General features: G+C 35.2%; 17 protein-coding genes, 3 long non-coding RNA genes and 1 pseudogene across 37 annotated transcripts; 14 read left to right on the top strand and 7 right to left on the bottom strand.

The window, feature by feature from the left end:
• Nucleotides 1-2,689: 2,689 nt before the first annotated feature.
• LOC140821886 (uncharacterized) lies at nucleotides 2,690-3,670 on the top strand. Its single transcript, XR_012115852.1, has 2 exons — nucleotides 2,690-3,005; nucleotides 3,151-3,670. It is a non-coding gene; the product is annotated as an uncharacterized lncRNA (long non-coding RNA).
• Nucleotides 3,671-4,738: 1,068 nt separating this feature from the next.
• Nucleotides 4,739-9,230, bottom strand: LOC140821735 (probable serine/threonine-protein kinase PBL19). Of its 4 annotated transcripts, none has more exons than XM_073182299.1 (6): nucleotides 9,064-9,230; nucleotides 8,655-8,778; nucleotides 7,940-8,269; nucleotides 6,869-7,129; nucleotides 6,112-6,234; nucleotides 4,739-5,587 (listed from the first exon to the last, which is right to left on the bottom strand). In XM_073182299.1, the coding sequence occupies exons 1-6, from the start codon at nucleotides 9,213-9,215 to the stop codon at nucleotides 5,054-5,056; spliced, it is 1,524 nt and encodes a 507-aa protein (XP_073038400.1). In that variant the 5' UTR covers nucleotides 9,216-9,230; the 3' UTR covers nucleotides 4,739-5,053. The 4 variants fall into 4 exon arrangements, with proteins under 4 accessions (XP_073038400.1, XP_073038399.1, XP_073038402.1 ...); XM_073182298.1 differs by having other exon boundaries at nucleotides 7,940-8,356; XM_073182301.1 differs by having other exon boundaries at nucleotides 7,940-8,370; nucleotides 9,064-9,212.
• A 1,338-nt stretch (nucleotides 9,231-10,568) lies between these two features.
• LOC140822140 (large ribosomal subunit protein eL43) lies at nucleotides 10,569-12,530 on the top strand. The gene is made up of 5 exons (XM_073182891.1): nucleotides 10,569-10,689; nucleotides 11,296-11,335; nucleotides 11,690-11,778; nucleotides 12,079-12,161; nucleotides 12,254-12,530. The coding sequence occupies exons 1-5, from the start codon at nucleotides 10,687-10,689 to the stop codon at nucleotides 12,315-12,317; spliced, it is 279 nt and encodes a 92-aa protein (XP_073038992.1). The 5' UTR covers nucleotides 10,569-10,686; the 3' UTR covers nucleotides 12,318-12,530.
• A 904-nt stretch (nucleotides 12,531-13,434) lies between these two features.
• LOC140822224 (cytochrome P450 714C2-like) lies at nucleotides 13,435-20,690 on the top strand (annotated as a pseudogene).
• Nucleotides 20,691-21,111: 421 nt separating this feature from the next.
• On the top strand, nucleotides 21,112-24,301 carry LOC140822090 (rac-like GTP-binding protein 5). Its single transcript, XM_073182815.1, has 7 exons — nucleotides 21,112-21,724; nucleotides 21,820-21,907; nucleotides 22,368-22,477; nucleotides 22,596-22,659; nucleotides 23,381-23,445; nucleotides 23,878-23,943; nucleotides 24,033-24,301. The coding sequence occupies exons 1-7, from the start codon at nucleotides 21,584-21,586 to the stop codon at nucleotides 24,129-24,131; spliced, it is 633 nt and encodes a 210-aa protein (XP_073038916.1). The 5' UTR covers nucleotides 21,112-21,583; the 3' UTR covers nucleotides 24,132-24,301.
• Nucleotides 24,302-24,687: 386 nt separating this feature from the next.
• On the top strand, nucleotides 24,688-26,396 carry LOC140822056 (uncharacterized protein At1g28695-like). The gene is made up of 3 exons (XM_073182781.1): nucleotides 24,688-25,006; nucleotides 25,105-25,491; nucleotides 25,882-26,396. The coding sequence occupies exons 1-3, from the start codon at nucleotides 24,926-24,928 to the stop codon at nucleotides 26,380-26,382; spliced, it is 969 nt and encodes a 322-aa protein (XP_073038882.1). The 5' UTR covers nucleotides 24,688-24,925; the 3' UTR covers nucleotides 26,383-26,396.
• A 211-nt stretch (nucleotides 26,397-26,607) lies between these two features.
• Nucleotides 26,608-29,946, top strand: LOC140822100 (tubulin-folding cofactor A-like). The gene is made up of 3 exons (XM_073182833.1): nucleotides 26,608-26,872; nucleotides 28,351-28,437; nucleotides 29,548-29,946. The coding sequence occupies exons 1-3, from the start codon at nucleotides 26,720-26,722 to the stop codon at nucleotides 29,647-29,649; spliced, it is 342 nt and encodes a 113-aa protein (XP_073038934.1). The 5' UTR covers nucleotides 26,608-26,719; the 3' UTR covers nucleotides 29,650-29,946.
• Nucleotides 29,947-30,630: 684 nt separating this feature from the next.
• LOC140821728 (uncharacterized) lies at nucleotides 30,631-37,964 on the top strand. 2 transcript variants are annotated; one of them, XM_073182286.1, is made up of 13 exons: nucleotides 30,631-30,738; nucleotides 30,850-31,076; nucleotides 32,983-33,527; nucleotides 33,608-33,697; nucleotides 33,783-34,022; nucleotides 34,524-34,745; nucleotides 34,849-35,146; nucleotides 35,219-35,532; nucleotides 35,635-35,744; nucleotides 35,818-35,900; nucleotides 36,060-36,136; nucleotides 36,221-36,314; nucleotides 36,498-37,964. In XM_073182286.1, the coding sequence occupies exons 2-12, from the start codon at nucleotides 30,854-30,856 to the stop codon at nucleotides 36,311-36,313; spliced, it is 2,295 nt and encodes a 764-aa protein (XP_073038387.1). In that variant the 5' UTR covers nucleotides 30,631-30,738; nucleotides 30,850-30,853; the 3' UTR covers nucleotide 36,314; nucleotides 36,498-37,964. The 2 variants fall into 2 exon arrangements, with proteins under 2 accessions (XP_073038387.1, XP_073038386.1); XM_073182285.1 differs by having other exon boundaries at nucleotides 30,645-31,076.
• A 1,408-nt stretch (nucleotides 37,965-39,372) lies between these two features.
• LOC140821729 (nucleoside diphosphate kinase 1-like) lies at nucleotides 39,373-41,378 on the top strand. Its single transcript, XM_073182288.1, has 4 exons — nucleotides 39,373-39,636; nucleotides 39,957-40,005; nucleotides 40,656-40,887; nucleotides 41,105-41,378. Exons 1-4 carry the CDS (start codon nucleotides 39,586-39,588, stop codon nucleotides 41,217-41,219), a joined length of 447 nt encoding a protein of 148 aa, XP_073038389.1. The 5' UTR covers nucleotides 39,373-39,585; the 3' UTR covers nucleotides 41,220-41,378.
• A 975-nt stretch (nucleotides 41,379-42,353) lies between these two features.
• LOC140821810 (uncharacterized) lies at nucleotides 42,354-47,357 on the bottom strand. Of its 4 annotated transcripts, none has more exons than XM_073182421.1 (11): nucleotides 47,199-47,357; nucleotides 46,991-47,098; nucleotides 46,780-46,880; nucleotides 45,309-45,418; nucleotides 44,953-45,021; nucleotides 44,717-44,832; nucleotides 44,490-44,544; nucleotides 43,527-43,647; nucleotides 43,038-43,085; nucleotides 42,784-42,878; nucleotides 42,354-42,628 (listed from the first exon to the last, which is right to left on the bottom strand). In XM_073182421.1, the coding sequence occupies exons 3-11, from the start codon at nucleotides 46,874-46,876 to the stop codon at nucleotides 42,440-42,442; spliced, it is 900 nt and encodes a 299-aa protein (XP_073038522.1). In that variant the 5' UTR covers nucleotides 46,877-46,880; nucleotides 46,991-47,098; nucleotides 47,199-47,357; the 3' UTR covers nucleotides 42,354-42,439. The 4 variants fall into 4 exon arrangements, with proteins under 4 accessions (XP_073038522.1, XP_073038526.1, XP_073038525.1 ...); XM_073182425.1 differs by having other exon boundaries at nucleotides 46,991-47,089; nucleotides 47,199-47,344; XM_073182424.1 differs by lacking the exons at nucleotides 46,780-46,880; nucleotides 46,991-47,098; nucleotides 47,199-47,357 and adding an exon at nucleotides 46,465-46,643.
• Nucleotides 47,358-48,908: 1,551 nt separating this feature from the next.
• Nucleotides 48,909-51,590, bottom strand: LOC140822066 (ubiquitin-conjugating enzyme E2 10-like). The gene is made up of 4 exons (XM_073182790.1): nucleotides 51,365-51,590; nucleotides 50,678-50,805; nucleotides 49,799-49,903; nucleotides 48,909-49,248 (listed from the first exon to the last, which is right to left on the bottom strand). The coding sequence occupies exons 1-4, from the start codon at nucleotides 51,432-51,434 to the stop codon at nucleotides 49,105-49,107; spliced, it is 447 nt and encodes a 148-aa protein (XP_073038891.1). The 5' UTR covers nucleotides 51,435-51,590; the 3' UTR covers nucleotides 48,909-49,104.
• A 979-nt stretch (nucleotides 51,591-52,569) lies between these two features.
• On the bottom strand, nucleotides 52,570-57,367 carry LOC140821746 (RGG repeats nuclear RNA binding protein A-like). The gene is made up of 7 exons (XM_073182326.1): nucleotides 56,960-57,367; nucleotides 55,191-55,518; nucleotides 55,028-55,093; nucleotides 54,785-54,920; nucleotides 53,979-54,134; nucleotides 53,785-53,841; nucleotides 52,570-53,015 (listed from the first exon to the last, which is right to left on the bottom strand). The coding sequence occupies exons 1-7, from the start codon at nucleotides 57,213-57,215 to the stop codon at nucleotides 52,833-52,835; spliced, it is 1,182 nt and encodes a 393-aa protein (XP_073038427.1). The 5' UTR covers nucleotides 57,216-57,367; the 3' UTR covers nucleotides 52,570-52,832.
• A 6,227-nt stretch (nucleotides 57,368-63,594) lies between these two features.
• On the top strand, nucleotides 63,595-65,342 carry LOC140822004 (uncharacterized). Of its 2 annotated transcripts, none has more exons than XR_012115885.1 (3): nucleotides 63,595-63,830; nucleotides 63,932-63,997; nucleotides 64,408-65,342. It is a non-coding gene; the product is annotated as an uncharacterized lncRNA (long non-coding RNA). The 2 variants fall into 2 exon arrangements; XR_012115886.1 differs by having other exon boundaries at nucleotides 64,574-65,342.
• Nucleotides 65,343-67,317: 1,975 nt separating this feature from the next.
• On the top strand, nucleotides 67,318-76,260 carry LOC140821694 (serine/threonine-protein kinase D6PKL1-like). 6 transcript variants are annotated; one of them, XM_073182247.1, is made up of 3 exons: nucleotides 67,318-67,663; nucleotides 73,250-74,531; nucleotides 75,266-76,260. In XM_073182247.1, the coding sequence occupies exons 2-3, from the start codon at nucleotides 73,291-73,293 to the stop codon at nucleotides 76,143-76,145; spliced, it is 2,121 nt and encodes a 706-aa protein (XP_073038348.1). In that variant the 5' UTR covers nucleotides 67,318-67,663; nucleotides 73,250-73,290; the 3' UTR covers nucleotides 76,146-76,260. The 6 variants fall into 6 exon arrangements, with proteins under 6 accessions (XP_073038348.1, XP_073038350.1, XP_073038345.1 ...); XM_073182249.1 differs by having other exon boundaries at nucleotides 67,318-67,490; XM_073182244.1 differs by having other exon boundaries at nucleotides 67,319-67,682.
• A 1,267-nt stretch (nucleotides 76,261-77,527) lies between these two features.
• Nucleotides 77,528-79,755, top strand: LOC140821930 (uncharacterized). Of its 3 annotated transcripts, none has more exons than XM_073182615.1 (4): nucleotides 77,528-77,923; nucleotides 78,436-78,550; nucleotides 78,721-78,781; nucleotides 79,131-79,755. In XM_073182615.1, exons 2-4 carry the CDS (start codon nucleotides 78,453-78,455, stop codon nucleotides 79,425-79,427), a joined length of 456 nt encoding a protein of 151 aa, XP_073038716.1. In that variant the 5' UTR covers nucleotides 77,528-77,923; nucleotides 78,436-78,452; the 3' UTR covers nucleotides 79,428-79,755. The 3 variants fall into 3 exon arrangements, with proteins under 3 accessions (XP_073038716.1, XP_073038714.1, XP_073038715.1); XM_073182613.1 differs by lacking the exon at nucleotides 77,528-77,923 and adding an exon at nucleotides 77,954-78,154; XM_073182614.1 differs by lacking the exon at nucleotides 77,528-77,923 and adding an exon at nucleotides 78,197-78,262.
• A 126-nt stretch (nucleotides 79,756-79,881) lies between these two features.
• LOC140822013 (uncharacterized) lies at nucleotides 79,882-81,628 on the top strand. 2 transcript variants are annotated; one of them, XR_012115887.1, is made up of 3 exons: nucleotides 79,882-80,117; nucleotides 80,219-80,284; nucleotides 80,694-81,628. It is a non-coding gene; the product is annotated as an uncharacterized lncRNA (long non-coding RNA). The 2 variants fall into 2 exon arrangements; XR_012115888.1 differs by having other exon boundaries at nucleotides 80,860-81,628.
• A 3,190-nt stretch (nucleotides 81,629-84,818) lies between these two features.
• On the bottom strand, nucleotides 84,819-87,549 carry LOC140821811 (phosphatidylglycerophosphate phosphatase PTPMT2-like). 2 transcript variants are annotated; one of them, XM_073182427.1, is made up of 7 exons: nucleotides 87,416-87,549; nucleotides 86,716-87,324; nucleotides 86,092-86,214; nucleotides 85,723-85,816; nucleotides 85,525-85,607; nucleotides 85,349-85,438; nucleotides 84,819-85,252 (listed from the first exon to the last, which is right to left on the bottom strand). In XM_073182427.1, exons 2-7 carry the CDS (start codon nucleotides 86,923-86,925, stop codon nucleotides 84,878-84,880), a joined length of 975 nt encoding a protein of 324 aa, XP_073038528.1. In that variant the 5' UTR covers nucleotides 86,926-87,324; nucleotides 87,416-87,549; the 3' UTR covers nucleotides 84,819-84,877. The 2 variants fall into 2 exon arrangements, with proteins under 2 accessions (XP_073038528.1, XP_073038527.1); XM_073182426.1 differs by having other exon boundaries at nucleotides 86,716-87,518.
• Nucleotides 87,550-90,575: 3,026 nt separating this feature from the next.
• LOC140821854 (homeobox-leucine zipper protein HAT3-like) lies at nucleotides 90,576-92,517 on the bottom strand. Its single transcript, XM_073182496.1, has 4 exons — nucleotides 92,085-92,517; nucleotides 91,479-91,783; nucleotides 91,280-91,359; nucleotides 90,576-91,034 (listed from the first exon to the last, which is right to left on the bottom strand). Exons 1-4 carry the CDS (start codon nucleotides 92,281-92,283, stop codon nucleotides 90,776-90,778), a joined length of 843 nt encoding a protein of 280 aa, XP_073038597.1. The 5' UTR covers nucleotides 92,284-92,517; the 3' UTR covers nucleotides 90,576-90,775.
• A 4,032-nt stretch (nucleotides 92,518-96,549) lies between these two features.
• Nucleotides 96,550-98,412, top strand: LOC140822092 (transcription factor DUO1-like). The gene is made up of 3 exons (XM_073182817.1): nucleotides 96,550-96,839; nucleotides 97,098-97,347; nucleotides 97,439-98,412. The coding sequence occupies exons 1-3, from the start codon at nucleotides 96,628-96,630 to the stop codon at nucleotides 97,937-97,939; spliced, it is 963 nt and encodes a 320-aa protein (XP_073038918.1). The 5' UTR covers nucleotides 96,550-96,627; the 3' UTR covers nucleotides 97,940-98,412.
• Nucleotides 98,138-99,876, bottom strand: LOC140822093 (uncharacterized). Its single transcript, XM_073182818.1, has 4 exons — nucleotides 99,389-99,876; nucleotides 98,763-98,921; nucleotides 98,561-98,669; nucleotides 98,138-98,476 (listed from the first exon to the last, which is right to left on the bottom strand). Exons 1-4 carry the CDS (start codon nucleotides 99,677-99,679, stop codon nucleotides 98,265-98,267), a joined length of 771 nt encoding a protein of 256 aa, XP_073038919.1. The 5' UTR covers nucleotides 99,680-99,876; the 3' UTR covers nucleotides 98,138-98,264.
• Nucleotides 99,877-106,951: 7,075 nt separating this feature from the next.
• On the top strand, nucleotides 106,952-107,777 carry LOC140822030 (ethylene-responsive transcription factor ERF039-like). The gene has a single exon (XM_073182755.1). It carries the CDS (start codon nucleotides 107,039-107,041, stop codon nucleotides 107,705-107,707), a length of 669 nt encoding a protein of 222 aa, XP_073038856.1. The 5' UTR covers nucleotides 106,952-107,038; the 3' UTR covers nucleotides 107,708-107,777.
• Nucleotides 107,778-113,412: the final 5,635 nt, after the last annotated feature.

Here is a 113,412-nt window from a genome sequence, read left to right on the forward strand (position 1 = left end):
TTGCACACTGAATTTCAAAATGTTTTCATCTTATAGGTGGATGATCAAACTCCTCTCCTCGTGCCCTACCAGATGAAAGTTTTGTTAAACAAAATATGCTAACAACAACAGTAACAGAAATAAGCGTGTTGTTTACAGTATGACTAATGTATAAAACCAGCAAAACAGTAGTATGTGCTTAATTAAATCAAATCGAGGCATGTAGCTTGTACAGTTTTTTTAAAACAGATTCGCCCCCTCCGGTATGTGTTCCGAGGATTCAGCGGACGTTTGTTTTCCAGGATACAACGGAGAAACAATCAGAGTTGTCAGCATTAAAACCGGGTTTACATCCCGTGCACGAGGAGCACGAAGTGGTTAAATACGACCCGTAAGACCGATGTTGGGATTTATGTGCGAACTGCTTTACATTCAGCTCTCTCTGAATAGCATAGGGATTCTTAATTTTAAAGAATTAATTAATTACCTGTCAAAATTATCTCACAAACAGGGATGTTGAACAGGATGTAGCTCGGTTATGGATGAAATATAAGTTGTCGATTATGTCGTAGCTCGTGAATTGCTTCATTCAGTTCAAATTTGCTAAATGCTAATCTTGTTTCTCAGTCGCACCCTAAACAATGATTTTAATCTATTGGCTCCACGACACAGAGGGATTTCTTGGGTTTTGGTATCCTAGGTTTGGTTTATCATTTTCTTGATGTTGCTACTCGTCTGCAGACGGCAGTTTTTGTTGAAAAAACCTAGATTTTATTGTAAGTTGAACTTATTGGGAGCATTTATTGCATCGGTTTCACCCTTCTTAATAGATTTGACAAGTTTGGTGTAGGAATTTCTTCTAGAAACCGAGACTAAGCCGTTGGGTGAGAAATTATATATGAATAGGTTTTCCCATATAGGACATAGATACATGTGAGGACATTAGGTTTTTTGTGAGACGGTCTCACGAATTTTTATCTGTAAGACGGGTCAACTGTATCGATATTCACAATACAAAAGTAATATTTTTTCATGGATGACTCAAATAAGATATATGTCTCATAAAATACGACCCGTAAGACCGTCTCACACAAATTTTTTCTTTCATACTTAAAATAAAAAATAATATTTTTAACATTAAAAAAATTCATATATTTCACAAAATTGGATGGTTCTAGATTAAGAGAGAGTGTTTTTTAAATATAAGTCACCAGACTTGTCAAGTCTTTTAAAAAAATAATAAATATGAAAAAAACGTGCATTTAATTAATTAGTTTTTGCGAAACGAACACGGCATATTAAAGAAATGTGGTGCAGGCTGTCAGTGTACCTATAACTCCACTTGATCACGTCCCTTTATGCCAATGGACGACCTACAGAACACGACACCTCGCCTCATCTATTTGACCAATTTACCCTACTCTCACCCACAACCTTTTTTTGTCCCCTCAAAATCGAATTTATGGGTTGCACTAAATTATTTTTAAAAACTATGATTAATCAATCTTTTGTTTTTGTTTTTGAAAAATTCGATTACTTTGGTTGGATTTTTACAAATCTGTTTTCATAACTTATTAAACAAAAATAAGGGATATTTGATTTAGCCAATAATCAAACAAGTGGGATGCCATAAAATTCATGCTTTCATTGGCCCATTTACCTAAAACCTAATTGGCTTTATGAGTTGACGCGTAACATCATTATTTCAGTTTGGACAAATGATGTCATTTGCAAGTAATAAGTTTCGAGCGAGGCGAGGCTTGTTAGAGATTAATTTTTTAAGAAAACTATTAAACAAATGATTTCATAAATATATATTAATGAGACTGATTAATCATATACATATTTATAATAATAAAATAATATTTGTATCTGACAAAATCGACTCGTCTCATCCCATAATTGATCCCCCCTCCCAACCAAAAATAATTTCCACGAGCTGTTTCGTAATATAATAATAAATTAATGATTATTCAAAGCTTCGCTGGTGCCATCAGCCACGTGGCGCCTTCATTTATAATTGGGTTTTCGCGTAATAGAGAGGGTGTGTGTTGGAATATTATGAGCTGCCCGTGGGCAACGGGCAGCGGAGACAATGGCTTTGAAAGCTGCGCTATTTCTGTCCACGAGTAGGTCCCCTCTCTTGCTTTTGCTTGATTCTGTTGCTTTTATGATTAGTAGCAGCATCCGTGTAATTCATATTTTTAAAAAACTCGATAGGTTATTCCTCATATAAATTTTTCGTATTTATTTTAATTATTCATACTATTATCATAATTTTATATTTATAAATAGATAGTGAATTTTTTGAAAAGATTATTTTTTTCATGATTATTATATCGGTCTTTTATAAATTTATAGCAGTTAAGCTAAATAAAAAAAATATTTTATAAATATAAAAAATAAGAGTAAGAACTATCATTCCCTTCTATTTTTAGATAATAATGTTTTTTCCATTCTCACCTATCGACCGTGCATTTAGTTTTAATTTAATTTATTGTTACATTGGAGAGGGAACGTTATATAAAACTAAAGCAAAACCAAAAACTAAATATTTTGTATGTAGTACGAAACCATGGTCTGCCCTTTACCTTACCAATAGATTCCATCCCTTGGAATTCTGCCCGTGGTTTCCCATTAGGCATTAATATCCCGTGGTCTGCACTTATGACTACTTTAATATATTAATTTATTCATTGTGAGAATTTTAAAATCCAAAAAGAAAAATTATTCGTGATTTGTTTTAAATTATTCGATTTCTCATGCTCAACAGTCAACAGGCCAAGCCTTTCCCTATAAAAGAGACACTTCCCACCCTCTCGAAACTTCCTACCACAATCTCTATTTCCCCCACCTCTACGGTTTCATCAAAGCACTCCGCCGCCGCCACTATACATGCAAAAGATGAGGTCAGGGGCTTCATCTTACCATAGATATGAAGACACACACCGCCAACCCCATTTTCTAGATTCTTGCTTCCTTTGCCGCAAACCACTCAGCCAGAAAAGTGACATCTACATGTACAGGTCAGTTACCCAAATCTTTTTTCCCCGATGGATTGTCATGATAAGCGCAGTCTTTTCTTGATTTGTTATACAGATTATTATCAAAGGGTATTTGGTTTTGTTGAGTTTGAACTTCGAATTGATTACATTATACGGTTTCCTTCAGAGGGAACACACCGTTTTGCAGCCAAGAATGCAGGCAGGAACAGATCGCAACAGATGAAGCCAATGGAAAAAGATTGAAGCTCTCTTCTTCAAAGAGATCATCAAATACAGTGAGGCAGACCACCGAATCTGAAAAAGAATTCGACTCCAACAAATCTGTACAGTCGAACACTGTTTCTGTTTCCTAAAACCGTATAAACTGTAAGCAAGTTTTATGTAGCAAAATAGAAGGATAAAACTTAAAAGGGATACTAATCGGTGTCAAGAGATCCAAGGGCTCTGATTCATAGAACTAATCAAGGGTTCTTGAGATTTGAGATCCGGCGTCTGATCTGTAGGGAAATGGGTTAAAATCCAACAAAAAATTTTGTTCTTTTTTGGTTTGTTTTTCTTCGGTTTTCCGGATCTCTCCTTCTGTAATTAGAAGTAGTGGTAGTAGTATATGCGATGGGCCATCGTTAATTAGAAATTAGAATTGTTCAGCTAATAGTTTTCAGGTTAGAATTTCTTCTCAGATTTCACTATATTTGTTTGTTTTTCTCGCATCATAATCTAAAGCATATATACAGAAACACGTGAAAAATATAATTTTACTTCAAATAATCTTGAGAACAACGTGCAGATTAGTAATATTTTTTCATATAAAAGATTACTGTAAAAATATTGAAAACTCAGATCATGTTTATTAATTTTTTTTAGATAAATCAGCACAGTTCATACAAATTACATTGATCATAACAATATAGGAGGTGGATTAAAACAAAGTAAAACCCACATTTATCGAATGCATTTCTCCTCGACTCAAATTTTTAAACCTCTAGGGACTATTATTTTATCTCTCCAGACTTTTAATCCACGAAGGAATGAATGATGAAAAAAAAATTTGTATCTTCAACAAATTAATAATAACAATATTTTTTTATTTTGAAACAGCTTTAATTAAAACCATGGGCGCCTGTGCTGGTAAGTTGAAAGAATATCTAGAGTTTGGCTCTAGCTTTTCCTCGTAGATGCCTAATTATTACAGAATCAGTCAATTTGATCCTTTATTTAATTTCTTATACTAAAATAGAACTCTGTAGCCAGTAAGTGCAAGATTTGATTTCTTTTCTTCGTATCAGTTGTAATGAATTTTTTTTTTATTTTAAAAATCACATTGAACTCTGGATGTCTTTTTTTATTTATTTAAAAAAAGACAAATTCTTAAATATAAAACGTTATAAGAGTACATATAATTACATATTAAATAAAAAAAGACAAATTCTTAAATATAAAACGTTATAAGAGTACATATAATTACATATCAATAACAAATATTTTAACTTTTAAACTGAAACAGAAAAAAATAATAATATTATTGTTATTATTATTTGCACAGTATAAAAAATATTATAGTTTAAAATAAACATAAACGATTAAGATATTCTTTTTTGTTAAAGTAATGAGCGTGAAAATATTGAAGGCCGCGAGCCTTATTGGGCTTCGGCTCACAAGTTGTCCCAACGATCAGCCCAAGCCCATAATATTTATCGATAGAAGGCCCATGTGATGAGCGTCTTCGGAGGCAATGAAAAATGTCAAAAAATATAGACATGCAACACATCTATACTTTATTCAATAGGTGTACCTCGTCACAATTTCTATGCATCATATTGTGAATTACACAGGATTTCTATATCAGGAGTCTCTTATTTTCGTTCTACACATTGAAATGCTCGCATCCCCATCGGAGGCCAATCTCCGGCTAAATTCTAATTTCAAATGATCAACTACGCCTTAATATTTTAGATGAAAACAAACAGCTAAAGAACTCTCTGCACAAGCAAGTTTTGAAGCCTCACATCTTCAGTAAAAGTGATGGCCCTTTTACACAACCACTACATTGAACCAAGAAAACTCCCTATTTACCCCATTTTACTCCTCTGCATCATCATGAATCTTCCACCACCTCCTCCACCAACATATTCACTTAACTTGGACAAATGGGTAAGCCTCCGTTTAGCGGATTCTGACGCCCCCGTGGTCTTTTGAGGCTTATCTTCCATTGTTTCACTTTCTACATACTGGGTAGGACTTTCCTCTACCGAAATCTGCAGAATATGCTTTACGTTTTCCACTACCTCGCTCATCTTCGGCCGGTCCTTTGCGTTTTTCACCAGACAAGTATTGGCTAATTTTGCGATGGAACGAGCTGCGGTTAGGGAGAACTGGTTTTCGAGTCTCGGGTCCATTATCATGCCAAATTTTCGACTATCTGCCGGATACACTTTCACCCAGTCCAACAGTTTTTGCTCGGATTTGGGGCGTTCCTTTTCTAGAGACCGTCTGCCTGTTAGGATCTCGTACAATACAACACCAAAGCTCCAGACATCGCTCTTGCTGGTAAGATGGCCAGTTTGTATATAGTCTGGGGCAGCATATCCATGCGTTCCAACAACCTAAACAAAGAGTTTATGTTGTCAAGATAGTTGATGAAAACATTATGTTGCATACAGTTACATTAATGTTCCTTTCACAGGAGAAGCCTGTCACGTGACTCAAGTCCCGTGCCATCAGGTCCGTGCAAATGGGCTTGACTAGAACCAACTTACCATCTACTATCACTTTACAAAATGGGTTTGCTAAAATTGAGAGAACAATACATGACATAGGACTAAGAAATCATTCCCAGCCTCTTACAATCTGACCAAGGACAAAATATAAGGCATAACATATTCGTTGAGTTGCAGTGATTAAAAGATGTGTATTCAGAGGGTAAAAGTTTAAAATTTTCAATATGATACACATAATTTAAAGTTATCCTATTTAAGGGGGAGACAGCCCTCGCTTCTCTCTGCAGGATTTACCTATAGTGTTTTTAAAGAAAAGGACTCGTTCCAGATCTTATTAACAAGAGAAAATGTAAGAATTTTTTCATGCTTTGAATGAAAAGTGAATTCCAGGTTTAACAGAGTAAGCATACCGCAGTTGAAACATGAGTATGACCAGCAGTTGGACCCTCTCTAGCAAGCCCGAAATCCGAAAGTTTTGGCATGAAGTCTCCATCCAATAGCACATTTGATGCCTTGAAATCTCGATAAATAATCTAACCATTGAGATAAACCAAAATAAGTTACATGGGAACTGTCCAAATGATTGAAGTAGAGCTCATAAAGTCCAGATATCAGTTCACAGTAATTTGACGCATTTTCTTCATTAGGGTGGTAACAAGTTGAGCCTGGCGCAAGTATTGTTATACTCGGATGCTGACTCACAATTGGACTACTCATGCATCAAGCAACACAACTTCTCAATATTTTGAAAACACTAAAATATGCCTAAGGACTTTATAAAAATGTTCTCATATGAGAGGATGGTTACTTCAAAAATAAAAGATAACAAATGAACGAATTGCCCTCGAGTATAGCACTTGCATTTGAGCTTGGTTAGAGTTTTGACTGAGCCACTTGCCTTAAAAGATCAAATTATGGCAATAAAAAAAATTCCATCTTAAGTCCAATCGAATGGCAATCTTAACTTTCTTAAAAACAATGTTCTCAACGTACTTGGTCACCTTTTCGAGCCCATAGTGACAAAACTAAAGCCAATTGGTTTCAAGGAAAGACGTTCCATGAGGCAAACACTATCAGAAAAACTAAAGCCTTTAGGGGGATAAAGGTCCACCACTACCAAAAAGAGCAGTTAAAACATAGCCTTGGCCAAGTCTGTGATGTTAAAACCTGGATTTCTAATTCTTCGTGCAAATAAGCCAATCCCTGAGCTGCCCCCAGCACAATTTGCATTCTTTGATCCCAAGAAAGGGATGGATAGGCCCGGCTAAATAGATGATCTTCCAGGCTCTTGTTTGGCATGTATTCGTATACAAGTAGCCTTTGAATACCTCTTTCTCCATCCACAGCACAGTAACCAATAAGTTTTACAAGATTTGGGTGATCCACAACACCAAGGAACTGCACTTCTGCTACCCATTGTTTATGACCCTGAACAGTTTGAGGCACTAAAATCATTCATTTTTAGGTTTAATCTAACAGCTGATTCACAAAACAGATCACAGATGGAATTTGGAGGCAGAGCATTTTTTGGGATGAATTTTTGAATAAGATATTGAACATCAACGAGGGATCCACGCTACCAAATAAACCTGCACCACATATTTTGATAGTTTTTTTGTTCTTTTTGATGACAGGGCAGGTTTGTTTACTCTTTCGAGGACTCACAGTAGTCACGCAATATTCTGTAACTTCAGGTGTTTGCGGCCCAAAGGCGGATCACACAGACACACAGGAAATTAGCATGGGCAGTGAAGACCGATGTTTAATTTTTTTTTAAAACTCCAGTTTTTTTTCCATTCAGAGCTCACTGAGCCGCACACTTATCTGAAATTCCTATGTTTGCCCCTGCCCTTCCATGCATTGTACTCCATGTTTAGTTTGAATGCACATTTTCGTAAATCCATCCACAACTTTTATCAAATTAAATAAATCACCCAAAACCAAGCCAATTCACAAAACGTAATCTGGTTCAATAAAAAAAAGAGTCTGCAAAACGGCTAGCAGAACCACCAAAAACACAAAAAAGAGAGTAAAACTCGCTAATCCAACACAAATCAAAGCAATAATCTTGAAGCATTATCGAACAAATTGACACTTTTATTTTATCTCGTCAACCGCTGGCAAACTGTGAATTCAGCAAAGGGGGCACTAAAAAAATCCCACGAGAAATTTGAAGAGTTTGCATTTTATCTCAGCCTTATAGCATGAAAAAACCACACAGGAGATCAAGAATCATACCTGATAGCCATCTTTATTGAGTTTTTTAATGGCAACCACGAAAGGGTCACCATCTCCATCAGCCGGCTTGATGCTTGCTTTATACACACATCCAAAACCACCTTCACCTATCTTAAGTAATCGGTCAAAATTATTGGTAGCCTGCTTTAGCTCAGGAAACTTAAAAACCCTCAAATTCTGAGCTTTTTCTTCATATAATTCCGGTATGCTTCGAGTTGAAGGGGCTGAGCATGACGATTTTGTTACCCTCTTAGTTTGTGAGATGACATCAGAATCATTTGGATTTGTCAGAATTGGGGCTGAATTTTGTCTCCCGCTTCTTGTTTTTTCCTTGAAATAATAGAAGCACTGCATTATCTTTTGCTTTAATCCTTTAAATCGAAAGGGGGTTTTCAAGATTCGGTTTTGAACCCTGGACTGCCATTGGAAACCTGAGAATTCAAAGTAAACATAAAAAAAATGGAAATTCAAGGAAATCATGAACACGCGGACGCAAGATAATTAGTCGAAGAGGGATTCAAGACAGATCAATTAGTACCAATTATATTAAAATCTAACGAAAATACGAAAGACAATTAATATAACCAACCCGAAAACAAAGTATGATCAGTTCAGATAAAGTCATAAAACTTCTGTTTCTTTTTTTTTAGGGCAAAGAAGAAAGTGATTACTATATTTTAAACAAAAACCAACACAAATTGGAATGCCAACTTACAAGTTTCATGAAGAGCCAACATAACACAGCCTGGAAAACATCAAGAAAATGGATAAAAACAAGATTGATCAAATATAAATCTTCAAGATAAGAACTCCAAAGATGCTTGCGTGTGTCTGTACGTCTGAGTAATTGGAAATACTATTCGTTAATCATCAAGCACTGGGAATTTAATGCACAACAAAGTTAGGTGAAACACAATTAAGACGATCGGTAAATGCTTTAGGCGTGACGCGTGAGCACAATTTGTATATCTATATATATATTATAACCAGAGGATATAAATGAATAAAGACTATCTGTATCTATATTTCTTCCTGGATTTGTTCAACCCTTTGGGCTATCTTTAATAAAAATCCCAACTTTCTACGCGTTCGAAGTGAGATGAAAAAAGAACCAATCATTTTACCGACTTTCTTCTCTCCCTGTTTCTTGCTTATTTAGATATATAAGGTTGCTTTCCAATAGATTTTGGGCAATGGGTTCCCCTCGTTTCGTGGGATATGTACACAAACGGTACCAAAACTTGCTTTCACTTAATTCAGCTAAAATTATTTCCATCTCTGCAACATGCAGTGATTGGCTCGAAACTGTGGTGGAAAACATTTCGATATTATTATTATCTGATAAAATGTATGTTTCTGAAAAATTATTGTATTTTTTTTTGTCGTTTAACAGATGATGAGTTGGTAGTACGTGTCTTCAAGTTGGATTTGAGTTGACGTGTGGGAGCATAATCGTACGATTAAAAAGAAAAAAAGGAAAGTAGCCAATCTTGAAATTTCAAAAATGGTTCTACCTCGTACCACTTGCATATATTTTTTAATTCAATTTTTTTTTATTATACGTTTGAAAGGTTTTATAAATGGAAATCTTACCCATGTCTTTTTTAAAATTTTAAAATGTGCATAACGAGATTAATGTCATTCGATTTTATTGTAAATGATATGCTATGCATGTTGGAGGTAGTAGGAATTGACTATAGAGAATTTCTTGATATATTTATTAAATTACTTACACTTAAGTGTAATTTTGACAATATAATACAATAAAAATCACCGATTATTTTTTAAAATTTCAAAATTAAAGAGATTTTTCAAAGAAATTAACATGATAGAGACTTTGAATATGGATGGCGAAGAAAAGGGTAGACAAAGACTATGATAGAACTCGAAAAGTCCATTTTCCTATATTATTTATTTCGTATGCAACGACTCATTCCCCGATTTTCAGGTTGCTGATCACAAAGGGCATAGACATTGGAGACACTTAAATTAATTATACATTTTCATACACATCAACTTATTATTAGTAGTAACGACGAAATCTGTAGGTAATGTTTTTTTAACGTATATAGGTAAATTCACGAACTAACAAGATTAGTCAGATAACCGTGTTCAGCAAACTCTGAACGATAGGCTTTTTTTAAATGAAATAAAACAAATGGTAAAATAAAAAAAATTGTAGTGTTTTTCTAAACAAAAAGTCACTAAAACGCAATAGATACATAGCGATTTTATTATTTACAAAAGAGAGTCACGTTTTCGTAAATAAAAAATATCAAAGAACACAAAGTGAGTGTTATTTTTGTAAATAAGAAAATATATAATACCTAGAAAAAGAAGATACCGTGTAAAAGCACTAATTTGCTTAATAATTTTGATTTTGAATTTTGATTTTTTAAAAATTAAATTAGAATATAATCATAATTTTATTATAAACTTCATCAATTAATTGAAAAATAATTAATTAGTAAAGATAAAAGATTAGTACAGGAAATAGTTTACCAAACCAGAGTGGGCCATTACATCTATAACACGCCTAATTTGCTGCCATGGCAAATATTTAACAATGAAGCCCATATATCTGAGACTTATTTGGGCCTTTCTTTCTGAACTCAATTAAGCCCATACTCATCATTTTTCTTGATCTAGGGCACACAACTACACTGGACGCCATTCTATAAATACAAGTTCAAGTATCATCGTGCTCTCTCTCTTCTTCGTTTCGTCTCCTCTGTAACCGATCTTCGATGGTAAACTCTCTTTCAAACCCCCCAATCAATATGATATGAGTAGAAATTTATAATAAATGGTTTTGAATTCTGATTATTTCTATGTTTAGCGCTGCTGGTTTTCTTAAATAGTTGTTTTCCTATCTCTGTGTCTGCTACTTGAAAATTTGTTTTTTAGTGATCCTTTCTTGGTCCATTTGTTCAGTTCTTGGTTGTTTAGCTCGATCTATCTAAATTTATCTGAGGTTAGTTAAACATATTGAAAGTTAGTGCACAAGTATTTGCTTTCTTCTAGATTTGGAATATTAGATATAGTTCACGCTATGCAACATGCAACTTTTATTTATCTTCGTCCGCTGGACTATTTTAGTTAGTGGTTGGAGGGCAATCATGCCTAAAGGAATAAATAGCGAGGTAGTGAATTTCATCATGGTTGATTTTCCATTGAATTGTAGGCTTCGATTTGAAGCATTGGCCTCACTTTTCTGTAGTTTTATGTTCTCGTGAAATAGTGACTTTTAGCTCAGTTAGTGTACCTGTGATTGCCCGAGTTAAACATGTTTCGCATGTTCGATGAATCAAGGTTTTTAATTTTGTTTTAATAATATGGTTCTTTATCTTTTTCAGGCAAAGAGAACCAAGAAGGTTGGCATTGTCGGAAAATATGGTATGTTGTACTGGACCAAGGTCCAATTGAGTGGCCTGTCAAGATTACTTTTAATTTTGTTTTAATAATATGGTAGTTAGATTTTAACCAGCTTATTTTACTTGTGTGTGAAGCTAATGAATCGTCCCTGCTTTTGAATGCTTTTGTTTGCTACTTATTTTTTATTCTGGAAAGCGAATTTTGATAACATGAATCTCATAATAGTCAAGTCTGTTCGTGCTGTAATCCAAACATAGTGATTCTGTAGACTGCCGTTTGTCTGGTGTACCTATGGGGACTACTTTGCAATTGAACTCGACATTTACTTCGTATATTACTCTGGCTGTGATTGATTGGTATCTTCTGACATTTCAGGCACCCGTTATGGTGCTAGTTTGAGAAAGCAGATTAAGAAGATGGAAGTTAGCCAGCACAGCAAGTACTTCTGTGAATTCTGTGGCAAGGTACGAGTTACATATTTATGGCATTTGCAAAATCACAGTTCGAACAACAAATATCATATTTATGATATATTGATAAAAAATGAAGAAATTTACTGATGTCCCTCTCAGATCAAAGATATGATAAAATTGTGATAAAAAATTTATTTCCGCCCCAAAGTCTGGACCTATCTGGTTGTTGTTCTTTGGGTCTTTTAAAAGCACTCCCAGAGATAGCTTCTCCTGTTTGTCAAGGAGTGTTTTTGCCTTACCTGAATTTTTCTATCATCCATGCTTCTGAGTATAACGTTGCTACAACCACAGTATGCGGTGAAGAGGAAAGCTGTCGGCATTTGGGGCTGTAAGGACTGTGGCAAAGTGAAAGCCGGTGGTGCTTACACATTGAAGTAAGAAACCTTGCACCAACGCACTTTCTTCTCGTATTCATCACGTATGTTCCGTAAACTTAATATCCAACCTGCATTTATCTTTGTTGCAGCACTGCAAGTGCCGTGACGGTTAGGAGCACCATCCGGAGGTTGAGGGAGCAGACCGAGAGTTAGATTTTTTGGTTTAAATGCTGGTTGTTATGATTGAAAGTTTTCATGTTGAATTTATGTCACTTTAGACTTCCATAGTTGAGCATATTTGCAGCTATGTTCTCCCAGCAACTCTCAATTCGCTGCGCTGTTGCTCTAGTATTTGTATTGCTCTGAGAGATACCTCTTTTATGTGCCCCCCTAATTCATATTTAATTTGTAACGGTTTGCAGACCACCACCATCTATTCTTTTTGTTTTTGCAAATCAAACTAAAGTTAAACTATTAAATATTAAAATAATCGAGCTTATTTTTTTTATCTATTATAATTCTATTCAAAAATTGAACTAACCAAACCTATTTCATCTGAGCAATGACCAAGCAGTCGTGTTACGCAGCACGAATTTTAGATCTTTTCAGACGCGTAGGTAATATACCGAACATACGTACTGAACCGTTGTAATTTTAAATTTTTTGTCAAATATAATCAGATCCCATTAAATATAAACTGTGATTTCCCACCCCATCTTTATGATTTCTTTCCACTCTTCTAGGCATTCTTATAATTTATTGTTAGATTAGACTTAGTAGGGTGATGGAGCCAAGGGATAGATGAGATCTTATCTATGTGGGCACTACCTTTATTTCATTTCAACGAGTAAGATCTTGCCATACATACCATTTAAAAAAAAAAGTTGGTCCTATATATGGGTGGGCAAAAGGGAGGAGGGTGCTCTCATCACTCATGCCTACAATTGAATAATAAATAGTCTTTTGATATAGAAACTATTGATATATATATTTGTAGTAATTAATAATTATCATATTTTAATTCAAAGATTATGATACTTATCATAATACACACATACACACACACACGTATATATATATATATGTAAAATTGATTTTTTAGCTAAGTGTCTTGAATCCACCTTCCAATATATATTTTTAAGTGTTCAACTTGAGCGTTAGATGATATACACGGGTAGCACATCTCCGACTCTTCTAACATTAATTCTTTGATTCCTGGTGGCCAGTTCGCCCAAATCTTTTAGTTCAGTTTATTATCTCTGCTTTTTTTTCCTAATTGGTTAGAATGTTATATTTATATTTTTTCCTGTTATCAGTGGCGGAAGAAGTATGTTATTGATTCATAAAAGATTAAAGTCACTATTTCTCACGGGCCAAGCGTACATGCATGTGTTAATTGACTGGCTTACAAAACGAATAGCTGTTCACGTACCGAATGTTAGCACATATTATCTTCTACACATCCACGCGTGCGTATACACCTATTATTATATTATATACAAACCAGAGATTCAGCACGACTGTGGACAGAAGCTGGACCGATGCTTGAGAAAGCAACGTACTTAATCAAGGTAAAGAATGTTTGAAGCAGAAGCGTCAAAATTGAAAGGGCAAACGCCGCGATGATTTCCTCACTAGTTTTGTGTAGGTGTTTCTTGATATTTGCCTGGCTTCATGATTCCTTTCTCGCGGAGGCCCAAAAGGCTAAGATCAAAGCTCGAAAAGCAAGGGATCGGAGGGCCTTATCCTTCACTTTGTATTGGAAACATAGCTGAGATTAGGAAGATCAATGACCGAGTTCGTGAAAATCTGGTTAAGAGATCAGCAGATTGTGGGGTGAAGCTTCATTCATGGCCATCCACTGCTATCCCACATCTTCTGCAGTGGACAGATGAATTCGGTATGATATGCTGTGAATTTTCAGTATTCCTGAAGTTGATTTTGAAGCGTAAGATTGCAGTGTTACTGAGAAATAGATGCGTGGAGTGATGCACGAGTATGACCAAAAGTTTTATTGCAGGACCTATATCTGTGTATGCCAAGGGGAATATAAAGATATCGTGTGTTACAAATCCAGATATGGTCAAGGAAATAAGCCTCTGCACCTCATTGAACCTCGGGAAGCCTACTATTGAAAGATAGAAGAGAGAACAAATTTGGAAGGGAAAAACCCCTGATCTGATGACCTTCTGTTATTAAAAGAAAACAGAATCACTTATTTACAACTAAGAACCAAATCCTATTTATACTAAGGAAAGAAGAAAGGTACACGTAAATGTAAAACCCGTTTCTCTTAATTTACAATCACGACTTTAATACTCCCCCTCAAGCTTGGAACAAATCCAGCATTCCAAGCTTGGACACGAGATAATGATGTTGGCCTTTTCCCAGCGCTTTAGTGAACAAATCCGCCGGCTGCTCTTCTGTCGAAACATGGGATGTTTTGATCAATTTATCACAGATCTTTTCTCGTATGAGGTGACAATCTATCTCGATGTGTTTAGTCCTCTCGTGATACATTGGATTGGCTGCAATGTGTAGTGCGGCAGTACTATCACAGTAGATAGTTACTGGAAGTGCTAAATGTATTCCCATGTCTTTGAGAATTCCAACCACCCAAATTACTTCACATGTTGCATTTGCCATTGCTCTATATTCTGCTTCAGCCGAAGATCTCGAGACTGTCGCTTGCTTCTTGGTTTTCCATGATAGCAACGAATCTCCAAGTTTCACGCAATAACCAGTAACTGACCTCCTTGTCATGGGACAAGTCCCCCAGTCTGAATCGCAATAGGCTGTTAGAGATGAAGAGTTTTGTGCAGAGAGCAAAACTCCCTTACCAGGTGAAGATTTTAAATATCGCAGCACTCTCAAAGCTGCCTCCAAGTATGATGTTTTCAGGTTGTTCATGAATTGGCTTAGTGTTTGCACAGCGTAGCATATATCAGGCCTTGTAACGGTAAGATATATAAGCCGACCAATCAACCTCCTGTATTCACTCGCATTACTCAAGAGCTGATCATCAACAACATGTTTTCCTACAGTTTCGTCAAATTCCTTCGAAGTAAGCCTACTGTTTTGATCCATAGGAGTGTCACAAACCTTTGCACCTGCCAAACCTGCGTCTGATATAAGTTCCAAAGCATACTTCCTTTGATTCAAACATATCCCATCTTTCGATCGAGCCACTTCTATGCCAAGAAAATATTTCAACATCCCCAAGTCCTTAATTCTGATATGCTTGTGCAGATGTTTCTTCAATGATTCGATCGAAGGTTGATGATTACCAGTGATCACTATATCGTCAACATAAACCAGCAATATGGTTATAAAATCATATTCTTTCTTGACAACATTGAGTGGTCATGCGTGGATTGACAAAAATCAGCCCTTTTCATGATGGATGCAAATTTAATATTCCATTGTCGCGATGCTTGTTTGAGCCCATATAATGATTTCATTAGTTTGCACACCTTGGTCCCTTTATTCTCCCCCTGGCTGCGAAGTCCCTCATGATCCTCCCCCTGTCTTCGAAGCCCTGGAGGTAATACCATATAAATCTCCTCATCAAGGTCCCCTTGAAGGAAGGCATTAGTAATATCCATTTGAAACAAAGGCCAATGAAACATGGCAGCAACAGTAAGAAGACATCGTACAGTGGTGATCTTGGCTACGGGGGAAAAAGTGTCATGAAAGTCAATTCCATAAAGTTGGGTATATCCCTTGGCTACAAGTCGCGCTTTATATCGATCCACACTACCATCAGAATTGTATTTGATGTTGTAGACCCATTTATTGCCAATGGGAACCTTTCCCAATGGCAAATCAACTATTTCCCATGTATGATTACTTGCCAACGCCTGCAGCTCAAGATCCATAGCAGACTGCCAACGGGGATCAAGTATTACCTCATGATAGGAGGTAGGTTCTTTGCTGACAGACAGTTGCGAAAGGAAGACTTTATAGGAGGGAGACAACTTATGGTAAGTGAGGTATTAGAAATGGGGTGTAAAGAAGAAGACGTGGACGAACACATGTAGTCTTGAGACCAAATTGGTGGTCTGGAAATACGAGTTGAACGTCGAGGAGGACAAGGTTCAAGGTTAGGAATTTGGGGCTGTGAAAATGGTGGCAATGTATCAGCAAGAATAGTGTCATTTTGGATGTGTGCGGGAGGAAGAGGAAAAATAGATGTATTCTGTTCAGTATACGATAAAGGAAAAACACTTTCATGGAACAGAATATCCCGAGAGACAAATATTTTCTTTGTGGTTATGTCCTGAACTTTATATCCTTTTTGGGAGTTGGAGTAGCCAAGGAAAATACAAGCACTAGCACGGGGAGCAAATTTATCCCCTCGAGGTAGTGTTGAAGCATAGCATAAGCAACCGAAAACTCATAAATGAGAATAAGAAGGAACGACACCAAATAAAGCTTCAAAAGGTGTCTTGTTAGATAAAAGTGGTGTTGGGGTGCGATTGATGAGATAGACCGAAGTGAGAACACAATCACCCCAGTATGTATCAGGTAGGGATGCTTGAAATTTTAATGAACGGGCAACATTGAGAATATGACGGTGTTTGCGCTCAACAAGACCATTTTGTTGAGGGGTATAAGGGCAAGAACTTTGGTGGATAATACCTAATGTATGAAACAAATCAGTACAGTCGCGTTGGAAAAATTCCATCGCATTATCTGTTCGAATCATTTTAACAGCAGTGGAAAATTGAGTTTTGGAAAGAGATAGAAATCTTTTAATCATTGGAAGAACATCAAGCTTCGAGTGCAACAAGTAGACCCAAGTTGCTCGTGTATAGTCATCCACAATGGTTAGAAAATACCTTTCCCCATTGTATGTGGGTGTATGGAAGGGTCCCCAAACATCCATATGGATTAATTGAAAAACAAATGATGAATCAACTGATCTTTTCTTGGGAAAACAAAGGCGAGTATGTTTTGATAAAGGGCAAATGTTACAATGGGACAAATGAAAATTATTCGGTAAAAAAGGCAACACGTGCATCCTAGTCAAAGATATGTGTCCTAGGCGTTGATGCCACAAGAATTCCTTGTTAGTATCAAGTTTTTGTGTATGATTTACAGCTGAAAGAAATGACCTATACATAGGTATTCTAGAATCAGGTAATGAGGAAGTATGTGATACATCCAGAAGCTTCAGACTTGAATTGTTTAGGTAGTAAAGGCCATGTCTCTCTTTACCAATCCCCACTATCTTCCCATTTGAGAGGCCCTGAAACACACAAAACCGGGGAAAGAATGTGACAAAACAATGATGATCTTTAGTGAATTTCGAAATGGAAAGAAGATTATGACGGAAGTCTGGGACAACAAGAACATTTGATAATGTACTGGTGTGATTTATGGGAATGGTACCTAGGCTACTAATTTTGGTGGCACTACCATTTGGCAATTGGATTGAACCCGTGGCATCTACATGTGATCTAGTAACGTGTGGCAGTCCATCAAGGCCAACCATATGATCATTAGCACCAGAATCAATAATCCATTCAATATCATTACCTGCCATGTTCACAGTAGGAGGAATCTGTTTATCACTGATTTGTTCTTTTTCAAGAAGCTTCAAAATGGCCGCATATTGATCCGGTGAAAAAATGATCCGGAGCTTGTTGCTGCTCTGGACTCGTCAACATAATCAACACCAGCAACAGTTGTATTAGCCCTGCCAATGGCTCTGCCTTTGTCATAGCCTTCTCTGTCAAACCTCTGGTTACCAGCTTTCCACGGTTCCTTATAGAATTTGTGGCCAGGGGGATAACCATGTAGTTTAAAACAAGTGTTTTTGTTATGACCCAACATATTGCAATGTTCACATCGAACATCAATCTTCCTCTTATTTTGGGCAGAATAAAATGCAGAAGGTTCAAGCCGTTGTGGAGGCACACTTAGCAAACTACGATGTGACTCCTCTTGAGAGATAATTGCGAAAGCGCTGCTCACCGTAGGAAGGGGATCCATCATGAGGATGTGACTTCGGATGTGAGTGAAACTCTCATTAAGTCCCATGAGAAATTGAAGAAGTTTGTGTTGCTGGTCAAATGCAATAAATTTCTTGGATGATTCACAAGAGCAGATAGGCAACGTTACAAGATATGCATATTCATCCCATAGTTGTCGAAGCTTAGAATAGTATGTTGAAATAGAGTTGCTACCTTGAACATGACAACCAATTTCTCTATGAATCGCAAAAATCCTTGAACCGTTCACTTTATCGAAACGTTCACGGAGATCATTCCACACCACAACCGCATAAGATGAATACACGATTCCACCAAATATTTCCTTTGACACAGCGTTCATAATCCAGGATAACACGATCGCATTACACCTCCCCCATTGGAGTTCTTTGTCTGATCCTTGATCTGGTTTCGCATACCTGCCATCAACAAACGCAAGCTTATTCCTGGCTTGAAGGCCAATTTTCATTGCGCGGCTCCAGATTCTGTAATTTTCAGTACCAATGAGCTGCTCATTAATCAAATTGAGCCCTGGTATGTATGAAGAATTAACATGTAGTGGATCTAGAACATCAATGGAAGACGAAGCCATATTCTAAGAAACAACGATCAATTAATCTCAGAAAAAAAATCCAGAAAGAGCACCTTAGGGCTCTGATACAATATTAAGATTGAAACTTGGTCCTAACTCAACCCCAAAAGCTAGCTCAAGGGGGGAGGATTGTCCAATTCCATATATACCATTCAAAGGTTAATTATCTAACCGATGTGGGACATTTAACACACCCCTCTCACGCCCATGAATGAACATCTGGAGCGTGGAGTTTACAAATGACCCAATTGTATGCAGAACGGGTGGCCTAATTATAGGCAGTCCAACACATAACGGTGAAACCCGGGCTCTGATACCATATTGAAAGATAGAAGAGAGAACAAATTTGGAAGGGAAAAACCCCTGATCTGATGACCTTCTCTTATTAAAAGAAAACAGAATCACTTATTTACAACTAAGAACTAAATCCTATTTATACTAAGGAAAGAAGAAAGGTACACGTAAATGTAAAACCCGTTTCTCTTAATTTTCAAACGACTTTAATACCTACTTATCTTTTCAAGGATCGGGGCCCTTTGCTCGGTCGAGGCATCTTAACATCGAACGGACCCTATTGGGCTCACCAAAGGAAGATCATCGCACCTGAATTCTATTTTGATAAAGTTAAGGTATGTATAGCGTATACTTCTCATTCAACAAGTGACTACATGAACTCAGACAAGCCAATATTAATTGTGTACATTCTTAGTACTTTACATTGTTCACGTGGCAAAGTAAACAATTCTGTGGTGAAGCTGTTGGTTGCTCGGGACATGAGTCTTCAAATCCCACAATATGATTACCATAAGATGTTAAAAAACACCATTCGTTTGTTTCTTGTGCTGGTAGTATGTAATAGATATGGAACATCGAATATGACTTAGAAGATTTTTGCAGGGCACGGTGAACATGATGACGATGGCTGAATCAACCTGAATGATGTTATATTACAAAGCTGGGAGACCAAAACTGGGGATTTGTTCGGAAACTTGAGAGTGAAGTAGACACAATGATACTCGAGGTTGTAAAGGAACACAATCAACTCCATGACAGCAAGAAAGACCTCCTTCTACTGATACTCAGCGAAGAGCTGAGAACAGTAGAGATGCCAATGATGCACCTAAAGATGTGTCAATCAACAAGTTTATCGTTGACAACTGCAAATACATATATTTTACCGGACACAAGACTACTGCTATCTCCGCATCATGGTGCTTAATGACACTGGCATCTTATCCTGAGTGGCAAGCTCGAGCTCGTGCAAAGGTGCTCGAAATCTGTGGTAAAAATGCCCCAGACGCAGATATGCTCCAAACATGAAGACGGTACAAAATTTAGCATCTAACCTTTTGCACTCTATCATTTGTCGGCTATATGGGTTTTTTCGGCATATATAGCACAAGATATGAAACCATTGCATAGAATTGCTACACCATCGCAACATATACGGGCACACTATTCGTACTCAAAGAAAATGAGTCATCTTGAAGCAATTTTTCCTTGTTATCCACAAGGACAATGCACTGAATTGTTAAATTGTTACTTTTTTATTCGACTTGCAGCTAACTATGGTGATTCGAGAAACATTACGGCTATATTCCCCAGTAGCCTTTGTGGTGAGAGAAGCTTTGGAAGACATCAAATTCAAAGAAATTCATGTTCCAAAGGGCAAAAATGTTCAGATTCCGATGCCTATACTTCACCAGCACCAAGATTTGTGGGGATCAGACCTCCTCTGTTCAATCCAGATCGATTGGTTAACAACATACTGGCATTCACCTGTGTTTAGATTGGTTATACTACCTGAATTTGGAGTCAGCATCACAGTTGAGAAACTTTGATCTTGTTGTTTAATCGAGACACTAACATCCCCGGGATTCCCTTTTATTTCTTTATGTTACACATCTGAAACCGTGACCACGTGGTCATCCATGACTCTCTTCAATTTTGAAAATTCAAATTCAAAAATCAGTTCAAAATATTTTAAAAACACTACAAGACCCACCTTAATTTTTCTGCATTAAAAGTAGACAATAATGCTAACACCATAAAGCTGTCCATACTACTGTAACTCGTACCTTGACTTCATCAAAATTCTTTAAACGCACTAATTTCAATACAAAAGAATATTCAAAGTATGTCATGTAAAAAAATCAAAGACGTATATGATCTTTCAATATATCTTAACTCGTAATTTTTATGTATCCACATTTCTCAACAAGAGATGGCTTCAGTTATCTTGTGAAATAAATAAATTTAAATGGTTGTATGATAAATTCTTATATTAATTTTGTTTAGTCATTTTTCATAAAATGACAAGAACTAAAAAATAATTATTTAGCAACATTGATTATCCATATTGCATATATTGAATCGTGCAATCATCTATATTAGGTAAGTTTTAGATCCATCCTAGAACAAAACTGAGTAGTCAAATCCCAAAAATTTCTCCCATCAATGAAATGCAAGTCACCTGGAAGCCCCACTTTCTCCTCAACCAGTTTCCTTTTCTTTCCCTCTTTTGGTAATTCATAACCAGTTACAATTATCATGGCGCATTAGCCTTCCACTCTTTTTCCCTCCTTCACGACTCAAAATAAAGCAACTTTTCCTGCCGAAAAGAAGTTTTCAAGAAATCTTTATCTTGCTTTCCACCATTCTCTCATGCCCCCACTCTTGTTTAAAACCACCTCAAAGTGACATTTCAAATACTCATTGTTAATGCACGAGAAAAAAAGGGATTTTTTCACCTCACTACATTCTCAAAAGGGTCCCTTCTGTTTTCCTTGATCCCTAAAATTTCTCGAAGGAAAGATTCCAGCAGTAGTTGGGAGTGTCGAGTTTCTTGATTTTTTTCTGTTTCTTTTGGCTTGAGTTTTTGATTAAAAAGTATGAGTACCAGCACTATTACGAATAGCAGTATCAATTCAAATGCCACAGCAACCAAATTCATTAAATGTGTTACAGTTGGTGATGGTGCAGTTGGGAAGACATGTCTTCTGATATCTTACACTAGCAACACATTTCCCACTGTAAGTATATACCACAACGCACACATACAGTGTGTGTGTTACTATTTGTCGTGCGTTTTCTTGGCCATCATGCTGTGTATTCTTGATTGATTCAGGATTATGTTCCAACTGTGTTTGATAACTTCAGTGCCAATGTCTCCGTGGATGGGAAAACTGTGAATCTTGGCCTGTGGGATACTGCTGGTAAAACAATCCTGTTCTTCATATCTTTACTTTTCTTATTGCTGATTTTTTTAAATATGACCTTCAAATTTCTTGCTTACTTCAAAAATTCATTTTCATTCTAGCATGAAGCTAAAGCTCTTCGTTTATTGTTGCTCGGGGTTATAGACTGGTTAAGGCCAAAGGGTTGTTTCATGTAGTTATAATTTTATAATTTCTGAATCTTTTTTCTTATAAATTAAATCCTAATATATGATCCTATCATCCATTTAAAGTTAAACAAATTATATCCAATCCTATGATCTTTGTTGAAATGTAAATATTTGAATATTTTTATCCTCTTCCCTTGCTTTAGCTGACCATACTCTAGAGTTCATTGCATAAAGAAAAGAGTAAAAGACAGTTAATTGGCGCGTGCAAGCATGATGTTTATGTGAGCTTTTCTAGCATAGATTCTCAAATTTGAAACGACTTATGGCAGGTCAAGAAGACTATAACAGATTAAGGCCCCTTAGTTACAGAGGAGCTGATGTTTTCCTGCTGGCGTTCTCTCTTATAAGTAGGCCAAGCTTTGAGAACATTTCAAAGAAAGTAAACTCCTTTTTCCTTGAACGTTCATGCTTAGTCAAGCTGTAGTTGCTAACTTTTCTTGATGGCGTGTATACTCATTGTTTCTTTTGCTTTTATGCTACCTTTTACGTTGGCGAAGTGGGTCCCCGAGCTAAGGCATTATGCTCCTTCGGTGCCCATTGTTCTTGTGGGGACAAAACTAGGTAAGGATTCTTCATTCCTCATAAAAGAAAACTAGTTGCTACGCATTTGTCTTGCTTTTTTCAAAGATTTTTTGTTTCCTTTCAGTATTTCGAATCGGATTCCCACAATGTTTTTTTATTAACTACAATACAGTTTCAAATTTTCTTTCCACTTGAGCGGGTCAGTATCTTGAAATTCTAGAGAATCTCTCCATGCATATATCGGTGGAACACCAGGACAGGTTATGCATATGAACGGGTTTCTGCAATGCAAATTATATTTATAAAAAATATACGAGTACTAGTCAGGTAGTCGAGATATATGTACCCTTGCTGTCTTATGAACTAGTTCATTGAGTCAATTGAAGAAGAAATGGTGGAGAATGTGTCATTGTCCTGTATGTTGTTCATGGAGCACGACAATCGAAACATAGCTCTTTTTATTTTAAAGTTCAAAAATTTGAATTGCATTGTTATCTTTCAACTGTAGCTTTTGTTGTAATCGTAAGGCCGTTGGTCTTAGAATATATATACGACAATGAGCCAATCTCCGACCCATAAAAAGAGTTCGATCTAAAATCCATTTATATTTTAAGCTCAAATACTTCTATATTAGTAGCTCTCAAGGACTAGGAACTGTAATTTTTTATCCTTATTCGGGGCCAACCCTTGTCAACATCTCTTTAACTCGATTCTCTTTCGTTGTCCCTAAATATGACTTCGGGAGTTCATGATATTCCAGATTTGAGAGAGGACAAGCAGTTCAAAAATGACTATCCGGGAGCATTGACTATTTCCACCCAACAGGTGCATATGAGAACTCTACTTCAAGCTAAATTGTCGTTACAAAATTTATAAGAACATTATTGATTATTCTGAGGATCGGATAGATTTTGCACTCGTGATATCGACAACTTAAGCTTAAACAAGCTCGATCTAAGATATTACTTCTGTACTTTACGAAATCGATGATGTAAAAGACATTGTTTTACTTTTGCATCGGTCTAATTCCAGACCGATTTTCCCTAATTGAACCGGCCAAAGACTTCGCTAATTTATTGGATATGACTTCGGTTATATGCGAAGTAAAATGGTACCATATTCTTTTACGTGCGTCTACTTCGACAATTATCTGCCTATTGTAAAATGATAGTAAAAAAAATGATATGGACTATAACTTACACTAGCAAGGTTGTTTATCTAAGATTTTAATTTGGAATGTGAGATTCTTGTTTTCAGGGCGAAGAACTAAAGAAGCAAATAGGAGCAGTAGCATACGTCGAGTGCAGTGCCAAAACACAGCAGGTTCGTACTATTCTCGAGCTTTCAATGCATTTTCTTGAAGTTGTTTCAAGTGCCTCATCTGATTAGTTTTAGGAATTCTTGAAATACAGAATGTGAAGGCTGTGTTCGATGCAGCGATAAAGGTCGTTCTCCAGCCACCCAAGCATAGGAAGCAGACCAAATACTCCAAATCGTGCCAGATTTTTTGATCCGGATTGATCATTAATCAAGAATGCTGATATTATAATTTGTGTATTTTCTCCCCAAGTTTTTTTTTTCTTTGTGAAAATATGTGATGTATTAATATCATGTATCTTTGGGTTTTTTGCATAATCTGTTGTACTGATCTCTTGCAAGACTTTCGATGAATTCTATAATGAGATAAAATTAGTCAAGATGAAATCAATATAAATTTAAGGTGAAGTTCTTATAACTTTTAACTTTTTTTAATTTTTTTAATTTTAATATTTTATTTCATCATAATATTGTCATGCTTACATGGTGACGAATGTTTTGAAAATTTATAGTTAAACGAGGTAAGTAATAAATTAAATCCATTCAATCGGTTATAATTTTCGGTTCACCGGTGAAAAAACTCGCCCAAATTAGTTATAACTAATTACAAACTAATAACTGATCTTATTTTGTTTGAAGGTGTTGATTTATTCATCTCTCTTTCTATTCACTTTAACTATAATAATCGTATACGAGATCTTGGATTTTTAATAATAATAAAATTTTAATTATTATTTTATTGAAATTAAATATATAAGTTAAAATTAAAGGAAGTCAATTTTCCAACTTGCATGTTATTATAAAGAGAAATGACTATTATTTCAGGTGGTTTGCATGACTCTCCAACTTCGCTTACTAATAAAATCCTCCGATCCCCACGCTACAATCCCAGCTCCATTGAAAGAAGAAGCGATACTGGAATCGAGAAATCGTTTTGAACAGAAAATGGTTTGCTCCAAATTCTCCATCGCTGATCTTGTAGTTTTGTATGATCTTTGCAGCGTTCCTCGTTCTTCTGGTTTCTTGGATCAAATTCTCACCCTACATATCACTCCCAAACACAAATTTGGTACGTGAAATAATCGTCCGATTGTTCGGATTCGTCTGTTTACAAAAAGTTAATCACATTCATTACACGTGCTTCTTTATTTTTTTTTTTTGTGGCAGGAAATATTGAAAGATGAACTGGAAGAAGCCCTGGAAAATGCAGCAATGCCGAACAAGAATCTGATTATCGCCATTATCAACAAAGCCTACGTCGAGCCTCATGAGAACGAGTATCCGTCAATGTTTGATCTTTTTCTCGAGGGTTTTTGGGAGGGGGAAGGAACAAGAGAACTGTTGGATCATTTACTTGTGGTGGCCATGGACAAGACAGCGCATGAAAGGTGTGAATACCGGCGGCTGAACTGTTACAGACTGGTGGTGGACGGAGGCGGCGATGATTTCGCCGGTGAGAAGCTTTACATGTCCGGGGATTTTATAGAGATGATGTGGAGAAGGACTAGTTTTCTGCTGAATGTCCTCGAGAAAGGTTACAACTTCATCTTCACGGTATGCTTCCTCTCAATTTACCATTTTCCCATTTGGATTTTGTTTCTTGAATTCCATGATTTTACATTTTATGTCACTCGAGTACAAAATTTTGATTTGATTTTTTAATATATATGATTGCATTCAATGTGATAATAATTAGGTATGTTAATTTTGTTTCTTGAATTCAATGATTCCCATAAATTTACGAACTTTGAAGATTACTTTTTCTAAGATTTTTTTATAGTTAATTAAAATGTTAATTTTTTTTTTCTGTTAAGGTAGTTTTTACTTTCATATTCTTTTTTTCCCTTCCTCTGTCATTGTATTTAAACTGGTAATTTCACTTGTAGTTCTGCAGGGAACATTATATCTACGACTGATTGATTTTCATGTTTGTATGGCATGCAGGACACGGATGTGCTATGGCTAAGGAATCCACTCACGAGACTGAGCATGAATGAAACCTTGGACTTACAAATAAGCACAGATTCATTCAATGGGAATTCATACTCAGAACTCAACAACATCAACACTGGATTTTACTACGTACGATCGAACAACCGGACCATATCATTGTTCGAGACATGGTACGACATGAGAAAGAACTCGATCGGGATGAAAGAACAAGATGTTTTGGAGCAACTAGTGTTCCATGGCGTTCTCAAGGAATTAGGTCTAACACCCAAGTTTCTTGATACACTATATTTCAGTGGATTCTGCAGTGATAGCCAAGATGTTAACATGGTCGTTACTGTTCATGCCAATTGTTGTCGCACCATTGGTGCGAAGATGGTTGATTTGAAGGCCGTTTTGAGAGATTGGAAAGGGTTCAAGAACAAAGAAAATAGTAATAATAGTTCTAGTTTTCGATGGACTGACCACAATTCTTGTATAAATTCGTGGCATTGAGTAACCAAACACTACTCGGGATTTCGTATTAGGTAGTTTGTGAAATATACAGTGTACATTTGCACTTGATATAGACTTTTGTTGCATTTTGATATTTGACAACTTTTTACAACTCAAATTCCTATTTTAATAGCAATTAAATTGTAAAAATATAATAAATTGCCTCGTAGATTTATTTTTATTTTTGTTTATATTTACATGCAAAGGCATCATTTGACCAATTTTGTTTAGCTTCACGCACAATCACTAGTCACAGTCACTATATTCTTGCTTAAGAAGCCCTAGAGAACTACACCAATTAGGTGATGGTGAATTTTAATTCGCAAAAGCGCAGAAAATGGCTACGTTGAGAAATCTGAAGATAAAGACTTCAACGTGCAAGAGAATAGTGAAGGAACTTGACTCTTACGAGAAAGAGGTAGAAAGAGAGGCCGCCAAAACTGCTGATATGAAGGCCAACGCCGCCGATCCTTACGACATCAAGCAGCAGGTCAATTCCGGCTGTTTAATTTACCTCATAATTTTTGAGATGTATGGGTGAGATGGTGAATTCCAAATTTATGTTGAGCTGTAATACTGATCCATTCTCGAATTGACCCGAAAAAAGGTCGATTTTTGAGTTGTCTTGCTAAAGTGCGTGATTGTTCTGTATTTGTTTGATTGATAGCCTTTTAATGCAGAAGGAATGTCGGATCAATTGGGATGCTGGTATTATATTTCTCTTGGATTCTTTTGTTGGATGTGAGAAAAAGGGTTTTTTTTTTTTTTTTTTTTATATTTGGGTAGTTTGTTGTAAATAGTCTACGGGTTCCGCGTCTCTTGTTTATTTGCATCATTTACATTTGAACTTGTGTGAGTCTGTGTGAGGTCTTGTCTGTTTTAAAGGAATTGTTTCGAGGTTGGTTTCTCGTTTCCGATAATTTCGATATCATTATGCAGCTGGGATGGTTTTCTTTTCCAGATTTAAAATAGCTATTTCCATTAATTTTGTTTGATGTAGACAAGAAATGGTGAAGGTCCATTGGTGCCATGGATTGTGGAGACTAAATAAGGTCATTGGAGTTAACCCACTAGCCCAAGGGACCAAAAATGCAATTTGCTCAAACTTTAGTGTAGGAAAATATATTATTACTCGAGCATGGAATAACTATGCATTTCTCCACGATTTTCTTTGTACATGTAATGATCGTAGTTTATGCTAGATAAATGTCATTTTTTGACAATTGGAACTAATATGGCGCGTCTTCAGACATACAATTTGAAGATATGCATGTTCATGGGGGTTTATATCAATGAAGAAATCCTTCAAAGATCAGGATTATTGAGTTTATTTTTTGTGGCCTCTTGGATTGTTAGTATCAACAAAGGAGGACCCGGTGGGGTCTTTCCTTTTTCAAGATCATCGAATATTACTTTAAAGGACAGTATTTGTTTACCATGTGGAGGTAATCGATGGATAGGAGTACGATGCAACAGATTTCAATAGAAGTTTATGTTCATGTTCCAAGTTTTACAAGTGGGTATGGCTGTTCATTGAAAATGTTATAGTTGAGGCAGTTAAGAATTTTGATGCCTGTTCAGTTTTCAGTTTTATACAGTTTTTGAGGGAGGAGGCTGGGAAAGTGGGTGTGGGGGAGAGAAAAGGAATTTACGAGTATTATTTTTACGTGATTGTACGTGCTGAATCTTGGGTGAAGGGTATTTTACCCTTCTAACTAGCTAGTTGTAACAATAAGTGATGATGATTAAAATAAAAAGAAAGAACATCGTACAAATCCATGCATTATGCAAGGTGTGTGGCACTCAATCGGGCTAGTCAGTGTGAATTATGAATTGCAGAGGTGTTCCTTGACAAAACTTTTGGTTTTGCTGGCTAGACAAGTTATGAATTGATCATATATTTTCTTGCTTGCTTTTTTTAAAAAAGTACTGAACGGATACTTCCTTTTCTTGATGTATTTAATTCAGGAAAATGTGCTGGCTGAGTCCAGGATGATGATACCAGATTGCCACAAGCGCCTAGAAGCTGCTCTAACTGACCTTAAAGGATTTCTGGTGAGTTGTAATTTTTTGTTCTTTTCTTGATACTGTTAATTGTTCCTCCTCCACCTTATGCATGATTATGTAGAAGCAGCCTTGCATCTTAAAAGTCAACATGTTGCAAGATTAAGGTTAACTAGGTGTTTTACTTGAACATGTGTTAGGCTCTGACTATTTGACAAGGATTTTTGCTGCCATTCTCGTAGGATAGGCATTCAAAATTTTCTTAAATCAAAGTCGACCGCGAGTGTGCATTTATTTGTATAGACCATCCGGTTCGAATTAATTTTATTTTTCCTCTGTAGTTTCACTCTGTGCATGATTGTTAAACTGATTTGAATTCTTTTGGTATGGGACAAAAACAAAGATCGAGCAAAAAATAGCTTGGTGATATGTGTTTCTTTAGTCTTGCCTCTCACTGTCCCCAGGAGGTCCCAGGCTTTTTAAATAATTCTTGTTGTGTCTTTGTTTGAATGTTTGTGGTTAATATTTGTTAGCTTATCTATGCTCACAAATGTAGGTCATGTGTTCAGGTGACTGAAGGTAACTTGGGTCTAGTGCTACTAGGATATAACCGTGGTTTGATTTCCAATTTATGCTTGGTGCAATGTCACCCCAAGGTTCAAACTGTAGCATACCAGATTTCTGTTACATATATACAACTTCCAGAAATATAATTCAGTTGTTGTTGGACATCTACCATACCACCTCACGCCTATGAATGAATAACTGGTGCGTGAAGTTTACAAGAGATAATGCGTAACAGTCCAACACATAACAGTGGAAAGGAGGTTTGATACCATATCAAAATCATTGGATTTGTGCCTATCTTTTTGTCTGAATGCTTATATTCAACAAAGATCGAGGTGGATGATTGTCCGAATGCTTATATTCAACTCCAAGTAATTTAATCAGGCCGATATGAAAAATCTAATAATTTCTAACGTCAACTCTTTTTCCCTCTCCCTTCTAGACTCACCTCCGTGTGACTCAAACCTATGATCAAGTTTCAAGATTGCATATATTTCTACTTTAATCTTGAACCCTTCATTTTGTTTAAATTGGATAGATTGATTTCCATTTCTTGAACTTGGTTCCAAACTTTACACGAAACCTATTTCACAGGTTGAGCTCGAGGAGTCGGATCTAAAGGAAACCCCAGAGGTCCAAGATGCCCAAACTATCATTACCGAGATTGAACACATGTTCCAAACTTCGGAGGCTTAGATGGAAAGCTCGGGTTTGCTTGTGTTGTAGATGGATTTACATTGGGATTGAACCATAGCTTTTAACATTTGGATGAGCTCGATACTTCGTGCTTCGTTCGTTTGTTTATTTTTAAACCAGTGTTGCATTCAAGTTGATCTGCAGTACAATTATATTCCCTTAAATCCAAGTGCGTGTTTTTAGGATCTGCTTTCTTGGATTGGACGAATTTTCAGAAAAACTTTGGAACTGTTGGCAACTCTTTGATATGTGACTTTCATCTTTCTTTTAACCCATGTATATATTTTTCTTTTCTTATCTCACAACTTAACCATATTTATTATGTAATTTTTCTATTCTTCCTTAAAATATTTTATATAATTTTTTTTCCTATTTGTTTATATAATTTTTAAAATTATTTTTAGCTATAAATATATTATACTTCAAAAGTTTATTTCTTATAACATTCTTCTGGTGTCAAGTTTTATAATAAATAGATAAAAATATATCATTTTACTGATAATTGGTTTTAAGGAATAATTTTTACCATTTGCTTGAAAAAACAATAATTAGTGGTATTATCTCATATCTGTTTCTAGCTTTGAGCTTTTATAGTTTCAAAGTTTTCTTACATGATAAACTGAATATTCATGTTATTGTGTAAGACTAGGTCTCTTATGAGACAATCTCACGAATCTTTATCTGTGAGACATGTCAACTTTATCGATATTCACAATTAAAAATAATAGTCTTAACATAAAAATTAATACTTTAGCATAAAAATTAATACTTTTTTTATGGATGATCTAAATAAAAGATCTGTCTCACAAAATACGACATATGAAATCATCTCACATAAATTTTTGTCTGATGTCGATATGCTTTTAAAACATGACGATTCATCGGATTTAATTAGGTAAAATAATTTTCCTTTTAAACCTAATTTTTATTTATAAAATAAAATAAAAATATTCAATATGACGAAGAATAAAACACACGTATCCTACGAAGTATAAAATAGTCATCAGGCCGTCACCGATTCCTCAATCTTTAGAGCTAGGGTTTCTCTCCCGTTGAACGTACTCTAGCGACGAGGCATACTCAACAATTGTACGAAGTATTAGTTTCTTATTGAGATTATTAATCGTATCTTCAATCGTTGGCCGCGATCCTTTTCTATTCTTTTTACTATCTGTGTGATTTTGAACGGCGAATTTTCAGAAATATGCCACCTAGAATGACCAAGAAGACTCCGCCTGGGCCAGGCAACAAGCGAGCTACGCGGGCCTCTTTAGCGACGTCGGTTAACGTACAGGCGCATCCAGAGGAATCCAACGTGAAAGCAGAGGAGGCTGAGGAAGAGTTGCCACCTACTGCGACCCAGGAGAAAGTGACGGAGCTTGGGGAAAATGTGAAGGCGGCGGAGAGTAGCTATATCTCTCCGAAGAGTAAGTAAAGATTCTTAATGATGAATTCAATATCACTTATCTTCTTTTGTTTCCGTATTTTGGTTGTAATATGTCTATTTATCTACAATTTCGGGACACTAGGTATTCTGATGCATGGTTTGCTTTCTTTCTGTGAGTGCGATAAGCAAGGTTGCACGTATTTCCCTGGGTATTTCGTTTTGCGTCTGTTGGCAGGTAGATTTTGGGTGACGAGTTTCTTTCTTTTGTGAGGATTGTAATATTGGATTGCTAGTCATTATTTTTTAACCACCCAACCATTTTACGATTTTGATTTTTGATTTTTGGTCATGTAATAATGCTGTGTCTTTCTAAAGATTTTCTATAAATGATACGAGATGGGGATGAGAAATTTATCGAGTTTTGAATCCCAAGTTATTATCTAGACGAACTTGGTTGCTGTTTTTTTACATTCTTTTAGGTTTTTTGTGTTGGATAAGTTGCTAGTGTTTTGAAGATTGTACTTAAAAGGTCCTTTTACGTTAAGCCGATTCACGTGTCGAGCATGCATCTATTCTTTCCCTTGCAAAAGAAAAATCAGCTAGCACTATGGTTAGACGTTTAGAGGATAATGGAACTACCGGAGCCGTAACATAGCTTGCGTAACTTTTTCTGTCAGTAATAGTATTATCTAGGTCATTACTAATTTTCCTAAACAAAAATATCCTTTTTCGTCTTTCTGATTCCATGCACAGTGCATGCATCAATTCTTTTCCCTTACAACAAAAAATAGCTAGAAATGTAGTTGAGAAGGCTAGAGATTTACAGAATTGCTGGTAGTTGTAATATAATTTACTTAACTTTTCCCACATCATACAATCGTATTTTCTAGGTTGTGACTTATTTCCTAAAGAAATAGGTCCTTTTTGGTTGTGCTGATCCACATGTCAAGCATTGATCAATTCTTTCCCTTGCAACAAAAAATCAGCCAGTGATGTAGTTGAAAGGCAAGAGGATAACGTAATTGCGTATTGTCATAATATAGTTTTCTTAACTTTTTTCGTGCCAGATGATCATATTTTCTGGGTTGTTTCTTATTTTCGTAATGACAAGAACTTGTCGTGTCAGTGAAAAAAATTCCTTTTATCCAATCTGACATTCAGAGCCATTCATCTTCTAATTGTTGTTATGTTATCTGGATATGATATTGGTAAGTTCCTGTCCAAAAGTGCTCACGATTCTTTGTTTTTTAAAATAAAATTTGGTTTCTCATTTAAACTTTTTTGATATGTACATAGATTTGTTATATCATGCTCAATACGTTGAGATGCTAAGAAGATATTTTCTTGGAAGTACATTTATGTTATAATTTCTTGTTACAATATGCAATTTTCCGTGTTAGCCAAGGTTGTGATTTCTTATCTGAACGATGAGAATACTTTATCATATAGACAGAAGTCCAAAGGATGTATATTTGGCTATAATCTCTCCTATTGTGTTTCTCACAATTATTGACTGAATTCTCTCATGACTTAAATACATAATATTCCATACAAGGTAGTTAAACGTTGAAAGGATCTAAATAATTGCAATTTAAAGATATACCCTTTCCTTCGTGGAGTTAAAGATTGAATGGTGTTTTACATGTTCATTTGATTTTTCCAGCTGCTTTTTTCTTCTCATATACCCCTCCTTCAGAAGGTAAGATGGGTTTAAAGTTTGAGGGTTTGTGGGCCTATCTTTTTCTGTTAGCGGAATAGCTAGAATATGAAGATTTTAATTCTAAAGACGTGTACTTTGAGATTTGGAGAAATTTTCTCTCTTTTCTTTTACACGTGTATCTCGATTATGTTTTAGAAGGATTTTAATGATTATGGCAAAGCAGAAGTGGATTCAATCTTCTGAGTGTCCTCTCGATGTCTGTATCTCATTGTTTTTAACATGGCAGAGGATGTTGATGCCAGAGAACTTGTTGGTGAGTATGAAAAAGATGAAAGGATAGATTTTGAGGATAATGACCCTGGATATGAAGCTGAAGAGTATGGCAGTGTAGATTATGATGAAAAGGAGATTGATCAAGACCATCCAGAAGGAGACAAAGTAGAGGAAGAACTAGATGAGGCAAATATTGGTGAAGATGAAGAAGATGTCGAGGAGGAATTGGAAGATGTGATCGAAGAACTTGAACATGAAGAAGATGATGAGCGTGTTGAGGAGGAGCATACTGAGATGATTAATGCTGCCGAGGAAGAAGAACACCACGAGCTTGTCAAAGAAAGACGCAAGAGGAAGGAGTTTGAAATTTTTGTTGGGGGATTGGACAAGGATGCTACAGAGAACGATCTAAGAAAAGTGTTCTGTGAAGTTGGTGAGGTCACCGAAGTTAGACTTCTGATGAATCCTCAGACTAAAAAGAACAAGGGTTTTGCATTCTTGCGTTTTGCAACTGTGGAACAAGCAAGACGAGCTTGTGCTAAGCTAAAAAACCCTGTGGTACTTTCTTGATAATGTAGTTGTCATGACTCATTATTTTACTATATATTGGGTCACTTCTTAACTACCCAAATCTCCAGGTTAATGGTAAGCAGTGCGGTGTTACCCCAAGTCAAGACAGTGACACTTTATTTTTAGGTAACGTGTGCAGGACATGGACAAAAGCAGCTGTAAGTAGAGTGTTTTTTGTTTATTGGCAATATGTTTCCGGCAAGGCTTTCAATTGCCGCTCACTGCTACCTGGTGTACTTCCAGTTGAAAGAGAAGTTGAAGCATTATGGCGTGGAGAATTTTGAGGACTTAACGTTGGTCGAAGACAGTAACAATGTGGGGATGAATCGTGGTTTTTCCTTCTTGGAGTTCTCCTCACGGGTTGATGCCATGGATGCTTGTAAGCTTCTACAGAAAAGAGATGTGGTGTTTGGTGTTGATAGGCCTGCCAAAGTTTCCTTTGCGGATTCGTTTATTGACCCTGGTGATGAAATAATGGCTCAGGTACATAAGTGGATGAACTTTCTACTTGGCTAAAGGGGGTGGAGTTCCCTGCTTAGTTGAAGCTTTATTTCCGTCCATACTACCATTTGTTGTATGCCGCAATTATTGATCCGAGAAACATCTCTGGTGGTGTCTTGACAAGTGTCTTTCTGTTTAGAATAGTCCCTTGACCCCCTTTGAAATACTTATTTTCCAATTGTTGTTACGAGTTGATCTACTTCTGACTTGACCATAGCTGATACGTTGACACTTATCACCTGCTTATGTATATATTTTGGGCATCTAGTTTAACCAATATATGTGTATACGTACATGCTCTCTCACCCACAGAAGAAAGGAAAAAACTGTTTTGGCAAATTTTATGCAATTAAAGTTCTGTATTTCTCTGTTTATTCTTTTCTTGGGATAATGAGATGTCTTATTTGGCTTGTGGTTTTAGATTCCTTTCTTGAATTTGGTGCACTCGTTGAATGCTTTACTGATATTGCACTTCAAATTCAGGTTAAGACTGTGTTTATTGATGGTCTTTCTACTACTTGGGACGAGGATCATGTTAAGGAACTTCTTAAAATATATGGAAAGATTGAAAAAGTAGAGCTTGCCCGCAATATGCCATCCGCAAGGAGAAAGGATTTTGGATTTGTAACTTTTGACACCCATGATGCAGCTGTAACTTGTGCTAAAAGCATCAATAATGAGGATTTGGGTGAAGGCAATAATAAGGTTGTTTCTCGAACTTTGCTATGGGTTTTTTTATAGGTACTCCTGTGGGTTTTTTTATAGGTACTCCTGTGTTTGGGCTGTGTCAAATTGCTGCATTTTTCAGGCAAAAGTTAGAGCTAGATTGTCTAGGCCCCTTCAGAGAGGCAAAGGAAAACATGTTACTCGTGGAGATTCTCGACCTGTGCGCAGGTCAATTAGGGGTGTTAGGAGTTCATGGGGTCCTGTTCCTCGTAGCCTCCCTCTTCACAATTCTAGAGGAAATGGACCTCGTTTGCCACCTGTGGTTCATCGTGGATTCGCAAGGCCGGCAAGCATCCGAGAAAGAAAACCTGTTATGGCTGTTCCTTCGAGGAGCAGACCCATGCCACCCTTGCCCAGGTCTTATGATAGGAGACCACCTGGTATGCAATAGCTTTCAAATATGTTAGAATCGATTTTTCATTTTATGCACTGTTTTCCAATATTCTCTATAGTTCCACCATATGCCAAAGGAGGTTTGAAGAGAGACTACGCTCAACGTGAGGAGATTCTCCCTAGAAGTAGAGCTCCAGTGGACTATAGTTCCAGGGTGGCTTCAGATAGACGCCCATTGTACAAGAATGATTATTCTCCTCATGGATCAGGTTACCCTGATGTGCCTAGAGGTGGTACATCTCAACCTGTGAGAAGAGCTTACATTGACGATGGCTACAGTCAGAGGTACGAGAGGCCACCTCCGGTTTACCGTGAGGGGCGTGGACGTGAATATGATTCCATGTCTGGGTCCAAAAGATCATATGCTGCTATGGTAATTGCCTTAGCTTCTTGGTCTTTTCTGTGGAAATCTCAAACAATTGTCATACCGTTGTAATTCTGAGATAAGAAAATTAACTCTCATTATGCATACAAGGATGAAGTACCCTCACGCTATGGTGAGGCAGGAGTGCGTCATTCGCGGGCTCGTTTGGATTATGATACAGCTGGCAATGTTCCTCATTATGGGGATGCTTACAGTGACAGGTCTGTCAATTATTATTATTTTTTGTTTGTTAAACGCTGTTATCCTTCCCTCTCACCTTCCTTGTACATTCAGGCTTGGAAGATCAAATCTAGGATATGGTGGGAGCAGAAGCTCCTTGTCAGGTCATGATTCTCATGGGCTCAGTGATCGCCAGAGTATGGGTTACAGTGGAACTTTGTCTCAGGATTTAGACTAAACTGAACGATTTTTTTTTATAGTTAATCTGACATCCCATTTCACAAGTTTTTTAGTGTTATTTCTTGTGTAAATGGCGGTTCTTTGATGAACCTTGATTAATATTCTTCTCCTTTCAGGCTCATATGGTGGTCGTGAAGTTAGTGGAATGTACTCATCAAACTTTGGCGGGGGTTATATGTCTCGTGGGAATGATGTATGTTTGTAGTCCCTATAGCACCTTCTCGTATCCATTTCTTGAAATGGCATTCTAACTCATGATTCTCTATGAATTTTGTAGGTTGGTGGTAGTTCTTACTCATCACTCTATTCCGGGCGCAGTTTAGGTGGTAATAGTTATACAGGAAGTGGAGGCTCTGGATCATATTATTGAGGTATTGTCTTTTTCTTATTTTTCTGCTTGCTTGTGTGAAGCAGATAAAAGCTTCTATTCTCGATGTTATGGGCCGGTTTCAATTTTGATCATGGTGCGGAGTCATAGTTATGTACCCTCTTGCTGAGTGCTGCACATGATGGGTGAGGAGAATTATGATCGTTCTTGACATTGTCCATGACAGAGATTGGAATTGAGAAGAGGCTGTGCTTAGGATGTGGATTATTTGAAGTTATGCACTAGGATGCTTGCACTTCAAGCGGAAGCATGAGTTTGATTCTTAGACAGCCTCTCATTGGGTTGAGAAATTTTTCGGGTTGGATAGTGTAGTGGACTATTTCAGATCTGTGTTTGGATATTTTAATCATCCTGTGTATTTTTTGCTGTAAGGTATTCTGAGTTTCTTGGAAGTTGAGGAAGACTAAAGTTTGTGAATGTTTAAGGATTCTTGTTTTTTGGTCCCTATTTGAACTGCAAGGGGAAGAAGTGATTTATTTGTTTTAATGGGTGAACACTATGGAAAATGTTGAAAAGGGGTGTGACATTTGGTTCGTCACTGCTCAGTGTCATTATTGGACGAGCAAGATATGTGTGCTTTTGCAGTTTCAAAGTGATCTTCTGTCTCTTTTAGAATGGAAATGCTAGAAGAGATGAGCAAACAGCGTTCATCAAGTTTACTCCACAACTTTTTTTTGTTACTTTTTAATGATTATGACAAGATATAATAGTACACCATTTATTACAGTTTTAGGAAGCCTGAGGCATTGTATACTTGAACAAAAATTAGATGGCATCTGGATATGATAAAATTGGATTTTGAGATAATGTCTTGGAAGTTGGGCTTTCTACATTATTATACTACTCCTCCAGTTGTTCCTTTGAAATTTCTATGATTTATAGATGCAAAATTTTGGGGTTAAGATAATGGACAAAACCCCGGTTCTTTATGTAGGCAATTTAGCCAAAATTGCTCAAACAGTGAGCTTTGGCCAGATAGGATTTGCTTATCAGCTGGTTTGGATTTGCTTTTTCTTTGGTGCGCCATTAGTTTGTTGAAATGACCTTATTACTTGGACGATTGGTTTCCCAATGTTTTTAGTGATGTGTTATTTTGCTTTCGCCTGCATCAGATATTGAATTTACTAGTGCATAAACCGGATCGAAGCACCGATGTTTCATTAATGGCACTTGCTGTTGGCCACTATGGCTATGTTTTATGCTTGAAACAGTTTCATTTCGTTGGATCACAGCGAGATTGACTGTAAATGTTTCTGAATAACAAACTGATCGCACCGAAGGAAATAAATGTGCACGGCTTTTAACATGTTTTACGTGTCAGTGATACCTTCTTGGAATGGCCTTGTGTTCCTCAAGATGAAGGCCGAGGAACTTGTGAATGCGAGTTTAGTGCTAGTAGTATTTGAAGCATCTCTTGGATATGGCATTGGATGTTGATACTCTGCGTGGATAGGAAATTAGTGGTGTTGGATGCTTATCTTGCTACCGAAATGTTATTTCTGTTCTTTAGAAAGGCCCTCTTCCCAACACATGCTCACAACTGCCAAATCCACATTGTGCATATTTTGCTTTGTCTAGGCTTGATTCTGCCCATGCTCATATTTTGTTGGAAGTTGTGGTATTCCATGCCTACTACATGTCCTAATATGGTATTAATAGCTTCCAGAGCATGACATATGCTTAGGATCCGCAGAAAATATTCATTAACCTGATATTAATGGACTGGGAAATGGAACGAGAGATGTCGTTGACAAGGGTAAATGGATTATAGTTGCGATGCACTTTGTTTTTGCCCTTACCTTTTGAATTTAGATGGTAAAACGAGTTTCTCCAAGTATATAGCATTGCCCCTGGAGTAATAGAAGATTAATATATGTTTGACTGACCGTAAAAGTGGTAACAGTATCAGCTCTAAATTTTACTAATGTATTTAGCTTATGGCATGTAGTTGGTTCGATATTTCTTTATTTATTTATTACGTTGTAAATTAATGTCAAACTCAGAAGTTGACAGGTTTGGAAATCCCCAAGTTATAGGAGGTCAAGTGTTATGACATGATTAACGACAATGCAGTTCACAATACCATGTTTTACAGTTCACAATATAAAGGATCTAAATCCAAATTTTTAATGTCTGGACGAACATCCTTGGCATTTGTTTGGTGATGTTTATTTGTTCGGAGCTTTGTAAATTTATTCTCTGTTTCTAAATTCATAGTAGAACACGTCGCAAGTTTGCATTGGGACAAAAGTGGGTGCGCGTTGTTTTCTGTCTCTAAATGAAGAATTTTTTAGATGTTACTCGTGATTTTCCAAATAAGTGTTGGTTTTAATTTGACCTTTTTTTCAAAAATGTTTGTTTAAAGTTTACCTCTGTGAATACTCTAAATCGTACGTTCTCATCAAATTTCTTGGCCCGTCTTTGTTGAGTCAGCTTTCTTCCTATGAACTTGTAGTGTACAACTGCTCGAAGTCTCTAATATCGAGTTAATGATCAAGCTTGCAGTTTAAAGAAAGATAAATAAGATTCTCGACAATTTTGTCCAAGAATTTGCAAGGCTCAGCTCTTGTTATTTGGTATTACTCGAGTATTTTGCAGCAGTAGTCCGCGAATTCCATCATCTTCGCTGTCCTAACATATTTATCCCGTGGCGAATCTGCTAAATAATCCGGAGGAGTCTGATGCAGTCGTACGATTATTTTGAAAACCGGAGATAGTACAAGAAGCAATAAATATGAACGATTATTTTTAATAATACAATTCGTCATATAAAAAGTAAGCACGAAAATAAAGCAAATGCATTAAAACCATCATATTTAATGGATGAAAAAAGTTGTCGATTCAAAAATTATGTCAATACTGTTTGATTGATTTTTTAATAAATAAACCAATATTTTTTTAAAAAAAAACTTTAAAATAAACTCCATGTGTCTATATTATTGTCATGCCAGCTATAGTTCCAGAACTTTACTCTCTGCTTATTTTATCACCAAATATAGGATGGAATATTATAAAAAAAACAGATTTCTTAATTTTTTAGCAAAATTATAAGTGCAACTAACCTCTTTATTCCAAATCACCGAAAGGATTCACCTAAAGAATATTCCATAGTAATGGGCTGCTAGGGTTTTGGGTAGTGTATTCGGAGATCCACTGGTTCAAGTATAAATACAGCAGCTTCTTCGTATCATTTTTGCAGCTCAAGCTCTGCTTCAAGCCTTATAATTCACGTTACCATTATATTTGTCTTAAAAATGGAGCAGACTTTCATTATGATCAAGCCTGATGGGGTTCAAAGAGGCTTGGTTTGTTTGTTTTTACTCTGTTGATAATTTATCTTGATTTTTCCATGGTTGGTGTTATGTATTCATGAAATTCTGTGCGGGTGATATTTCTTCTGCGAGATCAAAACTGTATGGATTACTACTGTGGGGTTTGGATTTAAGTTTTTGAGATTTTTTGTCTTAGTTTTGGAAAGTAAAATAAGGAAAGATAAGTAAAAGATTTTTGTTTTTCTTGAAATTAATTGAAGAATACAGTAGATCTGGTATGTTTTTGAGAAGAAGTTGTAGCTGAGATTTAAGGTTGCATGATTTTGTCTCTTTATTTGTTTTGATCGATTCAGGTTGGTGAGATTATCGGCAGGTTTGAGCAGAAAGGTTTCGCTTTGAAAGGTAGCGTTTTACCCAAATTACTTGTATTTTGTTTTTGCTTAGCTACAACAGCAACAGTAATGGTAGTCTGTGGATTCATGGTTACGATTCGTTGTGAACTAGTGCGAGTGCTTTTGCTTTCCTTTGTCCGATCTTTTTTTTTGGTTTAGTATTTCATGGGTTTTGGGACTTGGTTCTAATTTTGGTTAAAGATTTTTTTTGACACATTCGGTGAAAGAATTTTAAAAGTTGTATATAGAAGTTACTTTTTATCTCTCTCCTTCGATATGGTTTGGAAAACCAGGAAATCTATCTTGATTTGTGAGTCACCTTGTTCCTGTCCCATTCTAAAAGTATGTGCGAATTGTTTTAATGTATGTAGTGGATTTCCCAAAGGTACAAATTAGTGAAAACTCTGTTTTTATTCACTGTGACAAGTAAACATATTTTTGGGTCCGGCTCATTCACAAGGTGTTGAGATCAGACATTTTATACTTGTTTGAACGTGTTAGACACACATTATTGCACCAGTACAAGATAGGACCCATGGCAATGTGAAGATGATGGATGATCAAATTCTGCCCACTAATGTTCCACCCAACTTTTATAAAGTTGATTTCTTAGCATTTCTGTGTGCATGGTTTGATATCTTGCATCTGTTTTGGATTCAGGGTTAAAGCTTATCACTGTGGATCGTCCTTTTGCTGAGAGCCACTATGCAGATTTATCCACAAAGCCCTTCTTCAGTGGGCTCGTAGAATATATCATCTCTGGTCCTGTTGTTGCCATGGTTTGGGCAGGCAAGGGTGTGGTAACTACTGGCAGGAAGATCATTGGAGCCACCAATCCCGCTGAGTCTGCCCCAGGGACCATCCGTGGTGATTATGCTATTGACATTGGCAGGTGAATTTAGCTTTCTTGTTCATGTATCATGCCACACCAAATCCTACATAAGATTGATAATTTCATAGTAACCTGGATTTAAGGATTCGTTGCATGTTTTTTCCATTGAGCTACACAGTTTATTGCCTCGTTTTATGTTCGTATTATGTTTACTAAAATAGTTCAAACCCATGATTTTCCTGTGCTGGCGATCTTATTTATGTGCTGGAAAATGCAGAAATGTCATTCATGGTAGTGACGCGGTCGAGAGTGCAAAGAAGGAGATCGCTCTCTGGTTCCCAGAAGGAATTGCTGAATGGAGGAGTAGCCTTCATTCTTGGATTTACGAGTGAGCGTCGTCCTTGATGTGGATGCCTATGACAGACTATATGTATGGCTCGGTTATTCTATCCAACCGGACTTTGAGTTATGTCTTCAAATTAAGTTTATGAACGTTGATGATGTAGTGGAGTTATTTCCCCCTGCAGTTGATAATATTCAATATTTTGATATTTTTGTTTTGTTGCAGTAGTATTAGCACGATAATTCGTATGCAAATTGGTTTCGATTTTTAATCCACTCAGTTCGGTTGGTAGGGCTCTTAACTTAATATGGTCATTAAATCACGTGGGAAGTGGTGAAGCATCACGGTCGGTGTCTAACGGTTGCTTGGCCTTGGAGTTGGGGTGTTCTGTACAGTGTAAATGGTGAGACGTTGGGTGGTTTGGTTTTATGAAATTTGTATTTCAAACAGAAATCTGAACCACAGTTATTCATGAATCGAATTGAAATATGCTGGTTTGTTGTGTATTCTTTAGTAACAAAAAAAAAATCATAGGCAACTAGTACTGCCAAATTTTCACTAGGGTCAAAATAAGTAAATAACATAATTTTAAGAAAAAAAAATATGGTTTGGCTGCATTTCTCAATTTAGATTTGGTTTCTATTTGGTTACCCTGGTGGGCCCGGATCACTCATGTGGAGTGATCCGGGCCGTTCCCTTTCCATGCAGGCAGGCATGATCCGGGCTGTTCCCTTTCCATGCAGGCAGTGCCTGCATGGACAGGGTGAAATAATCCGTAGGAGAGTTATATGATTCGATTTTCATGTACGGATTGGAATCTTCAAAACTGTAGAGTAATGCAACTCTTGGTTTTTGGTTTTTTATTTTTTTAAATCTATACTGCATACATCTAAAACATAACTAACCACTCTTTGACTGCAACAAGTTATCAATCAACTAACAATCGGATAAAACATTTAAAAGAAAAGCATCTCAGCTCTGATTACTCTGCTTTGGCAAATGAAGGCAACTCTGCCTTGTGTTCTCCTCATTATTTCTTAAGAACAGATCAAAACAGAGAAATCACAAAATCCAGTACCAGATAATCAATGCGAAATGAAGATGGATCGAACAAAAAGATGCATCAACTACATGTTGACTATGTTGTGTCTTTCAGTTTTGATGGATGGTTGTCACACTATCGACCAGTGCCCTTCCTTCCGCTTTCCAATCTAGTTCTAACTTTCGCTGGCCCTAAACTTGATTGCCTGGTTGAGGAGAAAAGCTCCACTAGCTCTCTGGTATCCAGGAGGTGAGATCAGAGCGAGAAGCAGACCTCGTCCGGGCGTTCCCCCCATTGGGACACTCGATAACTTGAGTTTTGAGTAGTAGCCCGTATGAAGGCAAGTCTTCAAGGCGTGCTATGTCTTCTTGAAGAAGTTCCCTTTCCAGCTGCCGCCGGGTAGCTTTTATCACAGTCTAAGATCAAATGCAGGATGAAGCTCACTTTATATTGTTGGAAATGCAAAATTGGGAAAACGGCAGTTTCCTCCATCATGATAAAGATCGAATTATAAAAGCTATACATAAAATTACTCTTTATAATTAATTCGAGTAAACTGGACAACACTTACATTGAAATCCATGTAAGAAGCATGCGTAGCAAGCCATTGATGGTCCATTAACTTGAATGCAATACAGTATAGAAGGTCCAATGCAGATTCATTTTCTGTGGGGAGAAAAAATTGAAGAAGAAAGCACCATAAATAATAAGAACGTTTTTGGAGCATCATTACAGTGAAGAGTGAATTAGTAGCACATGGACTCGAACCAAGTATGAATTCACGGAACCTTTCTCATAGGTTGTTGAGAAGCTGCAAAGACTTACCTGTTAAAAACTTCAAAAAAATGACTCCCACTGGTGTACGAGGTTTTACTGCAAAGATGTGGCAAGAGATTAGCTCGATCAAACAGAAATGGGTCTGGCGTTTACTGACATACTATAACAAGTGAATATGATATCAATCTTTGAGACCCCACGGCAGAGTTAATACGAAATCCTGCAGTGCACCATACATATCATCAAGAGATTATCACAAAAATCGGATGATTTTAGATGTAAGTTCATTTCCACCAGCAATATTAAATGTTCATTTGTTGACAACTTCGGTGCTAATTAAAAGATTAAACCCGCATCCTTATATTTAGACGAAGTGTAGAATAGAGATTGCAGATTATTTAGATTGTTATCATAACTGATGGGAAGAAGTTGGCTGGTTTCACTTGAAGCAGAATAAAATTCACATTAAAAATAAAATAATTTTTTTGAAGGTTTTCATGAACACCTTGAATTTCAAAACATGCAACAACAATTCACCTGCTTCAAGATCAAGCATCTGAATAAGCATGAATGTGATGTTGACACCAGCCACAGCAAATGGGTATTCCCACAAGGCCCGATCACCTTCTTGCTTACAAAGAAGATCCTGAAACGATTGCTGTGCGAAAACATTTGGTAAGCATATATTGGCAAACTTTAGAGAGGGTATTCAACAACTTAAATCTGCATATGAATATCATGGAAATCCAAGTAATGGACTTGAAGCAATGTGGGTATGCATGTCCTTGTTAACCAGAGCTAAACACGATTCTTTGGCCTCTTGCTTTCTATTCCTAACAGTCCTTTAGAAACCACCTTTTTTGTTAGCATAGATTTCTCATCCTAAAGGATGTCCAAAAAAGCATTTTATTGCTCCAGCATATTAAATATATGATGCTTTCAGTAATCAATCTATTTTGCGCTGGAATCATACATTAAATAAAATAAATATCATTTCACTTCTTTCCCTCAAATTTAACCAGATTTCATACATTTGAAATAAGGAAAAGCCTTTCTTTTTTATAATTGGTATGATTTTTTTTTTCGAAAAGCACAAAAACCATTAGAAGTTGACTTTCAATTGTTTCCATCACCCCAAATATTCATTGTGAAAACGTGTTAAAACAATACCATGCATTATGATCGATCACAACAAATTCAACCGAAGCAATTTAGGTCACACGAAACTACTGATCAAAGAAATGGATACATGAAAGTAGAAACAAAGAAAAACAAGAGATCTACTAATAACTAGCAAGTCTCATGTAAACATGGATCACAAGTAGTACCAAAAGTAAGAAAAGATAGCCAAAATTTATGGCCAATCTATCAGGGAGACATAGAATTAGTCCTCGAACAGAAAGAATAAAATAAAATAGAGACATAAGAGCAACGAGTCACTTCCCTCTGACACTCATGCATCACACACAGGGGTAGAGAAAGAGACATAAGAGGACATACTGGATAGTTCCTTGCGAAGTATAATAAATTTTCCAATGATATGAAGCCACCACCCCTGAAGAACATGGCTTATGTCAAAGGTTAAAATGATATTAGAAAAGGTGCGAGACCTTGAGATACAAAAGAAGTTTCTTCATTTACTATTGTTTACGTCATTATTGAAAATAATAATTATAATATTATTAATATTTTAAAATCCAGAGAAAGTTGACTGTGAACATATATACCGAAAATCTGTAGATGGATCTTTTCCCTGCCAACCCATCTCCTTCCACTGGTCAGAAATTAAACTGTGTAGTTTTTCCTCGGGAAAGGCAGCAGCCCACAGCGCCCTCAGAGCTTCCTGTAAAATGAGAGCAATAAAATACAACGAGAAATAGGAGAATTAAATATCATATTGAATTTATCAAGAAGGAAGGCACCAATCTTTATCAAAAAAACCTTAGCATCTTACTGAATATACCTGATGTTCGGGAAGGGAACTATCATACACAACATCTATTCGACTCTGTAGCCTGACTAGACATTCCTCCTGACACAGAAAATTGAAACATCAAGATCTTGTGTTCAGGCGCTAACAACAATGAGAAGTTAAAAACTAAACAAGCTCTCTTTAACATAAATATTATGAAAACAGCCAATTATGCAGAAGAAAGCTTAACAGTCAGGAATTCACGGCTTCTTATTTTCAAATCTTTTCATTATAAAATTAAAATATTTCATAGATAAAATGGTTATCATTTTAAAACTTTCCTGCTAGGCAAAAACCCAGCTTTGCCCATATGAAAGATATGCCCCTAGTCACCAGAAGGATATTACGTGCGCAGGTGTCAAATCAAATGATGGACGAGCATCACTGTCTCTTCCCTGAGCACAAACACATGAAAGACCTCGACCAAGCCATGCTGCGGATCCTGCTACAACCTCAGCTGCAACAAGAAAATTATAATAAGCAGGAATAATAAGGCAACAAAATTTTCAATCATGATTTATGACATGAGAGAGATTCAAACATAGTAACAAATGAAACATGGAAATCAGCTTTCTCCAAGAGTTTATTCGTACATTAACATCACACAAGTACTTTTAAGTGGCTCAGAAACTTAAACCACGAGCACTTATGTTTTTGGTAAAATCGCAACAGCTTTTTAGCACTAAAGACTGTCACTACCACATCAAGAGAGAAGAATAACTATGTTCTTAAATCTCAATTAAGGCCATGCATATTAAAATAACATAGGAAAAAACTGAAAGAACTATCCCGCTACACAACTTAAGACCATAAAAAATCTTTCCAACTTTTACATGTCAACTATCTCTCTTAAGTAGGCCACACGTGTACAGGTAATAAACCACTAGAACATTTTACCCATGAATCTTCATATAGTGGGCAAAACTAGCAAATTTTTGCACAAAAATCTTCATATAGTTCCAGTAGAGTCAGATTACGTTTATAACTATTACCGAAGTATACAAGTTTCTCTACGGACAACAATCCCAGCAACAAAAATGAATGTTCAGTCTAATACCTATTTCAAACACACACATAATCAGATCAGTCAACATTTCCACCAACTCATCACCATTAGAGAAGATATAGAGAAAAAAGAAGAGAGAAGCAGTTGCGTCACACCCCACGTCAGATGGTTTCAACTAAATAGGACTCAAAAAATGAAAGAAGAAGAAGAATTTTACGCTCAAAATCCAAAAAATTGAAGAGTTTAAAAGCATTAATTTTTTTGTTCTCAGCTATCAATCTAACAAATACATCTTCTAGATTTAATTACGATTTCACCGAGGAATCTTATACTGACCTATCTGTGATTATGATGAAAGCATGAAAATTATGACGAGGCATATTGAACAGTGAAATCTCCAACAGTAGAAAATGCTACTATACAACAAATTATCTTAAAAATTCCATCGAAAATGGGAAAATATGCGCGGAGTTCGGAAAGGACAAATAGAAACTAACCAAAAATCTCAAAGCAAGTAGGCATCAATATGAGCAAAATTTTAAATTCAGAGATTCAGAACTTTCACGACATTAACTGCATACTTATTCTACAGCTATTCACACACTGCCGAAAGCAACACGCGCACAGAAAGATAGATGAAGAGACACGGAAGAGAGGATAAAATTTAGGTGCAAACCGAAAATGGAGAGAGAGAGAGATAATAATAATAATACTACTGCTAATAATAATTAAAAGAAAAAAATAAAGAAAAGAAAAGAAAAAAATAAAGAAAAGAAAATAAAAAAAAAACGGAATATAGAGACAGCACGTACCAGAAGATGAGTAGCAAGCACTTCCTCGATCGAGCCCAGGCGAAATTCGCCTAACCGCCACAAACGATCCCCCTCCTCCAGCTCCTCTATCATCCATTCCTCTAAATTTCACTCGATATATAATATATCCAATTCCAATCGATCCTATAAATTCCAAATCGAACTGAAAAAGAAACTTTACCACAGCATATTTTTCCCAATCAAAACTCACAATATGCTATTTAAAACACGAATCAAAGCCAACACAATTGAACCAAGGAGTTTCTTGAGCGGTTTCTTCCCAGCGAAACGGAAGATTTCGTCCTCATTGCTGCAAGATCTGTCGTCATAAACCAAGAAAAAACTATGAAAAACAAAAGAAACCGAAGAAAACTACGAATATTTATCTCGAGAGCGTATCTAGAGGTAGATTACGTTACCAAATAAGGAAGAAGAGATTCCACTCTCCCCGCATAAATGTGAAACTGTGGTTGGAATCCTTGCTGTGTCTTTGTGTGCGTAAATTGTGTCGTTCTGTTGAGTTAACTTGCCTGTCAGTGTGTCCGTTTTGAGAGAGCGATATTTTTTTGCCGAGATTTATCACGGTTTTCGCTTTAAATAAAGCCTCACAGTTGTCAGTTTCTTTCAGCTATAATATATATTGAAAATTAATATACTTTTTTTATTAAAAAAATAGTAATATTCGATTACTATTTTAAATACTTAATTATTACACAAGTTTTATTCTTTCCAAACAAGGCATTTATATATAGTCAGAGGCAAAAATTTGTGTGAGACGATTTCATGGGTCGTATTTTGTTAGACAGATCTCTTATTTGGATCATCCATGAAAAAAATATTACTTTTTATGTTAAAAATATAACTTTTTATTGTGAATATCGGTAGGATTGACCCGTCTCACAGATAAAGATTCGTGAGACTCACCTTAGACCTACTCAAATTATAATACCTCGAGGCCAATCGAAACAAAATAAATAAGAGGTCTGTTTTCCAAGTGGTTACGAAAATTCTTTAAATATATAAAAATAAAAGGACCAACTCATAATGCAAGTGTTGTATTCATGTCCAAAATCATTCCTAGTTATGGTAATGGCCAACACGCATGGGTGGAAAATTTGAGCATTATTTGTGGGTGATTGCGAGATTTTAGAAACCATAGTAATTTGCTCATGATTTTTAAAGATAAATTCAATTTAACGACGGTTTTTAAAATATCGTCGTTAAACTCATGTTTTTTTTGTTAGTGTAGACAAAATGGTGTTAAATCATAAGTTATGTTTATAATTGGATGAATACTAATTCGAATACATACTCATTCTTTGGGCTCTTTATTATTTAAAAGTTTAGAAAACTATATATTATAGCGTGGGGCCAAAAGAAAGGGGCACCACTTTTTGCCAACAGCACAGTTTTTCAGAGAAAGTTTCAGAAGATTATGGGTTTTCTTCCCTGTTCTTAAAAGGAAAAGGAAATAAAGAAGAAAAAGAAAGAAATATGTGTGTGTGTGTGTGTGTGTTGCGGGGATATATTTGGCTATTTGCCCACATCTCTTTCTGTAAAGTAATGAAATTTTCAGAAAGTATCTTTAGCTTTTTTCACAAAACTTTTGAGTTATTAGTTATCATCAAAACTTTTCTGTTCCTGCTAAATATAAAACGGAAGGGATGTTTATGGTTTCGATTGTTATCAGAATCTCAAGTTTTTGGGTTGATGGATTTGTGGCAGACACATCGCGTTGAAGTATACAAAGGGAGTTGCATTCCCCATTGAAAATTACATCATATTTTGGAGTAAAGTTGGTTGAGCTCTCATATTTGTCTTTGATGGAGCAAATAGAAATTTGCTTTGTAACGTAAGCTACAATTTGACACATAATCAGTACTTTAAACCAACAAATTTAGACATTAGGTATAAAATCACATTGTTAAAACAACTCCCGGTCAAGTCAAGCTAGTAATAGTAAGTGATCCTTCGCCATTATGATAACGATGAGGCCCAATACCCTAGCACTTTTGATCCAAATCCAACCATTATGTGAGATGTTTTAGTTAGTTAGCTTAAGTTTAGGTAAATACCCACTCCATTGTACATAAATAAATTTAAAAAAAAAAACTCAAGAGGAAAGTCGATAAACTAATAAATACAATATATCTCTTAAATTAACAATTCCATATAAATAATACAAACCATCAACTTGCACTCAAAGAGGGTAATAATCAAATTATAAGTTCTCTATTCTACATTTATCCATTACAAGAACTTAAAGGGACACACACACATCTTTTCTACATTAGCTGCAGTTCAATCATTCACAGCAAACTGATACTAAACCATAGCATACTTCTGGGTCCAGCTCCTAGCAGTTTGCTCATACTTGGTTTTGTCCGTCTTGTAAATATGTGCGATTTCTGGCACCAATGGATCATCAGGGTTTGGGTCCGTTAAAAGTGAACAGATTGAGAGGAGGACCTGAAAATGTGGGGGCGGGGGTTAAAATTCAATTCTCGAGAAATAGAGGATAAGATTTGAAAAAGGTAACCTGCTTAGTGACACTATCAGATGGTAAATAGAAATTTATATTCAAATTTTGCATAAGATAGAAACACCTACGCTAACCTAGAAAAGTTATTTACTACTCTAACCTATCAATTGGCAAAGACAGCTTGGAACTGTATCCTGCAGATAGTGGATGCACAAATCTATGCTGGTGTTTTTCAATAAATGTAGACTACAGATTCCAGAAGATCTCTAACCATCTCACCAGTGCATTAAAGCAATGATTAAACATCATATTGCCACTTTAACGGATCAGTGATACAAGTTTGTTTGACTGCATGAAAAGTAACGCAACAAACTAACACAAACTGCAAATACATGAACACTTGAACTGCATCTAGTTCCAAAGGATCATTTAAAGAATGTAGTGTGACAAAACCATAACTGACAACTAACCAAAATGCTTCATGTCTAAACAGATAGTTAAAAATAAGGTCGATATTTTCTATTAAGCAAAAGTGACCTTTGAAATAGTTAATGCAGGGCTCCACTGCTCCTTCAAGATATCAAGGCATATACTGCCGTTGCTATTTATATTTGGGTGAAAAACTTTTGTCCTGAAAGCTACCTGCATCATCAACCATCATAAAATATTATTTTTCACTTGCAAGTTGCAAAATTAAGAAGAGAGTCAACAAAGAAAAAGTTGAGCAATTTACTAGAGATAATATTTCATGGCAAATATATAAATTTAGAAACAAACTTCTGGAGATGGTTCTATTACTTGGGACTTAGAAGTTAGAACGCAAAGGAAAGAAATTTAAATAAAGTTTTTAGCTATCAAAGTAAGTAATTTTTTTCGAAGGAATACTCCAGAAGCAAAATTCTTGTGGCTGATTGAATCAGAACAATCTCCAGTCATAGCAACCGCATGCTCAGTATAAACCTAATCACTGTCGCTAATTTCTTGAGAATAGGGTCTTAAATCGCCAACAAAACCAATTTCATCTTTTTCAGTGGCATTAGTTAAACAAGGATTAACATGGTCCATGAAACTAATCATAGTACCAGTGCAGGGGAGTAAAATATCTGTGAGTCTGTCATGCTGCCGACTCGGTAAAATATTTGTGTGTCTGTCACACTTCGAGAAAACAATCCACTATAATTTTACTATTAATTGTGAAAAAAAAATTGTACACCAATATTATATATCCCTAGTCCGGTATCAGTAATTCAACATAACTTACTTTATACATCTACTTTAAAAACATGTCTCCTCGGCAAAATGAAAGCAAAGATTCATCATAAACTCCAATGAATATTCATAGAGATACTTTCCAGAATACAAAAAAGGCACCGGATGGAACCCAAAAACACCAACTGTAATTTACAGGTCACATACCTTCGGAGGTTTGAATGGGTAATCGGGGGGGAAATGAATTGTAACTAAAAAGACTCCCCCCGCATAAGGACTATCCTGGGGACCCATTAATGTTGCCTGCCAGTGGAACATATCTTCACCAACAGGTCCTGCCAATGGCAACAACAGAGAGAATAATGTTACATTTCCATCCAGCAGCAATTCCAAAAATTAAACACATCCATGCCACTACAATCATAGTAAATCAATAGTCACAAGTCAAATCAAACAAGTGGCGACACCAATTCATAGTCGGAACAGCTCAAAAACAGCATGATGTGTCATCATTTGATCCTCCTGTCTCTACAAATCACCTGATTTGGCTGCTTCCTCATGAAAACTTTGATATGATCAAGGCCTTCTTGTAAGTGTCACTAACTTACTAAATGAGAAAACCAACTTATGGTTTTAACTCAGGTGTTGATGCATCTAAATGATAATTTTCAAAGCAAGACCTCCTAAAATCATGGAACCCATGACTTTCATAACCCAGGATGTTTTTCTACGTTGGTCAAAGAAACAAAAACACGCACACCCACACAATAAAACCATAAAATCCCCACAGATCAAAATTCGTAACACTCTGAAAACCCATCGACGCAAAAATCAAAGAAAGCACAGTAGGAAGACTAAGTACATAAGAACAAACAACAACAAATATAAAATTACCGGCGCTGCAAGAAGAAGGAGGATCTTTCTGGAGATCCTTGAGCTCCTTCAAGATCCGTTTTGATGCCATCGAGTAAATGAACCCACAGAAGTCTCCGATCTGCAAATTGTTGAGATATGAGAGAAGAAAAGGTCTGAGACGACGAGAAAGTTTATGAACGTTGATACAAGGGAGGAAGTATAAAACGGAAGGGCCAACTTTTAAAAAGTGTTACTGGCAACTATATTTATACATATTCAATACAACGTTTAATGAAAACATGATTGTATACTAGTGTCTCGACAAACCCAAGTAAATCTATTTTTTTTTAAGAGTGGATCTCATGTGAAACCGTCTCACGAATCTTATTCTGTGATACGGGTCAACCCTAATCATATTCACAATAAAAAGTAATACTCTTAGCATAAAAAATAATATTTTTTTATAGATGACCCAAATAAGAGATTCGTCTCACAAATACGATCCGTGAGACCGTCTCACACAAATTTTTGTCTTCTTGTAATGAAAATGATTTAAAAAACACATGATTTAAAAAATGATAAAACGAAGTTATAAAATTCAGTAACATATTGTGTATTTGTAAAATATATTTTTCACAAAGAGAACAAACTATCTTAAAAAATACATGGATAAAAAAAATGAAAAAACAACATTAGGAAACAAAAAAGTTAAATGAAACAAAAAAGATAAAAATTTGGGGTTATAAAAAATAAATGATAAATAAAAGGACAAAAAAAAGACCATACCAACCGTACCGATTTGGTCGGGCTAATGGGCTCACACTTTCCATCAGATTTCACCTCTTCTTTGATTTCTTTTTTTGTTGTCTTTTTCACTGTTTTTTTTTCCCATAACACTCGTATTCCAGCTTTTACAACACTTTTTTTAAATGTCAATTTCAATCATAACTTTCGTTGTACCATATATCCCTTGTCCTTCTCCCGATTTTCCATACTTTGCAACAATAAGACTAACCAAATAATAAAGAAATTGCTTGCATATATAATTATACTTTCCAATTCCAAATCCAAATGAAAGGATCTGATCTCTTTTCGGCTGAGTTTTACATTATAGGGAATCAAATGTACCACACTCCCTTCACTAAACTGTACGAGAAAACGTTTTCCAGGTAGACAATTTTAGGTGCCCCGCACAGGAAAACAGTTATCGATGTCCACATGAGACCAACAAAAAGTGATTGCGATTAAACTGCATGTGATTTTGCATTACCAAACCAAAACTCAGCAACAATGTCCAGAATCTAAGATTGGGTGTTAATATGCCGTCACCTTAAAGAAACAAAAATAACACAGCCAAGTCGCGAAATGCTACATGGAGATCACAAGGAAAGACATAAATATACATAGTAAGCATAAACTTCGATAACATTTTGATACAAGAATTCCATTATTCCAAGTTTGAGCTGGCATAGAAACGGTGCGAAGCAAAGCAAGACCATAATTCGTCTTATTTGCCACCTAAGGTAGGGAACTGGTCTGGATCTTCTATCGTAGGTGCTTTCAAGTGGCTCGAGTCACTGGCTCCTCCATAACCTCCTCTAAGGCCACGACCACGCCCTCGTCCACGACCACCATAACCTCCATAATTTTGACCCTCAGGAGGCTTCAAGAACTCGTTGATGCTGACAGACTGGATCAATGACAAATAGTATCAGAATTTGGTGGACCTCTCGTCACCAGTAATCCAACTATGGTAACAAAGAACACAAAATTAACAAATGGAATTAGTGTTATAGATTCTTATGCATGAACATCCATGCCATGTCAACACCACCCTGATTCCCTGGTCACTTTCATTCTCTCTCTCATTCTTACTTCTCGATTTTCTTCTATGCTTTTATCTTCACCATTCTCGAACCTCTCATTCTTTCCCATCTCACCAAATCACACAAGACATCAATCTCCTTTTTCTGGTTGAATGCTAATCAAAAGTTGATAAATTACATGAAACATGCTATAAACATTATGAAACCAATGCATTTCTGTTATTGAATGCCAACACTAATCTTGGCAAAGATTTTTAACTATTGAAGTGTGATATTGAATCTTACATGTATACAACATGCTACAGTTGATTGACATTTTCTAAAATAATTTAAAGAACATCAACAAGGACTTTTTCGTTGCACATACAATATCTTTAGCCTCTACCAAACAGTGCATCTATTGCTTACTCAGTATTTTATATATATTTGATAAAGTAACTGACTTCAACATCATATATTAAAAATATATTATCAAGTGCCTTATTTCAATTCAATGGATGCTAAGGTACAAGGCACATTTCCAGAATTGCAAATTTAATAAAGTTTGGCTTCACATACAGAATGAAGCCACAAGAACTACACCGTATACAAACCCTGTCTTTACATACAGAACATATTAGAACAGGTAGATACCTTCTTCGTTTTTTCTTCTTTCTCGGCTGACTCTTTTCTCTTATCCTTTTCAGAGCCCTGCAAACATGAATCATCAAATTTAAAACAAAGCCCCAAAAGTGGTTTGCCATATTAACTATGACATTTCAAGCAAAAACAAAAAATATATATTGAGAAACTGGCAAAAATGAACTCAGAAGAGCAGGCCAATTCACCAATTTGACAAAAATATCATCAGAAGTTTTCTTGTTTGCAAGTGGCTTCATAGCCTCAAACTCTTTTGCATCAACCTTCCTTCCCTCAGATTTAAGAGCTTGAAGACCCTTCCTTTTCTCCTCCCGAACTTTCTCATACTCTTCAAGTGTCATCTCCTGCAGTTTGAAGGAAAGACTATTTCAAAATCAAGGTAGCAAATGAAAATCCATGGACCCATCCACCACGAAATTACATTTGAATAAAATTGTACGATTTCCGAACAATGTTTGCTATTTCTCTATGAATACTGTTAAAAAAATTTAACCACGGCATTCGACTGTTATAAAATTAACTAACCACTAACTGCAGGTAGTCAAGAGTGATTTTGACATTTCTCATTAAATAATCATAACATACATCATCACAAAAATATAAAATAAATATGTCAATTATTTTTCTAGACTCTGGGAAAGAAATTTTTCAGAAAATAATAGACAAGAAAAGTAATGTGCAAGGGGAATCAAGACGAGTCCTGATATATAGTCTGAATACAAATAAATAATACAGTTTCTTGATTCAGCAAATGTAGGTTGTCAACCACTTAATCACGAACTATGTGGAGTGTTTTTAGTCTTTTTCCAGCTGTACCCCAAAGTACAACCCAATGTCTGATGTTCTTGTAATTACATGTCTAAATTAGATGAGAGAATCAATCTAATAGTGGAAGTAGATTTACAGAGACTAGGAGAGCAATTTCATGGACCACAAAAGAACAAACAACTGAAACGAGTATTTGAAATCAACTTATTATTCACAGGCTCTTTACCTTGTCCTCAGGTTCCTTCTCCTCAGCTTCATTTGCAACAGCTTCCTTGTTTCCATCAGCTGCTGCGTCCTCCTTTACTGAGGGCTTTTCAGCATCCAGACTTTTATCTCCTTCATTAGGAGCCTCCTCGACCACTCTAAATTAACAGGAAAGAAAACAGCAGAGTTGTAGAAGCGTGGATAAAATATAAGAAACTACGAAAGCTATGCAATGTCATCTCATCAGCAGAAACAAAACACTCACGAAACTGGTTCGTCAATCTGAGTACCCCAGTTCCCTCGGCCAGATCCTTCCCGTTTCATCTCACCTCTAGCAAAAAATAAGTTAATATTGGAAATTGAAGTAGAAGATCCGCAAAGTAACAAAACAGAAAAAATAATCCAGGAAACAACGAAAATCCGCATACCCACGCCCAGTTCCACTATGGCGTTCAAATGCTCGACGAGGCCGCTCGCGTTCACCTTCATCTTCCCCTCCATTGCTGAAACCACCTCGTCGGCCACCTCGAAAAGGGCCACGAGGTCCACCATAGCCACCACGCCTTCCTGAAGGACCCCTGTTATCAGCCTCGTCAGTTGTGCCCTGAGCACCAGATATCACCTTGTTTCCAGGTGAGTTGCTGTTGTTGGTTGAGTCCCTATTGAACCCACTACCTGCACCACGACCACGCCCATATCCACGGCCGCGACCACTGCTGCCCCCTCCTCGGGCAGATTCAGTTTTTGCTTCTCTGACTACTCAAGTAGACAGTATATAATGGATCAAACTAAGAGAAACTTAAAAAATGAATTTCAAACTATATAAAGAAGGGTCGCCTATTGGAACTTGAAAACCCTACAGGCACATAAACAATCTTCACAAAATTTTGAAATAATCATAAGCACAAAATATTTCAAACTTGTACAGCTTCAGAATCTCTATGACATATCTAATACATTAGCCTCTACAACCAATATCAATAAATCTACAAGATTGACAACCAAATAACTTATTTGGGATGCTTCTGGTGCAAGGTTCTAAAATTCGTTAAACGATAGTAGGGCCCTAGACCACCGCCTAGCACGTAGCACCTAGGCGGAAACTAGGCTCCGCTAGACGGATTCCACTGCATCAAAAAAATAAATCGCATACTATAACTCCAACACACTAACATCAAATTTAAAAGTTGAAAATTACACAACTAATAGAATATCACAAATTACTACACTTCTTCTCCATGATTTTCAAAAACTTGTTCTTCATCATACACAAACTCAATATCATCATTGTCAATATCATCATTGTGTGCTAAGAAATACAGCTGATTGGGCTGTACAAATCCGCAGAAACTTATTTTCTATTTTCTCCCCCTTGGTTCGATCTACAGACTGCAGATGAAGATGAAGTTTGGTGTCAGGGCAAACCAACAAATCGTTATTCTTGTTTGACTTTGGTTTAGGGCCTATAAAAAAAAATAACTTTTCGCTTTTTTAATTGGGTTTTAATTTAAAAGCACAAAAAAAAACCCAAAAGCCCTAATCGTTCGTGGCACCTAGGACACATAGGCCAATTAATCGGTTCCTAGGACGCATAGGCCGAATTTTAGAACATTGTTTGGATGTAATATGAAATCTTTACAAATCCAAATCAATAAAAAGTTTGTGTATATATAACGGTCTCTCGATTTCTATACTACAGTACTTAAACATGCACTGTGCCTCTGGCGCAGATAGGATGTAGGTGACATGTCAAAGCATGGACTGTTGACCCATAACATTCTAGAACATATCTGTGATTCTGTGCGAAGAAAATTCAGTCATACAGCATATGTTTTACAGTTTAAAAGCTACTAACTGACATCAAAACATTCATTGCTGTACACGCAAATTTGAATCTGCTAATTGAAATTCTTGCATTTCAAAGAGGGGCTAGAGCCTTAGGCTGGGGAACACACACTTCACTGATGGCACGTCGGGACAGAGGTTAGGCCTCAGTAAATACAAAACCAAGTAATGCTTTTCAGAGTCACCGATAAGAAAATTACAGATGCTTACTTGATAACAAGACCCCAAACTAAACGCCCACATGACGACGCTAGGCTCCAAATAATGTATTTCTTTTTCTTCTTGTATATAGCACACAAACACCATTACCTCGAGTAAAAGTAAGAAAAAGAGATAAACGGAGAGAGCTAACCAGCTTCGGAAGGGGGGAGAGGCTTTGAGGGCAGCTTAGCTGGCGGCGGCGCCGGCTTTTCATGCGGCGCAGAGGGTTTCTTCGGCTCGATCTTCTTCTGCTGGGCAGCAATCAACAAAGATGGGTCCTCCGTGTCATCGTCTTCCAGTAAATCAAATGGGTTCAGAGTCGCCATTGCTCCCTCCCCAACAGAAACAGAAGCAAAATTGGGATTTCGGATTTGTTGAGAAGATAAGCCGTTAATCCAACTCTTCATTCATTATTAAGACTGACAAAGGTAATGGATCCATCCATAAATTTGGAACCGAGAGACGAAGGGGAGGGAGGGGGGGGAGAGAGAGAGAACGAGAAAGAGATTTGAGGATTCGATGAAACCCTAGCCGCAATGGACAGTGTAGGAAGAGCCATGAGGAGTGAGACTGGGTAAGATTTATCCGTAGCGCATCTTGTCCTGCATACGTGGGGTTTTCTAATAAATAATATAATATATAAAAACTTATCAAAAACAAGTACTCCCAGTTATTTACATTTTTTTCTTTTTTCTAAATATACAGTTCATTTTCTTTATTTAATAGTTTTTTTCTTTATTTTTTACGATATACCTTTTTTGAACTAATAATGTATAATGATAAAATTTGTGGTTTGTTGCTAACTTTGTTTTCTCGATTATTTTTTTATTTGTGAAAAAAAATTGAGTATGTAGGTCTCTTGTGAGACGGTCTCATGAATCTTTATCCGTAAGACAGGTCAACACTACCGATATTTACAATAAAAAATAATATTCTTAGCATGAAAAATAATATATCAAAATAATCATTTTAAATTTCACATCAAATTAAACAATAAAATTTCAGAGACTGTTTAAAATAAATAATAATAAGTTATTTAAAAAAAATATTTTATCTATGTTTGAGGATTCGATGAAACCCTAGCCGCAATGGACAGTGTAGGAAGAGCCATGAGGAGTGAGACTGGGTAAGATTTATCCGTAGCGCATCTTGTCCTGCATACGTGGGGTTTTCTAATAAATAATATAATATATAAAAACTTATCAAAAACAAGTACTCCCAGTTATTTACATTTTTTTCTTTTTTCTAAATATACAGTTCATTTTCTTTATTTAATAGTTTTTTTCTTTATTTTTTACGATATACCTTTTTTGAACTAATAATGTATAATGATAAAATTTGTGGTTTGTTGCTAACTTTGTTTTCTCGATTATTTTTTTATTTGTGAAAAAAAATTGAGTATGTAGGTCTCTTGTGAGACGGTCTCATGAATCTTTATCCGTAAGACAGGTCAACACTACCGATATTTACAATAAAAAATAATACTCTTAGCATGAAAAATAATATATCAAAATAATCATTTTAAATTTCACATCAAATTAAACAATAAAATTTCAGAGACTGTTTAAAATAAATAATAATAATTTATTTAAAAAAAATATTTTATCTATGTTTAACGAGCTTGTAAAGACACTTACGATATTAAAAAAAAGTAGACATGTTATCTTTCTGTGTCATTGGGACAAATTTATAAATTGTTTATTTAGAAAAAAATTCGGGTTTTCAAGCACCCGATCAGGTAATTCAAGTAGACATCTTTCTACATAGATCTGGCTCGACCCAACTAAATATAGATGGGTGTAGATAGTGTCCGACCCCAACAAACTACCAAATTTACCCGAACAAATGTATCCAATTGGGTTCAAGTTTCGAGTCGAATATCCCGATCTAGGGGTTTATTCCTTCCTACCCCTGCAGGCACTGCCTGCAGGTGTACATCTAAGGGCCAGAATAAATTCTGGCCCAATTTTTATTTTTATTTTTTAAATTTTTTCCCCATGAAATGGAATCCCAGCCATTGATCTTGGGTGTGGGCACTCCACACCCAGGATCGAACTTACCCCGATCTAGTTACCCACTCCTATCCAGAAAGAAAACATTTCGAGTAAATGCATTTGTCTGACTATATGTATTAAATCTTAAAGGAGTGATATTGTTTACATATTATATTATATTTAAATCAAAGACAATTGTTCACACTTAAGAGTTATATTTTTTTTCATGAAATGACCGAATAATTTTTTTAAAAAAAATTAATGAGAGTATATTTTGCCAATAATATATATATATATATATATAGGTGTAATATTTATTTTTTTTTTATCAAAAGTGAAATATATTCTTGTCAATCTATTTTCATATCGCTGTGTAAATGAAGTAATGAACTGATATTTGCTTGCTTAATTACTTTTCGTCGTCGAATAATATTGGTAAGTACACCGAGCATTGATATGTGAATACTTTTTCAGGAAGGAAAGCAAGAATTCAGCACAAAATATTGTGCACAAGAATGTGTTATTGGGCCGAGGTCCTGTATCGGTTGGGCATGTCACATGTCACATGTTTAGCAGATGACATAATAATTTTAGGCCACGTTGGATTTATTTGGTCTTTTTCGTAAATTTCAAGAAGAGTGTCTGTCATATTTAAATATAGTTGGAATTTTTTGTTAATATGACAAACCTCGAGAAATTAGATATGATTAATCCAATGATAAATACACAAAAACTTTGGTGACGAGTTAATTTTATGAGTTCAATATCTTATTTGGGGTAGACATGAAAAAAAATTATTTTTAATATCATAATATTAGGATGAGTTGATCCATCTTATTAATAAAAATATGTGATATCATATCAATTGTCATGATTAAAAGGGATGACAAAAAATGGGTACCTGATTGTTTAGCCAAAGGTGCAAGCATTAGGGGTGGACATAAAACCAAAAACACCGAAAAAACGACTGAACCGAATAATTTGGTTTTATATGTTTTTCGGTCGGTTACGGTTTTAAAATTATGAAATTAAGTTTTTCGGTTTTACTCCCCCAACAAATCGAATAATTGAACCAGCCATATTATTGTTAAGTATGGGGTTTTATGTATAATGTGACATGTTATTATTAAGTATGAGATTTTTTTTATATATAATATGCATGTTAGGACATATGAACTTAGTATTATCCATCCTCATATGATTAACATAGTTGTTTTTTAACTGTATCTCCCTCCTTGTTCCCTTAGATTATGGTTTTTTAGCATGTCAATGCTTTCGGACATTAGTCTTCTCTCGACTTGGCACCGGTTATCATAGTCGGATTACGTATCTTAATGTCAGTATATATTTCTTTAATTTTTCCTAGGATGATTAGAGTTCCATTCGAGCTGGTTAACACATTATTATCTTTCTTTTTACTAAATATTCCGTTGGATTCATGAAATTTTCGTGTTTATATGGTTAATTAATTATATATTGTTATTATATTTGCATGATATGTTTGTACCCAACACAATTATATATATATATATATATATATATATATATATATATATGTATATGTATGTATATATAAGATTATGTCCCACAAATTAAATGTTTGACAAATACTATGATTTAGATTTTAGATGCATAAAGTGACGTATAATTGTATTTCTTAATAAAATTTAGCTAACTGTATATAACCGACCGTATAAACCAAACCTATTACAAAAAAATCGAACCGAACCGTAATAAAATGGTTTGATTTTGTACCAAAGATATGCAAAACCGAAAACATAAAAATCGAATGATTGAGAGTAAGATCGGCCAAAACAATCGTTGCCCACCTCTCTCCAACAACTTTGTGTGAACAAAAATTGTAGAAAAATCACACATTTGAATGCACGCTTCGCTTTTCCGAATTCCAAAGCTATGCACCCAGATCTTTCAACGATATTGCTTACACTTTTCATTGAAAAAGCCAGAGGTAATATTAAATGGCCCACAAAAGATACAGAGGACAGATAATTTAGTGGTTTGTTCTAGAGTGTTAAAAAAATTAGTAAAATAATTCGGCCAATCAATCATTTTCAATATTTCATGGGATCGGCGAACCAAAATCACAAATTGTTTCGTGTAGTTGGATAGGTGAGATCCCCAATAGGACGGGTATGAGGCGGTTTTGACTAAACCAAAACCCTCTCCATGAAAAAACTTTGACCCGTTATCCACCTCACCTCGGTTAAATATTCTTCGGATTCACCCCACCCCGAATACGAAACAGGGCCGGGTAGGCCCGAATTTTTTTAAAATAAAAAAGTAATATTTATTCTCACATGACTAAATTAAGAAAAAGACAAGCCTGTAAATACAAAATTGTGGAAAATTAATTCATGTTTTCAACCACATTTAATAATAACAAACAAAGTATTTTCACGACATAAAAAATTACATAAAAAAGAGTTACTAGCTCTCCAAAAAAATCTTGAGATCTCCAAAAATAAGTCATAACATAATTTAAACATATCAATATAAAATCAGTAAGTAGGCTATATTTGAGTCTAATAAGATGATGACCAACTATTCTTCCATTATTGTGAAAAGCATATTCAAATGCAACATTTGACATAGGAATAACTAAGATCGTTATGATTGAGGTGATCTACTAAAAAAATGAAATTAATAAAACTAAAACCTTAAAATATTTAAGGCGGGTATTATAGAACCCATGACCCGCCCCATATCCGGACGGGTCTGAAAAATCGGACCCGAGACCTACCCCATGACCCATTTAGTATGCCCAAACCCACCCCATACATGCGGGTCTATTGCGGGTCTGGGTAAAACCCGGACCCATTGATATCCTTAGATCCTACCTATGTGAGCATTAATTTCACTTTATTTTAATGGGTAAGATCTTGTCACATATACAATTTCAAAAAAAAATGAGTCTTATATATGCATTAACAAATTTTAGCCATCCATCATATCATGGAGCAATGCCCACATAGATAGGATGAAATAAACTGTGTAGCTGAGTGATTCTGTCAGCAGTTTAACATTTTTTAATTTGGCACAAAGCGTGATGAGAAACGACTCGTGACAACTTCATATATGTTAGGAAATCAAAGTATATATGTGTAATTTTCAATTTATTTATTTTGTTCTAAAATCTTTAAACATAAACTTATTTGTCCTCCACACATTTATTAAATTACTCTCTGCATCGTTTTTAGGGTTAAAATCGGTCGTATGTGTTGTCAAGTGAATTTTGCTTCTTTCTTTTATGAAAAAAATTTTGATTGAGGAAATGCATATATTCATTCTTTCTGACAATGTCAGTATTATTAAAATACGTTTACTGTTTATTTTAAAAGAGATATTTTGTGAGACAATTTCACGAATCTTTATCTGTGAGACGTCGATATTCACAATAAAAAATAATAATCTTAGCATAAAAAGTAATTTTTTTCGTGGATGACCCAAATACTACGACCCACGAGACTATCTCACACAAATTTTTGTCTTTATTCTAAAACATAAATATATTTACATTATTATATATATAAAAAATTTAATGAAAGCACGGGTATTTTTGAGCAAATGGAGTGAGAGTAGCTGTCATTTTACAATATCACTAGTCGGAGCCCGGGGAAGATTTCATCTTATTTTATGTGACATTGTTTTCATGAAGAGATCAAAGATCCAGATTGTCCATCGATTTCTTTAAAGTCAATAGCCAACTAGTAGTTCCGTGCAGCCATTTGATTGCCTTTTATAAGCAAAACAAATATACGTCAATAAAATATAAATCAAGATTTTTATTTTATTTTATTTTTGTTTTCTCCTTACTATCGTACGACCGATAGGATGTTAGACCGACAAAACTCGGTCTGTGGTCACAAATGTTTTACCATATTGCCTCTACTCCAAAATAATAATTATTATGAATTATGGTATTTTTACAAAATAATTTCACGAAATATGATAAATACGATAAATGGTTTTATATGCAATTTCTAATTTTTAGGTTTTTATAAAAAGAATAGCAGACAAGAATATCGAATGTACGGACATGTAGAACGTATACAAAATTATAGAAATCTATATTTATATTTGCATAAAAACGTATTCTATTTATTCACACTGAATTATCAAATAATAGCTTTATATATATTGCTTTAGCCTCTGAAATATAGCAAAATTTCCGAATTTTTCTTTTCCGATAAAAAAAATACACGATCTTATAATAGAGATAAAATTTAATCATATATTCATATGTAATTTTATTTTAAATAAGACTTGCTCGGAAATTAAGCTATATGATGTATACATATTTATTTAAATATAAAATTAAGCTATATCTATTACTTCTATTACTATTATTAAGAATCTGTCTAATAGAGACAAAATAGCTTGGTCTGTTTTTAGATCTTCCAACTTTGCCCTTGGTCTGTATTTTGTTTTCCCAATTTTGCCCCCATTTGATATGCAAATTACTTTTTGGTTATTATTATTTTTTTAATTTCAAAAAACATTTTTTTATTATTTTTTTAAATTACAACTACTCAAATAGCACTTTAGTCCTTCGATAATTTGTCAAATTCATTTTAGTCCATAAATAATTAAAAAAAACATGTACACACGCACCGCGTGTGCAAAGTACAATATATATCTTTTACTATTTATTAAACTTAGGCACCTTAGAATAACTAAATGGTGTCTTGGTCTGTTTTTTAAATTACCTAATATACCCTCAATTCACATATGCACGTTCTTCAAGTTCCCACCAAATCAGAAACCCACCAAATCAGCAACCAAATCAGTTATCAGATTATTTTCAAATACTAAAACTGATTATCTTCAAATACTAAAACTCGATTCACGCAACCAAATCAGTTATCAAATTATCTTCAAATACTAAAACTCCATTCACGTTTCTCCAATTTTCAGATCTAGGTTAAATCTCCTATCCCAAACTTCTATCACATAGCACATTCTATTTCAAGTTACATCTCTTGAATGCAATTCTTCAATCACACGATGGTAAGAACCTTATTTTTACGTTTCTCCAATTTTCAGATCCTGACTTTTACGTTTATTGGTGAGAAGCGATCATGTACCGTGTTTGATCGATCATGTACTAGGTTTCATTGTGATGCGTATTAATTCACCACATAGTGAATTTAATTCAAGACCATGGCTTTAACCAGGTGAATCTCTCTTCTTCTTCTTTTTCTTTTTTTTTTTTTTTTTTGTAATTTGATCTATTATGCAAACAGATCGATCACAATCGAATACTAGATAGCTTTTTTTCCCCAATTTTAATTTTATGTTACATGAAGCTCGAAATATAAATATTTTAAATTTGAGTTTGGCTCGATTTGAGGTTTAGTCGATTGATTTAGTTTCCATTTAAATTTTTTTTAACAAAGATATTAGCCCATCGGTGCCGGTGGTAACACAAGGAGTTTGTATAGAATTTACCTCGATAGACCATTGATCTTTTTGTTGGTAAGGACAAGTATATTGGTATTTATAATGTAGGCAGATAACTAAGCATGCTAATGAATGGGGAAAAGAAATAGATACAGAGTTGTAAATGATTCAGTTTGAATTGCAGGGGTGGTTTGGATGGGCCTAATTAGAACAGTTTATTCAGTGCTAAGCTTAAGATCAGTTGCTGTATGTCGGGTATTTCTTGAATGTTGGTTTTAGTTGCTTGAGAATGATTATCATTTAACTCACTTCTCTTTTCTTTCCTTTTATTTTTTTGGCCTTTTTTTCAGATTCTTGACATATGCAGGTTGGGTAACTATAATCATGACTGAAAAGCCTATCGTCAAGGTTCGGTTCTTAATGTGCAAGTCCATTTTTATTTTATTTTATTTTGTGTTGTATATATGTAAGAAATAAGTTTTTAATGGAAAATCTATGTTTAGTTTAACTTGGTTTTTGTTTCATGTAGTATATACTAATGTATGTATATAGTTCTGCATTTATTTTTATTAATGTACATGACGCATGAGTGAATGAATTTACCATTATTCAAAGGTCGATGTATAACAATGAGTAATGAAAGTTTCTTACCACATGGGTATTATTTCATCCTGTGAAATGGATATCAGATTATAGTGTATTTTTTAAAAAATATATTTTTTTCCCTTTCAAATTTTTCCCTTCACCCCCTTAATCGACTCTAGATTTTATTGTGTGCTTTTGAACCGGTAAGTACATTTGAAAATAGAAGGTCTGAACACCGAATGATTCTCATGATTAGATCTGGTGGCTTATTTTTTTAAGCATGTGATGGTTTTAATTCATATTTGAGGTATATTAGACTGAATTTACTTCATTTTGTCATGTTTTTAGTTTTAGCCACCATTGAAGTCAATTATATGATAGTCAATGGCCGATGGAATTGTTGTTTGGATTTTATATATATCAATGTACATCATTTGTATGCTTTTTTAGTGATTCATTTGTTGATTTATATGATCCAATTCTCGAATTTTCCTTTGAATGATTAAATATCGAATTCATATTTTATTTTCATGTGATCGTTAGTTTTTTTTTCATAAATGAATAATCATTTCTCACTTATTTGTTGTTAAAGAATGACAAATATAGCCATAACATTAACTATAAAAAATAATATAATTTTCTGTAATATTTTGTTTCAAAAATAATTAAACTATATTGGTTGGTAGATTAACGTTGAAGTTTATTATTAGTTCACATGAGATGATATTGCGGTTTCAAAATAATATTAATTTTTATGATCAAAACCTATATCATGTACGGTAACAAATTTTAGTTCAACATATTTATTTAAGCTTTGGAATCCGTTGCGTTTGATGATTCAAGTACAAAATATTTCGGTGTCATGTTGTTGTAATATCATGAATTTTTAATATATTAGCTCAATATATTCATGACACACGCAACGCGTGTGCCTCGATGACTAGTATATATATATACATGTGTGTGAAATTAAGCTATTATATTGGATTAAACTGCATTGTGATTATTTTTTTTAAAATACAACAAATGGTTGACGGGAAATGTTGCCCGGAGGAGGAGCACGTGTAGGTCCCACATGTGATTTCACGGGAAAATCGGAGTGGTCCCCACACTATATCCCATACCTTTTTGCTATTGCCACTCCGGTGCTCCTCTCGAGTTCACACTACCGTTCGTGCCCTTTTTTTGTTTTGCTCGCTTAAATATTTCGATATAAATTTACCTATAAATAAAGATGTGTTGATAAAATATAAAAACCGCTAGCATCATTACAATTATCATAAGCTTATTGATCTATCGAAAATAAAGAAAAAATGTCGATCACATAATTTGATCCTAAAGATATAAATTTGACACATACTAAATATGAAATATAATTTACTTGGTTGGGTTCATTAAGACAACATGAAAGTGGTGACTCAAATTTAAACGTTGGATGATTGACCAAGTCACATGTTTGTGTTTGGGCCATAACACAATCGTGCGATGAGAATCAGCAAGGTATCGAACATGATCAAGCATATGCAAAGAAGATGATCATCATCGAACACAAAAATGCAAACGATGCAACAATTTTGGCATTCAATATTCAACATTTTGTTCATATATTTTCCAGTATATTTCGATTTTTAGATTTAGTTTTCATCGTTCGAGTTTGTAAAAAAATATGTTATTTTCAATTCTCAATGACTTTAGACATGTGTTATTGTCATTTGAAGAATATATTTCACTTTTTCAGTGATTTGTTTGTGTTAATTGCATAATCAACGATGCTAGAACTAATGGTCAACTCGAAAATTCGCGTTGTTTGATAATTTAGAAGTTAGATTTCCATATTTTGCGTACAAAGTTTGCAACTTGCGTATGTGACGCGTCAATAAACTCAAAACACATACACATATAAAATTATCTGACATCAAGTCGTACTTGAATAAAATGATTTAGATTTAAGACTGACTTTGAAATTAATGAATTTGAAAATCTATTGATTTGAAATCATCTTTCTATTAAATTACTTTCTTGGATGAAATTAAAATTTCAAAGTGAATTTTAAATCGATTAATTAGAAATATATTGTTTGGCTAAAAAAAATTAATAATCTCAAATAATAAAAAAGTCCACTCTATTATTCTTCATATATTTTGAAAATAAAATAATTATTATGATTACAAAAAATCATGTTCGATTTAAAATAAATAATTTTATACCCTTCATCCCAATACCTAAAATCCGTACACTCGATTATCTATTTATTTAATCGGATAAAAAATCTCTTTCATATTTTCGTCAATTCGATTCATATATGAATTCAGAAAAAATTGTTATCCCTAATTTATGTTTTTGTGGATATGCTAGTTTATGCTTCATAGGTACGGGGTACTCGTGATTGCATAGTAATGGAAAAAAATATTAAACTTGATAACTAATGATTACTTCTCATTAACTATAAACTAACCTGATTTAGAATAACACAAGGGTAATTTAGGCTTTCAAAACAAGCCTAATTGTCTGAGTCACCCTTTGGTGTGGCCATAGCCAGTTCTGTCTGTCCCTCTGACGCCCACTCCTTTTTGCAGAGGTCATCACCGTGTGCACACATGAATAAAGCCCCTTCGAAGCAATAGAAAAAATACAGCAATTCCGAAAAGCTAAAGCCATAGCAATAGCTGCAATCGCTATTCTGTACGAATGCCCATTTTTTTTCTACTGTTGTCATTTCTTTCAAAATTCCAAGAAACAGCTCGACCTGTCTTCTTCCTATTTCTTTGGATATACTGCGTTTTCTCGAGTTCTTTCTTTGGGGATTCTTCTACATTTGTTCCCTTTTGTGTTTCAGTAGGATCGATTATCATGTGGTAAGATCCAGCAGGGAAGGTAGATACTTGCTTATCACTGCAGTTTGTTTGACGGGTTTTCTCAATTTCCACTCGTTGATGCTCAGTTTGCTCGTGTTTGCTTTTGGGCATCACTGCTGTTTTTTTTCATGGGTTCTCGATTTTCCATGAAGAAGGAAAATTTTGAACTTGATGCTATGTTCTACCTTTTTTGGTTGTTTATTTTTTGGGTTATGTTTCCAAACCATTATATTTGCGTGGAATCTAAGTTATAGCTATTCTTGCCTATGTGTAATTTTCTATTTTAAGGTGTAGAAGCTTGATTTAAGAATTTATTAATATAGTATATAACAACGTAATGCCCAAGAAAAGTTCAAAGTTTTGGTGATTGAGCTTGGAATCTTTTGCAATTTGTTCTCATTTTAAGTTGGTGAGTTTCTCGAGGATTCTGTCTTTAGATTGCTTGAACTTTCATTTTCTTCATAAAATTACTTACCTATGAATATTTGATTTAACTTGGGTAAGTTAATTTTCTACCAATTCTCAAGTTAACATCTACTCCTGTACCATGTTGCTAGATTTGCACTCATTGTGGATTTTCTGCCTTTCTTTTATATTATTCACAAAGACTCTTAAAGTATTCCATCGTTGAATTTTTTCGAAGGAGTATCTTGTTAATTGAAGATATTATTGTCTTATTAAGCTCCGTTCTACACAATGCTGTCAAGTGTTTTATTTCTCAGTGGTTCATGTTGGCGTGAGTCCCTCAATTAGCCAGCTATAGAAATCTTAGATTTAGGAATCCCTTCATTCAAGGGATAGTAGCCGTAAAAATTGTACAGAGAATAGCTACCCAAAATAGTTTCTTGTATCCCTATATCTTGTACTCCTTTTCTATGAGAATGTTAAAATGAAAGAAAACTTTTATGTTTGACATGGTATCAGAGCAAAATCTTGGGTTCCTTCTTTTCTGATCGGGTAGGGACCAGATTTTGATTGGGCTCCATGGCTGACTCCACCGAAAACAGCCTTCATGATCTAACATCAAAAATGACAGAAGCTTTGTCAAAGGTTCAGACTTCTCTCTCTCCCATCACTGATTCCCCGATGGTTCCAATCAACATCAAGTTGGAGGGTTCCAACTATGGATTATGGTCCCAGGTTGTTGAGATGTATATCTCAGGAAAAGACAAGTTGGGATACATCAATGGAGACTATCCCCAACCACCAGAAAACGATCCATCCTTTCGTAAGTGGCGCACTGAAAATGCCATGGTGAAAGGCTGGTTGATCAACTCCATGGACCATTCCTTGGTCGTGAACTTTATTCGCTATCCAACAGCTAAGCAGGTATGGGATTCTGTTGCAACAACATACTTTGATGGAAGTGACACCTCGCAAGTATACGAGCTCCGACGTCGTGTATTTCGAATGAAACAAGCTGGAGGATCGATAGAAAAATACTATAACGACTTACATGGATTGTGGCGAGAGATCGATTTTCGCCAACCAAATCCAATGAAATGTGCAACTGACATACAAAGCTACAACTCACTTCTACAGGAGGAGCGAGTATACACGTTTCTTGACGGACTAGATGACCGATTGGATCATGTTCGAAGCGATGTTCTTCGCTTGAAACCTTTTCCTTCCATTGAGCAGGCATATGCTCACCTTCGAAGGGAAGACCTACGACAATCTGTTATGACCTCGGGAGTAGAAACAGCGGCGAGTGGTGCTGTTATGGCCATCAAAGGTGTGAAATCTGGCCAGCCACAAAGACCAGGGCCCTTTTCACGATCCAAAGGTCACTCTGATGGGAATAAATGCACTCACTGTGGGAGTACAAAACATACTCGAGAAACATGTTTCAAACTACATGGTTACCCGGACTGGTGGCACGAATTACAAGCCCGAAAGAAACGAGATGCTCCTGCAACTGAAGATGGCCCCAGTCGAGCAGCAGTGGCCATGGCTGGATCCCAACTCTCTATTATTCCCGTGGTTGAACCTTCTGCCTCAATCCCAGATCAAGGTAATTGTGGTCAAGTGTGTTGCAGCTCTACCACTCCAAAGGATGGTACTTGGATTATCGACTCCGGAGCGACGGATCATATGACATTTGATCCAAATGACTTCTCCAACACTACTCAGCCACGGAGGACTTGCATTGCCAATGCCAATGGGGCTACTTATCCAGTCACAGGGGTTGGAACAGTACCCCTGTCTCCCTCTCTCTCTCTAGCTCACACACTTCTTGTTCCATCTCTCTCCAACAAATTGATGTTTGTGAGTCAAGTTACTGAAGAGCTTAATTGTGTTGTGCTAATGTACTCTGATTTTTGTCTTCTTCAGGATATTCTCAGCAAGGAGATTATTGGGCGTGGTACTAGGAGGGGGGATTGTACTACCTTGATGACTTCAGCTCAGGCAAGGCAAATTACACGCACCATCAAACTAGTAGCCATGAACGGCAGATTTGGCTATGGCATAGGCGATTGGGGCACCCATCATTTGGCTATCTCCAACATCTACTCCCATCTTTATTTTCCCGTTTGCAGACTGGGGATTTTAACTGTGATACATGTATCAAGGCTAAAAGCCAAAGAGTTTCTTATCCAGTTAGCTTGAATAAAAGTAATACTCCATTTGCTTTGATTCACTCCGATGTGTGGGGACCATCCACGAAACCTACTACCTCTGGTCATCGTTGGTTTGTAATTTTTATTGACGATTGTACTCGAATGACATGGCTCTATCAGCTAAAAACTAAAGATGAAGTGTTCACCATTTTTCAAGCATTTCATATCATGGTTCGGACTCAATTTTCCTCCGAGATAAAACTTCTTCGTTCTGATAATGGTGGCGAATTCATCAACCAAAGATTTCAGGCCTACTTCCAACAAAATGGCCTCCTTCATGAGACCTCATGCCCTCAAACACCACAACAAAATGGTGTCGTCGAGAGGAAGAATCGGCATATTTTGGAAACATCTCGTTCCCTACTCCTTGGAGCAAGGGTACCAAGCTGCCATTGGGGGGATGCGGTGGCCACTGCCGTATACTTAATCAATCGTATGCCATCTAAAGTGTTAAACTTTAAAACCCCCTTGCAGAGCCTCTCTACTCATATATCCCTTCCCTCAATATTGATGCTTCCTCCTAGAATTTTCGGGTGTGTTGCTTTTGTTCACCTCCATAAGAATCAACGTACCAAACTGGACCCATGTGCGGTTCGATGCTTATTCTTGGGATATGGTTTACATAAAAAAGGCTTCAAGTGCTATGACCCCGTTACGAACCGAACTTATATCACCATGGATGTTACATTCCTTGAGTCGGAGAACTTCTATCCTTCATCGATACCCAATTCCTCCCTTCAAGGGGAGACTCAAGTAGAAGAGACGAATTGGTTAATGGCCTCAGTGGATAAGCATGGAACTGGAAATAGAGAGGTTGACCCGAATGAGGTATCACGAGAAATTGAATATGTCGATTCTGGAAATGAAGAAGCAGAAAATTCAGAGCATACTCATTCCGCTCACTCCTCAGTACCCGAAGACCCTTCTCCTGAGAATGTCCCTGAGGTAAGTACGTCTGATGCACCCTTACATGCTAATATTTTGGATTCCTCTACTACTTATGTGTTGCCGTTTAGACACAATCGTGGGAAACCACCGAACAGATACAGCCCAGATGAAGAAGGAAGAAAGTCCAAATATCCAATTGCACACTATGTATCTACTCAAGGTCTGTCATAGCCGCTCAAAACTTTCACTCAAACACTATCCTCTTGCCACATTCCCAGTAGTGTTGAAGAGGCATTATCTGACCCAGAGTGGGCGCAAACAATGCAAGATGAACTAGAAGCCTTAAAGAAAAATAATACCTGGAAATTGGTCCCATTACCAGAGGGAAAGAAATTAGTGGGATGCAAATGGGTGTTCTCAATAAAATACAAGGCTGATGGATCAATTGATCGCTACAAGGCGAGACTTGTAGCGAAGGGTTTTACCCAAACGTATGGCGTAGACTACTCAAAAACTTTCTCACCCGTAGCTAAACTCAATACTGTTAGAGTCTTACTATCCCTTGCAGTAAATTTGGACTGGCCACTACATCAACTCGATGTGAAGAATGCTTTCCTTCACGGGAATCTTGATGAGGAAGTATACATGGAAGTTCCGCCAGGATATACAGGAATAGCTGGGAACAAAATTGTTTGTAAATTGGAGAGGGCATTGTATGGACTAAAACAGTCACCGCGAGCATGGTTTGGCCGACTTAGTTCAGCTATGAGGAAGTACGGTTATCGCCAAAGTAACTCTGACCATACTCTCTTCCTGAAGCACCGACAAAGCAAGGTGACAGCATTAATAGTCTACGTGGACGATATGATAATTACGGGGGACGACACTGATGAGATCTCAAGGCTACAAGAACAATTGTCTAATGAATTCGAGATGAAGAACTTGGGAGGGCTTAAGTATTTTTTGGGGATAGAAGTAGCGAGAAATAAAAATGGCATATTCCTCTCTCAACGAAAATACGTACTAGATTTATTGACAGAATACGCCGATTGTGCAAAACCATAGACTCGGAGAACATTCGGACCAAGTACCAGCTGATAAGATGAGGTATCAAAGACTAGTGGGGAAACTCATTTACTTATCCCACACTCGTCCAGATATAGCTTACGCCGTAAGTGTGGTCAGCCAATTTATGCATAATCCAGGTGAAGAACATATGGGTGCCGTAACTCGAATTCTCCGCTACCTAAAGGCATCACCAAGAAAAGGATTAATGTTCTCCAAGAATGCACATATGAATATCGAGGGGTACACTGATGCGGATTGGGCTGGAAATATCTCGGATAGAAAGTCTACTTCAGGCTAATTCACATTTGTGGGAGGAAACTTAGTTACATGGAGGAGTAAAAAGCAGAAGGTAGTAGCCTTATCCAGCGCTGAAGCTGAATTCCGAGGCATGGCAAAAGGATTATGTGAACTTCTTTGGCTTAGAGGTTTACTAACGGAGGTCGGTTTTCCTCCTGACTCTGCAATGAACTTATTCTGTGATAACAGAGCTGCCATCGACATAGCTCACAACCCAATTCAACACGATCGCACCAAGCACGTGGAGATAGATCGACATTTCATTAAACAGAACCTGGAAGAGAAGATTATCCAGTTCACTTTCGTTAAGTCTGAAAACCAGTTAGCTGACATTCTTACCAAAGCGGTTGCCAGCAGGAACTTCTATGACTCACTTGACAAGTTAGGTGTTAGAGATATCTACACACCACCTTGAAGGGGAGTGTTGGCGTGAGTCCCTCAATTAGCCAGCTATAGAAATCTTAGATTTAGGAATCCCTTCATTCAAGGGATAGTAGCCGTAAATATTGTACAGAGAATAGCTACCCAAAATAGTTTCTTGTATCCCTATATCTTGTACTCCTTTTCTATGAGAATGTTAAAATGAAAGAAAACTTTTATGTTTGACAGTTCATTAGTTCATTCTGATGAATAACAAACCAATACTAGATTTTACGGGAGTTTCATATGTGAAGTGATTTTAGACCCATTGTTTCTTGTTTTGGCAGAGTAGATTAATGTATAGATTCTTGTGATGAGATATGCTTATCTGACATGGAAAGGATACCCGAGTCCCAACAACTTCCCATGCAGCTGCCTTTTGCGGCCAAGGTGTCAAAGACTCACCCCAATTTGTCCAGAGATGTCGTTCAGAAACCTTCCCTCATGGGGGAATTTTCTGAGTTGGATTCACCTACTCCTGCGAAAGCAATGAAAGGGGAAATCTTTTTGCAGGAGGATCAAGAACACGTGCCAGACATTCTATCGTTTACAATCAGCGCCGACGCATTTGAAGAGACCGGCTCAACTTCTTTTCATGGGGTAAGTCATCCCCCTGAACCAGTTGACACTGATTTGATGAGGCCTGTCTATTTACCTATTGGTCAGAATAACGGGGATGGAAAATATCTAGTTAAAAGTATGTCTGTTAAAGGCCCTTCTATGGAAGATTTTTCAATCAATGTGGCGGGTACTAAACCGATTCCGCGGTCACCTACAGATGTTGTAGTTGAAGAAGCTATCGATTTAGCTACTGTCTCGTACCCATTTGTAGTTCCTCGTCCATCCCGAAATACTGAAGTAAACCCCCTCCCGTGTTCAGAGGATAAGGAATGTATATGGGACACGTCATTACCTCCAAGTGGGAATGTTAGTCCACATAGTAGCATTGATAGTTTTGGTGTTGCTACGGCCATGAGTATTGGCCATAGCTGCACTAGCACGTACCACAGCGATGGGATAATGAGTGATGGTATGCTTAGTGTGGACAGGAACTATGAGAGTACCAAAGGGAGCATTCTTGGTGATTCACTCGAGAGTACTAAATCTAGCCTCAGCCGAGCAAGTGATAGCAGCAGCCTAAGCGATGATAGTAACTGGAGTAACATTAAGGGTAGCACAAATAAGCCTCACAAGGGAAATGATCCTAGGTGGAAGTCCATCCTTTCTATTCGATCACGTGGCGGTATTTTAGGCATGCGTCACTTCAAGTTACTGAAAAGACTCGGATGCGGGGATATTGGAAGCGTGTATCTTTCCGAGTTGAGTACAACTCGATGTTTCTTTGCGATGAAGGTAATGGATAAGTCATCCCTTGCTAGCAGGAAGAAGTTGGTGAGAGCCCAGACAGAACGAGAAATCTTGCAGTTACTGGATCATCCGTTCTTGCCAACATTGTACACACATTTTGAAACGGATAGATTTTCATGTTTGGTAATGGAATATTGTCCTGGAGGAGATCTTCATACCCTGAGGCAGCGACAACCTGGAAAACATTTTTCAGAATATGCTACAAGGTAATCATTATGCATTTAAGCTCATGTAGTCGATAGTTTGTTTGTTTTCTTGTGAAATTTCTTTGCAATCTGAGACACTATGCTTTTTCTTCCCCCCTTTGTCTGAAATCTGCTGAACCCATGGGAATTGGAGTGAGTAGCACAGTTGTGTCTCATATTGGGAGTAAAATTGGATGTTAATGGGTTTGATTTAACTTGGCCCTTATGTGGGCATACCAGGAAGAGGACCAAGATTTCTGTTGTAATTCCTAAATAAAAAAATTATGGACTCAAAGTTCATAGTTTCGAAACAATTTTACTTTTATCTTTTCATTTGAAAGGTGACTTGACAATTGCTCTTCTTTTGACAAGGTCCATCCATGTAAACAAACTGATTTTTGTTGTTGTTTGAATGAAGCGCAATATGATACTAATTTATGATTCAAGTTATGAGGTTTGCTAATTTGTTACTGTAAGGTCTAAAATTATGTCAGCATAGACTACAAACTTAAGATTCTTGGAACTGCTAGATATTACTTGTCTAGCTGTTCAAATCACCTAAAGTTATTCGAAGGCTAACAAAAATAGTTTTAAACATGTAAGTTATTTAGAATTTACCAAGTCATATTGCTGGAGTTTCCTAATATTTGAGGGACATGAACCCTATCGTTTACAGTGATGAACTATTCAGTCTTGAATCTCTAGATACACTCTGACTATGTAGGAATATCTAAATCTCAATATAATGGCTGCAGGTTTTATGCTGCAGAAGTTCTACTGGCACTCGAGTATCTTCACATGCTTGGAGTTGTCTATAGGGATCTGAAACCAGAAAACGTTCTGGTCCGCGAAGATGGCCACATTATGCTTTCAGATTTCGACCTTTCCCTGCGATGTGCTGTTTCACCAACCCTGATAAGAGCTTCTGCATTTGATTCCGATCCCTCCAAACTAGGAGCTGCATTCTGTGTACAGCCAGCATGTATTGAGCCCACTTCAGCCTGCATTCAGCCTTCATGTTTCCTTCCTCGAATCTTTCCCTCAAAAAATAAGAAAAAATTTGGAAGGCCCCCAGCTGAGCCTGGGAAGACTTCTGGCGCGCTACCTGAGCTAGTTGCAGAACCTACCGCGGCACGTTCCATGTCATTTGTTGGGACTCACGAGTACTTAGCACCCGAAATCATCAAGGGCGAGGGCCATGGCAGTGCAGTAGACTGGTGGACATTTGGTGTGTTCTTACATGAACTACTCTATGGTAAAACACCATTCAAGGGTTCTGGAAATCGTGCCACTCTTTTCAATGTAGTAGGGCAGCAGCTTAAATTTCCAGATTCGCCAGCTACCAGTTATGCGAGCCGGGATCTTATAAGAGGATTGCTAGTTAAAGAACCGCAGCATAGGCTGGGTTTGAAAAGAGGAGCAACAGAAATAAAGCAGCACCCGTTCTTTGAAGGAATAAATTGGGCTTTGATACGTTGCAGCACACCACCAGAGGTGCCAAGACCAGTAGAGCAGGAGCTTCCGGTGAAGTCTGGGCAATTCAAGCCTGTTGGTGTGGGCTCCGGCAGCAAAACGGTTGTAGGTGCAACAGAGATGAAATCTGGGGGTAAATTTTTGGATTTTGAGTTCTTTTAATTTTGAAGTATAGGATTCTTCTTCTTTGCTTTTCTCTGCCAACTTGAGTTGTAGTCGTAGACCTCAAGATCTTTGGTGATGTATCTCAACCAATTTGGTGTGAAATTCAATATATATATATATATATATAATATTTTAAATTTTACTACTAAAACATGTGTCTCCAATTTATTGTTGAACGTGATATAAGTTGATTATAAAAGATTATGTATGTTGAGATATTGTTAATGTTGGGTAGAACGATCGAACCATGACGCATGAACTGCTGTGCAGTTTAAAATATTTGAGTTGCATTATTACTACCAGTTATAGTTTTTGGTAAAGTGACAAACATTCGGTCTTATAATTGATATCAAAATCAAGTTCACGAGTTCGATTTCTATTGATTGCAAAGAGTGTGAGTATCGAGACGATGATTGTTGGGTTCAATAATTGTTCTTATTATGTAGAGCCACGACGCTTGAGCTATTGTGAGATTTAAAAAATTTGATATATACTATTAGCACCAACAATAGTTTTTGGTAAAGCGTAACACGTTCGGTTCTACTTGTTATAAAAATGTGTTTGGTCATTTAGTCATAACTATAAAATCTTTTACAAGCTTGATTAAATATTATTAGATTAAAATTATTGTGAAAACATAAATATTTTGGACAAATACTTTAAAAATATTTTTAGTGTTTTACAAGTGAAAATAAAACTTAAAATATATATTTAAAAAAAAAAGTTAAAACATTTTTTTTAAAGAAATGTTATCAAAATCCAGTTTCTAAAAAACAATCGAGATTTTGTTTTAATGTTTTTAGAAGTAAATACAATTATGAAAATTAAAACATATTACTTTTTAAAGGTAAAAACATTTCTATATAATGGTTGTTCAATTGATATTTATTACAAAAAATATTTTTATAAAAAGTTAAAAATATTTTATAAGTACTCCTTCAAACATAACCAAAATATTTTGAGAAATCACTATCAAACCTGTATTTTGAGTTAATACTAATAATAATTATTTCTACCAAATTTATCGAAAAATAATTTAGTGGGGAAAAATCCAAAATCCCTCGAGTTACTTTAATTGAGTGCAAAGATTCTCTCTCTTTTTTGCCAAGCAACCATATTGATATGAGGTGTGTCGGGATTTCTTTTATTCTTCTTTTATTTTTTTTATTTCCTTAATTATGGGGCGAGGAGGACTCGAACTCGAAGGGGAAAGAAGGCGAGATCACTTGGAACAAAGCCCGGTCTCTTTCTTTTATTCTTCTAATTTGCTATTCTTGGCCATTCTCTACTGTTGTTCTTTTATTTCACCAGCTTTTTGTGAATATGCTTATATGCCCAAGAGTTGGTTTTGAATAAATTGGAAAGGAGCCATAGAATTTAGCATTAAAATGGACTGAGATACAAGTATTGGCTCAGCTTGGTTTATGTTTGGATGCTAATATTTTTGCTTCCAACTTTCACCCCAATTCTCTTCCTTTGAGGTTGCTACATGTTTCCAATACAGAGACATTTTTGTGTGGAATTGGAATAGAATAAAATTGAGCTAAAAATAAAAGAACGTACCGATTACTGAGAAATACATAAAAACAACCATTCTCTTTTACATGGTTTTCTTGTTCAGATTTTACACTTCATTTTCTAAAAATCAAGACTCCTGAAGCTCTAAATACCACACATCGTGAAAATCTTCAGACGCGATAACTATATCAAGTGCAATCCCTCCTTGTTATCTTTCTCAAAACTGCAGACAAAGCAAAGCCAAGAATCAAGCATTAGTAAGTACATTTTACATGAAATATATTTTTAAGATCTCAAAATGTAAATTTATTTTTTATCAATTGATTCCTTGCTTGTATTGGTAATCTTAAACATTATAAGACATTCCATATGTTTCTGCTTTCTGTCGTCTTCCCAATATTTATGTCTATAAGTCTATTCATAGCTCTTTTAAATTAAATCTGTCGAGATATTCAATATGGGATTGTTCTTGAGCTTCATGGGAAAAGGTTAGAATTTGATTTCCTTGATTCTTTGTTCGATCATTTATTTTCAGGGATGGAGCAGATACCGGTGGATAAACTCAGTGGATCTTTAAAATAAAACGTCATTTATCTGTATAATATTATCTTAATTTTTTTTAATACTGGAATTCTACTTCAAATACTTGCGAATAGAAAATCAATTTAGCTGTAATGTAAAAAATCACATGTATTACAATAAAATTTACAATTTACAAAATTCAAGTCTGGTTGGAATAACCATTACCTTTTCTTTCCAATGATGATAGGTTTGCCAACAACACAAATGCTAAGTTTGGTGATGGGAACTCTCCACAGACAATTCATACAGGAAGATATAAACACTTTAGAGGAGTTCCATTTTGCCATTCTTGACATTTTCAAGTATTTTTTTTAAAACCAGAAACTCCACTTTTCAATGAATCAGAGTTGATATATCAATTATCAAATGTTATGGTTAAAACCCTTTAAATTTGCAAATATTTTGAAATTTTGGTGGTAACGTAAACAAAATATATCCTTCATTTCTTGAGTTGGCCTTGAATGCCTTTCAGCACCGTGAATGCAGCATTGCCTGGCAAACATTACGATGTTCCTTTACCAAAAGAAGTTCAGGTCCATCTCTCTCTCTCTCCCCCTCTCTATATTTTCATATGGCAAAAACTTGTGTGAGACGGTCTTACGGATCGTATTTGTGAGACGGATCTTTTATTTGAGTTATCCATGAAAAAATATTATTTTTTATGCTAAAAGTATTACTTTTTATTGTGAATATGAGTAGAGTTAGTTCGTCTCACAGATTAAGATCCGTGAGACGGTCTCACATGAGACCCACTCTTTCGTATAAACTCACGGTGAAAGATCGGCTTGAACTTGGATTTTACTGAAACTGAGTCGAGCTTGAGTAATTTCTACTCAGACTCAAAGCATTCATCAATAACCAACATCACTTGTTCACACGCAGGCATGCTATGATGAATGGAGAGGAGCAGCAAACGAGTCAGAAAAAAAGGAATTATTCATCAAATTCATGAAGAAGAATGTGAATATCAGCAAGTTAGATGACTCCACACTCATAGCCGGAATTGTAACGCCTCCGGCTGCCATGGCAGCCAAGAAAGCAGGGGAGAGCCTCCCTCAGCTCAAACTGATCAAGACAATACCTGATGTCATTTTCATCCCTTCAGCCACTGTGCTGGCTCTTGTTTCCGTCAAGTTATCGAGGAAGATGTTTCTTGGTAAAATCGCTGACATGAAATAACAGACAAAATGTACAACACAAATAACATTTCGCACTCTTTCGTGTCCTAATATTTGACATATAGCTGAGATTCAATCGACAAATTGATTTAAATTTGTGCAGTGTAGAAAATAATGGCGACTAATGTTTTATGCATCCTCACGTGAAATAGTCTCGTCCTGTTCCTTGTTTTTAATGTACCAAACAAAGACAATTTTTGTGTTATTAAGTTACAAAAATATCAAATTAACAAAATATATTATCGAAAAACTTCACCCATCAAATATTTAGGTGCCAAATACAGTTTATATCAGAACCAAGAACACGACAGAATAAAGTGTGTGGAGAATTTATTAAAGTTAGGCACCTTAGAATAACTAAATGGTGTCTTGGTCTGTTTTTTAAATTACCTAATATACCCTCAATTCACATATGCACATTCTTCAAGTTCCCACCAAATCAGAAACCCACCAAATCAGCAACCAAATCAGTTATCAGATTATTTTCAAATACTAAAACTGATTATCTTCAAATACTAAAACTCGATTCACGCAACCAAATCAGTTATCAAATTATCTTCAAATACTAAAACTCCATTCACGTTTCTCCAATTTTCAGATCTAGGTTAAATCTCCTATCCCAAACTTCTATCACATAGCACATTCTATTTCAAGTTACATCTCTTGAATGCAATTCTTCAATCACACGATGGTAAGAACCTTATTTTTACGTTTCTCCAATTTTCAGATCCTGACTTTTACGTTTATTGGTGAGAAGCGATCATGTACCGTGTTTGATCGATCATGTACTAGGTTTCATTGTGATGCGTATTAATTCACCACATAGTGAATTTAATTCAAGACCATGGCTTTAACCAGGTGAATCTCTCTTCTTCTTCTTTTTCTTTTTTTTTTTTTTTTTGTAATTTGATCTATTATGCAAACAGATCGATCACAATCGAATACTAGATAGCTTTTTTTCCCCAATTTTAATTTTATGTTACATGAAGCTCGAAATATAAATATTTTAAATTTGAGTTTGGCTCGATTTGAGGTTTAGTCGATTGATTTAGTTTCCATTTAAATTTTTTTTAACAAAGATATTAGCCCATCGGTGCCGGTGGTAACACAAGGAGTTTGTATAGAATTTACCTCGATAGACCATTGATCTTTTTGTTGGTAAGGACAAGTATATTGGTATTTATAATGTAGGCAGATAACTAAGCATGCTAATGAATGGGGAAAAGAAATAGATACAGAGTTGTAAATGATTCAGTTTGAATTGCAGGGGTGGTTTGGATGGGCCTAATTAGAACAGTTTATTCAGTGCTAAGCTTAAGATCAGTTGCTGTATGTCGGGTATTTCTTGAATGTTGGTTTTAGTTGCTTGAGAATGATTATCATTTAACTCACTTCTCTTTTCTTTCCTTTTATTTTTTTGGCCTTTTTTTCAGATTCTTGACATATGCAGGTTGGGTAACTATAATCATGACTGAAAAGCCTATCGTCAAGGTTCGGTTCTTAATGTGCAAGTCCATTTTTATTTTATTTTATTTTGTGTTGTATATATGTAAGAAATAAGTTTTTAATGGAAAATCTATGTTTAGTTTAACTTGGTTTTTGTTTCATGTAGTATATACTAATGTATGTATATAGTTCTGCATTTATTTTTATTAATGTACATGACGCATGAGTGAATGAATTTACCATTATTCAAAGGTCGATGTATAACAATGAGTAATGAAAGTTTCTTACCACATGGGTATTATTTCATCCTGTGAAATGGATATCAGATTATAGTGTATTTTTTAAAAAATATATTTTTTTCCCTTTCAAATTTTTCCCTTCACCCCCTTAATCGACTCTAGATTTTATTGTGTGCTTTTGAACCGGTAAGTACATTTGAAAATAGAAGGTCTGAACACCGAATGATTCTCATGATTAGATCTGGTGGCTTATTTTTTTAAGCATGTGATGGTTTTAATTCATATTTGAGGTATATTAGACTGAATTTACTTCATTTTGTCATGTTTTTAGTTTTAGCCACCATTGAAGTCAATTATATGATAGTCAATGGCCGATGGAATTGTTGTTTGGATTTTATATATATCAATGTACATCATTTGTATGCTTTTTTAGTGATTCATTTGTTGATTTATATGATCCAATTCTCGAATTTTCCTTTGAATGATTAAATATCGAATTCATATTTTATTTTCATGTGATCGTTAGTTTTTTTTTCATAAATGAATAATCATTTCTCACTTATTTGTTGTTAAAGAATGACAAATATAGCCATAACATTAACTATAAAAAATAATATAATTTTCAGTAATATTTTGTTTCAAAAATAATGAAACTATATTGGTTGGTAGATTAACGTTGAAGTTTATTATTATTTCACATGAGATGATATTGCGGTTTCAAAATAATATTAATTTTTATGATCAAAACCTATATCATGTACGGTAACAAATTTTAGTTCAACATATTTATTTAAGCTTTGGAATCCGTTGCGTTTGATGATTCAAGTACAAAATATTTCGGTGTCATGTTGTTGTAATATCATGAATTTTTAATATATTAGCTCAATATATTCATGACACACGCAACGCGTGTGCCTCGGTGACTAGTATATATATATACATGTGTGTGAAATTAAGCTATTATATTGGATTAAACTGCATTGTGATTATTTTTTTTAAAATACAACAAATGGTTGACGGGAAATGTTGCCCGGAGGAGGAGCACGTGTAGGTCCCACATGTGATTTCACGGGAAAATCGGAGTGGTCCCCACACTATATCCCATACCTTTTGCTATTGCCACTCCGGTGCTCCTCTCGAGTTCACACTACCGTTCGTGCCCTTTTTTTGTTTTGCTCGCTTAAATAACAATTTTTGTGTTATTAAGTTACAAAAATATCAAATTAACAAAATATATTATCGAAAAACTTCACCCATCAAATATTTAGGTGCCAAATACAGTTTATATCAGAACCAAGAACACGACTCCTGCGAAGGACCACCCTACCTAGTCGAAAGTTTTCTAAAACTTTCTGCCAGTGAATAGGACAGACTAATGACATGTGATCTATGTCTTTCTTCGACGTCATTTTCACAGTCAAATTTTTGTTAAAGAGAGAAATAGATTATCAGTCTTATGTGGAGAATTTCTTCATTGAGGGAAAAAATTGTAAAATTTGTTCTTTACACTTGCTCATTTATATACATGATAAATACAGTTACGTGGGGTTAATGAATTAACCTCATCACTAACTATACTAACTAACAGTAAAACTCCCCCTCAAGGTGGAGAGCAAAGATCTTTGATGGCCCGTCTGGGAGATGAGTGGAAGGAAAAAGAGCTCTTGGAAGGAGCTTTGTGAAGACGTATGCGAGTTGAAATTGTGAATTGAATAAAGGGATTTAAAATCTAAGCAATTAACTGGACTCGTGATTCTCATATTATATGATGAATTATCAATTTTCAGATAAGCAATCCAAGACATTCCCAAGTGAAACGAAGTCAAACCTGCTGACCAGCCTTTGGAAAACTGCTGTTCACCAACTTCAATGTCGCAAAAAATGAGACCTGAATCTCGCTTGACATAATCGTCTGATGTCACTACTCTCACCGTAAAGCCTGAATTTACAGCAGTGGCATGGTTATACGAATAAAAGTCAATAGGGAAAAGAGGAGTCGATGAGACAAGCAAAAGAATAAACCTTCTCTAACAAAATTAGGGAACTCATTGGGTACACCGTTCTCTTTTTGTATCCACCTGTTCTGCTCTAAAAGGCGCCTCTCATCATATGGTTTTTGTTTCTTTGTCTTACACAAGAAGGCAGAGCAGGAAATATGCCCAAACGGACCAAGAGAACGAGGAGAAGCCTCCGCTTAGTATTCTCCTCAAATTTGAACGAGCTTTTAGCCTGTTCTCTAGCCATGTAGAGTTGACATAAGCAAGCATTAACCATGGCAAATAGAAGCAAATGAAGCATATTAATAACCGAGAAATTATGGTTGCACTTGAATATGCTCAAAAATGCCATTACCCGTTTCCCTGTAGATTACGGCGAGAATGAGAAATTGACACAAGGGTCCTCTGAATGCTGGATAGCTGGAAAAAGTAATGCCTGAATAATTTTCTAATGTGGGATTTGACAAATGAGGGGCATATAAATAAAGCTCACGTAAAAAAGGCACAACCAAGAAACGGAAATGGGTGATGCCTTATTCTTTAATCAGTAGTCCTAGGAATTCCAGCAAGAGGGTGTGAAGTTGAACTGAAAGCGACAAACAAAATTTCACTCTAGCTCGTTGTGTCCACCATTCTCCAGAGGCAGAACCAGCAACCAAAATATGCATATTTCTTGTGTATATAATTGCATCATTTTTTTGTATGAGATTTAGAGTTTTATATTATCTTGTACACCACTTTCTCATATAGTTTAGATGCCGCTGCTATCAGCAACCCACAAATCTTCAACTTTGCACAATGAGAGAAATTCTATACATTGGGCTTTAGGGCTTGACTATTTACAACAAAAAAAACCACACAAAAATAACAATAAAACTCAAATTCACTTGGATTCAGAAGTTATAAAGAGTGATATCCTTTCACAAATGCGATACACGGATGAATAACTATACAATAACACTCAAACAGCAATCAAATTCCTAGCATAAATCACAAAATTCCCACTATAACCATGGATGACAAAGATAGATGACTTACACGAGAGATGGTTCCCAGAGGAAAGAATGGGAAATGGGAGCAAAAGCATGATCTTTTCCTTTTCTTTCCTCACAAAATTTTAAGATTTTGCAAATATTGCAGCTTCAGCTGTATCTCGGTCGGATAAAGCATGTTCAAAATAACCTCGGCCCCTTGAGTTATCTTATAATTTGGTGGTGTTGATTTTATTATTTTAAAAATTATAAAAATTTCAACATCATTACTATAATTACCATTATCCCAACTCCTTGAATGAAATTTTATTTGATATTCTCGTCTTTGGAATAATTTCCATTTATTTAGTTAATTAATCTGTCGGGAAAATCTTTAGTTTGACACATATTCGACATTTTTCCCTACAAATATTTCAGTATCACATGTAGCCAAAAAATGGGCAAGGACGTCACTTACAGACAGAATCATTGAACACTTGCCAAATCCAGAATCTCAATATCTTACTACACTTACAAAGTAGTAAAACTCAACAAAGAAGGACAAAATAGGGCAACTAAATGATTTTGTAGGGCCAAATCTGCATTTGTTTTTGGTTTTTTATTAAAAGGAAAATTGCATACAAGAGCTCTAATTCATGCCCTTTTGCTCCCTATCGGATCACGTAAGCAACCACAGGGGAAAATACAAAAAATGAGTGATGAAAAACTGTTTTATTCGCGCTTGATACCAACACGAAAAATGTAGGGACACAAAAACTTTGCCTCATGGTGGACATCTCAATAAACATGGACATCAACTCCCGGACTACCTATCTGACTGCTCCCCACCGAGCTTCCCATTTTCTTTCTCGTTACCTTTTTCTCAGAGTGGGTACGAAGCCACAGGCATGAAAGCCTTGCTATTGCTGCCTGACTGGCAAACTGTACTCTACAGGCGAGGTTTACCTCAGTCATCATGTTCCGCCCCCCTATATTGGAATCACTGTTTTCTTCATATCCATCAAGGTCGGATTCATCAACTACCACAATCGAACCATAGTCAAGATCTTCAAGGTCCACATTTATAGGGAAACTTAAACTTCTACTTTGTGTATTATCGGTGCAGGTTTTAACTTCCGGCTCCTTGAGTCTGATATAGTAATCTTGAACAGCCTGGATTTTGTCACAACACATTTAGCCATTATCCAAAGAATACGTTAAAAACATAAAAAAGAGACAAGCAAAAGCAAGTCACACGAAATTACACACCTGCCACTGGGAAGAGGCCAAAAGAACTCTCGGCCTGATTGACCTCACATATAGAAATGCAGCATCGGGGGTCATCTTCTCGTGTTTGACCTATATTAATGCCATAAAGTTTGACGAAAGAATCTCAAATAAAAAGTCTTAAGTGTGCTTATTTACATACGTATAATTACACATACCAGATAACAGAGAACAATTGTAGTGCTGCGGCCACGACCAGCCTTGCAGTGAACATATGTAGTTTTGCCACAAAGTGTGTTGTCTGGAAAAATAAAACATTAGCACGACACTGTTGAGGTAATGAAGTCAAGTTACAGTTACCATTTAAAATAATATAAAAACATAAAGTAATTTATGAGGTTAAGAATGAATTTTACTGTGAATGAATTCTACAGCTTGGCAAATATCCCCATACACAGGAGCAAAAAGATAATCTCTTGTAGGTATCACCAAGTGCTCAATGTTATAATCCTATAAAGAGAGGCGAATATTGATCAGGTAAAATTAATATTTTAATAAAAACAAACAGGGTTTTTACAATGTTTCGTCCATCAAAACAAGAGAGTATCTCAAGTTTTCTTGCTGATGGGGTTTGCTGACAAATATTACCCAATATGGAAAGTTGAGGGGCATGCGCATGCCATGAAATGTGAAGTCAATAAATCAATGTTTCATAATTAAGAAAGTTATGATGAATCCATTAAATAGTATAGCAAAAGTTTTAAATGATAAGTTTGAAGACATACATGATACAGGGATGTTGGAACTAAAGTTTCATATGGTTCGTTCAAGGTAACCACACCACCTACACCAAGAGCTTTCAAGCGCGGAACATCAGTGGGAAATGGTACAGCACCTAGCAAAATAAACTAGCCAAAAGAAAAAACTGCAGCTTTAGAAATATGATAACGATAACAAAGGGAAGCATCAAGAAACGATTACTAGAGGTAATTATGTCCAGGTGAGTACTGCAAAATGTGAGTCAGTCAGTGACAATGCAAAAAAAAATCCAACGAGAGACTTAATAAGACGTAGAAAGATTAGCAAGTAATAGTACCAAGTTATACATTCAAGACATAGGAATGACAACCAACAAGACAGATCTCAGGGGTGAAACCTACACTAGGAAAAAAAACTATAAAACAAAATAAACTATATCATTAGACCATAAGCACCTTCAGTAACAATAATCCACCAATATAACTACAATCTGTGTTCCAAATATCAACTGTCAAAGTCAAATCTAAGGGGTGAACTAGATTTATCATCGGCAATAAAAATAGTTCAAAATGTAAAACCACTAGATTGTAACTCATGTAGCCGAATAAACAAGAAAGATTGAAACAGTCCGTTGTAAATTTTATGTATACCTTATCGACCCTATCCCACCACCGAAACTCAGACTGAATCTTATTTCTGACAACATTGTACAGCAATGTGGGATAGAACAGAGCACGAGCCCCAGCTCCAACCAAAGCCCGTTTCGCATCCCAAACAACAATAGCCCCTTCTGCAACATCATTATTGACTTGCTGCTCCCCATTCTCACAACCTCCCTCACTCAGTTCCTCAATATACATTTCTCAAATCCAATAAACAGATTACCAACTAAAAATTGAACTAACTTTCGAAAAGCCCTATCGAGAAACTTCGCTGTGATTATAAGAATCAAACGACCAATTCAAAATAAACACAACCCTCCCTGATTACCAAACCAAGATTTGATCTTTCCACCAAATGAGAAAATTTCAAAAGCTGCCCACATATAAAAGCTTCTAAAAAAGCCCTCAAAATGACAACCAAAATCAAGAACACCAAAATAAAATAAAATCACACCAACTCGTTTCACATCAAACAGCAAACTCTCCAATTTCTCATTATTGGACAGCAAACCCGTAAATCCCAAGAAAAGAAATGCAAACTAGAATCAAGAATTAACAAATTCTGGACCATGATTGAGGTTCCAACTCAATTGAAACCTACCAACAAAAGAAAAAGAATGTGAAAAATGATACGCTTTAATATCAAGGAAAGAAACCAATTCGGAAGAATCTGAAATGCCAAGAAAACCTTTCAGGGGTTGCTGGGTGTAGTTTTCTTGCACAAATTATGAAATCTTGGAGAGTTCTCTCTCTGCCTTTGCTTTTGCACAAAAAAAACTGTACTTGAAACGGAATTAACGTTTTATCCTATCTAGATATTACATTTACAGTGCGTATTTATTTATGGAAAGGTTTGTTATTCTGTAAAATCTGCATTAATTTCGGATCTGCAATATAATAATCAGGATTACAAGTTGGTTGAAAATGTGTAGCATTTTTTTGGGGAGATTTTATTTCAACATCTTTATTTTACTATTAAAATCCTTTTGATCGTGAAATAATTACCAAATATTTGGAAGTAAAGTTTTAGGTTGAACTTCTATGAAGTAAATAATTAAGGTAAAGATAACAATGGTAAATAAACTCACATTTGTAACTTCAATTTATTTATTTTGTTATATTTCCATAATCAAATGTGAACAAATTGGTAATAATTTTAATGTAAAATTTTATGAGTATAGCTCTTGTGATACGGTATCACGAATCTTTATCTGTGAGACGGGTCAACTTTACCGATATTCACAATAAAAAAATAATACTCTTAGCATAAAAAGTAATATTTTTTCATAGATGATCCAAATAAGATATCTGTCTCATAAAATACGATCCGTGAAACTATTTCGCACAAGTTTTTGTCAAATTTTTTACACGTTTAAGAAAAATATCATCACGAGTTGTAAAACTTGATTCAAATCAATAATTAAATATTTATTTGATTGTTGTTTTAAAAATTACAGACTGTGATTACAAATTTAATTTTTATTTAGTACAAATATAAAGTTTTCAAACTCGTTAAAATAACGATTTCCTTGTTAAAATCTAAATATTTTAAAATAAATTACTCAACTGTATTTTTTTGTATTTTATATTTTTTAGATTAGAAATGAGAGAATAAAATTCAAAATATAAAATAAAATTTAAAACATATGGATATATAATGAGAGTGGAGAAATACAGTCGACCTCTTCTCTTTTTATTTTTTTCAAAGCTTATATTTTTATTTATCGTATATATGCAACAACAAAAAAATTTGTAATAAGATTTCGCCTACTATTAAAAAATTATTGGCTTTTCCCGAAAAATAGGTATATGTTATCATTACCAAATTTGCTATAAATTGTAGGAATTATTTGAATGATTGTCAATTGACCATCAAAATTTGAACAGTATTCTTTTTCATACTTCAACAATAGAGAAAAAATTTTCTTTAGATAGCTCGATAGTTCGAAAACATGTTCAAATTATTTATATGATGTATATTAAAATCTCATTCGAAAACTTTCACCCACAAATTGTAGTAATTGTAAATGAAAATTTTAATTAACAAAAGTCAAAAGCACTATGAATTTAATATTGAAATGAAAGTAAATTAATTAAAACACTCCGAATATCAAAATTCTAGTCGTATTACGTTTCACGTACGACAAAAAGACATCACGACCACGCAACCCTCGAAAATATTATTCTTAAACGACCAACCGAATTCACACGATAAACTCTAGAATTTTAGTTCTGAATATATGAAATAGTCACACAACAAATGGGCCGAGCCAACAGACATATTGGGCCAAATACTATGGGCCTGTAGAAGGCTTCAGGCTATACCTGATAATTTTAAAATCTGAGTCGAATTTAAAAACGACAGTTATATGCTATTAATATTTTTTATAATACATTTAAAAATAAAACAAAAAATGTATCATATAAACTAAAATAAAAAAAATAACATATAATTTAATATATATATACACATATATATAGCAATTAAATATGATAAAAATGTTCTAAATAATCACTTAAATTCTCTATGTCTTGTTATTCTTTGCAGCAAATTTTATTATTATTATTATTATACATTCGTGCTATCTGCGTCCAAATTAGTTTTATACTAGTTACTCGGCGCACGCGATGCGTGTGTATCGCGTGTGTACAATCTTTTTTATCATTATCGATGGACTAAAGTGAAATTTGACAAATTATGGAGAGACTAAATTGATATTTGAATTGTTGAAATAAAAAAAATACAAATAAAAGTGTGTGTTGAAATAAAAAAAAAACAAAAAACAAAAGTGTAATATTAATATCACATAAAGGGTAAAATTGGAAGAAAAGTTGGTGTCCTCTCTAGGTAGTTACTATCAATGCCTCACACTTAATAGATAGTATAGATGTGTGTACAATCTTTTTTATCATTATCGATGGACTAAAGTGAAATTTGACAAATTATGGAGAGACTAAATTGATATTTGAATTGTTGAAATAAAAAAAATACAAATAAAAGTGTGTGTTGAAATAAAAAAAAAACAAAAAACAAAAGTGTAATATTAATATCACATAAGAGGTAAAATTGGAAGAAAAGTTGGTGTCCTCTCTAGGTAGTTACTATCAATGCCTCACACTTAATAGATAGTATAGATGTAAGACTTTGACATTTTAGATATTGATCATCTATATAGATATACTAAAATAAAATTATATATGTAATTTTTATATATTGTTCATCTATCGTGCATATTTCCATGTTCATCGATGAAAAACACGATGAACAACAGTTTTAAAATATCTTAAAAAAGTTAATATTTTATATAATCGTTAGAAAGAAAACATGAATATTTATAAAAATAACATTTTAATGGTTAAATTGTTGAACCCATACATGATCTTAACATGCATAATCTGTAATTTTTTTAATATTTTAAATATTATTGACTATTCTTAACTAAATCTTATTTCAGTAATTAAAATCACATTTAATTATGACCTGAAAACATTTCGCCCTTTTGTATCGAATCGAGCAAACATAATATTTACTTTACAACTCAATCGGAAATTTCATCAAATAAAAGAATATGCAACACCCACGAAATAGCAGAGCAAAAATAGGGAAAGGAAAAAAAAAATCAAATTTGCAATAGCAGAATAAACTACAAGAAATATCACAAAAAAAAAAAAAAAAAAAATATCAAAAGAAAGTCAGCAGATTACGTGTGAGCACCTTCGCAAGATTTTGGAATTGGTTTTAAAGCCCTGTTACAATGAATCCTATATATTATTTGTGAAAATATATTTGAAAATTAGTATTCATTCTAAACTATATAATATAAATTCATGCATTTTGTAGCAAATTAACCTTTTAAGAATCCATAGACAAACAACGAAAATAGCAACAAGTCATAGGTACTAGGTACTACCAATTTCTCTGTCTTTTCTACTTTATATATTTATCAAAGAACACCTCATCAGCAGTGGGTACCGTCACTAATCGACTCGTCGTACGCAGAACGCTTTGCTATTCTTTACAAAATGCTCATATCTGCACCCTCCTCGATCACGATTTGGGCTCGACTGGTTTGGCCGGAGCCCACGTGGGCGGTTGGCGGCTGGGGGCTGCAGCACAAGCCACATGCTCGCACCTGGGGCACATAGTGAGTGTGGTTGGAGGGGTCATGTTGGCGTAGAATTGCGGGGAGAGCTTCAGAGCTCGGAGATCCCTGACTTCCTTCTGCAATCGTTTGTTTTCTTCTGTCAAATTCTCGCAACAACGGCTCAAGTACTCGCAATCGACCTCTGTTTGCTTCAACTTTGTCCTGCGTCATCGACATTCGACCCCATAAATTGAGATAATCTAAAAGAAATGTGCTACTAAAATAGATAAATATTTTCATATCTATTAAGCTCGTTTTGGAACTTGGATACGAAACCTGGTTTCAACCAACTGATTGATTAACCAAATCATTGTGATAATCTTCTAGTCTTTCTTTTCTCTAAATCAAATACAATTTTTTTTTCAATCTGATCATTACGTGCAAGATCCGTACAATTATTTACTAACCTCGCCCGTCTGTTCTGAAACCACACCTCCACCTGCCGAGGCCTCAGATTTAGCTTTTTCGCTAAACCCATTTTTTGCTTCTGAAAAATTTCAAAAAGTAAAACGATTTTATTTCGGTAATTACTGCTAAATAAATTGGAAACTCATTTGTTTGCAGAATCACCCATAACTCTCGGGATATTGGCAAAAGACCACTCACCGGATTCAGAGTGCTGTGCTCCTTGAAAGTCTCTTCCAGCACCGCCGCCTGTGCCTTGGAAAGGCGGAGCTTCTTCCTCGAAGCCGCGTCGCCGCCGTCTTCCTCTATCTCCATGGAGCTGCTTGCCGCCCTCTCTCCATCGTTCTCTTCTCTCTCACTTCTCTTCCCACTGATGCTTGAAACTGTACTGTTTGGGGATGTGACTATCCCTTCTTCATCTTCATATTCTCCACCGCATTCTACTACAGTTAGTGTTCGATTTATGTCGATCCCGCCAAGAAATGTTCTGGGTTCCGCCTGACGAGCTGGATTTTTCAAAGATTGAATTTAAAGATGTCCTTCACATTTTTTAGGACTAGGATAGATTAAAAGATTGCATTTAAACGAGACACTAATTATGCTATGCATGCAATATGTCATTGTTCACAGGGATAACAATTATCACTTAATTTGAGGGGTGTGCCTTAAGAAACATGGTTAAAGAAAAATCAAATTTTGGGCCTCGAAAGTTAAATTTTGTTTCAAATATCGCTCAGATATGAACGAAAATTTAAATATGCAAAGATTTGGTGGGAAAGAAATATCGTTTTTTCAGTAATCAGATACCTGCTGCAGTCTGAAATGCATCAGTTCTTGAAATTTTTTGCAGCTGCATAAAAGGTGAAGGAGATCTAAACAAACTCAACGGAAAGTGGGCTGCTGCTGCTAGCCGCTTTGGGGGAGGCGGCGGAAGAGGATCAGGATTCAGATTCTCCGGGCATCTCAAGCTCAAACTCAACCCTAAACAATCATCTTTTTTGGCCATCTTTCTCTTCTTCTTTTTCTCTCCCCCCTTCTTCCACACAATTCAAAAGGAAAGACACCAAAACAACTTTTATTTCTCTCTTTGGAGATTATAATTTTATAGAGAGTTTGTTCCAATCCAAGAGTACAAGGAATGCATCAGAAGTGGGCTAATTTATTTTTTTCAAGAGAAGGTTACAGCTTTTTCTTAATGACTATTGCCAAATATTAATTACAGTGAAAACTAAAATAATATAGGTCAGAATCTATATATATATACACATATGTATGTATATGTGTGTACATGTAAATGTCGTATATAGATAGATACAAGGGAGATGTTCAATGATGATCCTGTCAGAGATATGTGTTGGGTCAATCATGATGACAGGATTTGGCTTTGATTTTTTGAGTTTCTTTTGCAGTTTTGCATGGGATTTGACTTGACTACTAACTACATCTATTCAATGTTCATCTTGGTGAGGGTTTTAGTCTTTGTTTGGGAACAAAGAATTACGAATTTATTTACAGTAAGAAAAGTGGTGCGATACTACAACGTTTCCTAAAATGAGATATATTTTATAATAGATCGTATATCATCTCAAATTTTTTATCAGTAAATCTTTTATTGAACGTTTAAAAACAAAATTTAGATTGAAATCTCTCCAAACACGTCCCAAAGACTGCTTTGAGTTATCAAAAGCTAACCATGGTTAAGTCAAATCCTGCTTTTATCCGTGACTCCACATTTAAAAGGGCTTTTACGCCGTTGACCATTTGACACTAGTTTGTGATTTCCTCGGAGAACCGTTTTCATATCTCACGCGCTCCTTGTCACGCTCGAAACCATGTAAGACCAGACAAAAAATAATATTTCATTTTTTTAAAAAAAATTATAATATATAATTATTTTATTAAAAAATTAATCTAAATTTTGTTTGTTACACGTAAAGAGTAAAGACTACACCATTGTGGGGAATGGATGGATGGAGCCCATAAGCGTGTGAGAAACGCGAAGCGCGGTTTGGTGGTTTGTCTCTTTGAGGTTTTATTAATGAATATTTATGAGACTTAATACGAATAATCAAATCGTAATTAGTGATGTACAAATACTACACGTTACGAGGTTTAGTCGTCCACTATCTCGGAAACCGATTGTGTCGTGTTGATTGCGACCAAGCTGTGAAAGAGTCATAAATTTCAATGACTTATTTGTTAGGGAATTTACTAACATTGTCTTTGCACGTTTATTCAAAACAACTAGAAACGAATTCCATTCATATTTATATAAAATTTATTTGGATTCAATGATTTCAAATTTATGTATTTTAATATATATTTTTTTATTATACATTTACATGTATATTCATGTTAATAAAGATAGATTTCAAGTTTTCTCAATAATAATATCGTTTGGAATTAATTTTTTTAATATTTAAAAAATTAATGTGCCAATTTAATATTTAATATATTGTTTCTTGTAAATAATAAAACTAATCAAAATTCATATTCATATATTTCAAATTCACGTATCAAGTACTCATTTAAGCCTTTTCAAAGAAAAAGAGAGAACAAGTAATTAATTCATAAACGATGATAATTGTATGATTTATTTTAAGGGTTAATTAAGTAATCCGGCAAATATTATGTTATATTATAAAATTTGAAAAATACATGTATATATATAATATTAATATTGAAATTTGATAATATTGATAGTCAAGATGATAAATAAATTTCCCAAATGTCCATATAAAAAATGTATTTGCGTCCGCTGATTTTTTTAAAGGAACAATGTCTTAATATTGTGGGTTGATGTATTTAATAGATATACCTACAAATAATGATATGTTTTAGTATATAAAACCCGTAATGATAAAAAAAAAAAAAAAAAAAAAAAAGAAAAGAAAAGAAAAGAAGAAGACAAAATACATGTAGATACTAGCTTAGAACCAAAGGTTAGCATGAGCGTACCTAGGGCGTAATAAATGACAGTGACTGTGATAATTATCTATTATTATCATAAAAAGTATTGATCTATTTGTTTTAGCATTTTTTAAGAATTCATAACTATAATTTTTCAAACATTCGAAAGATGTTTGTTCGAAAGATTCAAACATCGGCTAAAAAACTTTGGCTGCCGTAAATTCGAATCAATTCAGTTCAACCATCTAAAATTTAACGAAATCTTCCGATTATCAATCTCGACTTACATTTGCATTCTTGTGATTCTTTAAATTTCATGGTTTCTTTGAACATTTATTAATAAAATCAATAACAATTGATTATCTCGTTCCTAAATCACCAGATTATATTCGTTAATCTTTTCGATGATAATAATAGATGGAGGTAAAAAAAAAAATAGTGATATAAAAATAAATTTTTTATGTATGAAAAACGAAAAGCATAGAATCCGTGACCAGGTAGGGAAGCCGAGGAATAAGGGTGGAGTGGGGGAGGGGGTGGTAGTTGATGGTGAGGGTGAATCACGTGCGCCGAACAACATAGTTCACGTGCGATTGTTGACACGTGGCGTCACGTGAGACCACATGACAATCTCGTGCATTGCACCATGTCTCTCTCGAGCCGACACCCACTTTGCCTACAATCATTGGATACTGTATTTACTTTTTATATTCTAAATTCAATTTTTTTTAACTTTTGTGAAATATAGTCTTGACTCTCAATTCTCCCTCTTATCTATATCGAGACAGATACCTTTTCCAATCCGAAACGGAGTCTCTTTGCTCAATATATACATATGTTTTGTAGATTAATTTAATAAATTTCACATAATATTTTTTTTATATTTTGTATTCAATTTTTATTCAATATTTATCTGGTAATTCTAAAATTTAATCAACGTTGATTTCTCGAATTTCACCATATGTTTTGTTGCTTTGAATTTCAATCACATTGATTTGCATCCTTGTGTTTTGATTATTTTGTTATTGATATTGTAGGATGTGTAATTTACTTTTTTTGATTTGTTAAGGAAGATAAATTTTCGTTTTTTCATTAGTATTGATTTTGTAAAAACTTGTGTGAGACGATCTCACATATCGTATTTTGTGAGACAGATATCTTATCTAGATCATACATGAAAAAATATTGCTTTTTATGCTAAGAGTATTACTTTTTATTGTGGATATCAGTAGGGTTGATCTGTCTCACAGATGAAAATTCGCAGGAGCGGAGCTAGAATAAGGATTCAGTGTAGGCTTGAGATACCCTACAAATCAAAATAAATCGCAGAAAGAAATCCAAACCCTAAACTTAAAGGCATGAAAAATTCGAACACGTCTCTATGAGCATATCAAATTTCACAATACCCTACCAACAAAACGAATAGTGACTAGTAAGGGAAAATAATCAAACCCTTCTAGGAAAAAAAGAGAGCATAATTTTTATAATCTTAAGCTCAAATTAAATCAAAACTTCCAATTCCACATAAAGATCCGATCCCCACATCAGCAAGATGCAAGCTAATCAAAAATAAAAAAAGGTCCTTTTTGCAAGTTAACGGAGAAGCGGCCAGAAAGTAAACGTAATCTGTGACGGCTTCTTCCTCATTTCTCAACAAGTGAAGGGCCTATATTTATAACTAGTATTAATTTTTTTAGCAGTGTGGGCTTTTAAAATTGACCCACTTACTATTAATTTTTTTTGGCCGTACATTTATAACTAGTATTAATTTTTTTTGGCCCAATGTGGGCAGCAGCCCACACTGGGCCTTAGTAAGCTTCGCCCCTGAAAATTCATTAGACCGTCTCACAAGAGACATAGTCTATGTATATTGTAGAGCTCGTGACTCAAACATTTTTCCTAATTAACAAAAAATATAAGCAATTAAAGAAAATAAAATATATATCAGCACGCGAGTGTGAAATATTATTTATTATTAATTTTCTTTTGCACGTGCAATTTGACAACCCTAAAAAAATGCTCCTCACGTGATCGTGTTAAAGATGGTGCATGTGGTTTTTAGTTTTCTCCATGATTTTTTAAATGAATGCGAAATTATTTATTTAATATTTTACTCGACTCTACAGTAAGTGGGTCAAGTGGGCTTTCTAATTGGATTTAAGCAACAAGGGGGGGTATTTCAAATTTCAAGCCCAAACCGTCGAAATTAATATAAATCATTCTTTTCCAAAACATGGTCTCAGTGGAGGGCAATTCCGTACTTTCAGCATTTCCCTCCTCAAATCTATTTTGAACGTTGAGAATGTGGGCTAATTAGTGGGCAGATGGTGGCCATAACCGCTTTAACCGTCAGTGTCCCCCTCAATGTACACACGAAGAATTCTTCGTGAATTGTCTTTCCCCGTGAAAATTGGTCGAAATATTTAAAAATTATTACTGAATGATGGAAGGGAGGAGGAGAATGATTTATGATGAAATGGGAGAGATTAAGAAAGGGCCATGGAAGGAAGAAGAAGATCGAGCGTTGCTAAACCATGTGAAGAAGTACGGACCGAGAGATTGGAGCTCCATTCGATCCAAAGGGCTGTTGCAGCGCACTGGAAAATCGTGCCGCCTCCGATGGGTCAATAAACTCCGGCCTGACTTGAAGAAGTACTTAATTTTTGTGCTTTAAGTTACGGATTTTTGTATATAAGGCACCTTTTGAAATTCCCTTGGTGTTTTTTGCGTGCATTTTACTGATTGTAATTGTGTTGTGTGAAGCCTCTGCTCTAATTTGCGTTAGTCGGTTCTAATGTGCTAAAGCTTAGATATTGGCAGTTTGTGATCTTCAATTTTGTTTTCGTTTTTATTTTTATGATGAAACGAATTGTATTATTCCCTGTTATTATTGTTTTTTGTTTTCTACAGTGGGGTGAAATTTACAGTAGAGGAGGAGAGAACAGTGATTGATCTTCAAGCACAATTCGGGAACAAATGGGCTCGCATTGCTACGTATTTGACTGGAAGAACAGACAATGATGTCAAGAATTTCTGGAGCAGCAGGCAGAAGAGGCTCGCAAGAATCCTGCAGACCTCTGCACCATCATCAAGCAGATCACACAAGAGTGGTATCAAGGATTCCCAGGCCCCTGTCTTCCACGATGTTCCCTCTATCGAAGTGAGAATCATTCTTTTCTTCTTTTTTTCACAATACGAAAAAATAAGGTAGGTGTAATTCTGATCCTTGTGATCTTGTATCACAATTTCAGGCTCCTAAGTTCAGTTCATCGACAGAGGAAGAATCGGTGACCAAATCCCAGTCCTGCTCATCATCGAGGATTCACGACTCCGAGAAGACAAACAAGATGGAGCAACTTTCTGATATAATCTACCCAAGCTCGCTCTATTATGATTCGAGCCTTTTTCAGCTTGACTACCATCTTGAAAAGAAACCCTTTCTCGAGCCACAGTTGCACGTCCCCTTCTCTCACATTCCACAATTTCAACCAGATTTCTGTATACCAGTCGAAAGCCAAGAATTTGTGTCTAGGTTTGAAGATCCCACATTTTTGGATGTATTCGGACATGCTAGTGGGTCCGTATTAGGCACTACTCAGCTTCCTATCGTGCCTTCGTCTTTTGGACCTACGGCTAGTTCTCAAGTTTCTCGTAGTGCAGTGAGTATGCCAGATACTTTTGTCGAAGACTTCCCTCCGATGGACATGTTTGATCAGATCGAACCACTTCCAAGCCCTTCGCAATGGTCATGAAGGGTTTCTGTTAGTCATTCAGTTGTTAGGTTTTCGTTGGCTTTTGTTGTTGTTTTTTGTTGCAGATGCTTATTTTTCTTCCCGTAATTTACACATTTAAGTAATTCATCTACCCGCATGATTGTGTTCGCGACTGTACTTGCAGTTGACCCCCTCAACTTAAAACTTTAAAACAAGATCTACATATGCACAATGATGTATCCAAAACCATGTATCCAATAGATCAAGTTATCAGGTTCTGAACGTTATTAAAATAGAGGCGATGCTTCAATATATGGCTAACACTCGCCATTACCAAAGAGAATTATAGAATGAAATGCTGATTTTACTTGGAGTTCTGCTCAAGATTGCCTGATTCTTTGTTAAAAGTAATGCCGACTCGACCTTCGGGTGAACCAACAAAGTCTCCAGCTGTAAAAGAACCGTTCTCACCAGAAAGGATAGGTCTGTGCAAGTGTAAATAAGCACAATACCCAACTTCACAGATCATATCTACGTCTTTCACGAATCCGCAAACAGAAGATGCTACTCCTTCCCCTGACACCAATGTGACGGTAATCAATATTTGCAACAAATCAAGACTTGAAAAAAAGTTAAGAAACCGGGAATGGAAAAGCTTACCATGTGTTACAAGCAATAAGTTCTCAGAAGGATATTTATCGGCGAGAGCCTTGATCACATCAAGATACCTAGCCCGAGTACCTTCTGGTGTTTCTTGCCATTTTGGCAGCTATATTTTACAAGTGAACGCCACTTTGATCACGAGATGGCCTGGTACATGAAGTTTAAAAAATTTTATATAGAAGTTACATGAAATAAATACCTCTTTATAAATCTGTTCAACACTGTTATCCACCGTGCCAGCAGGCAACTCTGCTTCACAGTTTGAGATGTCGAAACTAAAAATTCCGTCTTTGGGAGCCACATCAGGTTTGATGGCTCTGGAATTCATCATCTCGCACAATCCATATTCAATTGAGACCTGAGAAAAATACTTTTAAAACCGTTCAAGATGAAAACAGAATGTTATTAGAGACTACACAAATAGGCGAAGTCAGAAGAATATACTTTGATTTTCAGGACAAGAAAGAGAATGTATGCAAAGAATCAAGTGGTTTCTTATACAAAAAAAAGCTATTCCCGTTGTAAAATTTTGGATCATCTTACAAGACAATGCAAAATCAAGACGAAAGGCAAACATAAAGCTAAAGAAATCAATCTACCCATCCCAATATCCCATGAAACAATTAGACAAAAGCTACAGTTGATTTCATTTTGGGAACGAAGCTCACAATACCCCAAAAGGCAACGGCTTCCACAGTTTGAGGACCAAAAAGCAGACACATATACCCACCAACTATTCCTTATGCTACAATAATTCCAACAATCTACAGACAATTCGAAGACACATAAGATTTAAAAACAGTAAATTCATACTAAAAAACAAACCTTCATGTTCGAGGGATCAAAAACGACGTCATTGACGTGAAAAACATCGACCTCGTCAGACTTATCTTCCATGGCGGAGAGAGCCATCACCGCTCCACACGCCGTCTGCAGGCACCGGAGAAACGGAGAGACAAAAACCCGATGAATCGGAATCCCGATTTCCTTCCTGATCCTCCAGCCCGTTCGGAAAGCCCGGGCCTTCCCTGCATCAATCAGAGGCGGGTCCCACGGCCTGGTAGCAGACGCGGTCCAGAGCGGGTCGATGTAGTCTACCCTGTCGCCGTGCCGCATAACGACCACATTTTGATGAAACTGACGGTTGCTTAGGACATGTTTCGGAGGAGCCCATGATTGGAAATGGCTTTCGGGAGTTGTTGAGGAATGAACAGCAGTTGAATAGGGCCATTTGTTAGGTGGAGGAGGACAAGTGGCGGCTCCTCCGCCAGCTGAGTACTCTGAATCTGATGCGTAGCATCATATCCAGTATATTCTAAATGTAATTAATTTTTTAAAATAATTTCATTTTTAACATTTAAATATATATATAAAAAAAAGATCAATCCCATCCCGAGGTCTCACACAAAGTCGTCTCAAGCCCCGACATGAATAGAAGGTAAATCAGAATTATGCACCGGCAATAAGGTACCCAGAGGAGAGGTTGGCTGGAGCAATTCATCATAAAGGGGGAGAGGAGACTCGAACCCTTGCTAACATGAATTAACAGTCTTTCACTCGAAGTCCTTACCACACGGTCTATACCCATGAGGCCACATTTAAATATATAAACGAGTTGACTTCTACTAGATACATGAATTGGTTGACTTTGAATTTCCGATGAGTACGTAGCATGGAAATATTTTAATTCAAAACTAAAAAATAGTAATAATCAAATCGAATTTGAATAGAAATTAGAACATCGATATTTAAGTTTTATTTGCCTATAATTGTCGCCAAAAATCATAAAGATTGTACTTGAATTGATGGATTTCAATATATTTCAAGTTCACTTGATTATTGTAATATTAATGTGTAAATAAGTCAAATATAAATTTAAGATTCGATCTATAGTTTCATTGTAAAGAATTAATTTCCCAAGTACACCTTAAATGTATTTAATTTTTTGAAATAAAAATAGATAATTTACAACACACATTTCGTTTTTTAGCAATTAAAATTAGATAAATAAACGAGTTGAGTTCTACTCGACAAATGAATTAGTTGAATTCGAGTTTCCGATTAGTAGCATATGACCAAATTTAAACTCAAAAACTAAAATATAATAATCAGATTGAATTTGAATGGAATATAGATATTTATTTCCTATTGACCTATTAATTGCCTTAAAAATAATTAGGTTATAACTAGTAAGAATGTGATTATTGTATAACAATAAATAAAACCCAGGGAAGAAATATAAAATTTTGTCAAAAATAAATTAAGCTTACTTCAAACCTTTTAAGACAAAAACTTATGTGTGATGGTCTTATGGATCATATATTTTTTGAGACGGATATCTTATTTAGGTCATCAATGAAAAAATTATTACTTTGTATACTGAGATTATTATTTTTTATCGTGAATATCACAATTCTTTCATTTCAACAAAAAGGACTTCTGCCTTATTTGGCTATTTCCCTTCACTTTCTAACAAATTTCTTGCCTTTGATAAAAAAATAGCAGGCAGATAAAAAAATTCAAGGGAAGACAGAAGGAACAAATATGTTTAAGGGGTAAAGCAGTATCTTTCACGACTAGTAATGTGGTTATTTATCATATATGTGAAAACATATTAAAAATATAAGGAAAACTATGTATATTACACAAAAACTCATGTGAGTATGTTTCTCGATTCAAATTTGTGAGATGAATATCCGATCGAGCTATGAAAAATGTTAATTTTTATGTTCAAAATATTATTTTTTATTGAAAAAAATCATTTTTTGTTAATTATATTATGAAAAAATATTTGTTATACATGCTTGGCGAGTGATATTTTTTTATTAAAAATATTATTTTTCACTACATATATAAACTGAATATGTGAGATCGTTTTACCGGAGATCTAATGAAAAGAAGGGTGTGTCTAATTTGAAAGATAAGTTTAAAAATTTAAAATATATCGTAATGTCGGCGTTCTAGGAAACTAATAGGCGTCAACGAAGTTTTTACCATATTTCCTAAATTGCCAAAATTTTAATCAAATTTAATGTAGTATCATATGGTGCAACACATTGATTCTATATACATATTTTGAATTGTAGATATTTCAAAATTTCAAAATAAAATCTGAATCTCCACGATGCTATTACGATAATATTTGTAATCTTATAAAAAACAAATAATTTTGTGTAAATATAATGGCAACAAGATTAATAATATCAAGAACACCAAAAAATATGATGTGGAGTAAATAATAAGGATAACATACTTCATTAAATAACTTTACGCCGGAAAATACGATTCGATAACATATAGTAAAAATCGATTTGTTCATCAGATTGTAACCGCGGGTACTTGTAACGACTATAAACTAACTTTCAAGATTTTTTTTTTTGCGCGCGAAATCTTCTGATTCAGTCCTATATAGTTACTGCGATTATTATTTCAACTTGACAAATATCTTGCTGAAATTAAATATATAAATTGGATTATATTTGTATATGTATGTGTATATGTTTATATATTTGAGAGTTAATTCAGGAAGAAATAAATGAAAAACTCGTTCTTCATCAACTGCAATCAACAACAAAGAAAACATTAAATCTAATTAATTGGCAAACAGCCTTGATTTTGTTGACATACATATGGCCGATTAATACAATGGCCAATCAATTAATTTATTATTGTTATTATTTATCTATAAGGAGTCAAAAATTTCTATGCCTGGGGATATATTTTTTTAGCCATATAGGCTTGCCCCTGATGAACATCTGCACTACACTCCGATCCCCTAAAATACTAGCGGCCATATCATCCCATTTAAACATGATTCGTCCGAACTCCGGAATTCTACCTTCCTGTCTGTGCACGTACACGAACTCGACGCAGTCTCCGTACGCCCTTCATGCACAAAAATAAATCAAGTAAATTAAGATATACGTATTTTACATGATGATAAAAGCACAGGTTTTTCAAGCTTGAGAAAAGGATCGAAAAACTACACAAATGGAATTAAAAAAAAAAACGAATTCTTTTACAGACTCAACTCCGTGAAGTGGTCGTGGATGTCTTTGGGATTGAGGGGTAAACCACTAGAAAAAGTCATGAATAAAGATCTCCGGATCCTTGATTCTTGTTGAAGAGATAAGGGGATATATGGTTCGGCATATACATTTAGTTCAGACACATGCGAGGATCCAACCTCGTTTACCGTAGCATTGGCTGACATGTTGTGGTCGGAAGGGTTTTTTGGGACTTGAATTTCTGGAGTCAATCTGCTGCTAAAGGAAATGATTAAGATATACGAATATAATTGGTTTGGGGTGTTTATATAGAGGGTCTTGGTGAATACATTTTTGCAGGTATTTGTGGTATTTTATTTTAGATTAAAAAATTTCGAAATCGAGTGTGAGTAATTATGTGAGGATGCCTGAAATGTCTACTTTTTTTCTTGATTTAATTGACAGAATTTGGTGATGGCATCGTGTGGTGCAGCACATTAATGTTGTAATTATGTTTTGGACAGAATTGTTACTATATTACAACACAGGATTGTAATATTATTGTAATGATTTTGTGCATCTACCTGTATTTTCCGAAAATTGTCATAATCCGTGATTCAAATATCTATTTTCAAAAATTTGCGAGATGTAATGATGGGGAGATGAAAAGTTATCGTTAGATTTTGAGTGGAAATGAAGATTAAAAATGAAAAATAAGTATCGATAATATGAAAATTGAACGTCGCGTTAAGATAATTATTTATGATATCTCGATGAACAGAGAGTTATAACGATTAATAACGAAAATTTAAATGTTGTATTCCGTCCTTTGAAAATATTCGGATATTTGAATGTTGTATTCCATACTAATAAAATATTCGGTATATAGAAGGAAACTATACATCATTCGTATAAAATGTATCTACTTTGATGTTTTAATTGGAAAAGGTGATGATCTGATGGGAGGTGTGAGAAAATCTAGCTAAACAACTAACGACGTTAGTGATCACTTAGAATTTCAATTTTGGCGGATAGATTCTTGCGATGCTCTCGTCACTTTCAAAAGATAAATCTTTGCTACTTTATCACAAATTTAATTCCCCAAAAATATTTTTACATGCTTAGCCTTCAAAGACTAATTGAAGAGCCTAATTAAGAGCTTCAATTGGCATGGCATCGACAATGCTATCGAAGCATAATTGAATTGTGAGAACCTGAATTCCCAGCAGTAGCTAGCATATTTCAGAAGCTAATAATTCCAGCAGCAACTAATATTCCATAAACTGGTAGTTTTCCAGCAGGCAGAATTCCAGCAAATAGAATCCAGCAGCAGAAGAGTTCAGTAGCGCGAGATTCCAGCAAACAGTTACTGATTCAGCTTATGACTTGTAACTGAAGCATTTAACATGTAATAAAGGCTGTTAATGTCACATCATGATGGATTATGACCATTAATTGCGAGGCTAACAGTCAGAATTTTACATATAAATAACACCCTCAAATCTCTGAATTGGTGTTACACAAATCTTGAGTATCACTTGAAAATTAGAGTTAAGAGAGTGCCTTTGTTCAAACAATAAAATCCAGTTGCGAGAGTAAGCAGATTTCCAGAATTCAACCGTAACTTTCTAGCAAAATACAGTAATTGAGCTTATGTATAAATAAATATTTTGAAATCAGTTTGATGATTCTGTTTGAAGCAAAGTATATGTATTTCTGATTTCTAATATCTGATCATTGAAGCACTCAAACCTAGTGTATTAATGGTAGGAATATATATTCTGAACATTACTGAATTCTGATTACAGATTACCGGCCTCACCCCTTAGAGGAGAGAACATATAGGGAACTGATATCAGTTTAGCCATGAAATTCACGAACTTGCTCAGTGCTTGCTTGCTAAATTTTAAGTTCTGGTATCTGAATATTGAATCCTGTTATTACTGAATACCGATTCTTGTTATTACTGAATATTGATTCCTGTTCTGAAACCAAGAGTTTCTGTATATTATTCGTATCACTGTTTCTGTTTGAAAATGGTTTTGAAAACTGGAAATTATTCATGCCCCCGCTTATTGAGTGACGACCATATCACTTACCCACGAAACTCATCTCAGATAAGAATGAGGAAGAATTATTAGAAGAAGAACATAATCAATTCTGGAGCTTGTGAAGAAGACTGTTATTTCTCAGTTCTGATTTATGTTTTATATTCCGCATCATCCGTTAAAACAATGTTATGTCTGGTTTTACATTTTCGCTGTAAAACATTAATCATTCGAGTTTGTATCAGATATTGAAATATTCAGTATTTTTGAATTAACAGACTGGTTCTGAATTTTGTATTTCTGAGGCTTGTTGTTTCCGAATGTAAATTTGAGAGCAACGTCGGTGTCGATCAACCCCGTCCTTGGGGAATGACATGAATATTCTGAAATGATTATTTTAAAATATATATCATTTTTTTTACTCATATAATAAAAATAATTTATTATACTAAAAAATTTTAATTTCGTGTAATAAATTTTTAAAATTTAAACTAATAGTTTAATAATAAATTGCTTAAAAGTTAGAAGTAACTACATCCAAGTTTTTCAATATTTAGAATACTAAAATTAAAATTTTAATCATTGCAATGAAAATATTAACATATAAATATTATTAAATTAAAAATGATATATAAATTTATTTTCTGCTTACGTGATTATTGCATTTAGATATTTTGTATTATTCTCGAGTTAATTTTATAGTTTCAAACTAATCAGTAATTGTAATCTCTTATTTAAAATTTTAAGGACTAAAAATTCATGTTCTATCGTCATAATGAACAACAAAATAGTCAAATAAATCTTGCAGTTTTAATAATTTGATACATTCGAAATGAATAGATTTCTTGCAAGACGATCTCACGAATCTTTATCTGTGAGACGAGTCAACCCTACCGATATTCACAATAAAAAGTAATACTCTTAGCATAAAAAGTAATACTTTTTCATGGATGACCCAAATAAGATATCTGTCTCACAAAATACGACTCACCCGTGGGACCGTCTCACACAAGTTTTTACCATTCGAAATTTGGTCAGATTAAAGGTGTAAGTTTTCCTCCGGTAAAATATAGTTAGTTGCAACATTTTTTTAAAAAACAAATCCATGAACGTCGATCGACGATCCAACGTTTCAAATGTCTAAAAATTTATACGCCTCGTCAATTAATGAGAAATGGTTTAGATTATTTCGTACTGACAAATGTATTTATATGTAAATTTTTTTTTCCCCTTTTGAAGAGAATAATTTTTTTTGGTTTAACAAGTGCTATATAGCTCGAGTTTTAATTAATTTACGGCAAAAATATGTACTCTTCTTCGTAAAATTTATTGTAATATTATATTTAATTAAACTACCCGTGGTTGGGGCATAAATTAATTGATTTCAACGAGAAAATCATGCATACAATACAATGTATATAGACACACATACTTTGGAGTTGAGTCGATGAATTTGCATCTAGTGACAAAAATGTACTCACGGTAGCTTAGAAGTCTTGAATTACTAATTGAGGCACTTTTGAAATGACATATATGTACTCATAATATTTTTTTTGGGATACCAATAATTCATTATTAATTTCTCAATTGATGAACATGATTATTTGTCATATAATTCTTACATTTTTTAGGGAAAATAAAATCTTAATTACCTTTGTCCCGGTGATTTTTTACATCATGCGCACACGTATATGTCTCATTCAGTAATTGCTAAATTAATAGCTTTTTAAAGAAGTAAAACCATAAATTTCAAATTTACTCCTAATTACATGTTTATATAATATTTCATATTAATATTAATTATGATGAATTTCAAGTTCACCCAATTATTATCATCTGACTTTATATTACTAATGTATAAACCAGTAAAGTGTTGCTTTAAAATTTGATTTATTTTTCGTTGTAAACAATAAACAATAATCGAAATCCATGAATTTCAACTAAATTTCTTGCAACTAAGTTTTAAATCTTCAGGGGTTCATTTTAAGCTGTTTTTAGTCAAATTAAATTCAAAGGTAAAATTATCTTTCAAATCAGGCTTTTTTTTTTTTTTTAACATTAATTCAATTTTCATGTGGACTAATAGCACCCTAGCTAAGCATTGTTCAACCAATGAAAACGATTGAATTAATTAAATGCTAAATGATAAATGAAAATTAAACTTTGTAAATGAAAATTATATATTATTCTTCATTGAAATTCATGTATCTCAAAGCACACGTGCGATGAGACATATATAATAATATAATATAAATTATAAAATACCCCAAAGGTTAAAAAATATCACACTATATATATCGTAGACTCGTAGCTTATTTGCACCTAAGTTTCTGTAAGTAAAGTCCTTTCTTGGGAGACATAAAACGCCATATTTGTACTCTCCGATCCTTTAGCTTTCTTAGTTTGTAGCTTGTATTTTATTTGCAAGACACATTTCTATCATGGAATCAAATGTTATGCTCGAAAGTATAAACCCAGGCCAATTTTGTTCCACCGCCAGGGCTTGCGGTGGTCCGACTAATTCGCCGCCATCATCGAATATAGCATCAAGCCTAAAAAAAGCTCAAAAAAACAAGAATAAATCACAAGATACGCCGCGCGATGACAAGCATCCGATGTACCGAGGTGTGCGTATGCGCAACTGGGGCAAATGGGTGTGTGAAATTCGGGTTCCTAGGAAAAAATCAAGAATATGGCTGGGATCGTATCCCACGGCTGAAATGGCGGCCCGAGCACATGATGTGGCGGCTTTGGCCATCAAGGGTAGCTCGGCTCACCTCAATTTCCCCCACTTAGCTCATGAGCTCCCCCTCCCCGCCTCTACTTCAACTAAGGACATCCAAGCCGCGGCTGCCGTAGCCGCTGCAGCCACGTCTCTGAACGAAATAAGCAATGCCAATCGGTCTTCTTCTCGATCTTCCTCAGGTTTAGAACTGGACAACATGCGAGAATCACCAAATTCTGATTCGACCGTTCTCGATGAGGACGATACATTTTTCGACTTGCCGGATTTACCACTGGATAACACATATCATTCGTCATCACAGATGGCTGGCACGGATATCGGACTGATATTCCTTCTCGAGGATACATTTTCATGGGACTGGTAGCCAGATCGAAGCTGCACAAGTGATACTCTACAACATATATAAGTATTTTTCATGTGCATCGAGGCTCCGATAATTAGTATCAATAAATTTGGCAGTCGAATGTCGATGTTTGTCTGAAATGGTCCAGTACTGTCATGTTGCTCCTTAGTTCTTGTGTGTCTTGTTACCATGTTTTTAATAAATTGGTAATCTTTTATTTTAATTTGTTGTCTCAAGGCAGCCCAGAAGCATTATACATCGTTTACTTTGTCTTATAAATGGCAAAAAAATGTGGCCAAATTGCCTGTTGCTTGTGAAGTAGAATTCGCCAACCTAGTTGGCCCCCTGTGAGATAACATATCAGTGTCATGTCGTTTAATGCGAAAAAGAAAATATGGAATTGGCGACAAGATTTTAATGGTCGGTTAAAAAGTAAAATAATAATAATAATAATATGCATTTACTTTAATAATTAAAATAACAATAATATTTTGAATGTCATTGTTAAATAAAGTTTAATAATAATTAAAATATTATTGTTTTTTTAAATAATTATAAATATTCTTAAAATAATTTGATAGATAATTAAATATTTATAATTTACATTTATTAAAATTAATTTAAATATATTTATTAGAAATATATTTGTAAAGATGTATTTAATTAATAATTAAAATATTTTGAATATTAATTTATATTTATTAGAAATATATTTGTAGATTGTGTATTTTTAATAAACGACAAAATAATATTTGACATGGTATAAAATGATGAGTGTTGACATGGAACAAGAAATAAAAGGATAAAAATGTAATTTGATGAGTGTTGATAGCCTATCCCACTTGTTTTATTAGATTAATAATTAAATAATTATCTATAAAATTGGGTATTAAACCAGATCAAAGTGATTATTAAAGTATCTTAGAATTTTAGCCAAACATTAGATAAATGTTTGATTATTTATCTAACTTTGTTTAATCCACTCAACCAAACACATTGTATGTGTATCGATCCCTTGAGATTAGAAACAGATTACAAAGGCTTAATTTAATTTCTATATCATGACATAGCAATTTAAATCATAAACGAGAGAAATAAATCCTTGTCTCACATTATTTTCACGAGCAATAATTAATTATTAACCCGACAGAGGAGTCAATGATGCACACCAATGAATGGACCTCGGCCTTTAAAGTTTTGATGGCTTAATCGGAACTACTAACATTCATGTAACGTGGATGGCTACTGATTTTTTTTTTTTTATTTTCTTTTCTGTTTTTTGTTCAATGACGGGGTTCATTTCACCCTACCTTGTGAGGCACTGTCCTCATGAGGTGATCAAAGACCCAGATTTAAACACACATACACCCCATGAGATGATCAAATGCCTAAATTTAATCACTATATAAAATCAATGGCTGAGATCCTGTGTGGGCACTACCCGCAGGGGTAGGGTCGAGTTAACCCAATGACGGAGGAACCGCAAGTCCTATCCAAGGGCGGAATGCTAGCCCTTTTTATATAGGCTTTATTGATACTAATGACCTTGCAATAGAAAAAACATCATAATATGAAAGATATGTGGTTAATTGTTTTATATCATACTAAAAAATATATATAATCTGTATTACGTATGGGAAATGTTCAAAAAGGGTATCTCAAAATCTTCCTACGAACCAAATTATAAGGGACATCGACTGAATGCTACCATTAATATATCACACTTAGATTTCTATAAGGTTGTAAATAGCTAGCATTAATTTTGGTCCGTAAACAAGGAGATGATACCGACGTACTATATTTCCATCTATCATCATTAATCATCAATAAATTATTCCAACAACATAGCAAGACTGGTGTAAGGCCCGAGATTTGGATTACCGTAATCGGAAATGATTTGGGTATAATTACGTAATCTGAAATTAATCTGAAATGATTTATTGATTAATTGAAGTGATTATAGCCTGGCCAATCCAAGACCAGATTGGGCAAAAAATATGAATGATACGAGTTTTGGGCAGAACAATTGATGCCCGAGCGGTAGAAAGTAACCGCCCGAGCGCCAAAGCTCAACAAGATGTGTTTCGGGCAGAGGATGTGGCGTCCGGGCGGTAGTTTTTGACCGCCCGAGCGCCAACGATACATTGTGAGGGCAGAATACCTCGCGCTCGGGCGGAAATTTATTACCGCCCGAGCGCCGAGCAAAATGGAGGAAAAGTTGACACGTTGATTTACATGCAACGTATATATATATATATATATATATATATATATACAAGCCATTTTCTTCAGAATTGAAGAAAGGAGCCGAGGAAGATTCACGAAAATCCTTACGCCTTTTTATTTCAATCCGTCCGTCAGATTTGGAATCTGAGTACAGTACCGAGTTCCTATCAACGTAGGCTACAACTGGACGTAAGTTTTGCTACGTTTTGACATGTTTTGAAATTAGACTATTGTTAGAATTGAATAGGATTCATATATGATGTTCTTGTCATGTTAGACATCATAGAATTGAAGTCAGATTAAAGAACGGACTGGTCATGTAATTGTTATGATTTTTGGAGTCGATTTGACTGAGAACTCATATCAGATATGTATGGTTATTGAGATTATGACTGGTATCGACATTAATTATGAGGTCTGGTATTATATCTGTGATGTTTCGATTGACGGGGTTATCGAGACTGTATTGTTATACCGTCGAAACATCAGTTGATTGATATTGAACAGATTCGGTAGTGATTTTGATTATATCGTGATATCATCGATATGGATTAGATCGTATCTCAATTGACATTGATCAGATTTTATTGTGATCCGAATATTGATCAGAACATGTATTGAATTGAGTTGTTTATTGATACTATATCTGTTCGATATTGTTATTACCAGATTGGGAATGGACCGAGATAGAGTCAGGACTTCTTCTTCTTCTTCTGAGCGAGAAGATAAAGGTATAAATTAATGTTGAGTTGGGATTGTACAACTCGAGTGAGGTTTGACTCGAGTTTCTTAAATCACATACTTTATTTTATTGCATTGATATTTGCATTGAGTTGACTGATGTACTTGCTTTCTTGATTATAGATAACAGGTATCAGATGAGTAATCTTGTGACAAAAGTTCCTGATAGTGGTCGAATCGCCACGGGAACATTGCACGATGTCTCAAGATAACGATATTAGCGATAGAGCTACAATCTATGACGGATAGGTCAGGACACCGGATGTTGGTTATATCGAGTAAATAGAATTGGAATCTCTCTATTACGGAAATCGATATAGGAACACCATAATTGGTTATATCGGAATTCGATATAGGAACACCATATTTGGTTATATCGAGTAATAGGAACAGAATTCCTTCTATTACGGAATTCGATATAGGAACACCACATTTGGAAACCGGGATCCCTAGGATAGGATTGAATTTAGTCTAAAATGTAGAGTCACGAGCTTGAGTGACAGTTATATTGATTGATATTGACAGATGTTGAATTATGTTCCTGATATTGGTACATGCTTGGAATATGATTTATTCTTGATATTGAATTATGTTCCGGATCAGGGTACATGTTTAGAATATGACTTATTCTTGTTATTGATTCATATCATGATTTTGATATAGGATATGATTTGCTGTCTTATGTTGTTATATTGTTTATATGATGGCATGTATACATGATTTATACTGGGATATTTATATCTCACCGGAGTTATCCGACTGTTATCTTGTTTGTATGTGTGCATGGCAACAGGTGGGCTAGGATCATGGTCAAGAAGAGAACGAGGCTGGACTAGATAGCGTGGAGATCCGGGCTTTGAAGCAACTTAAGATTCAGCACTGACTTGTAGTTGAACCTAGTTGGATTATTGTAGATCATACAATAATTGTATGTTATGTTAATATGTAATGTGAATTTAATTACATTACGTTTCCGCTTTGCATTTAAAAAAAAAAAATTATACCCTGTTTATACTAATTGATTAATTAGTCATAATTATGATTTAGAACGTGATTAACGTCCGGATCCCCACAACCGGTGACCAAATAGGTTCTCATGGAAAAAAAATTATAATTGATTTATATTTTCTTCATTAAAGTTAGTTCCCTGTTTTGCATTCAGATGGTAAAATTTCATTTACTGGAAAAACTTTTCTCGCTTTTAGATGGTCGGTCCATATATTCAACTCTCATGTATATTATACAATTGTCGTAGTGAGATAACTAAATATATATGTGTGTGTGTAACGTTTCGATTCTATTTTTTTTTTTAAGAAAAAAGATTTTTTATGACTAGAATTATGTATTGTAAAATCAAACTATGATCATTTCACCGGAAAATAATGCATTCTCAAACAAATTATTGCCCGACTATTACTGTTCACACCGACCCAGAAATAAAGATAGAATATCCATAAACAGTAAAAAGTAACTTAAATAGTATGACAAATATTTTGACCTCACAGTCCTTATCCTCATAATAATTAACAAATAATAACATATATAAAATGTTTACGTCAAGGACCCTTGAAGAAATGAGTGGTGACTCAGAGTTGAAGCGGAGTGAACCTGAGATTCCCCACCGGGAAAAGAAACAGGGAAGCAAAACCAGCAAGAAATGGCGGCATGTAGACCATTAATATAATCATGCCCTTTATACATGGGATTTTAGCCTGGTCCTCTGGTTACCATAGCTTCGAATACTTCATGTGCTTCACTTTAGTCTCTATGTATCCCGCGTTGCTCATCGACAGAAAACTTATAATCGCTGTCATGGCCGTCACCACCCCGCTCGGCGGCAGCGGATATAAGAATTTCAGCATAACAGACAAAACCATGATGTTGCGGCATCGAGGCGTGTCTAGGGAGGAGAAGTATGATGTATATAACTTTACTATTTGAAATTTGTGAAAATTGTAATCTTGTATATCTTTTGTTTTTGCAATGAATATCAAGGATGCTGATAACGACGACAACACTTTGTCATCTATTTGGTGTCTGACATTTTGAAGAAAACGAAGTAAAATAGGGATATCAAGACTAACAGTGTGTTGGACTTATGTGTATTGGGTTAGGTCCATTTGAATGAGAAATTGGACAAGTTTGTGGATGGTACGTGAGAAGTGTCCCACATAGGAAAAAGAATATGACATTGATGAGCTTATATTGTTTTACACTTTGTGGAGGTGTACGAAAGATTGGTCAAGAGGCTCTCTCTCGTGCACGCCGACGCAGAGGGTGCAAATCTCATGGGTCCGATTTGCAGTGGAAAAAAGCTTGACTTGTGTGCAAGCGTACGAACGCGATCTGGGTGCGTCGAATGTCAAACCGATCAAGAATACGGCTCGTGTAGTATTGCACGCATGAAATCCTCGGCGCAGTATTGAACGCATGAAAGCCTCGGCGCACCTCAACTTAGCTCATAAGCTCCCCCAAGCCGTCTCTACCACCGGTGCTGCAGCCACGTTTTTTCACAAACCGTTCGCCTCCTCAATTTTAGGGTTGGATGGCATGGGACAATGGAGACTACACTTTTCTGGACTTGCTTGATTTACCCCTAGATAGCTCATTTCACAGTGATGATGTGCATAGGTGGTGGTGGCTGGAGCATATATTTCACAACAATATATACTAAAACTCAAATTTGATAACATATAATTTCAAAATAATAATAACACCAACACATAGAAACTTTTTTTTTAATTCAAAAACCTCGTGGG

This window comes from Primulina eburnea, unplaced genomic scaffold, assembly GCF_022965805.1.
Source record: "Primulina eburnea isolate SZY01 unplaced genomic scaffold, ASM2296580v1 ctg739_ERROPOS11973397, whole genome shotgun sequence".
Classification (NCBI taxonomy): Eukaryota; Viridiplantae; Streptophyta; class Magnoliopsida; order Lamiales; family Gesneriaceae; genus Primulina; species Primulina eburnea.

Coding starts and splice junctions, on each gene's coding strand:
- LOC140822092 (XM_073182817.1), top strand. CDS start 96,628: ATGATGGAAGGGAGGAGGAGAATGATTTATGATGAAATGGGAGAGATT. Junction 96,840..97,097: donor CTCCGGCCTGACTTGAAGAA/GTACTTAATTTT, acceptor TGTTTTCTACAG/TGGGGTGAAATTTACAGTAG. Junction 97,348..97,438: donor ACGATGTTCCCTCTATCGAA/GTGAGAATCATT, acceptor TCACAATTTCAG/GCTCCTAAGTTCAGTTCATC.
- LOC140821694 (XM_073182247.1), top strand. CDS start 73,291: ATGGAAAGGATACCCGAGTCCCAACAACTTCCCATGCAGCTGCCTTTT. Junction 74,532..75,265: donor TTTTCAGAATATGCTACAAG/GTAATCATTATG, acceptor TAATGGCTGCAG/GTTTTATGCTGCAGAAGTTC.
- LOC140822056 (XM_073182781.1), top strand. CDS start 24,926: ATGATCTTTGCAGCGTTCCTCGTTCTTCTGGTTTCTTGGATCAAATTC. Junction 25,007..25,104: donor CACTCCCAAACACAAATTTG/GTACGTGAAATA, acceptor TTTTTGTGGCAG/GAAATATTGAAAGATGAACT. Junction 25,492..25,881: donor GTTACAACTTCATCTTCACG/GTATGCTTCCTC, acceptor TATGGCATGCAG/GACACGGATGTGCTATGGCT.
- LOC140821811 (XM_073182427.1), bottom strand. CDS start 86,925: ATGTATATTGAGGAACTGAGTGAGGGAGGTTGTGAGAATGGGGAGCAG. Junction 86,215..86,715: donor GGTGGGATAGGGTCGATAAG/GTATACATAAAA, acceptor TCTTTTGGCTAG/TTTATTTTGCTAGGTGCTGT. Junction 85,608..85,722: donor AGCTGTAGAATTCATTCACA/GTAAAATTCATT, acceptor TTATTTTTCCAG/ACAACACACTTTGTGGCAAA.
- LOC140821810 (XM_073182425.1), bottom strand. CDS start 47,233: ATGCGGGGAGAGTGGAATCTCTTCTTCCTTATTTG. Junction 45,419..46,779: donor TGCTTGCTACTCATCTTCTG/GTACGTGCTGTC, acceptor TTCTTGTTGCAG/CTGAGGTTGTAGCAGGATCC. Junction 42,629..42,783: donor CTTCTTACATGGATTTCAAT/GTAAGTGTTGTC, acceptor ATTTGATCTTAG/ACTGTGATAAAAGCTACCCG.
- LOC140821729 (XM_073182288.1), top strand. CDS start 39,586: ATGGAGCAGACTTTCATTATGATCAAGCCTGATGGGGTTCAAAGAGGC. Junction 40,006..40,655: donor GAAAGGTTTCGCTTTGAAAG/GTAGCGTTTTAC, acceptor TTTTGGATTCAG/GGTTAAAGCTTATCACTGTG. Junction 40,888..41,104: donor TATGCTATTGACATTGGCAG/GTGAATTTAGCT, acceptor TGGAAAATGCAG/AAATGTCATTCATGGTAGTG.
- LOC140821735 (XM_073182298.1), bottom strand. CDS start 9,215: ATGGAAATAATTTTAGCTGAATTAAGTGAAAGCAAGTTTTGGTACCGT. Junction 8,779..9,063: donor ACAGGGAGAGAAGAAAGTCG/GTAAAATGATTG, acceptor CCAATTACTCAG/ACGTACAGACACACGCAAGC. Junction 8,357..8,654: donor GTTGGCTCTTCATGAAACTT/GTAAGTTGGCAT, acceptor TTCCAATGGCAG/TCCAGGGTTCAAAACCGAAT.
- LOC140821854 (XM_073182496.1), bottom strand. CDS start 92,283: ATGGCCAAAAAAGATGATTGTTTAGGGTTGAGTTTGAGCTTGAGATGC. Junction 91,784..92,084: donor TGCATTTCAGACTGCAGCAG/GTATCTGATTAC, acceptor TGAAAAATCCAG/CTCGTCAGGCGGAACCCAGA. Junction 91,035..91,279: donor TTTCAGAACAGACGGGCGAG/GTTAGTAAATAA, acceptor TCGATGACGCAG/GACAAAGTTGAAGCAAACAG.
- LOC140822090 (XM_073182815.1), top strand. CDS start 21,584: ATGAGTACCAGCACTATTACGAATAGCAGTATCAATTCAAATGCCACA. Junction 22,660..23,380: donor TCTTGTGGGGACAAAACTAG/GTAAGGATTCTT, acceptor ATGATATTCCAG/ATTTGAGAGAGGACAAGCAG. Junction 23,944..24,032: donor GCAGTGCCAAAACACAGCAG/GTTCGTACTATT, acceptor CTTGAAATACAG/AATGTGAAGGCTGTGTTCGA.
- LOC140822030 (XM_073182755.1), top strand. CDS start 107,039: ATGGAATCAAATGTTATGCTCGAAAGTATAAACCCAGGCCAATTTTGT.
- LOC140821746 (XM_073182326.1), bottom strand. CDS start 57,215: ATGAAGAGTTGGATTAACGGCTTATCTTCTCAACAAATCCGAAATCCC. Junction 55,519..56,959: donor TCTCCCCCCTTCCGAAGCTG/GTTAGCTCTCTC, acceptor CTACTTGAGTAG/TCAGAGAAGCAAAAACTGAA. Junction 53,016..53,784: donor AAGAAGAAAAAACGAAGAAG/GTATCTACCTGT, acceptor TCATTGATCCAG/TCTGTCAGCATCAACGAGTT.
- LOC140822100 (XM_073182833.1), top strand. CDS start 26,720: ATGGCTACGTTGAGAAATCTGAAGATAAAGACTTCAACGTGCAAGAGA. Junction 26,873..28,350: donor CTTACGACATCAAGCAGCAG/GTCAATTCCGGC, acceptor TATTTAATTCAG/GAAAATGTGCTGGCTGAGTC. Junction 28,438..29,547: donor CTGACCTTAAAGGATTTCTG/GTGAGTTGTAAT, acceptor CCTATTTCACAG/GTTGAGCTCGAGGAGTCGGA.
- LOC140821930 (XM_073182613.1), top strand. CDS start 78,124: ATGGGATTGTTCTTGAGCTTCATGGGAAAAG. Junction 78,155..78,435: donor CTTGAGCTTCATGGGAAAAG/GTTAGAATTTGA, acceptor CAATGATGATAG/GTTTGCCAACAACACAAATG. Junction 78,551..78,720: donor GCCATTCTTGACATTTTCAA/GTATTTTTTTTA, acceptor AATGCCTTTCAG/CACCGTGAATGCAGCATTGC.
- LOC140822066 (XM_073182790.1), bottom strand. CDS start 51,434: ATGGCATCAAAACGGATCTTGAAGGAGCTCAAGGATCTCCAGAAAGAT. Junction 50,806..51,364: donor TCCTTCTTCTTGCAGCGCCG/GTAATTTTATAT, acceptor TGCCATTGGCAG/GACCTGTTGGTGAAGATATG. Junction 49,904..50,677: donor ACCCATTCAAACCTCCGAAG/GTATGTGACCTG, acceptor TTGATGATGCAG/GTAGCTTTCAGGACAAAAGT.
- LOC140821728 (XM_073182286.1), top strand. CDS start 30,854: ATGCCACCTAGAATGACCAAGAAGACTCCGCCTGGGCCAGGCAACAAG. Junction 31,077..32,982: donor TAGCTATATCTCTCCGAAGA/GTAAGTAAAGAT, acceptor TTAACATGGCAG/AGGATGTTGATGCCAGAGAA. Junction 33,528..33,607: donor CTAAGCTAAAAAACCCTGTG/GTACTTTCTTGA, acceptor CCAAATCTCCAG/GTTAATGGTAAGCAGTGCGG.
- LOC140822093 (XM_073182818.1), bottom strand. CDS start 99,679: ATGCGGCACGGCGACAGGGTAGACTACATCGACCCGCTCTGGACCGCG. Junction 98,670..98,762: donor TTGAACAGATTTATAAAGAG/GTATTTATTTCA, acceptor TGTAAAATATAG/CTGCCAAAATGGCAAGAAAC. Junction 98,477..98,560: donor CTTATTGCTTGTAACACATG/GTAAGCTTTTCC, acceptor CATTGGTGTCAG/GGGAAGGAGTAGCATCTTCT.
- LOC140822140 (XM_073182891.1), top strand. Junction 11,779..12,078: donor TCTGTGAATTCTGTGGCAAG/GTACGAGTTACA, acceptor CTACAACCACAG/TATGCGGTGAAGAGGAAAGC. Junction 12,162..12,253: donor GGTGGTGCTTACACATTGAA/GTAAGAAACCTT, acceptor TCTTTGTTGCAG/CACTGCAAGTGCCGTGACGG.